The 104435-nt window shown below is 43.9% G+C and overlaps 5 protein-coding genes across 19 annotated transcripts; 3 read left to right on the top strand and 2 right to left on the bottom strand.

The window, feature by feature from the left end:
• Window positions 1–649: 649 nt before the first annotated feature.
• On the bottom strand, window positions 650–6810 carry LOC134162088 (zinc finger protein 79-like). 3 transcript variants are annotated; one of them, XM_062615558.1, is made up of 5 exons: window positions 6563–6810; window positions 5661–5733; window positions 3249–3908; window positions 1477–1578; window positions 650–1396 (listed from the first exon to the last, which is right to left on the bottom strand). In XM_062615558.1, the coding sequence occupies exons 2-5, from the start codon at window positions 5731–5733 to the stop codon at window positions 1089–1091; spliced, it is 1143 nt and encodes a 380-aa protein (XP_062471542.1). In that variant the 5' UTR covers window positions 6563–6810; the 3' UTR covers window positions 650–1088. The 3 variants fall into 3 exon arrangements, with proteins under 3 accessions (XP_062471542.1, XP_062471544.1, XP_062471543.1); XM_062615560.1 differs by lacking the exon at window positions 6563–6810 and adding an exon at window positions 6438–6525; XM_062615559.1 differs by lacking the exon at window positions 6563–6810 and adding an exon at window positions 6166–6256.
• Window positions 6811–14739: 7929 nt separating this feature from the next.
• LOC134162085 (zinc finger protein 239-like) lies at window positions 14740–35334 on the top strand. 4 transcript variants are annotated; one of them, XM_062615553.1, is made up of 3 exons: window positions 14740–14938; window positions 15646–17559; window positions 17597–20226. In XM_062615553.1, exon 2 carries the CDS (start codon window positions 15657–15659, stop codon window positions 16638–16640), a length of 984 nt encoding a protein of 327 aa, XP_062471537.1. In that variant the 5' UTR covers window positions 14740–14938; window positions 15646–15656; the 3' UTR covers window positions 16641–17559; window positions 17597–20226. The 4 variants fall into 4 exon arrangements, with proteins under 4 accessions (XP_062471537.1, XP_062471538.1, XP_062471539.1 ...); XM_062615554.1 differs by lacking the exons at window positions 14740–14938; window positions 17597–20226 and adding exons at window positions 14962–15155; window positions 35243–35334 and having other exon boundaries at window positions 15646–16968; XM_062615555.1 differs by lacking the exons at window positions 14740–14938; window positions 17597–20226 and adding exons at window positions 14962–15155; window positions 27824–28112 and having other exon boundaries at window positions 15646–16968.
• Window positions 29980–47123, bottom strand: LOC134162087 (uncharacterized). 8 transcript variants are annotated; one of them, XR_009964191.1, is made up of 5 exons: window positions 43882–45632; window positions 43576–43660; window positions 41634–42519; window positions 37847–37916; window positions 29980–30637 (listed from the first exon to the last, which is right to left on the bottom strand). XR_009964191.1 is itself a non-coding variant. In XM_062615556.1 (3 exons), the coding sequence occupies exons 1-3, from the start codon at window positions 46649–46651 to the stop codon at window positions 44407–44409; spliced, it is 738 nt and encodes a 245-aa protein (XP_062471540.1). In that variant the 5' UTR covers window positions 46652–47123; the 3' UTR covers window positions 42531–44406. The 8 variants fall into 8 exon arrangements, 1 of the variants encoding a protein (XP_062471540.1); XR_009964189.1 differs by having other exon boundaries at window positions 41634–42516; XR_009964188.1 differs by having other exon boundaries at window positions 41634–42516; window positions 43576–44692; window positions 44817–45632.
• ARHGEF5 (Rho guanine nucleotide exchange factor 5) lies at window positions 43580–82281 on the top strand. The gene is made up of 16 exons (XM_062615590.1): window positions 43580–43597; window positions 46058–46411; window positions 65424–68991; window positions 70793–70874; window positions 71240–71304; window positions 71611–71873; window positions 72733–72893; window positions 73802–73954; window positions 75292–75421; window positions 76299–76373; window positions 77110–77199; window positions 77517–77671; window positions 78342–78503; window positions 78915–78985; window positions 79306–79410; window positions 79687–82281. The coding sequence occupies exons 1-16, from the start codon at window positions 43580–43582 to the stop codon at window positions 79839–79841; spliced, it is 5607 nt and encodes a 1868-aa protein (XP_062471574.1). The 3' UTR covers window positions 79842–82281.
• Window positions 82282–84328: 2047 nt separating this feature from the next.
• On the top strand, window positions 84329–101209 carry NOBOX (NOBOX oogenesis homeobox). Of its 3 annotated transcripts, none has more exons than XM_062615551.1 (9): window positions 84329–84598; window positions 87469–88161; window positions 88573–88679; window positions 89198–89286; window positions 89646–89779; window positions 96918–97188; window positions 97723–98066; window positions 99932–100276; window positions 100958–101209. In XM_062615551.1, the coding sequence occupies exons 2-9, from the start codon at window positions 87561–87563 to the stop codon at window positions 100993–100995; spliced, it is 1929 nt and encodes a 642-aa protein (XP_062471535.1). In that variant the 5' UTR covers window positions 84329–84598; window positions 87469–87560; the 3' UTR covers window positions 100996–101209. The 3 variants fall into 3 exon arrangements, with proteins under 3 accessions (XP_062471535.1, XP_062471534.1, XP_062471533.1); XM_062615550.1 differs by lacking the exon at window positions 84329–84598 and adding an exon at window positions 84643–84807 and having other exon boundaries at window positions 99935–100276; XM_062615549.1 differs by lacking the exon at window positions 84329–84598 and adding an exon at window positions 84643–84807.
• Window positions 101210–104435: the final 3226 nt, after the last annotated feature.

The following is a 104435-nucleotide window of genomic DNA, read 5'->3' as shown; positions in this document are numbered from 1 at the left end:
AGAAAAAAAGGAGGTAGAAAGAACTAATACTTCTTAAAACCCTATACTTATTAGAAGCAAAAAATAAACATCACCATCTCCTCTGCAGACAAGATGGCACACCTGAGCTTTCCAGTACTCTTCCCCAACAAGTAATTATTTACCAAGTCCTAACACCAGTGAACCAACACCCTGTAGTTAACAATTTGTAATAATAATCCAAATGGGATGTAACAGAACACGTAAAAAAGAGACTCAAGCAAGTTCACCTCTGAACAAAAGAACAAGTGTTCTATAAACCAAGCTGGCTTTTCCTCAAACTCTTAACAAGCAAAGTAGACATGAATGATGGTATTTTGTTGAGGTTTTGGGTCTGGGGTTATTCTGGGGGGGTGGGGTGGTGGTTTGTTTGTTTGGGGTTGGTTTTATTTTTTTGGTGGGTTTTTGTTTGGTTTAGGGCTTTCTGGGGTAAGAGAGGGGTGGGTGTTTGTTCATTTTAAGCAAAAAATCCATAAAATACTTTTTGCAGTTTCAGTAGTGATGCTGGCCTAAAACACAGCTATAGTCACCTGATCTAAAGCCTTCCTGAATGAAGGACTTTCACAAATGGATGCTGGGAACAGAAGGGCAGTTAAATTGAACTTCTTGCATGTTACTTACTTCTACATAAATCAGACTTACTAGGAGCTGCTTAAAGCACCCATGACGACTTTATCATTAGCTTCAGCTTCTTAGGCGAGGTCCAATTGCCCAAGTACATACTGAAAGTGTATCAGGTAGAAAAATATTCTTAAGTTTTATGCATTATCTTACATAAGGATGGTGCACTACACCCCAGTGATAAAGATCTTGAGCTGCCCTGACAAAACACATTACTGGTCAAAATGTCTGCATGCCACTACAAATGAATGGGCAGTGGATTTGGCCAGCTGCTGTTTGCTGATGGATCCAAGGCATGCATCTTTCCAGGTTTGAGTGTACGGTCAGCATCTTCACAGCTACTACAATTTCAACATTACAACATACGAGATAATATGTTCGAATGATAAAACACCACAAAACAATAGTCACATTTGTCTACATTGGATACATTCACAGCACAAAACTGATTAAGCTGTAGAAGAGGCAGCATTTTGAGAGACTGAGGAGGGAGTGGGAGGCAGACTTCCAGGTGATGACTGGGATACTTGACTGGCATTTTCAGGGAGAAGACTGCTGGGATTAAGAAGGGGAAATAAAAGAGATGCTGCTGCTGCTGCCTGCCGTTCTAGCAGAAGTCCTAAAGTATAAACATTTGAATTAATGAGATCATTGCCCGAGAGAAGTATGGTCAATTGTTTCTGTATTTCTTGCAGGACCTGCAGCTGACTTTGCTGATTTAGAAGAAGCATATCCGTATTTTCCCTCATTTTCTGCACTGTACAAACAGAAAAGAATGTTAATGCTTGCTATGTAAGAATAATTCACATAACAATTTAGAAGCCTTTTTCTACTTACACTCTTCAAGAACTATATTCAAGTGATCCATGTCAGGTTTTCCTGCACCACAACTTTGCTCTTCTTTATGATGCAGAGATGTAAATCCAGAACAGTTTGCATCTAAAAGCAAAACAGTACAAGTCAAGAGCCCACTTTACCACCAATTACTAGGTCAGCATTTCAAATATGCGTGCACACAAGGAAAAGGCAGATCAGTAACAACCCTTCCTCTTACTCACATTTTAAACTTAAAACTTCAAGTCAGATGCTGAACCAAATTAAACCAAACCAGAACGAAGACAAAGCAGATATAGCCCCTGAAACATCTCAGGATTGTGTTTTATCACAATCAAGATACTTTCCTCTTGTTTCTCCCCTCCTTTATTTTTCTGGGGGGAAAGCAGGGGAAGGAAGCAAAGTCGGAGCAAGAGCTGCAAGGAATAGGACAGCTGAGATTCAGTAAAATACTCAATTTATAAATACATAAAACTCTTTGAAATAGTACCAGATACAGAAATCAAATTTCATTCCGAACCCACACATTACAAGGCTGATCACAAAAGAAATTTTATCAGGCTGATCACAAAAGAAATTTTATCATACAGCTTCAATTACAATGATGCAGTAGCAGATGCAGGATAAGTTTATACATTTTCTTTTGATGCAGGTATACTACTAGGCTGATCTGATATTAATTGTAAAAATGAGATTGTTTCGTCTTATGAATTATAAACTCTTCAATCTAACAAAAAGAAAAAAATTGAGACAGAAGAAAAATTTCCAGAAGAAAAAAATCATTAGAAGTGAAAGGTCCCATCTTTAAAGCTCATTAACAGAGTTACTAGGCCACCTTTTTACATCTATGGACTGAGTGTTCTCAAACTCTACCTTAGGAATTCAGTTTTACCATTTCAGTAGAAGTTCATTATTACTTCCATTGTTAACATGAAAAGTTCTCCTGCTCAGAATTTTTTTCAGTAGGAAAACTCAAATAAAACTAATGAAAACAAACCAAACCAAACCTGAAAAGCCTCACACACAGCCTCATGTCTCAACTGCCATACTGTTACATGATGTGGTTGAGACACCAACATCCAGAACAATTCTATGGGTAGCTAGGCAAGACTCAAGATTAAAAATTAAAACATTTTTGACCAAGTATTAAGGGACTACCCATGTAAAGGTACAACAAAAAACAACCCACAATATTAGTTTTTATCCTGGAGTTTCTGGTCACTACAAAAATGTGGAATAGTGCAAAATCTCAAAAATTCTCTACTTTAATCAATCACCTTGCCTGACAGCTTGTACTATGCCATCAGTATTACAAAGGGGGAGCCAGGAGAGGCTTCCCCCTGCAGACAACTAAAAGCTGCTCATTTAATATCCACACATAACAAAATAACTGATAGAGATTATCAAGTCTCTGATTCTTAGCCTAAATTCCTTCTGCTTCCCTAAACTTAGTATTTTGTTAGCCGAGCACTTCTGAAGATCTATTTCTAGACAACTATGAAGCAGGAATTTGTGGGATCCAATAGCTTTAGAGAGTCTAAAGCCTAAGTTTCAACTTTGGCATTTTCAAGGCACTTCTTCAATGACAGAGATAAACATATAGGAAGGGGAAAAAAAGAAGGGGAGAGGGAGGAACCCTAACCAAACAGAAAATACTCATAACCACAGCAAGGAGGGAAAAGTGTTTAGGAACAAATGGAGACCAGAATATCCAATATATCCCCTGTGAACTTGCGCAGTTTGAAATAAAACTCAACAGATCTTAATTCAGTTACCTGCTGTTTGCTCACTGGGTCTTTCTGTTAAATGAGTCCACTGATGTTTGATGAAGTTGGAGTATAGACGGAAGCTATTTCCACCCTCGGTACACCTAAAGGGCTTCTCATCCATATGGACTTTCTGATGGTGGAAGAGAGCTGCACTGCCACTGAAACTTTTCCTGCATGTGGTGCAGGAAAAGGCTTTCTTTTTTGTGTGGGTTTTATGGTGAGCAGTAAGGTTTGAGGCACGGCCAAAGGTTTTCTCACATTCTTTGCATTTGTAGGGCTTCTCCCCTGTATGGACTCTCTGGTGCAACACCAGGCTGGCCTTCCTGCTGAAGCTCTTCCCACATTCTACACACTCAAACATCCGCACTCTCGTGTGGGTTCGCATGTGGTTCAGGAGCCTGGGACACCCCTTAAAGCTCTTCCCGCATTCTGTACACTTGTAGGGTTTCTCTTCTGTGGGTGCTTTCTGGCTATCAGTAATGAGGGCAGGTTTCCTGAAGCCTCTTTTTTGGTGAGAGGGGTTGTTACAGGCTTCCTTCTGCTGCCTTTCCAGACTGGCTGGCCCCATGTCCGGGCTGTGGGCTTCTGGTAGCTGAGGCAGTACATCTTGCTTAAGCTCTTCAGGGATTCCTTCCTCTTCCTCATAGTTACTCAAAATGCAGTCCCCTGATGGAGGAAGAGAGCAATCTGACACTCCTCTTTCCCTAATGCAGGTAAAGTGCCCCTTGTAAAATAACTGATTTTTCCAGGCTAGCAACAACTTGCACCAGGGTCCCCTTCTCCAAAGATGAAGGGAAATTATGAAGATTGAGACAAAAAAACAAGGAAAAGTGGCACAAGGAAGAAGAGAGGTAAGAAACCTACCTTTTCTCTTCCCTCCCCTCCCCATTTCCTTGTTCTTCCTCTCAGTCTTCCTTTTGCCCTCAGGGAATGGCAAAGGAAGACTGCCAAAATGAAGGAAGGCAAAGGAACATGCTGAAACACCTTACCTGTCACGAACACCTACTTTTAGCTATTTGTCTGAGACTTCACTCAGATGCCTCATAGCCTGCTAAATTAGGATTGATGCTCTGTTTTAAAGCTGTGCATTTGGGTGGGGATAGCTCAACACAAAGTAAGTCCCCTTAACCTTTGTTAGGCAAAATTAACAGGGAAGTTAGGATCTTTCTCACTTCTGTTAGTTATTTGCTAACAGCATTTAAACTACTTCTTTTACAGGTTGGCACATCAGCATTTTTTCCCTAAACAAGATCAGCTGAAATTACTACAGGGAAACTGTCATGCATCAGAAGTCAAAGGAATTATTTCTTGATTAAAAAAAAAAACAAAACTAATGCTAATTAACTATTACTATGTCTTTAATATCTAAATCTAGCATGATGCCTATTTTTACTCTAGCCACAAGCTAAATAAAAGGCATTTCAAGGAAGTTCACAAGGAATATTCAAACATGGTCCTTTCTTTCCTAAAAAATGCAACCTAGGTATTTCACAAATGAATTTGTATGACCATGCACCCTACAGTAAGCTTCAGTTATCTTACTCTTCTGACTAAATTTTATATTTAGTACATTATTAATTGTAAGGTTCACCTGACACAGGCTTATCCAAGTTCGATTTCTGCAGGCATCCTAAAATATTTATTATTAACTCAAGTACAGGACTTAGCCATTAGTATCTCTGATTTAGCATTAAAACATTCAGTTACTCACAATACAAGTACATCCACTTAAAACATTAAGTTTCATTATTCCACTAACGAAAACCAGGCTTTCTACCTTCACAGTAAAACTCTGCAGTGCGATTTCAGTCCTACCTCTATGACACCAAGAAACAGAATTCTACAAGTAACATGCCCTTCAAAAGACAAAATGCTGCTTACTTGGCCACATGTGCCAAGACATAAATACCAGCGATAAAACAAACAGAAACACCCACTGAGAGAGTCTCATCTCTTACATTAAGGAGTAATATCCAAGAGACAGCTTTCTCCTGGAGGGACGAAGATGACTCCATCTTACAGGAGCAGTCATTCCCTCATTCTACAGCTGACTATTCACAGAAGCCCATGTAGGCCCCAAGTCTGTAACAGTGAAACGGAACTGAACAACCCTCCATTCCCATCTATAGCTAGTGCTGAGGAGTCACACTCCTCAGATGCAGTTGTGCACCTCCCTGAGACCTTCCTCACCAGTGAAAAAGCCTGAATAGAAATGTGCTGGCTTTCCTTCACCCCAAGTTAACTGTATTATCTTGCTTTAAAACAGTTGCTTGGCAGAAGAAACAGAAAGAAAGACAAAATACCACTGAGCACCTTGCCCCAACCTAGCATGCGACACCATCCTAGCAACCAAGGCCAGCCAGTTAAGGAACAAGAGCCTCAAACTTCTGAAATTTAACTAGCAGAGCTACACCTCACCTGTAAATCCTGCCATATCACTCTTCCCAGCCTCCTGGAGGATAGCGAATACAGACTCTATCACTGGCTCCATCTAGGCGAGCAAAAGAGAGAAGACATGTAGCGTGGAACCTTTTCCGCAGACAGAAGAAGGGGAGGAGCAGACACAGGTGCAGTGCATTCTGGCAGTGCCCACGGGGTACCTAAAAGGGCAAACCTGCACTTGCTATCGAATACAACCTAAACTGAGTGATGAGACTGTTCGAAAAATCCTGAATTTCAGTTACTTGCCAGATGGGAAGCTTAATCAAGAGATCAGTGTGATAAAAAGCGGTCTTATCTTATCTATCTCAACCTCCCTTGTAGCACCAACAAGGTCTGTTTGAGGTCCAGGGTCCTATTCTTTCCTTAGCCTCACCACCTCCCGCTTCTTCTCAATCCCTTCCAAGTAGCACCTCCGCCCGCCATCAATTCCCCGCTTCCCTCTAGAGCCGCTCTACCCCTCTCCAAAACCTCGGAGCAGCACCTTCTGGCCTGCTCTCGGTTGGCCCCGTCCCGTCCCGTCCCTTCCCTTCCGTGCCGCAGGCCCCCCGGCTGGCTGTTACGACAGAGGCCGTAGCTTTGCTCCTCCCCGAGTCCGCTGCTGCCTCTCCCTGGCCCGGGGCAGGCAGCAAGGGGCCCTGGGGCAGCAGTACGCCCACCCAACCCGCCCAGCCCCGCATGGAGCCGGCAGACACGGGGCCGACTGCCCTGCCTGGAGCTTCCCGCCCGGCCAGTGCTGCCGATCCCCTGCTCTACTGGCACCCCTCAAAATACGGAGGGGTTTTCGCCTTAATCGTCCCGTGGTGGGAGCTGGATGACTCTGCGGTTCCATTCCCTTGCATTCTGGCCGTGTTCACTCGTTGGGTTCACCCAGCCCTCACCGAGGCGTTGCTGTGAGTGGGGCGGTTTTGCTCATCGCCTGTGTGGCACAGAGTGTAAACAGGGCATCGTGCCGGCTCTGAGAATGGACGGCGTTCCCCTGTAGAAGTGCGAGCTTTTCTCCACAGGCTTAATGCTTACTGCGGTGCAGCTTGGCAAGGTAAGGAAGGAAGGCAGGTAAAGAGGAAGACCGGTCCTGTTGCAACGGAGAACGTGCAGCAGATACCGCGGCAAAGAGAGGGCGCTGCTCTCAAAGGCTCAGAAACGACAGAAAAATGGAGGTGGTGGTCACCCTTTCACATGGAGCTTCAGCAACTCACCGCCCAGTAGTGCCTCTGCCCGCAAGCTCCCTCCCCGGCAGGCAGGAGCTGTGGGAAGGAAACATGCTGGAAGGCAAACATGCTGTGGGTAAGGAAGCATGCTGGAAGGTTCTGCACCCCTTCCCTCGAGCTGCATGAATTACTCACACCTCCCTAGCAGCACGTTTCCTCAGAAACGTGCCTGGATGGGTGTTGTTTTATGGACTTGCATGTGTTGCATGCGTAATGCTTCAGGCTGGGAGCAGGGCAGGAGAAGCGACTCCTGGGTTCTGCGCCTTCCTTTCCTGGGTTCCCAGCGTAGTGAGGTTCATCCAGTTTTTCCACAAGCTGGACTTCTCCACACCTTAAAATCCCTATAGTTCTGCTTCCCCATCTTATCCTTGGGATATTGTCAGTTCTTTTTCACTGACCTTCATTTCCATACCATGTGTACACAGATCAAGAGCTCACCCTCCCATTCGAATATTCAAACAAAATATTCTCAACACACACATAGTAACAGAATATTCTGTTTCCTTTTGACAGCCACTCTTCTACAAAACATGGTTAAAGTCTGTCAAGAGGCTGAGAAAGTTGGGGCCATTCAGACTGGGGACGGGAAGGCTGCGTGGAGACCTCATAGCAGCCATACAGTATCTGAAGGGGGCTTATAAGGATGCTGAGGAGGGACTCTTCATTAGGGACTGTAGTGATAGGACAAGGGGTAACTGGTTCAAACTTACACAGGGGAAGTTTATACTGGATATAAGGAGGAAGTTCTTTAGGGGTGGTGAGGCACTGGAATGGGTTGCCCAAGGAAGTTGTGAATGCTCCATCCCTGGCGGTGTTGAAGGCCAGGTTGGACAAAGCCTTGAGTGACGTGGTTTAGTGTGAGGTGTCCCTGCCCATGGCAGGGGGTTTAGAAGTACATGATCTTAAGGTCCTTTCCAATCCTAACTATTCTATGATTTTCAAACAGATACAATAAAAAGTATTTTGGTTTTGTTGAAACAGATTTTAGAAAAATAAATACTTGTGGTAAGCCCCCCTCTTTGTAATTATACCTGATAGTCAAATATAATTGCCTAACTCAAAATAGGTTAAAACATAAAGTATCATTGTATTTGCTTGCAGAGGCCATGACAGTTAAATGCCAATGCATTTCTTAATCTCCTCATTTTCAGTGAAAAAAAAATAAGGAATTCTTCCAAGAGGTGGCAGTTTACCTTGCTCTCAAGGCAGAGGTTCAGAGGAAGACTAAATCCTTCTAAATCCTCACAATCCTTCTTTCCTCCAGAGAAGCCTTTTCTTCCCGTACAGTTCCTCCTCCTTTTTTTCTGAAAGGCAAACACCGGCTGTATAAGAAATAAAGCATCCACCATGTAAGTAGAGATCATAACTGACCTGTCAGAGAACCAATCCAAAAGTAACCTGCAAATAATTGTGGCCATAACAACTACCAAAGATTCTCCTGCTGTAACTTACAAACTTTTTTTCTACCCACATAAAGCTTAAAACAATCACAAGAGAAGGATCCATGTATTTGCTCTTTGCTTACACAGAACTTAGACAGAGAACAGAATCAAAACTGTGTTGCAGCTCAGTATCTTACCCGGTGAAAAGCTCATCTGGTTGCTTTTCCATCTCGGCAGTGCAGAGCTATTTGGAATATGCAGGTGCACAGGATCTCAATGGTACCTGTCAGGTAACCAGAGGATAACACATCTGGCAGTTTGAGTATTACGTACAATTCTTTCTTTCCTTAAATGAAAAAGCAGAAGTTACAGCCAAAATATCCTTTTTCTCTCGAAATTCAGTGGTTGTCCTATTTTAGCTGTAATGTATGAAAAAAAACAGCAGGTGGAGATCTACTATTGCACTCCATTTATACGCTAGCTGCTTGGTGACCTTGTACTGGACCAAGACATGGCTGTACTTTGGTATTTTACAAATGCAAATATTAGTAAAGAATATCAGAACCTTGAATAAAGGCTTGAATAAACTTTAGGAGCAGGAAGAGGGTGAAAATGCAGAAAGATACAAGTTCTGCCTACAAGAAACAAGGAATGAGGCTGAGAGATTGTGTGGCTACATGAGGTAGCTACATGAGGTTCTCATTTAAAAGTCTCAGGGAGCATTCCCAGCACCAGTGGGCAGATAATTCCTTCTAGGAACAAGTCCTGACCCACCAGAAACTTTAAGAGAAGTCTGTGGGTTTTCTGGGTGGTACAGCAGATGCAGGAGTTTATTACACATACACTCTGTAAATCAGTAGCACTTTATTAGTTTAAGTAAGTAGACTAATTAATGAAAAGCCCTTTCCCAACAAGTTTAGTCATTAAAACTTTGATTTAGTAGAAATTTAATAAGAACTATAACAGCACATAACACTTGTGTTAAGGATTAGTTATACTCAAAAGCAGAGATTTCCTGGTTTAAATGAAAGGCATTTAAATGGCTTCAGAATACGAAAGTAAAATTTCAGAAGAGGGCATCTTTAAACCACGTAGGAAACAATTCATTTCTGTCACAAAGCAGGTTGAAAGGCTGGTTTAATATCTTTCAAATCTGCCACCACCTAGGCAATCTAGGAAACATCACTCTCGGTCTTACTGGGTGTGGCAGGAAAAAAAACTAACACTGAAGCCATGGGAGAATCCTGAAATGTCCCACGTGAAAAGCCAGAGGCTGAAAACATTGGTGAATTCTGAAAAGCCAGGTAGGATTTCCCCTGTGTTGAAAGCATTAGGTCCACCACTTAAGGTTTCTAGAAATTGTCGCATGTCTCAGGTAAATCTCAGTGGGATCTGGGAATCTAAAGCCTTTAGAATCCATTGGCTTCTCAGAAGGGATGCACTAGCATCCTAAACTTACCCCATGTGTCCTGAGACCAGGAATATGAAGACCAGAAAGACTCCTTTGCCAGCCTCACAGTGAAGAAGGCAATAAATGGATTTAGAGTCCCAAGTAAAAGGGCCTCTTCTTTCATGCTTAAAGTAAGTGATTGAAAGGAAAATTATTTGAAACTACCACAGACTTTGATGGACACCAGCTGGCAAGTAAGCACCATGCAGCTGCTCACTCTTTCCCTACCCTGGTGGGATGTGGAGATGAATTGGGAAAAAAATGGTAAAACTTGTAGGTTGAGGTAAGAACAGTTAAACAACTGAAATAAAGTCATAATAATAATACCCCTTCTAGATAACTCCCCCATTTCATATACTGGGCATGACGTGCTGTGGTATGGAATACCCCTTTGGCTAGTTTGGATCAGATGTCCTGTCTCTGCTCCCTCCTGACTTCTTGTGCCTCTCCTCGGTGGCAGAGCATGAGAGAATGAAAAGTCCTTGATCAGAGTAAGCATTACTTAGCAACAACTAAAACATCGGTGTGCTATCAGCATTGTTGCCACTCTAAAGCCAAAACACAGCACTGTGCCAGCTGGGAGGAAAACTAACTCTATCCCAGCTGAAACCAGGTGACATTCATATCCACAAATTAAATAAATGTTTTGGGATGTTCCCTCCAGGTTCCGAAGTGCTAGCTTCATTTCCATGTCCTGCCAGTTGTACTTGCATAAGCTGTGCAGTGCCAGAGCTGCTGGTATTTAACTATCTGCCACTTGTTGACTGGTGCAACTAGACTTTAGCCTCTGTTCCCCAGTCCGGTATTAGTCAAAATCACATTTCCTTACCTCCCAGGGAAGAGGTAATATGTCTAAGATTGTGAATGTAACTCATCTAAGACTGTTGAGTGTTTCACCTTAGGCACAGTAAGGCTCCAGGTCCATATTCCAGGAAGGAAACAAGGACAAGGACTGACAAAACATGACCTCATGTATCTGGTGCAAAGTGTTCATTGCCTGTGAGATCAAAATGTAACTGTCATCCTGAGCTACGTAAGACATCTATGCAGCTGGTAAACATTTACTGGCTACATCTGTCTGTAATGGTATCAGCTAAACTCTGGATGTGAAAAGTGAACCCAGGCACAAGAAAGACTCTCAGTCATCAAGTCTGAAGATGACAAGATTATTATTGTGTGGGAGACCACATTTCAAACAGCATGAGATGATACTAAAATTACACATTTTTCATTTTACCTTATGGTAAGGAGCAAGTGTTCCTGCTCCTCTGTGTGAAGTAAAAACTGTATGTCCAACATGTGGTTTTGTTTAAAGAGGAGTAATCACTAATCCACACAGATTTAAAGGCTAATACCACAAGGTGGATAGAATTTTCTCAGCTAGGGTACCTTCTGTAGCAACAGATCCAAAACACTATGCACAGATGAGCAACATCTGTATATAACCATGAAATAGCTACGTTAGTAACCACCAAGCACCACAGTTTCAGCAAACCAACACAGGGCAAGTGGTACATATAAATCTGGGACAAAAATAAATAGCAAAGTACTAGCAGTAAACACCTGGGCAGATAGGACCATGCCAAAATAAAACCAAGTGCTGAAAAAGCCTCAACTGTCATCTGACCTCAAAGTCCCAAAGGTGATGAGACATCTAAGTCTACAGGGAACCAACAGGACACTTTCCAATGTAACCAGAAGCGCAGAGGGCAGAAGGAAATTCTCCATTAGCACAAACCAGAAAAGGGAAAGTGGTTTGCAGACCATTATTCTTCACAGTCTGTGAGACCTGGAGAGCCACATACCAATATCATTGATGGCCATGAACCTGTAATAGATCATACTCTGGGACTCATGGCAGACCACCTCAGACTGGTACATACGAGATGGTATGAACTGCTGAAAGGCAGGAGGAATCTGCACAGCATTTCAAAGGAGAAAGAAAGGAAGAACTTGGGGAGCTATCAAGAAGCCAGTGTCTGTGACCCAGTCCTTCTGTAAGAGTTTATCTTAAGAGAGTTTGGTTTGGGAACTAGAAGGCCGCATATTATTTGTCAACATATCAGAGGACACACAGCACTTGAAATGGGAGAGAGTCTGGGAAGGGAATGGTGTGAAAGCATAAGCAGCCAGCCAAGTTGATAATAAGTATTTTCTCTTGTGGTTCTGTTTAATTTTAAACTAGAGATATTTTAATGGTTTTGGCTGTTTTGAGTTTGGGTTGTTGTTTTGTTTTATCTTCACTATGAGTGTAATTTTTTCCCTGGTTAAACCTATTTAAATTACACATGAAAAGATGACCATCCATTTTAAAGCCCAGATTTACAGTAACCTGTAAAAATAATTTGGCTTATAATTAAAAAATAAACTGAAGCACAGTATACCTGTTGCAAAAGTCTTACAGAAGATCATCCACAAACATACAGTATTACAGCTTAGTTTCCCTTTCCAACCTGAATAATCATTAGGTGTGAGACCTATTACAATTACCACCTCAGTTTCTTAAGCATTGGTTAATAAATATCACAACTTTAAACATATAGCATTTCTTAGTTCTATTCATCATATTTCACTTACAAGACAAATTCAAAATTCTAGTTTTTTCTTCTCAACTATTCCAATTCCACAAGCATCTTGTCAGACCTGCGATAAACAAAGGATGTATTTAATAAATAGGAATTTAACAGTTTACAGTCATGGCACTGAAAATTTATGTGAGTTAAATAAACACATGTTAACTTATACAACTAATTGTATGTATATGTATCCTCCTCAATAAAAAAAAAGGCGGGGGGGGTATTTTGTGAAAAGATTACTCTTAGTTTAAGATTTCTAAGTGTTCATCAAACAATAAGTTTTTCCTTTAGGGAAGAAAACCCTTTAAAAGTTATGCCTACAAAATATGATTAATATCACTTACTTAATCCAAATTTGCTCACTTGGTGATTTAATGTATGATAAAAATCCGTACTATAAATTATTTTTGTATGAATTAAACTCCTATAAATTATTCACAACAAACCATCCTGCTGTCATCCTCCAACATTTTATTGCTGTTATTCTTATGATGCTCACCTCTGTGAGTATTGTGTTTCAAAGCTTTAGCAATGTGTCCCTGGCCATCTTCCGAGTTTTTCTTTACCCAGTGAGCAATTGGCTCCATTTCCATTTCCTTCACCCATGTCACTTCAAAGATATGGAAGCACTGTGCAACAGAAAACACACATTCCCAAACAGCTACACGTCCTCTTTCATATCCACTTCCTTTGTGCCTCCACCCTCTGTGATGTTGATGTTGTCCTGTCCTAGGATCAGCATCTTCTTTTGCACTGGCATGTAAATGTTAATGGAACCTTCCTCTGTGCTGTACTCCTAATTGCCTTACTCACAATATGATCCCAGGTTCCGTCTTCCCTACCTGTGGTTATTTTCCAGGTATTCATCCCACATAACACATCTCCAGCTTGCAGATAACAGGCTGAACACAATGGCTACCACATTCTCCCCATTTACCGTTTGCTCCTTAAAATTTTTTCTTCAAGATTTTAAGCTGGTGCTCCCTTGCAGCCCCTGTGAAAAAGACATTAGCCAATGCTTTCTCCTCCTCCCGCTGACTATACCAGGCACTCTGAGGGTATGTAGTTCACTGATCCTCCCTCTTTTTTTCCATCTCATGAAACACGTTATCTTATTTACACAACTTAGTTTCTCTCTTGCAATGGCTAATTCTCCTGGTCAACAACACTTACCTCAGTGGAGCAACATTTGGGTATAAGGTCTGTAAAACAATTACTAGACAGAGCTGTTTAAAAAGGACTGGGAATAAACCAGAAAAGAATTCAGGATATACAGTGGGGACAACAGAGCTGTCTTCCCACCATATTTGGTCAGAAGGAAAAGTTGGGGTAAATTTGTTCAAGGGCAGCAAAGCACAAAAAAAAGTTTTTGTTTCTTCTGCTTTGAGTAACTGTGTATAATACTAGCATTTACCTCTGATTATTTAACAATCATAGTCAATTTTTAAATGAATATTCCTGTCAGTATTTAAGCATATAGAGACAAGTGTCAGTTTAGGTTCTGCAAACCTTTGCATCCTGAGCGAAAAGTAGGTGTGTCCTGTTCTCTTGATTGGCTTGGTACTTTAAAAAGACTCAACTGCACGAAGGTCTCATGAAAATCTAGGCTTCTTTCTTACCTTTGGTAAAACCCTTTTTTTTGGCCTGTGTGCTCCAAGTTTCCTTTATTCAGAACAACCAACATCCTCATTTATAGAACAGTTTGGGAACACATCAGGTGCTGAAATTCGGAATCAGAGAATGGTTTGGTTTGGAAGGGACCATGGGCAGAAGCATCATGCACTGGACTGGGTTCCTCAAAACCCTGTCCAATCTGAACACTTCCCACAATGGGGCAGCCACAACTTCTCTGGGCAACCTGTTCCAATGCCTCACCACCCTCATGGTAAAAACAAACATTCTTATATCTGATCTATATCTGCCCTGTTTCAGGTTAAAGCCATTGTCCCTTGTCATGACAGGCCTTGGTAATAACTGTTTTTATGCACCCCTTTTATATACTCAAAGGCCCCAATAAGGTCTCCTCAAAGTCTTCTCTTTATTCTAGAGCCAGAATAAAGAAACATGAGGGAGAAAGCTGAGCCAGGCGTGATACAAGACATGCTGGGGAGTGTCAGGTGAAGAAAACAACTGAGACAATGGAAAACGTGGTAGTGTGAGGAAGCTTGTGGGCTGTGGGACAGGACTGAAGGAACTGGAAACCATGGAACAAGAGGGCAGGACGGACAGCCAACTGAGGATGCCCATGAAACCTCAGTCCTTCTTGCTTCCTAGTACCCGCTGCCCCCATCTAAGTGCAGATCCTACGCTTCGAGTGAGCACAGCTATATCCCTGTGCCATGCCCAGGCCCGCTCCAGCCTCTGCTGGTTACATCCAAGTCCCTGAACAGGGCCGGGCACAGGGCAGGTCACACCGCAGGGTGGGCACAGAGGAGCAGCGGCCAGAGCCGGGGCAGATCAGGCCTCGCAGGATGGTGGCCGCCCCGGGGCAGCTGCCAGGTGCTCCCCAGCTCGGGAGCGGCCGGTGGCAGACGCCCGGGCTGGGAGGGGCTCCACCGGCCCCTAGGCCGGGCCTCGCATGCCATCGCCTCCTGCAGCCCAGCGCCCGGCTGGGAATGGGGTATCTCCGACCGCCGCCGTGAGGAGCGGAGGGCAGGGCGGCCCGGGGCCGGAAGGGTTACAGCCATAGAGGCCGACCGGCCTCCTCCCGGGAGCCGCAGGAAGTGCCGGCGGGGCGGGCTCCGCGCGGGGAACTTCCCCTCCCGCGGCCGGTGGCCCCGCCGCGCCAGCCGGGGCTGTGCCCGGCGCCCCCTCCGCCCGCCCGGGTCGGGCTGGGGCCGTGCCGCCGGGCGGAGGTGAGGCGGGCACGGCGGGTCGCTGGCCTCGGGACCGGGCAGTTGGGGCACCGGGGTCTGGGCTGCGGGGTGCACCCGGGGCGGGGGGTGGTGTTTCCGCAGCGCTGCCGGCTGTGCTGCCCCCGCGGCGGGGCTCTGGAGGGCCGGTTGAGTGCTGCCGCCAGGCCTCGCCGCTAACTGCCGGCCTCCCCGCTCCTGGCGCCCCATCCCCTGGCCCAGCGCCTCGGCCTTCAGTGCCCCGACCCAGCCCCCTCGGGCTGGCGCGGCGTCACCCCCTCCCCAGCGCCCGCGTCGGTCGAGGGTGGCGGGTGGCAGCGAGGGAGGATGGAGCTGGTCCTGACACCTTCACCTCTCGCCTGGAAGCAGCAGGGCCGGCCCGGGCTAGGCGGGAAGGCACAGGTGTGGGGTGGCCAGGCTGGGTGGAGAGAAGGGAGGTGTGCAGATTGTGACTAAACGTGTTGGTTGTGTTTGGCTTCTTCTGCCTCTGTAGGTGATGGGAGCATGAGTGAAAATGAGGCGGAGCTCCAGCGAGATGGGCCTGAGGCAGCTGAGCGCTGTGGGACCCTTTCAGACTTTTTCATAGGGGAAGCTTCTCCAGGCCGTGAGCAGGAAGTGTCCCATCTGAGGCCAGGCCCTCCCTCCCCAGACACGGGGCTGGAGAAGACTTCTCGCTGTGGCTTCCGAAAGCGTAAGGAGACTGTGGTGCACCAGCGGGCATTCATGGGAGAGAAGCCCTACATCTGTGTCGAGTGTGGGCAGAGCTTCAACCGCAGCTCCGACCTGATCCGCCACCAGAGGATCCACACTGGGGAGAAGCCATACATGTGCGCCGACTGTGGCAAGAGCTTTGGCCGCCGCTCCCACCTCATCCAGCACCAGCGCGTCCACACGGGTGAGCGGCCATACCAATGCAAGGACTGTGGGAAGAGCTTCAGCCAGAGCACCCACCTGGTGCAGCACCAGCGCAACCACACTGGCGAGAGGCCTTATGTCTGTGCCAAGTGTGGGAGAAACTTCTACCAGAACTCAGGCCTGCTCCGACATGCCAACTTCCACACAGGTGAGAAACCCTACAAGTGCTCACAGTGCGGGAAGCGCTTCAGTGACAGCTCCAACCTCATTGCTCACCAGCGGCTCCACACAGGTGAGAAGCCCTACAAGTGTGCTGACTGCAACAAGTGCTTCAGCGAGAGCTCTAAGCTGGTCATCCACCGCCGTGTCCACACAGGTGAGAAGCCATACTTGTGTCCTGACTGTGGGAAGAGTTTCAGCCAGCGCTCACACCTTGTCCAGCACCGTCGCACCCACACTGGGGAGAAACCCTACAAGTGTGCTGAGTGTGGTACCTGCTTCAGTGACAACTCTACTCTCATCCGTCATCGTCGTACCCACACCGGGGAGAAACCTTTCCAGTGCTCCCACTGTGGGAAGAGCTTCAGTCGCAACTCCTACTTAGTCTCACACCAGCGAGTACATGTGTGGTAGGCAGCTAGGTGTTGTCTGGGAGTGATCTAGGATGTAGCTCCTGGTCTCGGCCTGTCTGAAATGTGCCTAAGGAACAAGGGGTGGACAAGGATGTGACTATACCAGGGCCCCTGGATTATATAGGCAGCTGGCCAAAGTAATGCCCTTGGCCCGTGTTGCTCATCTCAGTCACCTGCTCTTCCCCTCAGCACACCTTGGGCATGTAGACATACCCTGAACCAGAGAAGGAAGGCATGCCTGGAAAGGTTTTCTGCAAGATGCTGCTTGGATGGAAGGAATGAGGGGACTGTAGGATAGGTGCATGGCCTGTTCTGGAATCTCAGAACTGGTGGGTAACTGATGTAGAAAGCTATCATACCTGAAGACTTTAAAAAACATTAATTGGAATGATACTTGCTGCTGAGATTGCAGTACACAACTCGACAGGCATATGGAGGTCGCCTGTGAGTTTGTGCTTTTAGCATCCTCATTCTACAGAATTTGGGTTCACTTGTATGGTTCAAGTGGACTGGTGTAAGCTGTGTTGCAAAATGGAACAGAATAACAGTGTACTAGGACTGACATGATTCCATACCAGTATTTCTCAAGTCCTGTTTTGACCAGTATGTGTGTGCACGAGTGTGTAGATAACATCTATATGTATGTATTCGCATACATACAAACTAGCTTTCATACTAAGTGTATCTTCACATTCTCATGTGAGCAATCGTGCGTGCACAAACCATGGCAGTAGTAAAAATGACCAGCTATACAACAGTACACCATATCGGTACTTCTCAAAACACAAAACATACTGTATACGCTTGCATTCATCAATAAGAAGCTGGGAGATACAGATTTTGTACCAGAACATCTGAATTTTCATATCAGAACGTTCAGTTTTACACTGAATACTTTGTGTGTGTGTGTGTGTGTGTGTGTGTGTGTGTGTGTGTGTGTGTGTGTGTGTGTATAAGACCCGGAATTGAGTTGTTTTATTTATATATCTATAAAAAAAATTCTGGCTCCTATGGTTGCAAGTAATGACTTCTAAATGTCACTCAGTGTATAGTAATTTTCCTCCTCATTTTACACAGGTACATACTGGTGGCAGTTGTAGGATGCACCTCCCCTCATGGTTTTGACTACAAGGAATTGCAGTGCAACACTTTACATTGTTTATATGTTTGACTTTTGCTGCTGATCGTTTTAGTGGTGGTATGGACTGGTGTGCTTACCCAGGACTGCTGGAGCTTAGTAAAAAGTTTGTGGTTTTGTGATGTACATTACTAATCCTGCAACTGGTTTCATGGCTTCGGTAGGTCTCTGGAAAAAGGATTGCAGACTGAAGCCAGTGAAAAGACTGGAGCTGTGGTGGGGAAGAGATGAAGGAAATAAAGATGCTAAGAACATCCATGGATTTGAGCAGCTGTTGGCCACAGATGCTTGTGGATGGTTTGCCTTACAGAACTTGCTGCTCCCCAGGAGACTGCAGGGATCCTTTCTGTAAGCCCCAAGCCACTTTCTTGACACTCAACTGCTGATAAAATGTTATTTTCATATAGTTTAATAAAAAGGAGCTGTAAGGGGAGCATGAAATTACTTGCTGCTCCTAGAGGAACAAGGCACCTTTATGTGCAGCTGCTCAGGGAAGTAGAAGGAGCTTTCAGAAATAGGGTGGGCTTTGTTTACACAGGAACCAAAGCCTTTGTTTTCAAATGCACATTTTTGCTTTTAGTTTTGTTTGTTTGTTGTTTTTTCTTTTTCTGTGAACAGCTTCAAACCAATGACTTACTGATTTCTGCCCATTTCTGGAAAGTGGTTTGGGAATGTGACTAATGGTCATCTAGTTGGTTCCAGAAGCATCAAGATTTTCATTCACTAGCAGACTTTCAGAAGGGATACTACAGTTCTCTGTTGGTAGGCTCATTTTTAACTAAATTCAAAGGTTATGCTGCACTCCAGCAGTAGAACTGATCAATTTATGTGTGTCTGTCCCATTCCACTTTGTTTCCTAAAGGAAATCTACAGCACTGAAACTGTTTGGCTGAGAAGCCCTGTTTGCCAGGGAAAAGAATCTTGTGAATGCAGCTTTTCTTCTGGCATTCTGAACGGAATCGCTCTAGCAGATCAATGAAATCAAACCCAGGTCTGCACATAGTTGGCCTCAACTCAAAGGGAAACCCTCACATCAAGACTGATTTGAGAAGGCGAGGCCAGCTGCCTCTGAACATGCCTTCACAGCAGTCTTCAGAGCATTTATTTTCCTTCTACATGCTTTGTGAAGTGCTGTGTATACTTAACAGTGGTCTGTAAATGAAAGGATTGAGATGCATTTATTTCTAATCTTTATGAACTTATTTAAAACTGTATGCCAAATCAAAGTGGCCTTAGGGTTCACAGCACATTGCCAGTGCAGTAGTCTTAGTGGCTTAGGACTGGATTGCTCACCAGTGTAAGCACATTTCTGGAGTTCCTTTCCACAGCCACTGTTAGTTTTTCCTGTTCAGTGTCACTTGGCTGAAATAATTCACTTCCCCTAGCCTGTGTGCTCTTTACTGTTTGTGATCATCCAGCTGGAGAAGAGAATCTGGGCACCACCCATCCTTTGCTGTTGCAGAAATTACAGGGTATGTTCCTCCTCTTCCAGGAATTTAGTCACTTTATAGGCAGCACAAACTCGAGCCAAATTCAGAAGGCAGAGGTACGGGCATGTGCAAAAAGTGAAGAACCAGAAGGTTTACTTTCACAGCAGCCAGCTCACTGGCGCTCTACCAGCCATCTCCTCCCTTAGGATTATAGTGGGAGACCACGGGGGAAAAAAAAAAGATGGAATAAAAAGTTTATTGGCTATTAAAATTTCGGCAGACCATCCCTAGCATACTCCATCCCAGACCCATGGTCACCAGTGGGTGCCCAGGTCCTCCTGCCAGCTGAGGGAGCTCTGTAAATTCCTGCTGTGCTAATGGTGCTTAGATAGTGCAGTGAAACTATAGCACTTTAGAAATACCTGAGGCAAATGGATGAATGACATCTCTGAAATAAATTTTTTCACTCTCGTGTTGTCTGTTATCCCATCTTTTTTTTCTTCCTTTCTCCCCAGAGTGACCGCTCTGGCATCAGTTTCTTGGCCCCTGGCAGGACCAGATTTGAAATACATGTGTTGTCCCTCACAGACGGATGACTATATACTTAGCACAGCTGCTGTGCAATGCAAATAAGAATCTGGAGGTGCGGGGTATTCTTAGAATGGGATTTCATGTTCATGTAGCATTTCTGCATGAATCTGAAAAGCCAGAGGATGGCACACAGTGCTCACTATTCCTTTACGAGAGAAAGTGACAAAACCTTACTGTGCTGCTGGTAGATGAACCTGGTTCTAGCATTGCTGCAGCTGGTCTGAGATTATCTTACTAGTTCTGTCACCTGGGTTGTATGGCATCCAGTTTTCCAGTCCCCTGCTGAAAAAAAGATGTTGAATAGTGATGACTGAAATACAACTTCTTTTACATTGCTCTTTACTGTGTATGACTGGGAAACCAAACCGCTTTTGATCTTGGACAAGAGGTGTGTTTTGTGTGCTTAATAAAATTTTAGGAGTATTTTATGTGTAATCTCTAAAGCACTTTTGAGATCTATCAAACAAAGTGCTCCTGCTTGCACAGCAAACTTCTTTCTGTCCACGTTTCCCCTTTCCCACAACAACAGTGATCTGAATAGCCAGAGACACAACAGCACCAGTACCCATCTCTGAAAAAAGGGAAATACAGGATATTTCAGGAGGTGGAGCAAACAGAGGCCCAAAGAGGCATTGCTGGAATAGTCTGCTTTGCTGCTTATGCCTTCATATCCTAAACTCTGAAAGACTTTTATCCTTTCCATGCCAAACCTGATATATCTCATAAGTAGGCTGATACACCTCTCAACTGTCCCCTCCCTTTTCTCATTTAAGTCCTTGCTAGCTTGCTTAGTAGAAAATGCATGAATCCACCTGATAACACTGCTTTTGCAGCCCTAATGGACTTTGATATATGTCTGGTTTTCTTCTCAGAGGCCTGGCCTGTCTGGAATGCTCATTCACATGACAGGGACGCTCTCACATGTGAGAGCCTAAGAACTAGAGAGCATCAGAGCCTGACTTTGTAAGGGAAGCTATGAAGAGACTTGCTATGGAGGTATCTGTATGTGAAGGGAGCTAACTACCTGTGAGACATGCTGGGTTGGGTGGGACAGCACACAGTAACCCTTCAAGGGTAAATGAAAGCACCCATTGATTAAAGCAGGCCATACCAGGTCCAAACATCTTCATGGATGCAGAGAGTGCAAAGATATGCAAACTCCTTTGTTTCCTTCCCTTTGGCAATTTCTGTACAAAGCACAGCCCGACTGGATGTAAGTCAGCATTGCTTGCAACAGACTTGTTGAACAGCCGTAACGGACATGCAGCTCAAAATTACTCTACCACATCACAGCACACCTTGGGTGCACAGCCTCTAAGAATTGACTGAAGTAACCTTGCTCTAAAAAAGCAAAGCTACTCACAGAACTTGCAGCAAGTCTCAGGAGGCCAGACCAAGTAAGCTGCCTGGGAATGCAGCTGGTCTGATACCTGACAAAGCTTCCCTGGAGAGGTTTCTCTGGTAATAGTGCAAGCACAACACAAAGTAAAGGTGTTACAAGGCATTTTGCCATCACAAAGGTAAGTGGTTGAACCAGGCCACTGTGTGAGGGAAAGGATAGGCAGACGAGATTGAAATAGGATGGACAGCTAGGAAGAAAGACTAAGGAATTGGATTTCCTGAAGCTGCTGGGAAGACAAGGTGATTTGAAAATGGTAAAAGCTGCATAGGAGAAGGGTAACCATTCTCCAGGCCCCCTCCCCAAATAATTGATCCCTCATATCTGGACTTGGGGCTTTTTGCTTTCCAGAACTCTTGCAACTGTGCTGCTGATTACTGGTCATAGGTTGCTTTTGGCCATTGCCTGCCATGTCTCTACCTCAAGCTGACCTTCACCACAATACTGCTGAACCCTACTTAGCTATAGTTCAGATGTCATCTTTAGGCACAGAACCACAGAAGAGGCTTCTCTGTGTCCCTATTCTGTCAGTGTTTCCCCTCACAAAACAGCAGTCTCTCCTTGCTTACCCCACACCAGCCCAAAGCATGTATAACATGCATCTGCCTTTACAGAAGGCAGAGCTTTTGGCAGGCCTGTGTAATTTGATTTGCCTTTTCCCAGCCTTAGCAGAAGATCTTAGGATAGGGACTGAGAAGTTGCTTCCCACAACTCTGCACCTCACTGCTCTGCTTAAGATGCCTCTGCTGGTCAACTCCTTCCTTTTCCTGCCTGATTTCTTTAACAGCTGACCTTTGAATTCTCTCTGTGCCTTCAGGCCCACAGAAATACCAAGCAAAACACAAAAAGTAGAGTTTGCATATAGTATGCATTAGAGAGATTGCAATTATCTTCCCAATTCATTCGACATATGATCAAACCTTTATGTGAACCTGGGGTCAAGCAGGAGCCCCAAGCTCTTCTATTTAAAAAAATAATAAAATAAAAAATATTTTAATAGTTATGACAAGAAGGAAGCAGCAACGGGAATGCAGGGGGCAAAGGGGTCAAATGTAACATTTTTTCATTGTGTGTACAGAGAAAAGAATTAAAATCACTGAACATGAGTCCTCATGTTCTTAGAAAGGTGAAAGAAGGTGGCAAAATACAATGGTAACTGTTCTGGGCCCTTGAAATCTAAGGAGGAACCTGGCATGGTTGACAGTGATGTTATGTCTCAGGCCTATTCCAAGCTCAGAGGTTGGTGTGAAAGCATTCAGTTTGCCTTAGGGCAGCCACATCCTGCCCTAAGCCTGAGGCACTTGCTTTCATATGGCTAATGTAGCTGCTAATGTTAATGTAATTGTGGGTTTCAACTGCATCTTCCACCTCAGTGTGTACAGCACCACTAATGTATGTGAACGAAGGGTGAATTCCTTTCTCAAGAAAAGTAACTTGAGAAGATCCTGAAATTCCTCAGGTTCGGAGGCTCTTGATGCTTCACCTTCTTTGCCATAGTGCTCAAGCCAGCCAGCAACCAGCGAGGGGCATTCCTGGAGACGGAAGCAGTGAAGTGCCAAGTCAGAAGTAGAAGGGACAGGAAAAGGAAATGACTGGTATTCAGAAACACTCAACCCAGGAGTCATGATCCAAAAAGAGTAGCCAGAAAAAAACCCACCATGTATTGGCTTGTAATATGAGAGAATAAATAATTACAGATACTCCCCTCCAAGCCTATGAATAGGTGAAAATCATGTCACTGCTGCTGGGCTCATGTAGGTTAGTGCTGGTGCATCACAGCAGTGGTATTATTTTGCTAGAGTTGAGAAGAGGTGTTCTTCTGGAACACATGTACAGATTGGTACTTCACTTTGTACCATGATGCTGTTAAATTCATGTCTGTGAAGAATACTCTTCTGTTCTCTTCCTTGGTGCTAGCACAGCCCCATAGCTGCAGTACCCTTACAGCACTTAAAAAACCATGGTAACTTCCTTCTTAACCCACAGAATAAACAATATACATCAGCTGAATAGCATACACTGCCATTAGCTCATCATATGAAGAACTGCTGAAGTGAGGCTTGTGTGAAGAGGTTTTCTGATGGCAGCTGTGCACAGTGAGGTTTGCTCTCTTGTCCCTTACGAGCACGAGTAAAGGATTCATTCCTGCCTCGCCGTTCATAAGGGTCCTTCAGCTGGCTGAAAAGTTTGTATTTCTTGTAGCAAATAGGTGTCTCCGAGGCTGGGCTTTCATGTCTTCCTGCAGTTGCAAGCAGCTCTTGCTGACTTGTGACAGCAGATTACATCGGCTGGCTGAAGCACTTGCCATCCCCAGGCACCCTGGGCTATTTTTAACTCGGATTGCTTCCCTGATCCAGCACTCAGCACAGCTCCACAAACAGCAGGGTTGGCACAAGGGAGGGAAAACTGCAGTCTGGGGCGCGTGGTAACAAACATGTAAAGAACTCAGCAGTTCCTCAAATTGGTATTGCCACCATGCAGTCCACTTCATGAAACGACAGCTCCAGGGGAGCAGCAAGGAGTTAAGAGAAAGCGGGACAAATGCATTAAACAGAAATCCACCTTTTTTTTTTTGCACACAAGGAGTACTTCCAGAGGAGGACCAGGGAATTAATCTTTTCAAATGTACATTATGCAGCTGGAATCAGTGCTCATCTCTTGCTAAGTATCTTTGGGGAGTGAAGCTGCCGGGTTTGTACTACACAGCTCATCCCACTGAAGCTATGGCTCCCCCTGCTTTTCTTTCCAAGTCAGCATGACTGTCCCCTCCTCACCTCTTCTGTGAGTCCTCTTGGTCATTTACTCATAGAATCGTAGAATGGTTGGATTAGAAGGGACCTTAAAGATCATCCCGTTCCAAGCCCCTGCCATGGGCAGGGATACCTTCCACAGATAAGGTCACTCCAAGCCTCATCCAACCTGGTCTTGAACACTGCCAGGAACAGGGCAGCCACAGCTTCTCTGGGCAACCTGTGCCAGTGTCTCACCACCCTCATAGTGAAGAATTTCTTCCGAATGTCTTATCTACATCTCCCCTCTTTCACTTTAAAGCCATTCCCCCTTCTGCTGTTGCTACATGCCCTTCTAAAAAGTACTAGTACTCCCTTGCTGTTCTGTGACAGTGCAGCTGTGTGTGCAACTGCATCATGAGGCGGACTGGAAAGCTTCAGTGGATAAAGAGTAATAGTTCTCCACTCTATCCTTGGTTATTTTTAGCCAGATCAGTTTGTGATCCAATCCACTGTACAGACACACAAACAGCTGTGTCAGTATGACAGGCAAAAAATGTTTGAGGAAAAGGGAGGAGAGGCTTAGATTAGTTGCGTTTAATCATCACTGGTACCGAATGGGAAACTGCAATCATGAATGATTGCTTTAAATGCCCAGCAGCAATCATTTCAGCTTCTCTACAGCCACCTGCCTTACTCCTTATGCAACAAATAAGGCCTAGGGAACTTCACAAGTCTGTGCCACAGAAATAAGATGGCATTGTGCCTGGTTTAGCTGCACCTTTCTCAGTGAATCCAGGCAAGCTGAATGCAGGGAGTCTAAACAAGTCTGCTGGTCTGCAAGGCAGAGAGGAGTTCTCATACCTTGCTTACCTGCTTGTTTTGCCAGCCTGTGTGCTGAAATGTCAAGTCCTGCAGAGATCAAAGTTTGCCATCTGAGTAGTTTGTTTGGACACCAGCCATGAGCAGTTATCAGGACGTGTGCAAAATGTGTTTAGAAAATGCTCTAGAGATGATCTACTGGTATTTTAAAGCAACATGTGGCTTGCTTTGAAATGCTAAGTATTGCAGCACAAAACTGTAAGTGGCACCTTCTCTGCTCTGCAAAACATTGGTATTTTCAGGTTCATACCCTGGGGCTCAAGGTAACCCTGGCTGCTTCAAGCTCTCTTCCTGCTCCCTTCCTCCATCTAGTACACACTTTAGACACTTGCAGGTTGGATAAACAAAGAAAAGCCCTTCAAGCCAAATGGCAGCTTGGCTTTCTCTCATGTGCTGTTGCCCTAACCTGAAAGTTTATTTTTCTTGGTGCAAGTGGTTTGATGTAACATAAGATTCTGGGTTTTGTTGCCTCCTTTGAGCTTTTTGCCGCTGGGATGCTCTCTCCTACTTCGTCTTTCCCCGGTGGCATGCTCTGACAGACAGCATAAGGGATGGGGAGACAGGGCCGATGTCCTCCTGTGTTTATGGGGATTGTTGCCCTGGCGTTATCTTGTCTGCTTTGGGAAAAGCATCCTCTCTTTGTATTTGGAGTAGCAGGTTAAAAACAGAAACCTGGCACATCCTCCAGCACCTAGAAGTGGGGAGTTAATTAGGTCCTCTGCCTGGAGTACAGTATTGCGGCACGCTCACCTTGGTTGGAGGAGTGACTCGGTGAAAACATGTCAGAGGGAGCGTATGTGATGGACCATGTGTTTTGATTCGTGGCTTTCATAGAAAGTTCATGAAAGTGACAAAAGCCTCTGTGGTCTTGGAGGCAGAGACTGAAAGAAAAAGGGAGGGAAGTTGTTCCACTGCAAAATGCTGAGGGAAAAATAAAAGAGCTGCCAGAACCTAAGCATGGGTCCAGAGTTGGACTCAGTGGACCAAAATGCTAATTTTATACTATGTAGTGATACTATACCAAAATGCATACACACACACAAAGCTTAAATTCCAGTTAGCCAGCCCCTGCTGGCACATTATATAGTGGTCAACTAACATGCCTGAGACATATGGTATTTACTGACCACTATAAAAAGATAGTAATTCTGAAGCATAATTTAAAGATGAAAAGTATAATTAACAATCTAGAGATTTATTCAGAAACAACAAAAAAAAAAGACATCTTAGTCAATTAAAATAACTTGCTGGGGTATATGACATGCTTCTCCAATAGAGTGCATGAGCAATTGCTGATGTGGGAAAAGAATGATGGAAATACTGTTAGATGAAGACTTTGTTCCACAAAAAGGCACAAGTACAGAAATGATTTATAGAATCACAGAATAGCTAAGGTTGGAAAGACTCTTGAAAGGTCACCTAGTCCAACACCCCTGCAATGAGCAGGGACATTTTCAACCAGACCAGGTTGCTCAGAGCCTCATCCAACCTAACCTTCAAGGCTTTCAGGGACGGGGCATCCACCACCTCTCTGGGCAACGTGAGAACTGGGAAACCGGTGTTTCACCACCACTTCATGCAACAGGAGTGACTTCTGCCTAGATTCCACTCAGTATGTCAAGTTGTCAGCCAAAGAAGAAATGCCACAGCAATGGTGGCTCAGCAAAACACCTGACCTCCTACAGCATTTGCTTTTGAAACTGCAGAAAAAAAAGCATATGCAAAACCCCATGATTTCATCTCCTGTTAAGAAAAAGATTTCCCAAGAAGATAATGAAAAAATTATGAGGAATACTGGCATGCTATCTTTTTAGAAATGCAGCCTCTCTCTTGGGAGAGAGGTCTTGCAGCAAGCACAGGAGTAGCAGGAATGCCACTGTTTGCCTGGCTGCTGGAGTCTTGGTTGGGCAGAGCCAGAAGGGAAATATCATGCTAAGAGCTCAGTCACAGATAGGTGGGAAAAGCCGGAGCACAGACAAAGCAGAAAACTGGCATGGCAGTTATTTGGGGGCTGGACTGATTGCAGGCATTAGTGCAGAAGGCATCCAAGGTGATCCCCTGTTCTTTAGGTGATTTATTATGGATTTAGCAGGCACAAAATGGGATTAAAAGGGAAAACATGAGGCATCTTTTTATTTAATATGTTGGTGTTTCTGAAGGTGAACTCTATGGTGCAATAGCTACAGCAGCAAGCTTTCTATCCTTACCTAACCCCAACTAATCCTTCCTTCCTCCCTCCGAGCAACAGCACATCAGCATCCATTCTTTCTCTACATGGTTCAACAGGGAACTATTTACAACAGGGCAGTTACACTGACCACTGAGTGACTGTAACTAAGATAGCATTCAGCTGTGGAACACGGGAGGGGAATGTGGAGAGGGTTGAAACTGAAAAGGGAAGCTCTTAAACTGCAGAAGAATTTGTAACATGGAGCCACAGCCCCTGTCACAGATACTGAATGGAAAGGGGGTGAAAAATGGTCCTCAGGAAACCAGGTTGACAGACAAAGGTAAACCAGCTCAGAATTACTTTTAGGCCAGAGGAATAAATTGGCTGTGTCCATTTTATGGAGTGCCAGCAGCACATTTAGTGCTGCTAAAACCATACAGGAGGATCTATTGGTCCTTTTACCTGCAGGATAAAGCAGGCTGGCCTAATCCTGAATGTTTTCCCAGGTAATGCGCTGAGTCTACTAAAATCCCATTTTGTTTTAACTCTTGATTTATCCTATCAATTGAAAATAAAAGTTGAAAAGTTTTACAATTAAGTCAATTCAAACAATCGTGAGTAGGAGTCACACCTAATTCGTACCTCACTAGCCTAAGGCTCTATCTGTTCTTCCAGCAACAAAAAAGCATTAAACCCCAAATGGCTGGTGCCAGAAATATGTGGCAGCTATTTCCTTACTGAGCAGTGTGTGCTTAGCATTCTGCTCACCATCTTTTCCAATGGCCCATTATCTTCCAGTAGAGACCCTCCCATCAGCTGCAGCACCTATTTTCTTAGTCTAAGAGAAACTGCAGACACCCATGACTTTTCTTAGAAATTGCCAAGGAAAAATGAGTTATTTTCCCACATTCATGCGAAGTCGTTTAGAAATTACTTGTGGATGAAGAGTTTTCCCTTCCTTGGGTAAGGTTCTTTGACTCACACAGGTATTTTGTGGCTTCTAATGACTACATGGGGTCATTCTCTAGCTTTATGTGAGCGCTCTAGAGTTATTACAAGAGACCTAATTAAGCCCTCATATAACAAAATTAAAGTCTAATGGGCTAGCTAGAGTTGATACGGACTTTTGCCAGGACTCTTCCAGACCCAGCGTCAGCCATCAGTACCACACAGCTTTCCGATGAAGCACCTCGAAGACCTTGCTGCAACACCCCTCCTGTGGTCTTTTCCAGTATTGCACAGGTCAAACGCTGGGACGTCACCTGGCACCTAGCAGAGAAATAACATTCTGCAGGTTTAGATTAACAATCCAGTCTCGTCAGCAATGGGAAAAACAGAAGTGGAATGGGGAAAATTTGATATTTTAAAACCAAGGGGAAAAAACACCCACCCACCCCCCCCCCAAAAAAAAACCAACCAACCACAAAAAAACCAAGAGAAAACAACAAACAATACCCAACCCATCATAGAATCATTTAGGCTGGAAAGATCTTTAAGATCATACAATCAAACTGTAAACCATCTTAGGCTGCATGGTGCATTTTGGTCTGTTTCCCATTCTTTATTATGATCCATTTCATTCATAAATTTCACATTTTCCTTTGCAAACAAACAGCAGGTAGATTTTTTTCTGAAAGCAAGAAACCCTTAAGAACATTGTAATTATAAAGTTGATAGAAGGAGTGAAAGCTCAGCTTTGTATGTTATATATTATTACCATTGTGGGTAACACCTGATCTAAGATTTTTATCAAACCTAGAGGTCAGATTTAAAATACTTATGACCCTATTTCATGCTGCAAAGGTCTCATCCCACCATAATACACCTATTTCATGACATGAATGCATTAGGCACAATCAACTGAGAAAAGTACAAAAAGAAAGCATTGTGAATTATCCATAGCATTAAAACACAACATTAAAAATAGAAGTGTTCCTGCCCCTGCCCTGCAGTATAAACCAAAATGTTGCACATAATATTACTGTAAACTCAGCCACCACAAAACTCAGTTCAGAATACTCCTTCCTCTTACAGAGATAAAACAATTGAGAATGGACCATTGCATTGCTTTCTAATTACACATTTGTACATTTGTATTTATAATCAATCAAATACTTATATTTTCATTGAGAAATTTTATGAAGCAAGCATTTTATTTATGAAATTTTAAAAGTCTTTCAATTTTTCAAATTATTACACATACAAGTTTTCTACATAAGCAAGAAGAAATACAAGAAAAGTTGTAACCACAAAGACATGTTTTGCCTAGAAGAGCTGCTTAGCCCTGGATGAAACACGTCATCACAGCAACCTAAAACTCCTGCACAGTCATCTGAAGTTTCACAACTCTACCTCAGATTAAATACCAACGACCTTATTCATTCTTGCAATTAATTTCATAGTAAATAATTCTAAAAAGCACATTTTATACCATGTCTCAGTATGTAAAACATCTTCTGCTCATCCTGGCCAGAGCTTGCTATGCCCCACACCTACCTCCAGCAAAAGCTAAGCATCAGCACAGCTGATAAATGGCCCCACAGCTTCTTAACCAGGCTTCCAGCACTCGCTCTTCCCAAAGATTAGCGTTTGAACTCGTGAAGGGTCCAGGGTGATTTGCCATCTGTAACTGCAACAAGGAAAGCACCCCCAATTGTATTATGTTTTAAAATAGCATCCTATACCACCCAAAATAGAAGCCACTTTGACTTTTAGGGGGTGTGCATTAAAACAAGTACTAAGGACTCTATGAAAGGTCACAAGGAAAAGCGAAGATCTATTAATAGGCTTGCATGTGCTATACAGCAGTTGACCAATACACTGGAAATGTTCAGGGGGTCTGGAACTGAAAACTACCCATTACAACCACTTTTATAGCACTGAGATCAAAATCAAGGAAGACGACAGACCACGCTGTTACAGACTCTTAATTCCTTGGAGTCCCAAGCGGTCAGCATTACATAAAATATTTATTAAAAATGAATGCCATTCCATGAATAACTTGCATGTATTATGTAAAATATTTATTAAAGATGAATGCCATTCCATGAATAGCTTGAATGCTGCTTAGTTTGAGTAACAACAATGCATTTATCTATCGTAAATGAAGTTCTGTCAACTACCCAAGACTGCCAACCAGTCTTTTATACTTCAGTCTATAACCCTTTTCATAAGTAAAGTTTATAAACAAGTTTATAAACACATTTTATACAAACACATTTTAGGTGACATACTTTAAAACACAGCTTTCATACAAACACACATAAGAAAGAACAATTAATGCAGCTCATTGGTAGCTCCTGACAACAGCTCAATGGGAGGCAAAGCAAATACAATAGAGAGAATAAAATGTCTGTGATGTAGCACCTCTAATCCTGGCCTGTGGCTGCGAGACAACCATGTTTACATAGGAACATGAATTAGAGCTCAGGTGTATGTTCCACCTGAGTTAAACCACTTCCCACGTTACTACTTGATTGACCCTATGCTGACTGAATAAACCAGAAACAAGAAAAAGCAAGAAGATAAGAGAAAGCAACACCAGACTCTTGACCCCTTCAGAGGGGCTGGAGCAATAGCACAGCATCCCTCCATAGTGATTTCAAAATACAGCAGCTGCTGATGTGCTGTTGCACATGCTGCCCTGGTGCAGAAGGGATCTAGAGGGAAAATTCAGACAATTGAAAAGAGTCACTGTTAACCTCTGCAGACAGACATCTTTACATCTGGGGACCGTTTCTGAAGCTAGGTCCCATCTCCAAGTGTTTCTTAGCTACACTGGAAGGTTGGAAATGCAACTTTAAAACCTGAATACCTAGCTGGATCATTGGAGTTAATGAAAAAATCATTTATTCCATCGCTTTCCACTTTCCACACACAGACCCTTCTCTGTCAAGCTCCTCTGCCACCTTATGCAGAGAGATTTGGAGTCTACAACAATATATACACACAGAGACACATAAGATCTGTCATAGTATATCTCTACATTGTATAGTGTCCAATATAATAATATGATATTGGGTAGTCTATAAAAAAAAAAAATCTGCCCTTTTGCATATACACAGCGATTCCTACAGTTAATTAAACTGCAGGTATGCATACACAAATTCCCTTCCCCTCTAACTGAACAAACAGGCTTTTTACAGAAACCACATCATCTGTGTTTCCTGACTGTGTTTTTTCAGATTCTGACTTGCTCATCCTTTTCCCCTCTGGGCTTCTATCTTCTTTGGTCTTAATACTTCATCATTTCTATTTCACGCACCCTTTACAGAGACAAGCCACAAAACCACAGGAGTGAAACTGCTGATTTTTTGAAACCCCAGCTCTCAGAGAAAGATGTCTTATCAGCACATCCTCATCTTGAGTAAAAAATCTTGAGTAAAAATTAACTCTCTACTAAAACTGAAGAGAATTAAAAAATATTACTTAAAAGGAAGACATTGTGCATATAACAAACTGAGAATAAGTCACTGAACAAAACAAGAAAAGCTCCTTATTCAAATATTCAAGAAGCATTTCTAGGGCATGATTCACCTACTCGTAAGGTGAACATCTAAAATAGGCCAGATGAATCACTGCCTAACAGTGTCCATTTCTCTCCAATGACTGTAAAGGGAGCCCGAACTGTAGAATCATGGAGTCATAGAATCATCTAGGTTGGGAAAGACCTTCAAGATCATCAAGACCAACTATTACCCCAGGACTGCCAAGTCCACCACTAAACCATGTCACTAAGGGCCTTGTGACATGGTTTTTGAACACCTCTAGGTGAAGACACCCATACTGCAGCTACTAAGACGTGAGCAAACAAACACCAGCCCCAGTCTTCCCCCGATTGCCTGCCTCAAATGCACCCCCCAGTTTCTGCAGGAACTACCCCAAGGAAGCAGGCCCTTGATGGAAGGAGCCTGATGTCTTTGGTTGCTTACCTGCCCTTTTCCAGCTTTCTCAAGAGAAGCATTTAACGAGAGCTGCTGCAGCAAGCAGGCAAAGCTCTTCTATCCCACCCCTCCCCTCAAGAGATTTTGGATGAAATGAGAAAAAAGAATGAAAAAGTGTTTTCCTACCCCCTCTTCCCTGTGAACACAGGGTCAGTCTGCTCATCCTAAACTTGCTTTCCACTTAGATATATTCAGAGTGAGACAGAAGTCTCAAAATCAGAAGGCAGTTCAAACGCTCTATCCAATCTTTATTAAAATACGTATTTTCAGACTTGGGGATCAATTTAATGATATACTTTTGACAGGCTCATGGAAGTTTTTTTCTGTAGTTTCTTGAGGAAGTAAGGCTTTTTTAACACACTGTCAGTCCCCCATCAGTCACTTAGGGATGAACTGGCTCGTTTCAAATTTAACATGCACATAGAAGAATCAAAAATGAGCATGTTCCTATAGCCAGAGATCAGCAGATGGGTACAGCAGAGAGCTCTCACCGGTACCCCCATGTGAGGATCAGCAGGGAGAGACTGGCCCTTATCCATGTTGTTTGGCAGTTTATGTCATACCTTGTCCAGGCAGCAGATCAAAATATTTGGTTTAGGGACACTGAATCTGTTGGGAATGTGGGAAGGACATAAGGATTACTGGGAGGGACAGAGCTGCTGGGAAGACGAGTGCTAATAAACAACAGCAGAATGTGCCACTTCTCTAATAAAGTATTAATGGGAACATTGGTAATAAAAAGCTAACTATATGCTGCTTGAGGTCTTCAGACAGTAAAGATTTAGTTCTGTAATGCTGCACATGACCAGGATTTCCACTAGTGTCTACTGAAGTAGCTGATACAAGGTTTGTCAAAGAGCTAAATGTAGGGCTATGCCAACTCCAAATGAACCTGGAAGCTGGTGCTCTTAAGATAGAGAGGACTGGGTTTTGTAGCCTGCTCCCTCTAGGAGTTCCTCAAATGCTTACATACCACAGAACATGGGGAACTCTGCCTCCTAAGAGAATTACCAGAAATTAATCAGAAATGTAATTAACTTGTCTTGAAGACAGTGTGAGAGAGTTGGGGTTCAGCCTGGAGAAGAAAAGGTTCCAGGAAGACCTTATTGTGGCCTTTCAATATGTGAAGGTGACATATAAGATGCAGAGACTCTTTGTACAAGGGCCTGTAGTGAAAGCTCAAGGGACAATGCCTTTAAACTGACAGAGGGTACATTTAGATTAGACATTAGGAAGAAATTGTTTACTGAGAGGGTGGTGAGGCGCTGGCACAGGCTGCCCAGAGAAGCTGTGGCTGCCCCATCCCCGGCAGTGTTCAAGGCCAGGTTGGATGGGGCTTTGAGCAACCTGGTCTAGTGGAAGGTGTCCCTGCCTGTGGCACAGGGGTTGGAATGAGATGATCTTTAAGGTCCCTTCCAACCCAAACTGTTCTGTGCTCCTATGATCTGAGAGCAGCTGAGGAGAGAGATGGTGACTTTTCTGAACCTGGGAATCCAGGATGAGCCCGTAAGCCAAGGAGGCCACTTCCTGGCAGGGAAGAGGAGTGAACTGCACATGCCGGTTCCTGCGCTCGGTAGGGCCCAGGGGCCTGGCACCCATGCTCCCAGCACTTGGCACAGAAGAGCCCCAGCACCCACGCAGCATCCTCACCCGGCCCCAGCAGGCATCCCATCCCATCCCACCCCATCCCATCCCAGCAGGCCAGCCCCGCTCTGTGAAACAGGGTGCCCGGATGGCAGGCTACAGGGTGGAGTGAAGCAGGAAGCCACCACTGAAACCACACAGGGCAACATCAAGTAGCTCAGCTGGCCCAGGCAGTGAGCACCTCTGCAGAGATAAGAGGTTTGGAAAACAGTCCCTGGGAAGAAGCGGGAGAACTGGGTTTGTTGAGTCTACAGGAAATGGCTGGAAGGAGGGCAGGACATGATAATGCAGTTGCAGTGCATGAGAGGTTGTTGTGAAGAGAGGCAGTGATTGCGTTGCTAGAAGGACAAAGATAAGATCTAACTGGTTTAATTTTCAGGAAAGAAAAGAAGAAAGGAAAAAAGAAAATGGCTGGATGTTGCAAAAGCTGTCTCTGAGTAAGGCAGAGCTGCAATAGATTACTAGCTGGGGAGGTTGTGAAACCCACTTCACCAGAACCTCTAAGAAGTTAATCAGACATCACTGTGCTCTCAGTAAAGAATGGACTACCGTGCTATTTCTCAGACTTTGGAAAGTGGACGTCTATCCATACATATCACGTGGATCATTAAATATATGGGTGATAAATAAAAAGTTCAGCATTTGGACTTACAAATCCTGAGTTTACTGCTACAAATGCAAGCATTTAAGTTGAAAATAACATTTGGATAGCAAACTTTGATCTTTCCTCTCAAAGAAATTGCCTTGCAGTTCTGGGGCAGGTAAATACCAGCAAGGTCTTTTAGCACTATTTCTGTCATATGAGTTACCTTATCACACCTCCTTCGTGCTACCAACCCTTTTCCTCTGTTATCTCCTGCTCACACGTAGCAGCCTGCAGGGTTGTGTCCTGCAGAGAAGCACTGGCCACTTTTGTGTTCTTTCAGGCACTGTTATTTCTACTGAAATGCCTGCAGTTATTTCTCCACCATCTGAGGTTATGGGGCCATAGGATACCTCAGGCACTGGGACAAACCAGATTGCGTGGTTCTTTTGATACCCATCATGGTGCAGAATAATCCCAACATACAGAGTATACTGAGGCATGCAGACATTCCCAGTCCATTTGGACATCTTAGCTGCATTACCTAAAGGACACAGAATTATAGAGGAGAGTTTCTTGAGATGCTGCATGGGTGTCTGATGCTAATTGTGTAATCAGATACTGAGTTCAGTCTGGCCTTTCACCACCAAATGATCCCACTCCCAGTAAGTAACTGAAAAGCTTGGCTAGCCAGCCAGCTAATGCTTGTGGCACACCTGGCTAGGGCTACAAGCTGACTCGGCAGCTTGCTGGCAGTCCCTGGACAATACGAGGAGGTGATCCTCAGTCCATCCCATGCAGATAATGTAAACTACCTTGACACTGCCAAGTCATTCCCTCTGCTGGAAAGTAAGCTGCAATGACAATGGAATGACTAAATAGGCTTGGTAGAGCTAGGTGGCTCTGGCTTATAGAGATTTGGGTGATCTGGTGAGACACTTGTCTCATCAGTGTTTTGATATACACATATCTTGTGAGATCAGGCACAGTGCTACGTGTATTGGTTCATGGCTTTCATCCTCATAAATGCTGTTCTTCATGCAGTGTTTGAGGGAATAATCATATCTGATGAGTTTTTACCCCCTCTATTCCAGCTGATAGTGTTGCCCCAGCTGAAAGTAAGGAGACATATCATCTAAAAATTCGTATGAAAATGAACACACTTTGACCTTTACATTGACCAACAGAGGGTCCAGATGGGAGAGAAACCCCTTAGGTTCTGTGAATGTGGAAGGGTTTTGATAGGAATTCTGACCTGACAGCATCAGCTGGTTCACACTGGAGGGAAGCCTGATCTGGGTACTCCGTGTGGGAAGAGCTGGAGCCGGAATTCATCCCTTACTCAGCATCAATGAACACACCGCAGCAAGAAATCAACACCTGAATGGTGTGCTGTGAGTCCTGCAAGACAGGCACTCCTGCCCCACAGATGGGATAAAAGTGAAGATATCTAAGCCACTGTTGGGAGTCTTGGAGGGAATATGTGGCACAACCCCAGACACTTCAGAGAACAATCTGACAGTGCTTCAGTGCAGTGGAGTAACAGTGGCTGGGTGTGAGTATGCTATTAAGAAGATAGGCCTTGGGAGGTAGTGTTGGTTCTGTGAGAATCACTAATGAGGGAGGAGGAGGTCCAGGGAAGGGGGAACCCTGAAGTGGTGATAGAGAAAGAGATAAAAAAAAGCAGCAGATTGAGTGAAGTCAGCAGGACAGCAAATGGCATCTTTGGGGTGTTAAGAAAGCTATCTGGGTGCTGGGTAAGCAAAGAAAGCACCTGCCCAAAACAGGAAAGAAGGTAACTTTATGCTCGCTCTGTTCTGAAAAAGCATGGTACAACATATTCTGGAGTTATTATGAATCATTATTTGCACTTCATTAGTCACTGTTAGCTGTACCCTGTAAGTACTTTAGATCCTAGGCTACATTAAGACCTTACAAGGATTTGTTTCCCTCAACTTCTGTCCTCTGACAGAAGTCGAATATCTAGATCTCATGTCTACCACCTTATAGCTCTGACAAGGTAAACCTTAAGCAACTCATTGTCTTTGGTCTTTGATTTTTTATTCTCTTAGATGCTTTGGAATTCACCAGCAGATGTGAAAATTTCAGAAGAGACAGAAGAGACTGACTGTGACAAATGTATGGCCAACACAGGACAAGCGCATGGTCTCTACCTCAGCCAGTTTACCATCTAAGCCTCTAAGGTAATGTAGCAAGTGTTTTTTCTAAGGTAAAAACCCCACTCTTTTTATAGGGTCACTCTGCTTTTATGTTTTACTTTCAGTATTATTCTTGTGCCATTCTTAATTAAATGCAAAGAAAACTAAAAATACCACACAGTGTGAATCACAAAAAAGGGCTCTTTTGTGTGTTAAGGACAAAAGCTTACTTCATGAAAAATGTGCTCATAGAAAACAATCCTTCTTCAGTCTGCCCTTCCAACAACAGAATCATAACTCCAGACAAACAACTCTTCCTTACCCCAATGTGGACTGTTGTATTTTTCTCTGCAAGCTCACATCCATATTTACAGCCCATCATATGGGAAAGGTTTCGTTTTCCATGACTGAGGTGAGTGAGGGGCATGGGGAAACCCTCTTCTGGCATAAAATGGGTTTTATACCACCTCACCATCGAGAAGGTGATTTCAGTAACCTCATTCTCTGTTATTAAATTTGTGGGCCATTATAGGATTCATATTAAGTTTAGGGCTTTCACGAAAGCCACCATGAGTGGCCTAGCTGGGTTTTGGTCTTGTGTTACCATGGGCCAAAAAGAATATGCATTTCAAGACCTAGCAAGGTCACTGATATTAAGGATCAGAAACTCGGTGAGAGTTCAGTTACAGTAAGGGTTCAGTCACGCAGAAAATGAATGTGACCAGGGCAGTGCTCTCCAGGTAGACCCTGACAAGGGATGTTATCCTGGGCCAACACCACGCAAGTGGAGAACCATAGCATTAATCTCACTGCAATTTTTGTAGTAGGGTGAGGGTATGGTTAGGACTGCGTGATGAGGGTGGCAGGATGGGTGGGAGGTAAAAGGGCCAACCTTGGCCCTGCTTCTGCAATGTAGGGGAAGAAGAGGGATCAGGTAAAATCCATAGAAAAGAGGTTTCTCCTGTTGCTGTCAGGAATGGGAGAAATAATTGTTGCACTATAGGAGAGGGTATCCCAGGTGGTAGGATTTGCTTCCTGTGCCTGACAACCCCTCTCTGTCTAGGGAAAGACTGAGGACTGTTTCTTTGGGCTACAGAAACCACCACAGATCCAGAGTAAACAACCAGTCTGCAGCCCCATGCATCTCCCTGCTGATGTGAGCCAGTTTGACTTCTATGCGTTGAGCTGAATGAGGGGCTCTCATCTCCTGTGGCTGAAATCACAGAGATTTTGCTTTGAAAAAGCTGAAACTATAATAAACCAGTAGATCTTTCTTGAACACTCTCACAGAAAGCTTTAATAGGCACCCAGTGCAACTGCTTGTCTGAGCCCAACAAAAAATATCTGAGGGAGGAAAAGGTGTGTTTTTAAACCTGTTGGTTTGATGCTATACAGACTTCATCAGTGTACAGGATCACGTGAAACAGTCTAGCATTTGTGTTAATATCATCTCACCTGAACACGGCCGGGAGACAGTCAGCAACAGCTTCCCAACAGGGGGCACTACGTTATTACATATAGAGGCTTGGAGATCTCCACCTCAAGGACTCCTCGCATGCGAAGACACAGAATGTGGAGCAAGGCACATTTCAGCTTTGTTTGTCCTCCCCTACAAAAAAAAAAAATAAAATAAGCTGATGAAAAATTACTTCGTTTATTTCATTAAAAGTTACACTATTATATGTAATTATATCCACCAAAATAGTCAAAACAAAACCCACAAACCCTATGTCAAGGTTGCAGGGAGAATGCAGAGTTCCTGAACTTTTAAGTGCTTGATTTCACAGGCATTCAAGAGTCTGTTAATACAAGCCGGGGACTTTTGTGTGCAATTTGTTAATTAACAGGGAATCATCTTTATTGGTGCATGGGACAGATTAATTTGTCTGTGGGCTGGATTTTGTGTCTAGCCAACAAGAGGAAGGAAAGTGAAGGGCTGGTCTGAGTCATTACTACTGACCTATACCACAAGCAACAACACACGGACGTTATCGTAAGAGGATCTCAGCTAGGAAGAAGTAGCTTCCCAGCACAGTGGTTTCCGAGTGAGCACGGATGGGCAGGAACGAGGTTGTGGCAGAGGCAGCGCTGCTGTTTGAAGCACAGGGGAAGGCTTTAGAATGTCATTCTCCCACCTGCACTGCACACACCGAGGTGCTGCAGCTGCCTGCAAGGGTGAAAAGCTGCACATGGGCATGTGCAGTGCTTTCTGCATCCAGCTCCTACGCAGCAAGATCCTCCCTTTCAGGTTGAACCAGAAGATTATTTGGCAAGCCCCTTGGAGGCAGCATACTTCTGCTTTCATTTCTGCTCTCCATGCTGAGGTCCTAACTATAGTTCAGTGTTTGAGCAGCTCTGTACTACAGTAAGATTGCTTGCAGTGGTGTGACTTTGTATTCCACCTGTCCCTTATAGTGATTTATTTCTGTAGCTCACAGTTGCACAGAAAGCCTGAAGAAACAACCACAGGATAGCTGTCCTACCTGAATCTGAAGAGAGCAGAAAGAAGGAATTAAATTTCCTAGTTGTTCTGATAGCAAATTGATTTATTTGTGGTCAGCAGGGCTGACCACAGAGGGCTTTGAATGTCACATACCCCCCAACTTATGTTATTGCCATGAAAGCCATATATGAGAATAGTACAAAGGCTTGCCTTGGCAAGTTCTTGCCTTGGCAAAAGGAGTGGGAGTATCTTAAGAGTCCCACCAGTCTTTTCCTAGGCTTCTCAAAGGGTGCTGGAGTAAGAGAAAATGGAAAAATAGCCACTGTCACAGATCTTCTCTGTATAGGCCTTTTCTTACTTCTAAGGAAGGAGGAGAAACATCAGTGTGTGAAGTCCAGGTAAAGGGCAAGGCTGGTAAGAGACTCCAATCCAGCATTTACTGCATGTGTATGTGAGAGACACGTGTATGAAGTGGGCTGGGAAACAATTTACTGCACCAAGACATCAGGACTTTGATTCAGGTCTGCGTAACGAATTAGCTGTGCCTAATTCAAGCAGTTAACTTCTGCACAGTTGCTCTCTCTGCCCCTCTGCTGCCACCATGCAGGAAGGACAGCTGGACATGACACTGACAAATTCCCTTTTGCCGGTTTGCTGATGCTGATCTCCACTGGTTTCTTCCATCCCAAGAGGCCAAGTTCACAGGCCATCCATCCTGCCAGTCTGCAGGGAGAACGTGATTCTTAGACATAGATCAAGAGTACTGCAGGAGTAAAAAGAGGAAATTACACCTTTGAAGTGTCCAGGCTATGAATTACAGCCATGTAGCCAGAGCCGTGGAAAAAAAAAGCACATAAGAGCAAAGCTGTTAGCAAATTAGTCTCCTATTCAGGGAAGGCAATAACCAAGATGGGGCTTTTAAGAACTGGATCGCAGTCAGGCAGCTGCAGCCTCACTGTCTGGACCAGACTTTGCAGTATCCTCAGGAAGCTGCTACTCCCCTGCACTGCAGCCTGCAATGTTCTCAGCTGTTCTTGCAGATCTTTGAAGGCCAAGCGTACTGGAGATCAACACAGGATTTGGGGAAAAAATAGCTTTTTCCTCTTGCAGAATCACACACACAGAAATTGAGAGCGCTGCAGGAAACCAAGAGCTGCCTCCTAAAGCCTCCCTGGGAGATACAACAGAGGATTTCAGCCTGTGAGAGGCACCTGCCAGGAACAAGCAATAACCACAATATCCTTTGCATAGAGCATCTCAGTGAGGAGGAAGCGTAAGCCAAAAGATTTCCTTAAAACTGTAACTGAGCTAGAAATTTCCTGTGTCAATTGGTGTAAAAGAACAGCTGTTTGGAAATGTTTGCATAACTGACTTTCGTTAAGATTTTTCAGAAGTTGTTTGTGGTATTTCTGGATAGCGAGACCAATGTTGTGTGTTCTGGATTAACAGGAATTAACACTTTTGATGACAGAGTAGAGGCAAAGCCCATTAAAAGCTTTCCTATCTTTCTCCTTGTCTGACTGCTCATTCCCCAGTACAAATTGTTTTTCTCCATAATGTGTTTTAGTCCTTTTGGAGGCACCTTAATAATATATAGCGCCATTTTTTCATCTGTTGGGGTTTTTTTAGGATCCTTGTTCATAGATATTGCCTTTGTCTTTCTTAGTTCCCTTTTGTAGATCCTCTTCAGGTAACCCATGGACCTCCTGATGTGTGTGGACAACACACCAGAAATTACTGCAATAGTCTTACTCAGTAAAAGACATGTACACCAACATTCAGTGTAAAGTACCAAGGAATGCTGTCATGGCTGTTCTTGGTCATTAACCATCTTTTCCCTGCACTACTTCAAGCTCTACATTTTGGAAAAAATTGTTTCTCAAGCTCATGTTATTTAGCTGCAGGGACACTCCCATATAGATGTCCACATATTAATCAGGTCGGAATAGGGCTTGAAAAGCCATATATTCAACAGGAAGGAATGTGATGTCCTATTGCATTAGGTATATCAAATGTTAACTTTTGCAATTTTGGCTGAGGAAAATCTTTCTAGCAATGTAGAAACTTAGACTGCAGTATGTAATCTTTAAAGGCTGGGCAGCGGCTTCAGAGAATATACCCCATTTAGTTATAGGTCCTTTTTTCCCCCAAAGAATAAAAAGAAGCTATAATTTCAAAAAAATGTGCTATATATTTAATTTATTCTAAGAAGCTTCCTGCTTTTACAAGAAGTCCATTATTTTATTAATCTTGGGGAAAAAAAAGGATGTAATATTGAACGGGACTTTAGCTTTAAGCTGTTTCCTTCTGTCTTTTCAAATAGCATGTAAGGCAATAAATCTGAAATTTTAGGTTGTGTTTTGCTGTAGCTGATCATATGAAATCCTGTGCAGAAGCTATGTTGTGTGGATTTTTTCTTCTTTCTTTGGTTTGTACCTAATGCTGTGAGCCATTCACATTAGTTTGTCCTGCCTCCTGCTCAGCTAACAATATTTGTAACATGTGAGGCTATTTTGCCTGCTTTTGCTATTGGAGACTTGCCATTCCTGGCTCCAATTCAACCAAAATCAGGAAAGGTCAAGGAAACCAGCATCTGCACTGTGAAGCCCATACCTTTCTGAAGCCCTGGCATGAGCAGTCATTTCCCTTGACAACAGTCCAGATTTCAGTGAAAGAGCTGTGGTTGTAACTGGGAAAACTCAAAAGCCTCGACCAAGCACTCATCTTCAAAGAAAGAACTAGTTTCTTGCCTTTTAAAACAGGAAATAGCTTATAATCAAGGGAACTGTTGGGCAGCATCAGGCTAAATGACTGTATGCAAACAAAATACACTTTTGCATCTTATGTGGCTGACAGGCAGGGACTCTCCAGACAAGCCCTTACCCTTGTGCCTCTGACAGCAGCCTTTGTCTCTAGCTGTCAGTCTGAAGTCTCATCCATTTGTTGTTTATATTTTCCTGGCAGCACCTGTAAGGAAGTGGGGTTTAGCAAGCAACCCATTTAGGACAATGGCCCTATTTGCACATCAGGCAAGACCACTGATATTATTTTGGGAGAAATTTGTACAACACACTAAATGGGCCATTTATTTTTAATCCATCCTACCAGTGTAGATCTTTATAGTAACTGGCACATAGTTCATCATGAGGTAAAACTATCACTCCATGGCAAACAGGTATCCATTTGGACAGAGTCCCTGCTGCTTTTTGTATGGAAAAAAAATAAAAAAAAGGATGAGGTTGAATAAGGATTATAAAGATATATAATTTAAGTGAATTATTTTTCTCCTGGTTTTATTCTGTAAGAGCAAACAGAAAGTGTCTAGGTCACTGCAGACTAGTTGGAATTCCCAGGAGAGAAAGCCCATTTCAGTCTATAACTGCTCTTCTCAGCATGTATGTGCTCTTTGACAACATGTATTTTTGTCTTAGAGCTACTATTATTAACTCAGATTATGTTGTATGAATGTGGGCTTATAACTAGTTTCACATAGGAAAGCAGCTCTAGCCATATTACCTGAAGGACTTTCCCAGTTCTGCATTTTCCTAATCCTTTCTGTCATAGCCACCTATCCCTGGATATATGCTGTAACAAGTTTCAGGAAAGTTTCCAGAAAACAGTACTTGCCTATGTGAAGTCCATGGTCTCCTGAATGCCCTGGGATAAATGCCAGACAGCAACAGGAGTTCACAGCTGCATCCACAACTGTCACTGAAGCAGATTCCCAGACTATGACAGGCCCAAGCTCACTTCCACAAATGAAGAACTACTGTTAAGTAAAGAAAGAAGCAAAAGCTAAAAATACTGCTCTTTCTTAGCTGCTGTCAAGGGGGAAAATCAGAGCATGCACCTTATGGTAAGGATACACCTTAGCCTGAATCAGCAGGTTCAAACTCATATCTCTGAGAAACGGTTTACACACTGACACACCTTAATATTCCACTGTATCCTCTGCCCTAAGAGACTGAACCCAAAGGGACAGTTAGAGGAACATAAAACCACTTTCAATATAGCTGTATTCAAGATAAAACCAAAAAACACTGGTGAACTGTGCAATCTGCCATTTTGTCCCCTCCTTTATTCCAGCATCTGCTGTCACTCAACAGGCGCTAGCACTTACAAATCCAACAGGAAATGGGACCTGTGCTACCAAAGCTGAGCTGAGGTCTGGGAGAGCCTGCACTTCTCTCAGTGTGCTGAAGAGCCTGTGAAAATGCAGTGCTGCATACTGGGACTCTGCTAACTGCTGAGAGCAAGCTATAAATAAGGGGCAGGAAAGGAGATGACTGAATTTCAGAAGGACTGTTACTGCTGGGTGTTCACAGCAAGCCTTGGAGGAAATGAAGGAAACAGCCAGGACCTGACTCACTGGGGATGGGTGTTTCACTTGCTGCTTGTATAAACTTAACTTGGGTTCAGCTTCCAAACTCAGCATTGTGTTTCTTGCCATTCTTACGATGTTTTTTCTTGCCATATACACAGGTTTGCATCTGTTTGGAGTAAGGTATAGCTACTAAATATGCCCAGGGAAGTTATTTGGTTTTCCAAGGAGTGCAGGCTCAAGCAAATGATTTTAGCTAATTTTAGGAAGAACTTCAGATTCCTTTCCCCTTACACCCCCGCTCCCCCCCCCCAATACTTCTGATATGTCAGCATCTTACCTAAGTGTTACTAAAACCTGCCAGATTTTGTCTTGTTGTCTGTCTGGCTTTTTCCATTTACAACCACATTCTTTGCATACAGTATAAGTTAAACCCAGAATAATGTGTGCTATGGAGTGGTGAGGATGGGAAAAGGCAGGACTTGAGCTGGACATGATGCTTACCAGGATGATGTCTGAGTGGGAGGTTAGTGTCTGAACTGCCTCTCAGCCCACTGAGGTTGCAGTGTGCTCAGTCAGTACAGGGGCACTGCAAGAAGGAGAACATCAGGGTACAGCACCCTGCTCCTGGTACTGCCAGGTCTCACTGGAATATGTTTCCTTGGATACAAAGCGACATGCCAGGTACTCAGTTGGTGCAACTCGCCATTTGGTGGGCTGAGAGAGCAGACAATGCAGCCCAACCCATGTGGGACACCTCTGCAGTAATTTTGCATGGGTCCACACAGAAGATAGGAGTCCAGCTCCCACCCAGTTAGGGAAAAAGATCTTGGCCCACAGAAGGATTTAGCTATTGTGATACTGAGAGCTGCACATTATGACTTCAGGCACTTCTTCACCCTATGTAATATAAAAAGAAAAGTTAAGCATTCAAACTTCCTATGCAACAGACAGGGAAAGCAAGGTACCTCAGGATATGATTCATAAAAGCAAATAGAAAATTGCCTCTGCAGCTGCTGGAGGTGCCAAAGGGAGGGTAAAGGTTAAGCCCTTCTTAGACAATGAGTTGTCCTTTTCTGAATGACAGAGGTGCCATTTTCTAGTCAGGATGCCCAACTCCAGCCTGCTGCTAGGAACTTAGAAAATGCAATAGGAAGAGGCATCGCCTATTTATGTAATGTCCCAGAGGTTTTGAGCACCAACTCAAAAGAGACATGATCCAGAGCTGATTTCCCCAGTCTCTTGACTTGCGGGAATTTGAAGCATCCCTTTCCTCTCTGCTGACAGTAAACACAATGATGTGGAACAGGAATCTCAACTGCATTAGCTGATACGCTATGATGAAATAATCCATGCACATAAATGAATGAAAGCATTAATTGAATCAGAAAGCAGCAGCAAGCATGAGTACAACTGTGCTGGTGGCTGGGTAGGGCTTTCACTGTGCTGCTTCTTGGGGAAGTTTTCCTGCCTGGGAGACCCCCCAGAGATTATGCAGGGAAGGACAGGTTGAGGGCTGCATGGGTGTGGACTACAGGGCTTCTCCAGTGGCTGGTTCCAGCTCCTCTCCTCTTCTGCTGAACTCTTCAGAGCATGTCCTGGAGGATACACACCTGCAAGCCTCATTACATGATTAGGAGAAAAAGGCTCCGCAGAGGTGACACCAGATATCAATCTGAGGAGAAAGAGAATGTAATATAGATAATGCCTTCCTCAGTCACCTGTCTGCATAATTCTTTGCCCACCTTGCAATCTTTGCAAATATATATACTGTGGTAAAGTGCATTCTCACATAAATGCTGTATTCCTTTAAGCAAATCCAGGAATCTATGCTGCAAAAAACAAAATTGAGGCAGCGGACAATGAAGCAACCTACTCTGTTTATTTGGCATGGAATGAAAACCCCAAAACTTCTGAGCTTTCCCCCCTTTTTTTTTTTTTTAAATGAGCACAATAATCAACTGTGTCAAGGTTTCCCTTTTCCTGCTACTCCCAAACACACGTTGTCTTTCATCTACTTGTCCTCCCACTTTTTTTCCCTTTATGTCTGCCTTTCTCTGCCATGCTCTGTTTCACACGTGACGGAAGTCTCCCTATGGACCCTGTGCCCCTATTGCTACAGTCAAACTGGCAGACAGGGACAGAATTTCCCTTATAGGGAACTGATATGCTGGGCCCTTTTCAGTCCACATCTAAGCACAGCAACCAGAGAAAGCTTTGATACAGACAGGGCTCCTCAGGATATTGACCTGTGTACCTAGGAGAGATAGGATGCCTGAGAATGGTAGCTGTGTGTTCAGGTTTTAGTACAGAGTTTTTCTACCCACATCCTACTTAGATCCTTCCGAATCCAGGTGTTAAATCCATTTACATTTATTTGACAGATCTCAGGTGTGATCTTGAGATCTCCAAGCCCTGCCACGTGTGGCAAAGGGACAACTCTCCCAATGCCAGGCACTTTTCTTTAAAACCCCTACTGCCCGTTGGGAGGGAATACAAACCAGGAGGGTACAGGCATGCAAAGTTAAGGAGTGACCTTAAGGAGCAGTAACACAAGAGACTCAGGTCTCAGGAGAAAGAACAACAACCAAACAAACAAAACCATCCAAACCCTCCCCCTTCCTCTCCCCCCCCCCCCCCAAAAAAAAAAAACCAAAACCAAACCCCCACCAAAAAAAGAAAAAAAAAAACCAAAACCACCACCAACAAAACCAAACCAAACCCAACAGCAACAAAAACAAACAAGAAAAAGAAAGAAAAACTCTTCTTTTTCTGGAGCCAGTCCGGGGACCTGGGATCAGTAGGTCAGGTGTACCCGCTCTGCTTTCACCCTGGAGGCAAAGCAACCAAGGGGTAAGTGCTCTATTCCCCATGCCCAGGGGAGGCACAGTTATTGTCCCCGTTGCAATTAAACGTAAATATATAAATTAATTAGTTAATTTTGAAAAAGGAAAGTTACCTAAACACCTTGCAGTGAGGCTTGCAGAGGGCGCGAAGGGCTGCGCCCAGCCGTGGACAGAGGCCGCGTACAAGGGGTCGGAGCCACCGTCGCGTCCCGCTCTGGCCCTCCGTCGTCGGCGGCTTCGCCCTGCCCCGCGCCGTCGGAGCGCGGCTCGCTGCCGGCCGGGCTCGCCCCGCACGCCAATCAGGGCGGCCCGCCTGCCTTCCTGTAGGTGTGCCCGGCTCACCTGGGAGCCTCGGCACTCATGACATACCTGCGGCCCCGCGGGCGGCGGGGAGACTGCGGCCGGCTGCTGAGGACGAGGGGGGGCGGCGGAGGAGGCAGCGGCGCCAGGGCGAGCAGCGCTACCCCCGGCACGGCGATGTGAGCCCGGCGCAGGTAAGCGCGGCCGGCGGGGGCGGCGCGGCGCGGCCCGGCGGGAGCGGCGCTGCCGTGTTCCCGGGAGAGGCGGGGTGAGGCGCGGGCCTGGCGCCGGATCCCCGCGGAGCTCGGGCCGGGCCGGAGGAGCGGCTGCTCCCCCCCCAGCCGGAGCGGTGGGCAGGCTCGGGGAGCGGATGGGAGGGCTGCCCACCATTTTAGGACCCGAGGGGGACTGGGCGGAGGGATCTCCGGGGACATGAGCTCTCGCCCCACCCGCGGCGGGCCTGCTGCTCTCCTCTGCGGGGCCGGGCCCGCGGCGCACAGGTGTGGGTGACCCTGGAGGGCCGTCGTCGGGTCCCGGGGAGCCGGTCCCGCCGGCGGGGCGCTGCGTGAGCTCCGGTGGGCCAGTGCCTCCGGAGGGGGAAGGGGGGGCGGGGGGGTAGGGGCGTCTCCTGCCGGCCCCGGGCAGGCGCCGGGGGGGGGGGCGCAGCTTTCGAGGAGGCCTGTGCGGGACGGCAGCGCCCGTTCCCCGCCCCGCTCCTCCTGTTGCCGGCAGCAGGTAGGGCCCGACGCACAGGCCCGGTCCCAGGCGCAGCTGCCAGCAGCCTGGCAGAGATGGTGCCTCCCACGCCGGAGCGAGGTCCTACGGTGCTTGCTGGGGGTTCAGCTCCGGGAGTCCCGGGGCAGAGCTTGAACTCTGGACACCGTGTTGTTTTCTTCCTTGCTCTGCTGGCTGGCGCCTTGTGACTTTTATGGCCTGTCGCGGAGGGAAGGGAGGAGAACGAAAAGGAGAGGTACTAGCTTCCCATCTCCGTTCTGCAGCCTCTTCGGAGCCTTGCCACTGCAGCAGCTCTGGTGGCAACCTCAGGACTCCAAACAACATGCTGCAGGGACTTCTGAGCTCCCACGGTTCTGGCCTGACCCATCTACCCCCAGCACCCGTGTCATCCTAGCGCTTGGTGCTTCCTCTATTCCTAGAGGTTGGATAAGACCTGGATCAAACCTGGTAGGGAATACAGAGCCAGGGAAGGCGATCTGAGCTCGACTAAACTGTATTGACTTATTGCAGACTTGGCCAAGTCTGGAGCTGCTGGATGGGGATGCTGTTGGCTTCTCCTTGAGCTGTGTGCCTGGTCCTCTGACCAAACCACATCTGTAGCATGTTAAAAGTTTTGTGACCTGATTCCATGGTGCTTTGGAGTTTCTCGTACCTTAAATGGCTTCTTGGAGATGGCTTGGATAAGGGCAGAGATCCTTTTAAAGGGCTGCATAGGAGGGAGGTGGCTTGGTTTGGAGGAATAATGTATGGGTGACCCAGATTTCAGACTGAATTGGGTGAGGAGGAGGCATCTGCGAATCGGACATGAAGTTGTACCAAATCTGAGTTCTTCTTAATTCTTGGTTATTGTTAATACTGGGAACAGCTCAGTTGGCTTCTGTATTTTGCCAGCTCTCAGTTGAGGGTAGCACTGAGCTGTCTGTACAGTAACAGAGCCATCTTATCAAATCTGTGAGTGAGGTTATACAATGTAATTGCAAGTGACAACAGTCAGCCAGGCTTGAGGCTGGTGCTCTTGCTGAAGCCCCTTGTTCCTGCTGTGTGAAATAGTGGAACCCAAATACTTCCTCTGGGAACCTCTTGTGCATCCTGAGAGATTTTTCTGGGAAGACTCTCTTCCCTGGGACCTTTTTTCTTTATTATTTCATCCTGTTAACTTTAGATAGGCATTCTTAATCTTGTTCTATTGACTCTTAATCTTACAGTTCACTTGTTTCAAGTGCTTTCTAGAGCTAGAGCCAAACTTTTTTTTTTTTTTTTTTTTTTTGTTTAACATATTCTACTCTGGAGTCTGGTTTAAAGTGGGCTGTTATATTTAATTAGTTTGTATTCATGCAAATTACATTCACTCTCCATGGTTATCCCAGACAAAGTTTAATAGCCCACAAGGGGTTTCAAATTCATAATCAGAATCAGACTTTTTTCCAAGAATATTTGATTCTAAGGCTTACCATGCGTTCTGTCATCTGGTATCTTTCCAGTTTGATGTTGGCTGCTTGGTTACTGTGTAGCTAAGTTATACATAGCTAGTTTATTTCTGTAGTCATGCCTGGTAAATTCTGTGATTCCTTTCAGCTTTGCAGCTCCTCGCTGAACTCCTGTTGTATCTTTTAATGAAGTACTTAGAAGTGACAGTGCAAGTATAGTTGCACTCTATCGTTTAGGCACTTGGGCTGTACAGAGGAAAATTGTTTCCCTTTTCTGAGAGATGAGCAGTTGATGTTCATAGTATCAGCCATTTGGGGACAGATGCCTTATTCTGACCCCTGTCAGGTATTTACATTCCCAGCTGGTTATCACTGCATTGAATCCAAAATTCTATTAGAAAAGTACCCAGTCTTGATTTCAAGATACCAAGTGATAGGCTGCACTGGTTCCCCAGGTAAATTATTCCAATGGCTGATTACCCTCGCTAATTTCTTATCTCAATCTTTCCAGCCTGGTTCCTAACCACAAAGTCTTGCTACAAATTTTTGTGCTAGATCAGAGAGCCTGTTGCTGCCAGGATGACACATTCCAGCAAAAAGGTGGCCCCTTGTACCACCAGCTTACAGTTGTTGCCGGTGCTAACCTCTTGCTTCTGGGAAGAGCTGTAGTCATAGGGGCACTGATATGATTTAGAGCAGCAGCTAACTGTGCCTGTGCTCAGACAGGGCTTTCTGAGAAATGTAACTGAATAACTTGTGTTGCTTGGAGTACAGCTTCAGGTGATGGCTAATCCAGTGTAACTATAGGCTGCTGCTGAAGGAACAATCAGTTCTCATCCAGTCCTGACTGCAGGCTCCTGCTGCTTCCCTTGGATCGGATCTAGTGACCAAGTGGCCTCAGATCAATTCAATCACTGCTCCAACTGAAAATTAACCCACTTCCTTAAACAAAAACTATGATCTGGAAGTTGGATCAGCCTGCTTGGTGGCCAGATAGTGCTAGGTCTGATGCAGAAGGGTAGCATGCCACTGGACATGAGTAACACGGAGAGGGACTACCTCTTTCAGGAGCAGCTCCATGCCTGTGCAGGATTGGATGCAAGAGGGAGTCATACATTGAGTTCCTATGTTTCTATGCTTGGATAAACAGGCTGTGGTTGCACAAATCCTCTCGAGCTGGCACTGCTGTTGAAAGAAGCCGTCATGCCTACCTGTTCTCATCCACATCTGTTACCTGCTCTGGTGCATTGTGAGACCACACACGTGCCTATACAGCCAAAAAAGAAAGGGCACTGTTGGACTGGGAATAAGGGCAGAGGATGGAACTCTATTGGCAAGCTGAAGAGGCTGGGGACACAGGAATTGTCACAAGCATACCTTAGCTTAAATCTTGATGGAAGCTAATGTATTTTTTTCACCTTCCCACTGCAGCAGATGTGTGAGAATAGCTGCCTTGATGTGCTCAGTAGCCCAGCTTAACTCTTGAGTGACTTGGGAGAACTCAGTTTAGCCAAGACTGGGTTTAGGTCAGCTGCATTTGTGTCTTTGTCAAGAAGCATGTGTTGGAGTTAGGCTTTGTGTGGGAAAGAGTATTTGACATACAAAGAAGGTTTGTCCTTTGGCTGTGGTGTACTGATACTTATGAAAGGTTCACCATTGCAGAAAAGTTGCAAACTACTGTATTTGTTTTAGATGTGAGGTTCTTGGTGGTTTTCAGTGCCTGAGCAAGGTAGGGGGTACCCTTTTGGGAACGCTTTGTTAATCTTGTTGCTCCCATTAGCAAGGCATTCCAGATTTCTTGCTTTTCTAGTGGAATTAGTTTGCTGAGACAAAATCCATTCCCCGTCTGTTGTTTTAAACACTATTCCTTCAGGTGCCATGCTGAACACTTGTGGGGACCTGTGGTGGAGACTCATTTTGAACTCATGGATTGGTGATTGGATTACAGCTAGATGAAGTCGAAGAAATTCCCATGACTTCAGTACAAGCTCAGTGCAAGGTCAGGGAATGGGCTATTGGGTTTTGATAGTGGGAAAAATTTAGAAGGGGGGAAGGTGATTACAATTACATGTGTACAAATGTACATATGTAAATAGATGCATATGTAAATGTATACAAAATAAAGGGTATTCTGATGCTAGGAGAGGTTGAGGAGTGGCTATAGAAACTGTAACTGGATGGTATACAAGAAGTGAACTGAAGTGGGAGGAAACATGTGAACCTGCTGCTCAGCGAATACTGCATTAAAGCAGAACTGGCCATAAATTAGCGTCTTGAGAACATATCCTATTTGCAGTGAGTCACATAGAGGTGTGTGACATTCAGATGTCAAAGTACCTTTGTAGTCTCAAAGTGAACATCTATCTGTACGCAGGTGCTCGGTGTGTGAGGTCTGTTGCCTGTGGCCTTGGTGGTGCTCAGAGTGCATTCAGCACTGGAGTTGCTGCTGCTGATCATACACAAAACTTCCCAAATCCTCACCAGGTTCATGCTGAGGTGGTGCCCAGTGGGATCCACAAGCTTGGCAGGCCCCTGCACGTGGCACCCGTGGGAAGAGCAGAGTCACATGCAGATGAGCAGAGGGTGTGACTGTAGAAGGAGAGGTGAGGAATGGCCGCTGCTTCATCGATGGAGCCAACAGTAGAGTTGATGGATCCAAAATACACCCTTGAGAGGGGAGGGGATTAGTATCCTGGTCATGTTGGGGCACAATTCTTTTGAGTCACAGAAGCCCTGAGATAATCGGGGGACATGCGGCACGAGGCATGAATCTTGGTTACTAGCAGACCTGTGACATGGACGTTGGCGCTCTTCACAGCTGCCACAAGGTGGCTGCAATGGCTGCACTTGCGTATTCATTTGATAATAGAAATAGATGCCCAGATCAGTGTTAAGCCAACACACGCATCACTTGTGGGAGGAGAGGTGGCAAGGAGATGCTTTGCCCACAGCGTTGCTGGGCAGCTACAGAAAAATAAGCATGTGTAAGCTTTATTTTATGTGTTCTTTATGCTCATAAGAGCTTACAGGTGTAATGATCAAAAGTGCCTACGTATATTATTTGAATAGCATAAATAGTAACTGAGCCCTTATGACTTTACTACAGGTTCCTGTCCTGTGAGGAGATGCTAGTGGAAACTGTAAAAGTACACCACTAGGAGTATAGCTTTGCCAGTATACTTCATCTCGTAGGAAAAGAAAGGATGCCATAGCCATACCAGTGCCTGGGGATGCTCTGATGCTGTAGCTGTGTCTTTAGTGCATACAGTCTCTAGGCAAAATCCTTTTGGCATGGATTAATCCTGAGCTTCTGTTCAGATGCAGAAACTTTGTTGTAGGTATTCCATAGTACAGGCATCTGAGGTAACTCTGTGCCTTTGAACTGTAATCTAGCTGCAGCATTTGAGTTGGTCTCCTTTCTGAAGTACTCTGAGATCACTGTTTGTTTTTGGAGGTGAGGACCATCTGGTTGATAGCAATGAAGTTGAGTAGGTGCAGTGTGTATCTATTTCCCTTCTGTTGCTGGATTTATAGGAGAAGAGATGTTCTGAGTATACTGCCAGCTCTGCAGGGCAGGAGCAGTGTCTCACCACACAGTACTTAGAAGAGTGAGGATTTGGTTGTGGTTGTTGGTATTGAATATAGCTCACATAACCTTTCCCATTGTTTGTTGCCTCTCTGTATCTCTCTTTCTGTAACTCGCTTCACAGTGTTCGCATGGAGCTTGATCAGGCTTGAGACTGAGTACAGTATAGCTGATGGATCTTATGGGTGTTTTGAGAATGGTGCACTTCTCTCTCCCTTTTCTACCTCTCCTCAGGAAAGGTGTTTTTCTCTTGCCTTTCGTAGGCAAGAAGAGGCTCAGGGTGGGCAGTGGGGGTAGTACTGTGTAGGATGCAGTACAGCACACAGCCCTGCGAAGGCTCTATGCTGTGATAAACCACAGGGCAGAGAGAGGATGGGGAGACAAGTGAAGTGGGATTATCCCTGTTTCTGTAGCAGATTATGGGTCATGGCATATTTTCCTAAGCGTACAAGTGATAGAGATGAGTTTACCCCTCAAGTCTCCCAGTAATTTCTTAACAATATCTGGTGCTATGTTGAATTATGGGAAATGCATCACTGTCACTTCCCTCCTCATCCCTGAGTACCACTGGGAAGAGGGGATGCTTTCTTAGTGCTTGTGAGAGGACTGAAGGGAAACCTATAAGGTGTTCCTGTAGGCACAGGGTCAACACTGCTCATTTGGGTGCAAGTCTCATGCCATCTGGGAAGGCAGTCTTCTGACATTGCTTGGGCAGTCCATCTTATCTTCCTGTTTCTGCACAATGAGTAAAACTGAGCTATTTCACTTCAGAGAGGTGCATAGAAGGGAAGATGAGCAATTTGGACGTATGCTGGAGCAATGAGATGTGCCTTATCCTGGAAGAGCAAGGCCAGGCATGTCAGTTATGTCACAGTAGTGTGTGCTCTGACCAGTCACAAGGGACAGTCAGGGCCATATAAAACAGCCTAAAATTGTAGCTGTGTGTATAGAAAAATCATAGCAGCTGAGTTGCCCAGGGGGTGTTATCAAACATAACAGAGCCATTTTTTCTTATTCTGTATGCAGCATAATTTTTACCTATCTAGCTGCAGAGCGTGTAATAACAGTAATATCAAAAGCATGAAAATAGGCATCTGTGTGTGAAAGGGGAAAAATGGATTGACTGTCTCTGACAGTTGTAGCAAAATGACTTCAAAAAAGAACAGAACAAGAAAAGATGAGATGTGCTGCATTGCATGTGCAAAGAATCTGGCATAATCAGACATCTCAAGGCAATATGGAAGAAAATCTGCCCTGAAATGTGTTATGTTTTACCTGAATGCCACCTTTGAAAAGTTAATTTAAAAGATGGCATTGGGCACAGTTTGGTTGTGACAGTGGAAAAAGACTGGAAGTGTATTTAAATAATGATAAAGTACTAACAGATGTGGGAGCCAAATACACAAGTGTTGAGGTAAGAATGTGCAAAACCACCAACTTGGTTTTAAAGAATGGTTTGGTAAAGAGACACAGTTTTGTGCTTAGGGGTAGCAAAAGCTATCTGATGCTGTATGTCCTAAGCTCATAAAATAGATGGAATTTCAGAAGTCTCATGTGAAGGTGGACACAGTGTGAAACAGACAACTGTAAATATCTGACATATGTGAGGTTATGGGGTGGGGGATTTCTTTGACTGGGCAGTGGGATCCCGATAGTATAAGTATGATCCCAGAGTAACACTGGTCCAGGTGAGCTGAAACATCTAGTTATAGACATTATTTTGGGTGAAAAATGTGTCTGTTGTTTGTACTGAAAAACTGCAGCACAAAAGGAAAATATTTTGGGATCATCTTTTGTATCTGAGAGAGCCTGGAGGCAAAAAACACAGAAGGAAAGAACAGACTGAGCAGTCAGTATATTTTTGTTAGTGAAAGGATTGCTTAAATAAGTCTTTGCTTAGGGTTGCAATCAGATACAAAGTTTGTAACAGGGCTTTGCATATTCAGTGGGCTGAGCAGCCACTCCCTGACTAATCCTGAGAGTATGTCTATGAGGTAGGAGGAGTTAGTATTACCTCAGTTGCACAGATGACCCTCAGACAGGCACAAACTGCTGGAAACTGCCAGAATTTGGATCTGACAGTTCTGCTGGATGAGGTCTGGGGATGAAGGCGCAGTTTTCGGTTGCCTTGAAAAACATTAGTTACAACCTAAGCCTTCTGTAGATCCTTCTTTTAATGAATGACTACAGTGGGGAATTGAAGGAAGGAGAGCACCTATTATCATAACATGTATGCTCCTGTTCCATGCTATATTAATTACTGATGATGACTGTTCTTTGTGGACCCAATAGCTTGAAATTTGTAGGTGATAGCAACCATGTTTAATTGTCCATAAGCTACAGATGTTAGTGGAGGCAAGACTTAAAGCAGCAGTCCTATGGATGTATCTTTGTTGCCTTCTGTTAGAGTAAATGCTAGTAGAGCAGGAATAGCCAAGAGTTTGGAGTGCAGGGTGTTTCCCCATGACTATGACAAAAGCAGTAATGCTGTGGGTATAGCTGTAATTACACCTTCTTTAATGCGATTGCTTCTTGGGAGCCATCTAGTGTCATCTGTGTCATATGTCCTGTGTAAGGCATGGCCAAGGGTGACAGAGTAGATTTGTCACATCAAGATGTGTGTCACTTCTTCCCTTCAACAGCCTTGTGCAATGAGTTGAAGCCAGATACAACTGTGAGCGCTGCAGGATCTGCCACCAAGCAAAGGCAGAGCCATTGCTCATAAAGCAGTAACTGCATTTGTGGTGTTAAACCCTCCTGCTTTGCTGCCCCTCCTAGGCAAGGACCACTGCATCAGCCTGCTGCAAGGGTGGGACCTCACTTGTCCTCAGCTCTCTGCTTCACTTGCAGTTCTTCTGACCTGTTGAGCCAGGGACTTGGAAAAGCTGCTCAGTTTGTGCCTGTGCCTGTCCACTAATATGCTGACCAGCTGGCTGTCATACATGGAAGAGGCAAGGTGCTGGGTTCAGTAATAGTCAGCATTTGTGACAAAAGCCGGGTTCCTCAAGTGCAGCAGTCTGGAAGGGGTAACCCTAAGGACCCATTTCCCATATGGTGGGGGCATTTGGGAAGCAGACTTAAAGAAGGAGAGCTCTCACTGTTTCCCTCCATCTTGGGCATGGTCCACTGACATCTCCACCCTCTTTCTTGGTACCCTCCCAACTGTTCCCACTTCAAGCACCTCTATTGCTCTTAGTTTTCCCAAATTACGGTGATTGTACTCTTTGTTGTCTGTAATGATATTTATTTTTACAGCAGAGCATTTTGCTGTGTGCCAGGTCTGATAAACTTGTTTAGGTGAGTTTGATGGGCAGTGTCAGAAGTTATGACTGTGAGCTGCCTGTGAGGCTGAACTGGGGAAACTCTGCTGTATCTCATGTTTATGTGTTTCTTTATGCCCCACTGATCAAAGTGTGCTGCAGGTAATGGGAAAGACAGTGAGCCGAATCCTAGATTTCATTAAATGGGTTCCTATAGCTTCCCAGGGGAAATTTCTCATTCACGCTGAAGTATGCACAACTTCAATTAGAATATAGCATGCACACTTGCATAGGGTGGTGGATGCGAGTGTACCGAGGACTTCACATTCCTTGGCCAGAGCTGGCATTATTTTGTGATCGTGTCATAAAGAGGTAAAGGAAATTGTCTTGGGTCTGTATTACATTATTAGTCATGGTGACTGTTAGGAGTTAAGTTGCCTCATGTTCTAAGTTCTCACTAGCACACTGAAATCATGAGCTTGGGGTGAATTTAAGGTACACATACCTTATTTTGATCCTCTGCATCACCATCTGATAGGGTGGAACCTGGGAGGGTAAAGAGAGAGGTAGTTTTATGTGCCACAGGTTTGAGGAAAAGAAAGCCATAGGCCAGTCAGGAGTCAGAGTTGGTGTCTTCGATGGCTGCCAAAGGGCAATCTCAGGATTTAAATTGCTCAGCTAATACCTGAAGAGCCATGGAGCCATCAAGGGGTACTACTGTAGGACATCTTGAAGGGTGATGATGGGAAGCAGATTCTGTCCCCTCATTCATATGCAGAAAAATGAAATGGATTAAAATATCTGTAATTTTTCCATCTGCATTTGCACTCAGTTATTAACATGGAAAAGATATTGAAATTAGTACATCGTGGAATGCTAGTAATATTTCTAAGTTGGCATAAAATCTATAAACTAATGCAGACTTGGAGCTGGTACTGTGTGTAAAAATAGGTGGTAATAATTTTTGCCCATTAGAAATAAGAAGAAATACTGCTGAAATAGGGAATATAGGTATTGTTGATCTGGCTGTGCTAGTCTTTTTTTTTTTTTTTTCTTTTTTTTTAACCTGTAAGGTTCTATTTTTTTTTTTTTCCCTTTATTAATAATTTTTATAATATGCTGTGTTAATTACAGTATTAGGAACCAAAGCTAAGTCTTAACTACAACATCTGTGAGCTGTAATTACTACTATAAACTGTGAAGTAAGGTAGTGGTAATTGGTGAAGCTAGTTATAAAAAGCATTTCATAAGATTGATGTATATCAGTTACACCATTTAAAACACTGATTTACACAACTTTTCGCTGCTCATTCTGAAAGACAGGGTCACAAAAATGCCTTCCCCTCCCCTTCCATTTGCAGTATTTCCGTGCTAGACTTCGCAGATGGTTTCAGGAGGTTTCCAGGGCTTTCCCTAGCAGCTTCTTCATGTTGTTACTTGTTTTCAGAGTTGCTCACAGGGGCTGGCTCCTTTGAGTTCACCTGGCTGCTATGCACTGTCCTCTTAGAAACCCATTCCTTTGCTGAGAAGAGAAGGCTGAGTTTGGGTTCACGGGAATGGCAGAGTGAGTGGCAATAATGAGAAAAGGAATCATTAAACTGTAAAATAATGGCTCCCTTGTTTGTCAGTCCAATTAGAACATCTTGCTTCCCGTAGTACCTGCTTCTAACCTGGAAGGGCAGCAAGAGGGCTGGTACCATGAAGGTGAATCCCGTGTGGGCTGCTGAGGGTATACCTGTACCAGCACTTGGAGTCACATGCAGCAAGACACCTACGCTGGAGCATCAGGGGCTTGCGTGTAGAGCCTGGGTGTGGTTTCACCAGAGCTTAGGTCCAAGTTCAGGTTTCTGCTTCCCCGCTCGCCTCTTGTTCCCATCCACTCCTTGCCCTTGCTGCTATGGCTCGTAGCTGTGCACGTACAGCTACTTCAGGGAGCACTCCTACTTACCTTTATTTATTCCTTGTTTTTTTCCTCCTGTGTCACGCCTTTCTGGGTGTTCACATCACTGCTGCTGGGTTCTTTCTTTGTCTTGATCACTTCCTGAGCTGGCTCATGTGTGGTCACATGGGATAAGATGGCAGCAACCTGGATGCGCATTGCCTTAATCTGTTCTGGATTTCAGGGCACCATGTCAAGTCTTGATCACAATTTATTAGGACCTCGTTCCAGGTGGGTTGAATGTTTTGTACAGTCAGCAGTGGTGGAAGGAATTGAAGGAGCGCCACATCGTTTTTTAGGACTGGGCCGTGAGCCGATCAAGTTTGCAGAATATCTGCAAATACTTAAATTGGGCCTGATAAAACTGATTATTCATCATTGTTAACCCACTAGTACCACAGCATATTTCTTTGCCAGTCTTTAGTTTCTTGTATCTCCTGTAGTTCACTGGATCATGTCTGAATACCCTGCAGACAAGTTCAATATCATCACTCCCTACTGCTGAAAAACAGTGATCAGGGAGAGGGGGAAAGGGAAACTGGCCTTGATCTTGTTGGTCACAAGTTAAGTCTTAACATTTAACATATGCTTAAAAAAATAAGATAAACTCAGGCAACAAGATCTAATTTTTGAGTCATACTTTGTTTTTCAGGGCTTTTCCACACCCATTAAAAGCCAGACATACATTTTTCTTAACTGTAAGCCAAAATTCTCACATAACCACATGATTCTAGGAAGTGGGACTGTATGAAAAACAGAAAATATTGTGATGTGCACAATAAACCTGTGCCAGTTGGCCATGCAGGCATTATACTGTAAGTAATAAGTTTTCCATGTGTTTGCATTAGTACCTTCCTATTCAGCACCCACACAATTCCTGTGGCTTTGGGTGTGTGAAGCTATTTTTCCACGGGGAGAGGGAAGGGGTCCTTGCTGGTGCTTTCCCACATTTACATTTCTTATAACATTTTATTTATATCTAATACTTTTTGCTCCCAATAGCAAACACAACTCATTGTGCTTGTTAACTTCTTCAGTCTAAGCACATCAATTAAATTTCCAAGAAAGAATGGTTTGTTCCCTGAAGAGCTGGGTTAGGGGAGGGTTGTACCAAAATCCTTTTCCCACACACATCCCTGCATCTCTTTTGGATGGATTTTCTTTTTTCTTTAGCTGCAGTTTTCAGTATAAAGCTTCATCACTGTTACAATATTACCCAGTGTTTGTGATTATGATGCAAGTCTTATTTTTTTTTTTTTAACTTTTTTAATAAATCTCATTACCAGAGTCATAAGGGAATTAAAAATGCTATGGGAGCTAAGGCTGAAAACATGCATTCTAAAAGCACAAAGTGTGTTCAAGATTTTTTTGTTGTTGCTGTCTCATGGTATCTTGATATCTCAGCAATTTTTTATTGTTAGTTGATTACCAGTTGATGGTACTAACAATATTGAAGCCAGATACGTGGTACATGCTGTAGGTATAGCTGTTATGGCTGATGAAGTTGTGCTGGTAGGAGTCATTAGCACAGTATGATATACAAGTGCAGTTTTGTTATTTTAGGAATTGCTTTGGTTGCACAGGATAATCTTTACATGTTGATACAAAAGCAGCATTCTGCCAGTATATTTATGGCTGGGTATATTTTGATGTTTAGCTTATCAGTCTTCCCATACTGCTGAAAAGTTCCAACTTTGTATCTTCTGTCCTGTAAAAGGTATTGGTAATAGCAGCAAGGAATCATACAGATCTCAATGTAGAACTTGATCCGGCTGTGAAAGAGGTTATATTGCATGTTTGCCAGGAACATCAGACAGGATAGCTTTGGAGGCCCTTTCTGCAGGGGAGGACAGCTTGTCCCAGTTCAGTTTGCTGAATATTGCTCATCCTTATCTGTCTGTAGCTTAACTGTGCTCAGGACTGCTACAGGTAACGTGACAACAACTGTGCTCAGCAATGGTTCCACTGTGCAGTCTGGGCAAGGCCAAGCTTTCAAGTGTGTTTCCAAGCCCTTTGATGTTTTAATGGCATTTGCATCTGTCAAAATGGCTTGGTGCAAACATTAGCATTCTTTAGTCTGAGACTCAAAAACAGCAGCGTGGGATTCTGGCTCATGCTTCAGTAGCATAGTAAGAGACTACAAAATTTCTCCTGCTAACTAGAGAATGTCTCCAATCTAGGCCCTGAATCACTCTGAAGAGAAACTGGGAACTCTAGTTCATAGCAAGCCTGCTCTCTAGGAATGTGTATAGCTGGTTGCTAGCAGCCAGCACAACCATAACATACATCTTGGAAGTACTTACCCCGTTTTGTGCCACAGATGTTTTCTGTTGGTCATCTCTCTATCCCCAGGGTTTGTACAGAGACCTACACACACCTAATGCAGTGACTGTGTGTTATTTTCACTGTGGGAATTCTTAGCCTGTCTGCCCAGTAGTGTCAGTAGTCTTTCTACTGAGCTACAACAGTGAGAACCATACACCATTCTTGTTTGGTCCTGTGCTAGAAGACTGCAGAATATCAAGGCTTATCATTGCTTTATAAGTATAAAACTTAAGCTCTGCTTGGAGTGTAATACTTAAGGTCTACTTAAAGTGAACTGGGTTTTCTGATACATGGATGACCCCATTTTATCTTGAGACTGAGTCATTTTTACTGCATCTCTTGGAAGTGCAATGTGCAATCCAGACCATAGTCTTCACTTACTGTTTGGCAGATGTTCAGTAGCAATTTCCAAGGTGGAATTTTGTTCAACCCAAATTGATGTTTCTTTGGCACCTTTTTTTTTTTTTTTGTTAGCATTAAGTATTAGAATCTACTTAAATGGAAACAAATGCAGGAAAGGTATCCTTATTTTCTTTTTCCTCAGTTAGTGAATCATTAGATAATTAATAGGCTCAGTATAGCTTGAGTGTGCCTACTGTGAGTGAAAGCTAGTGAGATGCTGCTGGGAGTATTTAAGCAGTCAGGCAAACAGTCTGCACTGGTGTGACCAGCAGGTCTCGTTCACTTTTCCCAAGCTTCAGTAGCAGCTCAGATGCATTTTCCAGGAGATCAGGTACTCTTGACAGATTTGTTTTTTTTTTTCCTCCTTCCTGAAACACTTGCAGCAGCTCCTAGTTCCCAGAATGCTAACAGCATGTAGACAGTTTAGCACAGCAGTACATCCTACATTAATTTAACACATACCTTTTTAGATTGCTTTTTCTTATTCTTTATGCTCTTTCCTTCAGCAAGCTCCATCTGCTCTCCATACCCTCAGAGCTGTGGCCACATAACATTATTTCCCTCCTTCATTCTTATCTGTAGCACCCTGTGTAATCTCTTCCTGAGCTCGAGAGTTTTGATTCCACTCCTTCACCTCTCTTAATGGGCTGTACAGTGATAGAGCAGCTCGGGGTGGTGTGTGAGGATTGGTAACCATTTGTTTGCAGAGGAATACATGCAGTGGGCATTTCTCATGTGGAGGGAGCATCCAGCTGAGAAAGCAGGCCTAGGTATGGCATGAGTAGCTCTATCAAAGTAAAGTTTAGACTTGTGGTAGGGCAGGCTTTATGTTAGAGCAGTTGCACCAACCCCTTTCCTGAGTCTCTCACAAATTGGAGAGCAATTGTGTCCTCCCAAGAGAGATGGTAACTGGTGGCAATTCCCAGAGACCTCTGGATTTTGTATTTAGAAAGGCAGGTTCTGAGCTAGCCCCACAGACCCAGCTCCTTTTAAAGTGTATCTGAACCGTGTGACTGAGATGCTTAAGCCGAGCTGAAATAGCAGGAAGGGGCTTGGGGGAAGCCTTGTTGCTCTCTGGGTGGCTGTTACAGCCTATGTGGAGCACTTTCCTGCCAGAGCTGCAGCACTTAAACCTGGCTTTAGCATTTCTGTACTAATATGTGGCCACACTAGAAAGGGTATAGAATCATAGAATGGTCAGGATTAGAAAGGACCTTACGGTCATCTAGTTCCAACCCCCTGCCATGGGCAGGGGCACCTCACACTAAGCCATGTCACCCAAGGCTTTGTCCAGTGGGGCCTTGAACACCACCAGGGATGGAGCATTCACAGCTTCCTTGGGCAACCCATTCCAGTGCCTCACCACCCTCACAGTAAAGAGCTTCCTCCTTATATCTAACCTGAACTTCCCCTGTTTAAGTTCAAACCCATTACTCCTTCTCCTGTTGCTACAGTCCCTGATGAAAAGTCCCTCTCCAGCATCCTTGTAGGCCCCCTTCAGGTATTGGAAGACTGCTATGAGGTCTCCATGCAGCCTTCTCTTCTCCAGGACCAAGTGATGGGTTGTTTGGGAAAGTATTTTTTTCATAAGAAAATCAGTGCCCTTGTCCATGCTGCCCAAAGGTTTTGAATGGATTTCTCCTCTCGCAGCCAGAAGCCCCTGCTGCTGTGTTGGTGAAATGGCGTGCTTGGTGCACTGATGGGCAGCCCAGTGGGCTATGGAGCATCTCTGCTGTTGCAGCTCCTGTGACATGTAGGGCAGGGTTTTCTCTGCTGGGAATGTGCTCACAGCAGCCAGTGTGTGTGGGCCTCCCCAGTGCCTGGGGCAGGGGCAGGGGGAGCGGGATGGGGAGCACAGCCCAGGCTACCCAGTACTGCATGGGGAGGGTGAAGATGTCACACCAAAAGTTAGGTCTGTCCCCTGTTTTGGAGGAGGAAGATCTTGAGGCTCCACTTAATTCTGTGCTGCCTTGTTTCCTGGCTAGCTGAAGGGCTTGTCTGTGCTTGATAGTACTTGTTATTTCTCCTTTCTTGCTTGTTGGAGGAGGTGGGGGAGGGAAGCTGAGGTACTTTCTATTTAAAACCAGAAGTGTTTGTCATATCCATTCAGGTGAATTAACCCACACTGGAAGGAAGTATGACATTGCTTTTTGTAATCTGGGAAAGCCATGGATGGATGTGTGCATCATTGCAGGAATTTGTCCAGTAGTGCTTTGCTGCCCTGTTTTGCTCACCTGGCCACATTCTGCATCCTGCCCTTCTCAGTTCTTGTGCTTCCTGCTGCAGTATGACCAAGCATTGCCCCTTTGTTTTCATTTCGATATGTGGCCAGCTGTACTATCTCACGTCTCCAGCTTGCAGTGTGTTTGTGTGCCCAGAATCACCTACAGATTAGGTGCATGTGAACTGAAGTCCTGGATTTCCAGGCCCTCTTGGGAGAAGAGCGTGGCTAACTTCACGTTAACAAGGGGACAACAGATCATCTCATTTGACAAATAGTGTCAGCATACAAGGGAGTGATAGCAAGCTCAGCATCTGATCCAGAGAGATGTGAAAGATTGATAAACCCCAACCGTGGTCATGGTGAAGTTTCTGGGAGAGTTTGTGTAGCTTGCTAGAGGCTGGCAGTTGCAAGATGGGTTCCTGTAGGCCGTCTGTCATGTTACTGGCCATACTGCAAATGTTGTTGAAAGCTTACTTTGTCTGACCCAGCTCCTGGGGTCTTCTGGGCCCCTCTGTAGTGGAGCACCAAGTTGACCTGCAGTGGGAGCTTATCATGGCAGTGCTCCACAGACAGTCTCTTCTAGTAGCTACTGGGCTCTTGTACGTAGCTCCTCTATATGTGAAGTCATACACAGTCAGTCTTGTTTTACTATTTCCTCTCCCATCTCCACAAAATCCTTATTGCAGAGACATCTGCATCTTTCACGACAGTGCACCAGCCTGCAAGCAGGAGCTGAACTGCTTCCCTGAGTAGGTGTGTAAGTCCTCCCCCAGTGTCTCTGCAGAAAGTTTGCCTGTCCCTGCAAACTTCCCAAAGCTTCTCTCTTGCTCTCCCTGAGGTGTGCAAAACACCTGGCAATAATATGATGAGACAAATCTCACTTGGCAGCTTCCAATGTTGATCTGCTGTGCAACTCCCTCTGTCTCCTAGTATCATCATGGAATCAATCCAAATGCAGCTTTAAGCTTCTCCTTTCACCTGTCCAAATCCCTTGCAACAGAGCCAGGGAAGTGGAAACTGGGTCTTTGAGCTTAATTAGAGGAAATTTAGTGTTGTATACATCCGTAACAGCACAGTGAGCAAGAGTTGTTCTTCTTCTCACAGTGTGGGCTTGAGTTTGAGGATCTTGCTGTTCAAGCCTTTATAGGCCATCCTGTCTTTAGTACTAGTAAATCTTTCTGAGCCATCAGCTCATGTCCAAGATCACCAGCATCCCTAAACAGTCTTTCTGCTCTTGGGGAGCCCATTTTTGAAAGCTGTCTGTATTAGGTGTGAGAAGTAGTATTTTTCTAGTTGGGTGGTATGGGAGGCTCAGGTAACCAGAAGAGCAAAGAGCAGTGTAGCACAAGAGTGATCTGATATGATCATGGAACATTTGGTAAAGGAGGGCTCAACGTAAGTAAAGTTGGTCCTGTCTTGGACAAGGTGTCTACAAGTTTATGACCCTGGTGCTTTCTGTGCTTTGTCAAGCTCTCCTGTTTCTGTGCTGGAGCTTCTTCCTGACAGTCCTGTGCCTTCCCATGTGCAAAAGTTTCAGAACAGTTTGGCAGCACCAAAGTAGTTTACTGTTAGCTGACAGTGTAAGATGTGGCAGAAGCCCTGTGGGAGCTTTCTGAATGGACATATCTCTTTGAAACGTACTGTTTGTTGAAGTTACAACTATTTACAACTGCTCACTACTTTTTGTGTGGGATCACAAAAAGCTGTGACTATAGAGCCACTTCAGCACAAGGAAATCAGTATTGATCTCAAAGATTTATGTTTCTATCCACTTTTCTTTCAATGTTTATGAGTCTCCCAAGTTGAAATTGTCACGCATGCTCCATAACAGCAAAAACCGGGGGAAAAAGCCATCTTTAAAATCATAGGGAAATTAGGAATGCCAGAGGAAGAAAGATCAGGTTGTCTGTTTTGAGCAAGAAAAAGAATATTTTCTTGCACGAGCTTTGTGAAGGGTTCTGAGCCAGGCCTTGAAATGTGGAATGGTTTCTCTGACCATAAGATGCAGGACTATGTGTCTGGAGTCTTTGACATCTGTAAGAGAGGATGAAGGAGGAGAATGCTGAAGCTTTATCCAAGGGGAAGTCTGACTGTGGCTGCACATTGCAGCAGGTTCTTCTGGGCTAAATTACAAGCTCTGGTAGGACTGCCACTGTATGTGAAGCAGCCTGAAGCAGCAATTTATAAGCCACTTCTGATAAGCAGGGGACAAGGAATAGAGAAGACAGGCTGGGATATTAGAGAAGGTGTTCCGAAGGCAAAAGAAAAGGGAGGGGAAGCAACTAAGGTTTGTCTCTTTCTCATGTCTTTTAAGGTACGGTTTGTTGGTCATGGTAGAAGGCAGAAAGATTAAAGTGGTGAATCAGATTCCACCATCCTTTCACAGACGTTTCCCAAATGTACATTCCCCAGTGCTTTGTCATGTCTGACTTCAAATGCAATAATGGATGGGAAATTCCACTATATCCTTTGGGAAACTGTCCAACAATCCTAAGATGACTTTTTTCTTTTTTTTTCTTTTTTTCTTTTTTTTTTTTTTCCCCTCCTTAAAAGAGTGGACTAAAATGATGATGTAGTTTTTCTTTGTAGTCCGTGGGTATGTCCACACACACCAGAGGTACCATGTCTTTAACAGCCTTCAAATATCTCATGTTTTGTGATATGTCCCAGTTACCTGTTAATCAAATTCTTACATTCCTATATCTTGTTAATCAATTCTTGTGATCAGTTGCAGTAAAGCCTTGTGTTGCACATACACAGAGGTCTGTAGAGAGAGCCATCAGCTCCAGTTATAAGCTTTTCCCTGTAGAAATCGGAGATCTTTTAAGATTTAGCTAGCCACTAGAAGAGTTCATGAGTATTCATCCACCATGCCCCACCAAAATTAATGGAGACTTTGATTTTCTCATTCTCTGAATGCCTTCTAGTATCCCCTTTTGAGTTTGAGATAGCTAGTCATTGCCAACGCTTGAATAATTAATAATAATTTAATAATTAAAGTTGCACTGCAGCTACTCCAGAGAGGTCACCATCTCTGCTCTTTGACCAAAATCACTTTCTGGATTAGCATGTAAAACTAAAAAGACGGTAGTAGTTTTATTTTGTTGTTACTCTGCAAGCTTACATTGGGTGTTTACCTACTCTTGGTCTTGGTATTTGTTTCCCAACTCTTATGACCCACTAAGTATGTTTTTGGTTAGCTGTTTTTTTCTCAGCTGCATCAGTACCTGTTTTTAAAAGTCTCTTTAAGCCAATGTGGTGCACTATATCATTCTGTAGTAGTAACAGAAAAATGCATTTTTCTTCAGGAGGATGTGCCACTGATGGAGTCTGAAGAAACCAGTGAGGGAGGTACCACTCCCCCAGAAGCCAGCAGCGCCACTGGGGAAGCTTGGGATTCTACAGTAGTCGAAAGAGAGCATCATGCCCCTTGTGCCTCAGCCAAAATGAACACCAGCATGTCTGACTCTGCAAAAGGAGCAGAGCTCAGCACTCCCAAAGACTGCCTTGCTGCTCCAGGGAAAGCAGCAGAGATGCTGCGCAGACCCTCTAACCCTGTGCAAACAATGCCAGCAGGACTGGAACAAGAGCAAGGTGATGCAGAGCCTCAAAAGGGAGTCTCAGAATTGGAAGAACAAATGCTTTTAGAGGAGGGTGAACTGCATTGTTCTCTGAAACTTCAGCAAGTAACGCTGGTTGACCTGGAAAGCAACCAGGACTCTTCCTTTCTCAGGACAGTCCAGGATGGGCTGGCCCCTGGCAATGCTATCCTGCAGGCTGTGGACCTCAGCACTGAGTTTTCTCAATGCCAGGCAGAACTGGCTTTTCATGTCTCAGACCCTCAGGCCCATCATCTGAAATCTCCTTTGGCTGATGCCACTTCCTCTCAGAGAGAGACATCTAAGTGCTTGTTGGTGTGTAAAACTGTTTCAGAGGGGCATTATAAGGCTGAACCATTTCTGGATAAGATCTCCACGGATTCTTTGCAGGAGATTGATGCTGGTGCAGAGCAAAAGCAAAGCAGCGAAAAAGTGGCACCAGCAACTGATGAGCAGCCTACCTCAGAGGAAGCAGTAGAGGGCATGGCTAAACCTTACACTTCTGAAGATGCTCAGGAAAGTGTAAGAGCACTCAAGAGTTTAGAAGAGAACATAGAGTCTTCCTCTTCCCATCAGTTGTCTTCCACCTTAAGAGATGACAACCAAGAAAATTCACTACAAGCAGAAGGAAACTTCTCAGCTGGTGAAACAAGAAATAGCACTATCATCACAAACCAGGGAACAGTAATGGTTCCTGAAGAAAACTCATCCACTTCTAAATGCCTTCATCTTGAAAATGATCACAGAAAAACAGAGGGCAGACCAGCCTCTCCAGCAGAGAGTGCCTTCCAAGTAAAGGACATTGCTAAAAAACATGAGGAAGTGAATACTTCACAGCATAAGGAACCAGCACAGGAGGAGGCAGTGTCAGAACTTCATCAGGAAGAGAAGGAGTGCAAAGAGCAGAATTTGCCAGAAGGAGGAAAATCTTCAGAGTCCAAAGATCAGAAAAACAAGGAACAAATTAAGCAGGAGCAGCAGCAGAGGGAAGAGCGCAAGCTGGAGGCTTTATCATCGGCTTTTGGGTCAGAGATATCTTCTGTTCACAGGCATAACATGGACTTGTGTGGTTTGGAGAATGTTTTCTTGGCTGAGCAAACAGGATCAGCATTTCCTCCTGGGGAATGTGTCTCTGGGGATCAGCATTCTGGTGATGTACTGCTGAAAGCTCATGTTGCAGAAGCAGGCTGTGGGTCTCGGCCACCTGCGGTTAGCCCTCTGTCCTCAAATAACCTGAACCCAGGGGGTGAGACTCCAGTGGTGCCTCCACACACATGCTACATCTCTGACCAGGCAGAAGACCTGGAAGACTCTGGCCGGTTTTCCATTGGTGGTCAGGATGTTGGAGAAGCTGACTGGGATGACAGGACAAGACTGGGTAGGGAGGATGAGTACAGTGATGGACATGGAAAGGGTGTCCATAGGTTTGAGAAAAGAGATGCACCACCCCATGGACGAGTTGCAGCATCTTCTAGCACAGAGGACCCAGAGACTTCTGTTACAGCACACCCTTCCTCTGGTACCAAGAATTTAGAGCTACCTGATCCCATGGATCTTCATCCTATTACAGAAAATTTGGGAAAAGCTGAGCTTCAGGACTTCATTACAGCTTTACCCTCAGAGCTCACCTCTGTGGTTTCAACATCTGGCGCACAGCAAGAGGGTGGTAGTGGAACAGCCTCTGTGGCTCCTGAGGACCATCCTGGCTCTAACCTGAACAAACTGCTAGACTCATTAGAGAAGCCAGATGCTGCTTCTGTACAAGTGTGGGACCCAACATCAGGGGAAGAAACTGCTATTGGGAGTACTGATCCAGGAGGGGCTGATGCTTCACATCAACTCCTTACTTCTGAGGAAAGCTTTCACGAAGACCTTAGTGGCCCATCTTCTCTCTCTGTAATGTGCACGAGCTGCCTTCCTCTAGAGGGAATCCCTCCTGAGGATAGGAGGACTCTGGATATCATTGCAGGGCCTTTGGAACCACTACAAACACTAGGCAGGACTTCCACTCCCCTGAACCACCCAGGGACAGTTCAGCAAACCCCCCCAGAAAAAAGTGCCATTATCCAAGGAAAAGAAATGGAAGCAAATGTGGATCATGAAGCACAACAAATGCCTTTACTTGATCAGTCTGACTGCAGTGTAAACCAAGAAGAGCCTGGATCCAGAATCTCCAGAGTCCTGAGCAACCTCACTTGGCCTTCTGAAGAAGATATGGTCCATGCCATGAACCAGCCAAAACAATCTCTGTCCCATGTGTCCCACTCAAGCCTACCTCTGGTGTCTGAGATTGATGCCAAACAGCTTGTTCATCCTCCTTCCATTGTCCAAAGACCCCGTCAAGCTCAGGCCCCTGCATTTTATGCAAACCACCTTACTCAACCTCCAGCCCTTGAAAGTTACCAGCCACTGGCTCCTGTAATTTACTCCATGCCACATCTCAGCTGCGGTATGGAGGATAATAAGTTACTGTCCATTCACCCTGCTATAAGCCATTCTGTACGGACTGCCACCTCTGTGTCTGATTCTAACACTGTGGCCTCTGCTTCTGATGGAGACCATGTAGCAGAAGATGACCTTGTTCCATTAACTAGAGAGTGGGAGCTTGGTGATTCAGGTACCCATGATACAGAGACTTCTGATGACTCAGGGGTCAGTTTGTTAGCCAAAAGCTTTTCTGCTGTTGGAAATGAAGCATTGGCTGGATGCTCTGAAACAGTGGACCAGCACATGGATATGCAGTGTGGAAAATCCCCACCTGACCACCATTCGTGGCCCTCGCTGGAAGGCCTGATAACATCCACAGGCTCCAAGAACAGAAACTCTGCACAGCCACTTCCAATGCTGGCATTCACCAATCCAATCCACTTCCTCCAGCTCAGCCCGCCATCACCACCAACCACCAGAAGGACCTGCCAAGAGGAGGACGTCTCTGGGGATCTGCAGTGGGAACAACAGGCAGGCATCTTTGGTATGGACACAAAGAACATCAAAGCTCCATTAGCAATCACAGAGAAAATGGAAGGTGAGAGGAGGGTCAAGCAAAGGCTAGAAGGAGAAGGGGGAGAACGCCACTTGGTTGCTCAGGCAAAGGAGGAAGTGCGCAGACATTCACCCTTGGAAAAATCATCAAGTTGGCCTGACAAAAAAACAACCGGGGTCGTTGCACAGGAGCCAGCAGCCCATCAAGAACACCCGATTAAACGCCGAGTAAAAAGCAAGGACTGGCACCGTCAGGGCCTGAAGAGGATGTCAGTACCCCCAGACATCTTGCAGGGTGAGTCCTCTCCTCCATTTCCCTCCCCATACTCCCCAGACTTACTGCAGATACCAGAATTTTAGGTTTAAATTAAATAGGCAATATGATAGGCATGACAGCTTGAGAGCTCAGCATTGCTCTTGTGCCTTGCTGGTAATACTCCTGTAGCCCCCATGCTGTACTGTCTCAAGCTCCCCCATCCCAGTTCTCCCCTAGCTCCTCTCTGCTATCCTGGAACCAGTGTATCCTGCTTGTTCTCGAATAGTCCTGAACTCTGGGGCTCAGTCCCTTCGTTTAGGTCTGACATATGCAACAGAGAGCTTATCACGCTTCACCAGTCCCTCACCCCTCAATGGCGCATCCAGTTTCTCCTCTTGTCCCATCTCCGTGTGTTGTGATCTGTCACCCTTACCCAGTAACACGGGTTATTTTGGCCTATCTGCAGGAATGAGTTTCTTGGTGGGGCTCGCTTCAGGGCCTTTGCTCATCATCTTTGCTGCCATCACGTGGCCGTTGCGTTTTGCTGCACTTGCAGCAGCCTGTTTCCAAGCAGTAGGCAAAACGCATGCACACACCCTCAGTAGCCCGTGTCTGTTACCACGTTTTAGTTCCTTGTTTAGGTGCTACCTCCCTTTATTTTGCAAAGGGCACCTTGAGATTCTGATTTGACCTTCTGAAAGAGATGATCTTCCTGAGAATGTAGGTTTTGAGATTACAGATAAGAACAAATCTGTCATATCCAAGGTCCCAACTTGCATAGAAGCCAAATCACCAACGTCACAAACAACAGCATGCATCTTCTGTAATGTAGCTTATTCAGACAGTATTGCTGTTGTGATGTGTGTCTGTTCTTTATTATACCTTACAAAAGCTTTAAATATATTTGCTTCTTCTGAGCTCTTACTTAGCTTATTTTCCAAGCTGTACAACATGCTAGATTTTTGGCACAGAAGAAAAGGAGGGGAGCGTGGAGGGGTGTAAAAGATTTGGCAGCACTTGAATCAAGATTTGTTCATGTGTTTGACCTGTAAATTTTTAGTTCCAAATTTTAAAATGTTCAAGGCAGCAGTACTGTCTCTCCCTTGACCCATACTTGCTGCTCAGTCTTTGGGTTTTTTAACTCCTTCTGCCTCCAACAAATTTTATATAGAATTTCTTCACATCTTATTGAATTAAATCCCTCACAAAGCAAAAGAAAAATCCACGCTATCCCCATTTTACATAAACAGAAGATCACTCGAGCAGCTGTTTGTGAATGTTCACATAGTACATAAACCTGAGAACTGGATTGCAGCATTCATTCTTGGGCTGCATCCCTTGTGAGACTCTTCACAGGAGTGACTTTGTTAGATGTCCAGTATTTCTGCCCCAGAAGTCACTAAGACTTTTTTGGGGCTCAACATCCACAAAAGAAAGTCCAAGACTCAGATATGACTAATGACTTTGGGTCCATTGATCCTCTGATGTGTGGCCAGAAGTGTTGAAAGGGGAAAGACAGCACCTGATGATAAGGCCTGGAGCAGCATCTTCACTTAGACAACTGGAAAAGGAAGTTCATTGAGTTACTGTCATTGCTGAAAGTGTCAGCCTTTGTATTTATATGCAGATGTGGCTAAGTAACAGATGTAAAGTGTAAATAATGTTAAGGATTATTAAAACTGGAATGTTTCTGACCCAGAAATACAGTTTAGGAGGATATCAGTACTCCAACCCAAGACCACCACTTAGGTAGCGTATAGATGAGTGGTATCTCTATTGGGTTGTAGCTTGACTCTAAAAACAGACTTATGTGTTCTCTTTCTGCTTGCCTTATATGCAGAAATTCCTACTGTTCCTTCAGAGGAAGAAGCTCACAAGTCACACAGGGAGCTACCGGTCAGTTCAGAGACAGTTATATTGCGGTAAGTCTCTCAAGGACACCTTAGAGTTTGCCCCACCCCTGTGTAGCACAGACACCTGATGCTCTCCATTGTTCCTGAGGGACTGAAGATGATGATAAGGCATAGAAGACTATAATAAAATGACATAAGCCTATGTTTCAGTCTGTGCCCTCTGGGTGAGGAACCCATTGCAACAGAAGTGTTTCTGTCCCTTTAGGACAGTGTTTCCATTAAGCCAAACTTTGTTAGGCAGAGTATGTGGGGCTTGAGCTCGTTGGAAAGAGAGGTTCTTGCTGTGACAGGTCTGTTACTAAGATTTGGATAAGCCATCTCTGGTGCTGTGCTCTTCATTCGCTCTTTGCTTCCAAATCTTTATTCTCTCATAGAGAGAAGAAACCTGCAGATGCAATGGAGAACTTCAAGCGCCGGCACTCCAAACTGATCAACTCCTGTAAGTACCTTCTGCCTGAAGTGCTGTGGCAGACCCCTTTCCTCCATCAACTCTCACCCTTGGAGTGAGCATAAAGGAGATGGGCTCCTGCCACATGGTAGGAAGGAGAGAGTGTTAGAGCGTGGTGGTCAGTGGAGTGAGTGAGACCAGAGTCGTGCAGTACACTCAGGCAGGCTATAGCAGGTGCACGTGGTCTCATGTATTCAGTTATCCTAATATGAGACAGTAATAGAGTTTTCTCCAGATTGAAGCAGAGGGTTGAGTATCTTCTATAAAAATTATGAATGTATATGCCTCTATTCACAGCAAGATTGCTGTATCAGGAGTACAGTGATGTGGTGCTGAACAAGGCCATTCAAAGCCAGAAGAGAGTGGATTCTTTCTCAGAGGATATAGAGTCAAGTTTTCCAAGTTCCCCACGGCTACGGAGGAAAGTGCTGTCTCCCCAGGACTCATATTTGCAGCGTCTGTCAGTCTCATCTAACGCGTCCCTCTGGCAGGACATCCCCATGATACGGGGCAGCAGAATGCTTCTCAATATGTCCCGTGATGAGCAAAAGCTGCAAGAGGTAATGGACACATCTCGCAAGATAGATGGGTGGTCTGTAGTGAAGAAAAGAGTCCCCAGAAGGGGGGTGGTTAAAGTGCAGAGCAAGTATTCTGATGTGGGAATGAAGGTGGTTGAATGCAGAGGTCACTTCTACCCAGTGCTGAAGTTCAGAATGGTAGAGAAAAGGAGCATTGAAGGACTCTGGACTATATCAGTAATTTCATGAAAACAGACATGGGGAATTGGAATGATATAAAACAAGGAATGTTGAGCATGTTGAATGCAAAAGAGAATATTAAAGTGGAAGACCTCCATCATTCTCCACACACAAGCTTATGAGAGATGCTAATAAAACCACAGTGAATTGTAGTTTTTGTGGTAGAGTGGGAGTTTACTGAATTGACCTGTGTGAGCTGCAGGGCTGAGAGAAAACAGGAAGATGATGGGTTCAGCAAAATGATACATATTGAAACTGAGTAAGGAAAATTGAAGGAACTTAGAAGTGGATGGAAGGACCCAGAGAAAGGCAAAAAACCAGCATGTGAAACATGAGGAAGGAAAAAAAATGTGGGTGATGCAGATGGTGGAAAATTTGTGGGAACCTAGTAAAGTGGAGTTGGGGGGAGGGGAAATAAAAAGTAAAATGAGAGCAGGTAGCTGTATTTGTTTTAAGTCACACCACAAGTCTGTCTTCTAAAGAAAGACAAACAGACTATATATAATGGCATGCTTATCATTCCTAAAGCCTCTCTTCTGTAAATACTACTTACATCATGCACTGGGAGGTTTTCTTGTTTTGCCCCTGTCTCCTGTCTGTAAGATTCCTCACAGACTCATGTAGTCTGCTGATGCTGTGCTCCCTGATTTTCTCTCTCAAGGCCAAGTTTGAGTTGATAATGTCTGAGGCTTCGTACCTGCGCAGTTTAAACGTGGCAGTGGACCACTTCCAGCGGTCAGCAGAGCTCCAGGCAATGCTCACCAACCAAGAGCGTCAGTGGCTCTTCTCCCGCCTTCAGGATGTACGTGATGTCAGTGCAAGGTGAGATGTGGCCCTCTGCTTCCAGGACTAACACCCTCCATGAACCACAGACACAGCCCATCATGTCCATCAGTAACATCTCTCACTCCTGTTCTGCATGTTCACTGGCCTTCAAGGTAGATGCACACATGTAACACTTTGTGACTGCATATCAATGATGCCCTTCAAGGAATGTTCACCTCTTTAGGTGACAGGGCAATGTAAATCTTGGTGTTAAGTTCTGGATATTATGGTGCAATTGTGCACAGAGCTCATTGCAGGAGATCAAAATGTTCAAAATGCTACTGTAGCCATGTGCTATTGGCTTCAACTACAACTAAACTTAACTAACTAGACCTCAGTCCAAACCAAGTGCAGCTCCTGACAAATATATAACAAAAGAAGCAGCTGCACAAGCCCTGACCAAAGAAGAAAAAACAGCGGAGGAAAAAAAAAAGACGTAAGTTACAGCCATCACTTGACAGAACCTAATGTGAATCAGTTGAGCGTAAGTCATAAAAATGTAGACATGACACCACATGCAAGGAATCCTGTATGTTGTAGGATTCTGTTCTGCTTTTCTCCTGCAAGGCTTGGCTACACATATTGCTAAGGTAGTAAGGTTTGCTGTTATCTTTTCCATTTCTACTAGTGGGATTGTTCTGGTGATATCTTAATTTTCAGTTGTTTCCTGACAACTTCTTTAGAAGTGTGACCTCTTAAGAGCAGAGGTCTTTTGCTCTGCTGCTTCCTTGCTATCTAGCCTTAAATTGTCATGGTACAGGCATTGTGTTCTCTCTAGAAGTAAAGAGCTGTCTTGTGCTTATATGTGGGCTGTCAGGATTTTGGAGGACTGAAGCCATTCCTGCTTTACTGAATGACACTGGTATTTCCCTCTCCTTTTATGTTACCGCAACCATGTGCTGCAGTTTCCTCTTTGACTTGGAGGAGAAATTTGAAGAGGACATGTTCACCTTCCATGTGTGCGATGTGGCTCTGAAGCATGCCCCCGAGTTCCGCAGGGTGTATCTACCATATGTAACAAACCAGACATATCAGGAGCAGACCTTCCAGCGGTTACTGTGAGTTTACTCATTCGTTGCACCTTTCTCCCCTCTTACTTCCTTGCTGCACCTCAAATATCCACTCTTTCAAATGATGGGGAATGCAAGTGATCACAGGCTGTTGGCCATTGCTTTTACTACACCCCCAGAATAGGCAGGAACCTTCTTCAATTCAGTAGCATTTGGGACAGTAGGACAGAGCTGCTGCAGGCTGCTCTCCCATAGCATTGGAAAGGGAAAGATTAATACCTGATTCTATTGCAGCTCATTCTCTTTGTCTGCCTTCTACTGAAGACTGTCTTGGATAATGGTTTTCAGACTGTGGTTTTCAGGTTAGTAAGAACCAGAAAGCGATAAAGTGAAACTTCCAGATGTAACTATCATTAAGAAAAATATGGCTGCTGCCAAAAAAGTTTAAAGTGGCTATCCAGGAGTCTTTAAAATGGGGGCAGAGAACACCATCAGTCTCTCTTGCTCTGGATCATGAAGTGGAAGATCTCTTGCCCTCCTCTTCTGTACCCAGTGGCACAACCAAGCATTCATCAGGCACAGGCCCAACCCTGAGAAAGGTTTCCTTGCAGTGCTTCCCTTCATAACAACCCAATCCCAATGAAACTATGCTAATTCTAGGAGGAGACACTGTTCCAAACAGGCTATTCAGGCACCATCTCTGGGTGCTGCTGACAGGGAAAGATGTAGCCTCACAATTTGTTCCCATCACGGAAGGCTTAGTTCCACACAGAAGGGATCTCCAGGATATTGTCTAGGACAACTTCTATTGGGCCTACAAACTTCTTCCCCATCTTTTCAAGGATATGTAGTTGGCTATTCTGGTGGCTGGTGCTACTCTCATATCATGAGCAGATAAAAATGTGCTCCTGCCCAACATGAAAAACTGGATGGCAATGGCTGTGTCTAAAGGGGTAAGAGAGGCATTGGGGGAAAGGCAGCTCCTCTCAGGAGTAGCAAGGGAGGGAAAGCAGCTGGTTCCAGGCCCGAACACAGCCCCTGGAGCTGGAGCATTCAGTGTAAGGAAAGAATGCAAACCACCGCTGTCTCTCTGAAAGGTGCCATACTGATACAGGGGAAAAGAAATACAGCTGTTACTTCCGAGTCTTGTTCCAGAGGGCTATGGCAGAAAGAGGAAAGAGGAAAGTTGTACTGCTGTCCTGTAGCTGTTAGAAACCCATACTTGCTCTTCACTAGCAGTGGTGCAGCTTCTTAACATCTGTCTCTTGCCCCAGGGACAAAATCTGACTTGTTGGGAGTACTCCAACACTCACTGAAATATAGTAGGAAGACTTTACTTATTTGCTCTGATGCCTGGATGTCTTCTTTCTTTACCACTCCCACAGAAATGGAAACGCAGGGTTCCAGCAAGTCCTGGAGAGACTGGAAAGTGATCCAGTATGCCAGCGCCTCTCACTGAAATCCTTCCTCATCCTCCCTTTCCAGCGCATCACTCGACTCAAACTCCTCCTACAGGTAACTGTGGTGGTTCTCTGCTTTCCTAGTTCTCAAGATGACCCTTCTTCAAGTTTGAAAGTCCAAGCACGGGGTGTAAGGACTGCATACAGCCCTTTATGTTGCATCTGTGACAAGTTTGGCAAGATGCTCTAAAGCCACTCTATTGTGTATATTGTGAATATGCTTTTGCAAAAACAAACCCATTTATCATCATATTTATGCCTGTTGTGCATTAGACCAGCACCATGAGTTGAACATGATAGCCTGTGTGAGACAATGCAGTTTGTATACTGGTTATGACTTTTGTTGCAACACTACCTCAGTTGTACTCCAGTAAATATTTTATGGAATCTACTCAGAACATTTGATTTACATAGTATTGATTTTTATTTTTTTTTTCCCTTCCTGCTACAAAAACAAAGCAAGGGTTCCTTGGCTGCTCTCTGGAAGGCAGCCTGTCTCTACTCTTTGCCTGCAACATTGACTGATAGGAGCCTTCCAGACAGGGAACCTGCAAATGCCTAATGAATTAATTTTGATCTCTTTCTCTGAAATTCTTTTTTGATTATTTGAGCCCTATTTTAACAGGAGAAAAGGAGTATCAGGCAAAGAACGATTCTGTTTGTAAGGCTGTTAGTGCTTGGATTAGTGGTTGCTTCCTGTGCTATGTAACTTGTACATGATAGTAAATATGATTTAGATTTTTAGGGGTGCTGTGTTCAATGCCGCTCATCAGTTACATTCTATAGCACAAATATCTGGCCTTCCTATCTTCGTATCTCATCACCTACCACTGCTTTAATTTTCTTTGAAGCTGACATGTCTCTCCTACCCCTCCCAGATACACGTCCAGCTTTCCCTGTTTGCATTATGAAAAAACTCTTTTCTCACACAGAATATCCTGAAGAGAACTCGGCCTGGATCTGAGGAGGAAGTACAAGCCACACAGGCATATGATGCACTTGAAAAGGTAAGGCAGTCAACCCATTTTGCTGCCCAGCAGAAAGGGATCTGGGGGTATTGACTGATGATACCTTCAACATGAGTCACAGCATGCCCTGGCAGCCAAAAGGGCCAGTGGTATCCTGGGATGCATTAAGCACAGTATACCTAACCAGGTGAAAGAAGTGATTGTCCCACTATACTCAGCATACAGTGGAGTCTGAGATTGGGGGGCAAGATGTCCTATGCTGAAATCCTTGGACTCTGGCTGTGTTCAAGGCAGTGTTATGTCTGTGATGCTGTTATGTAGCTGCCCTGTAACACCTCAGGATGGCTATGTAGGCAGCTTCTAGGCTGAAGTACCTCTGTTCCATTGTGTCCTGTCCTCACAGGTACTGGCAACAAGCTCTGGGTTATGGAAAATCAGGGCTGATGTGTATCTAACTGGCCTCCTGTTTTTACAGTGGAGCATCTAGTAAGAGCTGCTTCCAAATTACCAGCAATTCAGTCTTTTTCAGCTGAGAGATGTCTCATATTCCTCCCAGTATCCCAGTTAAAACTTACCACAGAGACTTCATCTAAAGAATGCCTTCCTTAAGAAAGAAGGTATGAAGGAGTTCAGTATGCTTACCTGGAAAAATACTTTTTTGCAGGAGGATGCCTAAGGAATTGTCACTTATATTGACCCTTGAAGGGCTCCTGGGGGTAGTACTGATCCCACCAGGCAGTTCTGTTATCACCTCACTGATTGTTTTCCTCTGCAGCTCATCAAGGATTGCAATGAAAATGTGCAGCGCATGAAGAGCACTGAAGAGCTGATCTACCTCAGCCAGAAGATTGAATTTGAGTGCAAGGTGAGCTCATCCATTCCCTGGGCCTTGCTCTATCCTGGTTTATTTTCTCTTTTCTCACAAAGTCACTTGCAATGACTTTTTGTTCTCTTCTCCAATACACACAGAACTGTTGAACCACAATATCATACACAGGTCAGCTCTTTACCCAATTGTTCACGTCAGCCTTCAGCGGAAGGTGCCTACCATGACTTATACCTGTCTAGCTGGAGGGGTGAAAGAACACTTCCTCTAGAGAAAGGCGAAAATGCAAATCCAAAACTCATGGATACGGACTTCCTTGTACATGCTTGACATAAATGTTTATTGCTGCCTTGCAGATATTTCCACTCATCTCACAGTCCAGGCGGCTTGTGAAGTGTGGTGAGTTGACAGCACTGGACTTCAACACCCTGAGTCCAAAATGGAAAGTCACCACCCGTCCCATCTACCTACATCTTTTCAATGACTGTCTGCTCCTGTCTCGGCCCAAGGAGTGAGTGCTTCAACACAATTCTTCCTGCCCCTTCTAAAATACCTGTCTCTTTCTGGCTCTGTGCTTTGGTGAGAGTCCTTTCCCTCTGCCTGCCAGCAAGTGGCAGCGTTTGTCAACTCACTCTCCTAACCCTACATTATGTGAGTATCACAGGAGTATGTGGAAACTGATAGTACCAACTGTTAATTACAACATACTAATAAGATATCTTCTGGTCCCTAGAGCAAGTGCAACACTTATAGGGATGGAAAGGCAGAATATAATATGGAACACTTTAATAATAAACATTATTCTAGTTTTACTTGGTAAAAAATTGCTTCCTAAAGGACAGTATGAAGACTAGTGAATGTGCAAATCACTGGTTTGTCAAGACACTAAAAGAATGGTTGGCAATGTTGGGTTTTATGGGGGTGGTTTTTATTTTTAAGCTGTAAGTTATAAAAGAAAAAAAATTGACAGGACAGAGCTTGGTATTTCTACCCTTTTCATTAAATTGTCTCTCTCTTCTCTGTCCTTTTGAGACTTCTAGCAAGAACAAAGCTTAAGGCCTGAATAGATGAAGATTCATTAAAAGCTTTTTGCTTTCCTAACATCAGAAGACAACGTGAACTCACTTTGTCATTCTCATCACTTTAAAACCTCTTGCTTTGTTCCTCTTCTTTACCTGCAGGGGTGGACGTTTTGTTGTGTTTGATCATGCTGCTTTCTCAGATGTGCGTGGGGAGAAGTGCGAGATGAAACTGCATGGAACAAACAAAAATGTTTTCCGCCTCTTTCTACTTCAGAATTACCAGGGAAAGAGAGTGGAGTTTTTGTTTCGTACAGAGACACAGTAAGAGCTCAAGGTTACCCTCAGTGTATCCCATTACCATAGCCAGACACCTCCTAGGAGCCTGATGGTTGTCCCTCAGCTACCCCAATGCTGAAATATCAAATGCAGCTGCTGACCAGAGGACTTGAAAAAAACAACCTCTTCCCATAAGGAGACCCTAATGAACCACCTTGCTTCTCTCTTATCATAGCTGCTCATGTAGTACTACCATCTTATGTCATAACATCAGCCTCCAAAAATAGTTTTGCCTTTTCCCATCTCCCTTCTCCAATTCCACTTTCTTGGCTTCCCCTAAGTACCCCCTCCCTGACCCCTCCTGTAAGCAAACCTGTATACACACACACCCATTCCAGTCATCAGACTGATATCTCTTACACTGGATCCTGACACCTCTCTGGTGATGTTTTCTAGCAGTGAGAAGCTGAGGTGGATCTCTGCTTTAGCTCCTCCACGAGGAGAACTGGACCTCCTGGAATGCCCTGGTAAGACTTCTCTGCTGCTACAGCAGTGGGGGTGGGCTGGAGTCACTGCAAGGTGGAACATCCCAGAATGATTCCAAGGCAGAATACTTGTCTTTTTATAAATAAAGAAGATACTCATGGGCTTTCTCTCAGTGCCAGGTTCTGCCAGTTATTTTACCTGGTTTTACTCTTCCTACTAGGTAGAAGACCTGTAACCTCCCTTCCAGTTCTCTGCTTTTTAGTGTTTGGGCAGTCCCTTATACCCTACCTGCTCTGGGGCTAATGCACACACATTTACTGTTGTTTTCTAGTATACAGTTATGATCTTTCTTCCCCTTTAGATGCACCACAGGTTCAATGCATAAAGACTTACAAGGCTCGGGAAAATGATGAGCTGGCTTTGGAGAAAGCAGATATCATCATGGTTATGCAGTACAGCAATGATGGTGAGCAGAATAAACAATGGGTATCTTAAATTATGGGTTGGAAGTTACTGTAGTAGTGTACTTTAACAACACAATCAGGTTTCAGAAGAAGCCTCTCCTTCCTGACTGTTAGGTTCAGAAGAAGAAGAGAGTCTTCATTTTCATTAAGGCACTTTATTTGGAAGGTGGAAGGGGTCTCTTTCTTTGATGTTAGGGTCTTGTTGGAGGGGGCTTTTTGGGAAGAATGAAAAAAATGTTTAACTCTTGCCTCATGTTCTGCTTTTCCCCTCACTGTAGGATGGATGGAAGGAGTAAAGCTGTCAGACCGGGAGAGAGGCTGGTTCCCCTCGGAACATGTGGAACTCATCTCCAGCAAACATGCACGACAGAAGAACCTGAAGGAGGAACAACGTGTGAAGAATGCCAAGCAGCAGGTCTTCTGCAAGAAATAAGACTCTTTGGACATGTACAGTCTCCCTGCCACGGGGAAACCATCTTTTTTCTATTGTGCCTCAGAAGAAACGCCTCTGCAAAGAGCATAATACAGCACTTTGACAGAATCAGGTGTTTTTTGCCAAAGAAAGTGGGAATTCAATCAGGAGAAATCATTCACTTCCTCTGTGTCACCAGGACTACGGCAGCAGTAGGAGGAAAAAAAGTTGCATGTGTTGCTTGCTTTGTGGTAGCAGGGAGGGACTTCAATTGGACAGAGATCTGGGATCTGGACCTCTGAAAATATGTTCCTGGTTTTGACACTGACAAGTTGCAGGACCTTGGGCAAGTCACTTCAGAATTCTGCGTCATTCTTCCCATCTGTGAAATGGGGGTAAACTTACCTACCTCACTGGATGTTGTGAGGCTAAATTCGCTAGTATTAGCATACTAAGAGCTTTGAGTTCCTGAGAAGGAAGGTGCTAAGTGCAAAGCACAACAGAGTTGAGAGTTTTTCATTTGAAAATCCTCCTGATATCTTGATGGTATTGATCTCCATAGTGTAATTGCCACTTAGAACAATTTATCTATTTGATCGTGCAAGTCTACTGTTTTTTAGATAGGCAAACATTTCATCTTACCTAAAATTAACTCTGTCTCGGCATACTGGTGAAGAGTCCTTGACAGCACTAGGAAATCCACTGGACTTAAGCAAAGTTATTGGAAGCCACTGTGATGACTTCCCCCACCGTAAGAGGTATCGAGCTGAAGAATCTGTTTCACAAAGGTCACCTCTCTTCTGAACAAGTGTCCCAATAAGCCATCTGAAGTGATTCTGTTTTACTCCGCGTCCCACTAAAGTGTAACAGTGACTTTTGACGAAGATTTTTCTATGTGTTGGTACATGCCCTGTACAAAATAACCATGACTAGGTATATGCAATGAAGTGGCACTTTCCTGCTGCTCTTAATCTGATAGCTGACGTGGTATTGCATGCACCATTTTGCACACTTATAGAAAACACTGAGATATTTAGCCACTGTAGATAAAGTCAAAATATGTACCAGGGACTTTGTTCTTTTTTAGAACTCTCTGGTTTTAAGTCCAGTTTACATGCAGTCCTGCTTTTGTGCAGAACCTGTCTATTTGAGGATATGCCTTCAACTGTAAAATACTGTTTCTTTGTTAAAGTGTTTGCATTCAGTCAATGCAAGATCAAGTAGAAGAATCAATACACCAAAGAAAGCAATGTGTAGCCTTCTTGCATTTAATATATTTGAAGAATTCGTTGTCTTCACATCTGCAGCTTTCTTTCTCTGTAACATTCTGCCTTTAATTTCCATTTATGGTGTATCTAGTATAGCTTATTACAGCCTATTTATATCAATTATTTTAGCTGGATTAAAAAACCTGTTGCTTTCAGTCCTAATAAACTCATGCACTTCTCCAGTTAAAATAAACTTGTTACTTAGGTTTTCTTCTCAAATGTAAGTAATTCAATATTTACTGAATATATGTTCAGTATGTTCATTATTTTTTCTATATAAATTTCCTCTATAAGTGAATATTAAGTACAAATAGCTATACTTAGTAGAGGCAGTGAAGAAAGCTTGCTTTAACCATCCATAGCTTAAGCTTTAGGGCATTAACACCAGCCCTGAAGTGGCTGCTGCTACAGGTTCCCTAGTGGTGTTAGTTATCATTAATATATCAAGGATGACCTACAGAAGATGGAAGTTCAGTCCACTATACCAGTAAGACAGGATGCAATAATGAGATTGTCTTTTAAATCTATGGTCCAGGCTACAATCTGCCTACACTGTTTTCCCCCTAGACCAACTGAAGCTGGTTCCTACCTAAGAACAAAAGTTAGGCCTACCTCAAATGAAAAAAGTGATAACTATGAACTGGCAGTGTGCCCTTGTGGTCAGGAGGGCCAAGAGTATCCTGGGGTGCATTGGGAGGAGTGTGGCCAGCAGGTCGAGGTGATCCTCCCCCTCTATTCAACCCTAATGAGGCCACATATGAAGTACTGTGTCCAGCCCTGGGCTCCTCAGTACAAGGAGCTACTGGAGAGGGTCCAGTAGCCCCAAGGATGGTCAGGGGTCTGGAGCATCTCTCTAATGAGGGATTGTGGCAGTTAGGCTTGTTTAATCTAGAGAAAACTGAGAGGATATCTCATTAATGCATATCAGTATCTCAAAGGTGAGTGTCAGGAGGATGGTGCCAGACTCTTTTCGGTGGTGCCCAGTGCCAGTCTGAGACATCCCATATCCATATCAGCTTCATCTTTGCTATGTGTATCATGAGGAGGCAGGCCATACATACTGCTATTTTCACTCAGAAGTCATCTTGTTAAGATACTTGAAAGTCAGGAATTCTTTACTCTTTCAGCTTCTGCTCTCAAAAGCTAGCTGGCATATTGTTCATTAAAGATTCGCAAGGTGGTTTCTATGTTAAGTTCCATATGTTTCTTGTTAATTGTCTTGTTAATTGTTAATAATGAGACAGATGAAAAACTTCAAGGCCACTGTTACGATTGACAGCACTTCTATACTGTATAACTAGTCAGCTCAAAGGTTGACTTCTTCCTGTCACAGTTACAGCCTTTATTTCCCATTGTCAGGTTTTTGTATGCTTAGGAACATTTAAAGAAGCTTATGCTTCTGAGTGCTTATGCCCTGTTTACTTTAACTTCTTACATTTCAGATAGGCCTCAATTTTTCACTAGTTTTTATACCAGCACCATTCCACCACCAAAATCCATAAACAAATCTCCTGAATTGCTTCATGCTTTTTGGAACTGATTAACATCTCCTTGGTTTGTACAGACTTAATAGTACAGTATCGCTTACAACTGCACAGTCAGGAGACAAAAATCAAGTTGACAGAATACCCACCGCATCCTATTAAGGTTTTAATTATGAGTCAGGATCTTGCTGTGCATTATCTAATGTGGATAACCTGACTTCCCAGAAAATCACTATTAAAGCAGAAATACAAGCATAGAGTTTGTCAGCCAAATCCCCTACATTTTTAGAAAAATCCCCAATGAAGGTCCACAGAATAGGACCACTGTCTGAGAGACACCAGTGTATCTTGATCAGCTGGTATCAAGATACCAGTGTATCTTGAACAGCTGGCTGTAAATTAAAGCATGAAGAAACCATCAGCTTCCACAGGAACCTGTGGAGACTGCTACATAGTGTATCTGAACAGAAGGAATTCAGTATTTCTATAGAAAAAAATGAAAGTGTTCAGAGGGCAATTACACTCATTTCTTTTTTGTGGTAAGAACAAAGATGAAATACAGCATGAACTACATTTAAGAAGTTTTGTTGAGAGTCTGAAAAATTAATGGTCTATGTCTGAAAATCAAATGACATTCATAAATATATACATGGCTCTAAAAAAACCAACCACAAACTCACAGCCCTGGAGACCTCTGTTGGTCCCTCCTAAAGGAAAATAAAGTATTCTCCAGAGTTCTTATTCTCTTTCACAAAGCTAGAAAAAAACTAACATTAAGACTAGAGTTCAGTAAATAAACACAACATTACTCAGAAACGGGAACCTCTAAAGCAGTTAGTGATTTTTATCTTTGCGCTTTTATCTAATATTGAAGAGGTCCCATCCCCTCTAAGATCCGAGTTGTATTTTGTCAGATGAATGCTGCTAACAAGTTAAATGCCAGTTTAGCCACAATAACATCCCATTGCATTTGGCAGCTGTGCCAGGTGCACTGATAATCTTCATTATACTGCCTCCAAAATGCTGGCACATGTGTTTCAGGTTACACTCATTTAACATAGTGAAACTACTCTCCGGTGAAAGCATTTGTAGAAGCAGTACCTTTGATGCTGGAGTGAACCTTGAAACAAAGACAGGACACATGTAGAATGGTGCCATGCCAGCAATGAGATACTGAGCCACCAACAACACAGGGATGAAGGATGTTTTGTCCTAGTGCAGCAGAAGACAATTAAGCAAATCACATTCTTCCAGCAAGCACTGTCTTTGCTGTTTGCAGACACACAACTTGTATTCACAGCCAGCTGCACTTCACTTGGTAGTTAGGAAAGCTGTACACAGAGAATGCAAGAGCAGAGAGTCTGGCTTCTGAAATCATTGTTACCCAAGCTACAGCACGGGTCTCTCCACCCACTGAGTGTGAGAAGGAAGTCACCAGGCTTGGTTCACACCTGCCCTTCATCTCGTGTAGACAGCTGAGCGCACAGAGCTGGTTACCTGGGCAGATGACAACACTTGCAGTAGTGTGAGATCACCAACTGGCTGGTGCCCCTGTTAGGAACCTTGTTTTCTCTAAGAAGTGTTAAGCACTGAAAGGACGCAGAATACAGGACCTAAAAGTCAAGAAGCACCACTCACTTCTTGCAGCCACTGCTTCATGGAGAGTGTGAAGCACCGCTAAACAACTGTGGCCAGAGCACATAAAAGAAATAATGAATCTGCCTTCCTGACAGCCCACAAGAAAAGATAACAAGGTTCATCTCATTCATATTAAACGATCCAATTCTGTAGCATCTGGGTTTCTAAGGTGTGTTATTAGAGACATTTAAGCCCTCTCATTACGGGACCTCATGGTGTTTCAGGTGCCCTCAGACGTGCCAGAGGCCCTTCTGTACTCTATATGCGAGGACCAGGTTCCTCCCTCCTCGCTGACCGGCTCCGGCCCCCCTCAGCCGCGCTGCGAATGAGGGCGAGCAGGCGCCATCCCGCACGGCGGCCCGCAGGGGATGGCTCCTCCCGGCCGCAGGTAGGCTCCCAGGTAGCCCTGGTCCCGCTCTCGCCTCTTGGGTAGCTGGCGGCCCAGGTGGCCTTGATGAGCCTGCCAGGGCCGGCAGCCGCAGCCCGCGCATTGGTCGCTGCTGGGCGAGACATTAACTGGGGTAGGTCGGCGGTGCTTCCGCCGAGCCGGCATGGACGGGGCGGGTGCGGACGAGGAATGGGCGCTCGAAGGGTCGGGTAAGAGCTGAGCCATGGGGCCGGGGGCCGAGTCTCATTAACGCCCTGGGGGAGGCACCAGGCAATGAGCATAATGAGCAGCCCCGGTGAAGGATAATGACTGTCGCCTCGTCCAGGCTGTTATCTATGCGGCGGTTGGCAGCCATGAGCCGCTGCTTCGCCTCATCGCCTCAGGCAGGCTGCCCGTGGTGTCTTGGCGGGAAGGCGCAGTTTAGCCCGCGGTGCCTTGAGGTGTGGATTGAGGCAATAGCTGCGTGGTCCTGGTGTCTCAGGGCTTGTAAAAGCGCCTGGGGAGCCGGTGTGAGGGTTGGGTGATCATCCCTTCATATCCCTTTGCACCACGCAGGGGTTCATACTGCCTCTGGGCTTCTAGGCTCCCGGCACTAACCACCTTTACCACTGTCCAGTTTTCCTCCCTCTTGTCCGAGCTTGTGTGAGTGGACCTGTGAAGCTGATGTTTCTGCTTGTGTGTGTGTGTTCAGGTTGCTTTTATGCTCCAGAAAAAACTTTAAAATCTTGCTGTTGCTGTGCCACGTGGTTTTCTTGCTCCAAGAAACATCTAAAGAGGTGGCAGTGAGAAGAGGATTTTGCTTCCTGTCCGTGCACCTTCAGCAGCTCAGGCATTCCAGACACTATGATGTTCCCAGTCAGTTAAAATCCCTTCTATGTAAGGCTGTATTTATCAAAAAATAGAACAAAGTAGGATGTTTGGTCTGGTCTCTCATCATTTGAGTGATGAGGAAAGGAATGGTTTGGTTAACGCCCTATTTGTTACCATGCAGGCCTATCTTCAGACTTTATTTTCATCTCAGTATTTTTCTTTGGCAATCCCAAGACGTTGTCAAGCCTTTGCTGTATGCGTTAGAGACAGCAATTTACTTTCACTGGGAGGAATATTCCTGTAGCTGACACAAAACTCCCAGGTGTTAATCTCTTTCTCTGCTGCAGATACAAAGTATATACACAAGACTTTGAAATGTATTTTGTGATGTAAGCGCACACCGGTGTTTGCATAAAAAGAAGTAAAAAGCCTTCTCAAATCAAAGCACTAATCTGAAAATGCTGTTCCTGATTTGAGACCGGCTGAGCTGAATGGATGACGGGTGAAAATTTTCCCCTTTTCACATAACAAGTGAGATGAGCTCAGAAGGAGTGAGGAGGATGGTAGAAAAATGAATTATATAGAGCATAGCCAGCTTCTGCCTCTCTCAGTTCTTGACCTTCCCCATCAGGATATTTAATCTCATTTAATAGCAGTGGAAACTGTTGCTACTTAGCATGATCAAATTATTACAGTTGCATAGTTTCCTGCTTCTGTCTCTTTCCCCTGCAACTAATTCAGTTCTCTTAATCCTATAAAAAGCAAATTAGAAGGTCTTGGAAGCAGCCTGACGTCCCCTTGTACTTCCATAAAGATTGTCCCATCTGACTGGTGGTGTGGGGTTCCGTCTTGATAAACAATTATTTAAGAAAGAAACACTGAAGCAGAAAGCAAGTTCTTTATTTTGGCATATATATATATCAAAAGCAGGACAGAGTGAAATGAAATTATTTAAGATACTTCCCAAATAACCACATTTCTCTGTAGGCACATACAACTCAAGTGCTGCCACCAGCCTGTTCAAACTTTCCTCTTTCCAGAGATAGATATATGGTTTTGGTTTTATTAGTCTACTTTCTATTCTTAAACAATAGTAACTTGTCTTTTTTTTAATTTATTTTTAAGTGCAGAAATCACAGACTCACACATTCTAATCTAATCAGCAGGTTTTCTTTTGGAAACGTACATCCCAGCTGGGAAAGTACAATGCTTCTTCATTATTCTCTTACCTATTTTAATTATTTCTCTTGCAATGCTCTTTCTGACCTGTCTTATACTGTCCAGGCTCTCTTATTTTAATGGAGTTTGTGCTTTTCGTTAACCTCGGTCAGACTTTTTCACCTACTTTTGTCCTCAGCCAACCTTATAGATTTGTCTGTCATAAGTTATGCCTGAAGCTGCAGAAAACTAATTTAAGGTAGTTATTTGAAGTTTCTACAGTTTTGGGGTGTTTTGCTTGGTCAACTTGAGCATGATAGAAACAAAAACCTCTATAAATCAAAGAGTGATGTAATTTGTCAAATAATCACTGCTCATACAGTAGACCATAATTTTGCTTGTATTTTTTTTTTTGCTCATTTTAATAAGATGACACTTAGTGTCCTGGTAAGTCATTGAATCATTTTCTGTTCCTTATTCCAAAGACCTTTGTTACCCCCAGTGTTGTTTTCCCACTTCTGTCGTTATAATACACAACCTTTCCTTTATTCTCTGAGCCTGGAATTAATTCTTCCTCTAGTTTAGAGTTGGTTGATTTTGCAGGCATATTCATTCTCAAAATGAGGCTTTTCTTGTCCCAGATGTTTGATAGCTCCATGTTGACCAGATCCCGTTCTTTGCTGTTGCTTTCCTAGCAGCACTTGTATGGTGACAGTCTTTATCCTGAACTCTAGTTCTTTTCACTGTTGGGTTTAATTGTGTAGTGTTTTCCTTTTCCTATAACTGGCACCTCCTAACCCAACACACTCTTTTTTTTCATGCCATCCAGGCACAGCACATCTGGCTTAGACAATATGCATGGGGGGGGTTGTGGGGTGTTGTTTTTAATTTTTCCCCTGTAGAGTGCAAGGACAAGAAGGAGGATGCATCATTGAACACTGAGCACTTTGTGGTACATGCTGATGCTGCTGGTGGGCATGGTACAGGGAGCAGTATGCTATCTATGTCCCAAAGCACGGCTATAAAGGAAGTTGAGGATAACTTGGGAACAGAAGATAGAATCAGCCTTATAAAGGAGGTGGAGAAAGATGGAAGATACTGCACCCTGCAGGCAACTGGGTCAGCTTCCCAAGACTCAGCAGCCTTTGATGGCCAGCTTGACCTTGCCTCTGTATGTGGGAGGTTGTCAAATTTCCTCAGTGACACAAAGGCTGTGCCTCCACTTTCTGTGGTTGAATCTGCACAGGAGCCCACATCACAGTCAGGGTCCCGTGAGCAGTGTCAGAGCTATTGCTCTGATGGGATTGAAAAGGAGGCAAAGAAGAAGAAAAGTAAAAACAGAAGTGGGATGTACTCCAATAAAGTACCTGGTGGAATACCTGGAGACCTCTGCAGACAGGATGTGTGTGGCCCAGCTACTCACCGATCATCCAAATGTACTTCAGGCAGCGTTGCAGCTCAGCAATCCTACAACATGTCTTCAGTCCTGGAATGTGGAAGTAGCCATGATGGGACCAAGGGAAAGAAGAAATTATTTGAGAATCCAATAATTCTGCCACCAGTCAGGAAGAAGTTACGCACCTTCTATAACGCAGGTAGATACTGGGGAACCCACTGGCAGTGACACTTGTAGTGTCAATGGCACTGATGTTTCCTTCACCATACTTAAGGCACAGTATGGGGGTGCTGAACTGCTCTAAATGGCATTGCAATGCATTCTACATTTAGATGTGTGAAGGCTTCTTCAAATAAAGGTTTCTGAGTACCTGATGCTTGAAGCATCACTAGCAATGCTCTTTGTTTTAGTGTAGAAGATTTTTACTTTTGTGGTTTACTTGAAAAAAAAGCCCAAACCAAACAAACTAAAAAATCTCTTATGTTGTTGAAGTATTTTTAGGTATAGTAAAAAATGTTCTGTTTTGGCTTTTCCTGTCTTGTTTCTTTGTTTGTTTTCTTATCACGTACTCCCGGTTTCTCTCTCTCTCTGAACAATGTACCATATCTAGAGCAGTTAGAAGAGTTGGAGAAGATGTTCCACGAAGACCACTACCCCGACAATGAGAAGAGGAAGGAGATTGCAGCTGTGGTTGGTGTAACGCCACAGCGTATCATGGTAACGCCTGCATGGGTAACAGTGCTGACAGTGTGTGCGTTCTGTGCAGAAAATTGATGGGAGAGGGACTGGGGTACAGAGGAAGAACTTGAATAGGAAGGAAAGAGGAGCTCATGAGTAGCAGGCTAGAGACTGCACTTGCCACTGGTGACGAGAGAAGGAAAAGACCTCACAAGGATGGACACTGCACAACCAACCGCCCCATTCAGAATGGCAGTGGAGCCTGCGGTTGTGTACTCCATCTCTTCCCATTTCCTAAGACTAGACACATGGTAGGTAAAAGAGGCTGGAGTTAATCTCTTACCTTGAAGATCATGGGCAACAAAGGAAACTGGTGTTCAGGAGGTATTGTTCTACTGTTCTTCTTCTCTTTTATTTGCAATAAATCTTGCAGGTTCTTGCAGGAAGAAAGGTTTCTTATCTGGTTATGTGTGGAGGTAGTCATTGTTGCCTCCTTGCCTGTGTCCCCATGTGTAGATGGTTTCCTCTTTGAATGCATCCTTTCTTGCATTTATCAGGTCTGGTTTCAGAATCGCAGGGCAAAGTGGCGGAAATCAGAGAAGTTGAGTGTGAAAAGCGACAAAAAGCATCCAACATCCTCAGCACCGTAAGTCCCCCTTGGGTCAGATGGTTATGGGTGAGGGACTTAACTCTGTTTTCTCATTTCTCCACAAAAGATACCTAATGAGCTAAGTATTTTCCCTTGCCATTTCCCCTTCACTTTTAACCTATGGAGAACTGACCATTCAGTTAGACCTCCGTAGCATGTTGGATTTATGGGCAAGTCATAGTGGACCCTCTTAAAAGCACTTTTGATTAACCTGGAGCACTGTTTTTGAATAAAACTGTTTAAATGGCTCTGGCTCTAGGATTTGCCCATTGTAGAACAGTTAGAAGAGATTACATTATTGTAATATCTTGTCTTGTCCTTTGGTCCATGCTCATACACTTTATGTATACCTCCAGGCCACCTCTTCTGCCCATGCCTCCATTGCCTGACATTGCTCATGACCAGTCTGCTGTGCTAGACGTTGACACTACAGGTGGGAACTACTCCAGCTTGCTCAGTGGATATCCTGCACCACTTGCCTCCTCCTCAGGTGAGACCCTGTATCATCACAGGTGTTTTGTGGAGCTGCAGCATTAGCTGGTGGTGCTGGTAGGTTCTCAAACACTTTAGGGACAGTCATCTAAGATCCCTATGTCATCAGTCCAAAAAGTGACATCAGGTTTAACAGCTCTCTGCTAACTGAGTATCAGTTATGTACCAAGTTTGCAGTCTTGTTCATGTCCTAGCACAAGCCATTAAGGAATTCTGAATATGACTTCATAAGCATACATGGCTGGGGCGTTCTTCCATAAAAGTTGTTTGACACTAGTACTGCTTCTCTGAATTATGATGAAAGTATTATTCTGGTTATTATGTCCCTCATGGCAGATACACACATCCCATGTTCTGGTTTAGGCTATAACATCCTGCCTTGAATCTGTAGTCAAGTGAGCTGTTTGAGGAACATGCACTGTATAAAATCTTAACTGTTGGGGTTGTAGAGCCTCCCTCAGGTACTCCATACGTTTAAATCTCCAAAGGAAGTTCCTTGACTTCTCCAGCCAGTGCAGTTTTTGTGCAAGATCTTGAGGGAGTGAGACTAGTTGAGTGCTTAAGCATACAGCTTAATTGCTGGTGCAGTGTTGTTGAAAGTCAGTGGGGTGTGCTATTTGACCGTTTTTCTATGTAAGCTGTATTTAGACTTTAAAGATACATGGCATCCAAAGGGAGAGGATTAGTTCAATTGTGTATTCATGCATGAAGTACCAGACCATTCCCTAGAGTCAGGAATGCTCCCTAGAGCATTTCCTATATATGTTTATGTTTCCAAGTTGGCACAACTTGAAAATATTTCCAAAGTGATGAGGACTTCGCCACTTCCTTAGGGATGGATATCCCAAGCAGTAAATGAGCTGACATCTGGTACTGCTGTACATATTTTCCTGCTTCCCAGTGTAATTAATTCTTCTGAATTTTATGTCATCATTTCTGCCTGCTCATTATATTCTAAATATACAGTGTTACCAGTATTAAGGGCAATTCTATCCACGTCATTTTCTAATAATGACTCAAAGACTTCAATGTATTTTTAATAATGCTGATACCTTAAAAGTATTTCGGCACAGTAGAAATCAACTATAAGATTGTACCAATAAGCTTAGGATACCAATAAATAGATATGTATGCTAAAAGTACTTAACTGAGATATTTCCTTGATACCATCATTTAGGACTTGTTTAAATTTGCCTGTCATAGTTGCAAGGCAAGGACTACTTCAATCTATCTTATGAGCTGTTTAACCAATATGACTGTAATTCAGTTAGTTCCAGTTTCTCCATTTCTTTGTATAGCAGAATAAATATGGGCAAAGTGTTTGAATAATTCACTGCTTTCCAGAATGATGAAGTGGTGCAGTCTGTGGAGTCCTGTATTTAATTAGACAAAGACAAAGATTTTGCAAAGTAATTAATTTAAAGGAAACAAACCAAACATCCTCATCTTTCTGCTCTTGTATTCAGAACTTTCCTGCTTCCTAAAGTACATCTGCAAACATGCTATTTAGTCAAGAGAGAATATGCTGAAGAGATTCAGGGATGTGATGTTGTCATCTGTCTGTATGGAGCAATTTCTTTCTGGGGAATCTGCACAGTGGGATGCAATTCTCTGTGTGGAAAACACCAACAATCTTTCTGATACAAAAGAAATGTCCTGTGAATTCTTTGTGCAATGTGTAAGGAAGAAAAAGGGCAAGTGAGCGTCTCTGAGAGTGGACTGGGTATGTGAGAAAATAAGCAACAAAGATAGCTGGGTTTTTTTACTCCTTGAGTCCTTTGAACTTCCAGCTGGCTGACATCTATTGCATTTGTGTATGCATCTAGCGTTTATGAAACACATGCTTCCTTTGCTCATCTGAAACCCCTATATCTTCAGTGTAATGGATCTGTGAAGATGAGAATGGGCTTCATTCTGCTACATTTATAAGAGGGAACAAGCTTCCCCATGTTCTCTTTAAATCATGCTGGGCAAGGAGTAATGAAATCTATTTGTGCCATCTAAACCTGGTAAATACTTTCCAGATACAGATGTGGGTGCAAAAAAAAGAGTACCTTTTCTAAATCACTTTTCAGAGAAGAGGCATGCTTTGCTGCATGGTGAGGTTTGGTGATTGGTTTTTAACCTCCTTCCTTGAGGGAAGGGAGGAATGTGGTGTGTGTATAAGACACCCACCCTGCCCTCCAAATGTGTACATAAAAGGTGGAAGTCTTAAAAATTACATTCTTACAAGTCATGGAAGAACTGGTGCCCAGGCAGTGTAGAGACCTAAGTTAGTGCTCCCTCTGAGGAAAAAAGACTCTTAACTAGGTGTAGAGACTCCTCATGGAAGAGAAATCTGCATGGTACAGTTGCTTGAAAAGCTTCAGATGCAATTTTGCCTTACTAGAAACATAATAACACAGCCATGGGGAGTGAAACTTGCTTTTTTTGTTATCTAGCATTGCACAGGCAGACTTTTCTCTTTAAGAATGAAAGCTGAAACTGAAATGGAAAGAAAGACAATCCGACTTCTTAATTCATTCAGCCTCCTTGTTCAAAAAAGGCTTGACAATAAATACAGCCATCTAGGGTCCACCTTCTTTCTGTATTAGAAGATCTCGGAAAAAGAAGGAAATAAAACTTGATAGGATAAAATCTAAAGTAACAGAGGCAAAACAAAAGAGGGAACAAATGAATTAAGTCATCAACTTAGAAGGCAAAAACCAATTGCTTGGTAGAAGTGAACCTTGTGGAAACAGCTAATGGTGGGTTTCAGCAAAATAATTTGTGACCTGTGCATAATGGTGCAGTTATATCTGGAGACTGTGGCCTAATGGAATGGCTATTCAGGTTCTTTCCTTGGTAGCCATGTGTTTAACCACTTTCAGCAGGACAAGGAAATGACTTACATGCATGAGAACAGTATGATTTGTTACCTGACACTTTTGGAGAGTGTTCAGTCCTGCCTTTTCCATTGTTTTCCCTTGCTCTAGACAGTAATTCTGACTGTCTGATGTGGGGTCTCTTTTATGTCCCACTGTTTCGTACAGCTCTCCAAACAAGCTGATTAAAAATGTATTTGATATGTATTTTACCTTGCTGGCAGTTATGGCTTCTGGTTTTGGTATTAGACCCACTACTTGCCCTAAGAGCCTTTTCTGCTTCAAAAATTCCATCTTGACCTTATTCTGATCTTTGGATTTTATTTTTTTTTTTTTTTGCTGCTTTTGCTAGACAGATAGGTTGCTTTAAATTAATGTAGGGTTTTTGACATTGGCAGTTATTTGAAATTTTTCTTATTTTTCTGAGATTTCTTATGGATATATAAATGTGTGTGTGTGTGTGTGTGTGTGTGAGAGAGAGAGTCATTGACTTAAAACATTGGCTTATGTTTCTTTAGAGTTAACTTTAGAAATTAAAAATACTTTCTATGCCCATGGTCTGTGGGAGGAGACTTTTCTGCCCCGCAGATGCTTTTGTAGGAACTACTTTGTTTCATATGGCTATCTCAAGGGCCCAGGAATAATATCAGGAGCCCAGCCTGTGCTGGTAGCTCTGATGCAAATAGCAAGATGATTTTCAGTGGCAGAGATGGGATTGTAATCTACATCTTGGGAGCAGTTGGATAAAGTTGGATATCGTCTGTCAAAGAATGGTAAATAAATGACATGCTGTAATGGTTTCACTTAGAGGATTCTGGCTTTTGAACAAGTTACTTTAAAGCTGATGATGTGTAGCAGCCATGGCAAGAAAGAGTCATACCTTTCAAACAAGTGGTAGGTTCCAGAAGAGGATCAGAGTAACATGCTTCTCAAAGCAATGCAGTTAGAGCCTGAAGCTGATTTACTGATCTTCAGTCCATTAAATTAAGAACACTCTTGCTTCTGTTTGATTAATATTTTGTTTACTTTCAAAATGTCATTTACAGAGAAATGTATTTTCTTGTGTTTTCAAGAAGAGGATGTATTGATGAAAAGCTTTGTGATGGCCCTTAATGTTCCTGTAAATGGTTTCACTAAAAGAAACTGGATTTGATTGTGTGTGATGTAGAGACTCTTAGTAATAGAGCCTTTTGCTGTACTCTTGATTTGGTGCTTGACAGAGCAGCCATAGCAAGTAGACTATCTGAGGTTAGTTATGTTGTTCAGCCTTTAATCAATGTCAGCTGCATAGTGCCCAGTACTGGGCTTCTTAAACAGTTACAGTCATGGTCTCTGGCCTCTCAATTTGCATAGTTAACTGCCAGAATCATTGCAGGTTTCTCATGCCAAAGCCTTTTGGAGTCAGCATAAGTGCTTCACTAAGAAAGTCATGTATGGCTGATGTCAAGAGGAAGGCCTCAAGGGCAGGGAGGTGTCACTCAGGCAACAACTGTTGTGCACATAATCTGGTCTGTTAATAACAGTGAAAGGAGCCTTCTCACAGCTGAAACCATTCCCTGTTGGAAGTTCATGGGCACCTTTCTAGAATAGGCCTTAAGTCTCCTTCAAGACTGGTGAAAGACTTAAATCACATTCATCCTGACAGAAATATATACACATCCAGTTTTGTTAATTTAAGGCTCTGTCCAATTCATTAGAAGCTATGTGCATTTCTTTAATGGGTCTTCTAACTGCCAGGATATTGAGGAAGCAGCTATATAGGGGGAAGATGTCTGTGTAGCCAAAGACTTCAAGTACCAATTCTTATGTTAAGACAAGTGTAGCACCAGGACTGGTTCAGAGATTTGAAGCTGCAAATTACTATGTTGCTCTCAGGAAATTCCCAAGGTTATCTTATGGGCTGAAAATCCAGAAATAATGGAAGAGATAAACAAAGATCCTGCTGTTACATTCTCATGTTCACTGGAAAGCCTCTGTGGTTATTGTATCAATGTCAGGAAGAGTAACAGATTTGTAAAATGTAAGTATTATCTCACGCCAGTGATCAGAATTCATCACTAAACAAGATCTGTAAATATAGTGTCAGATTTAGCAGATATTACTTCTCTGGCAATTATTTATTCCTACTGCATTTGTGACTTTATTCAGAAGACTTTATTCAGACACAGAAATTCTGTGTCTGTCTTTGAAAGGGCAGAGAAGTAGGAGCAGCTTTAGAAAAGGCTGAACCAGCTCTTTGGAGGCCAAGTGTGCCATCTTCACCATCTTTTTGCCTGTGTCCTAGTGCCGTGATCCACAAAGATTATCTGTGTTGTTGAAAATGTTTCAAACCCAGAACTTAATTCTTACTAGGTGTGAAAGTGGGTTTAGAAGCAACTTCCTTATCTCTGGTGTTAATACTGCTTGTATTCATCCTGAGCAAGACCAAGGCCTTGTGCAGAATAGCTAATAACACTGTCATTATTGAAGTTTTGTCTGGATATAGTCTTTTTCTGGTAAGTTGTCCCTCACATGGCTTCTATTTCATAATGTTTGTGTGAACTCCTACATTCTGTGACAAAATAGTTAGGAGAACCAATGCAAATGGAGGTTTAAAAAAAAAAAAAAATCAGAAGAGATCTTCAGCTTCATTTCTGGCTAAGCCATTTTGACTTTTGAGGAAATAAAATGTTGACAAGTGCTTTGTTTGTGTGGGGAGTAGATTTATGCTGTGTCAAAACCCAGGAATGTGACAGGTACATTGTAAATGCTGCCTGACATAAAGAAGTCATATGTTCAAATAAAAAAATGTAAACCATGTCTGGGCATGTGAATGCTTTAGGGATGCCACCCCAGATCGTGCTCTAGTTTTCTAAGTGAACCTATTCATGTTTTCATTGAAATGAAAACTCCCTCTCTCCACAGTTGCAGAGAGCTGAAAAAAAATTGATATGTGAAGGTGCAACAAGATAGACACAGTTGCACAGCACACTGGCAAATCTGAGAACTGATGCTGTAAGATGTTAACGTGGCATCTCCTTGTCAGTTCTCTGGGCATGCATTCCAAAATTCTCTAAAAGTTGCTCTGCTTGCTGTGGCAGCTTTATGTTTAGGTTTTGTCTTTAGGCTTTATGTTTAAGGCCTTTGATTCACATCTGGTGGATTGTATTTGATGTTACTCTCTATGTTTGCAAGGGTGAAGTACAGCTATAAGCTACCCATGCTACTAGCTTTCCCTGAATACTTTAGTGTGTGGGAGTAGACCAACTTTACCTGAACAGTCAGTGATACTTTCTCATACATACCTACCTCATCTTTGTGCTGGTTCAGCCTAGCTAGACTTCACAGAATCACAGAACGGTTTAGATTGAAGGGACCTTAAAGATCATCTAGTTCCAACACCCCTGCCACGGACTTGAAAAATCATTTCAAGTTGTGTCATGCACACTTGATCATTAACACTTCTCAAGAAGGAAATCACTTGCCATTTGGCACAATAAAACAGAATCTTGTTCACCATGTGCACGCTTCTTGAACTTCCGTGTATATATGTTACTCTGGATCACCAGTATACATGATTTTGACCTTTTCATTTCCTATATTGTCCTCTTTCCGCAGAGGCTGTTCTGTTCCTCCCTCCTTTTCCAGCAGTGACCGAGGAGACGGGTTACCAAACAACGTTCTAGCAACCAAATGGTGTTGGTTTCCTTTTCCACCTCCCAGCTTCTTTTTCCCAAGGCCCTTCAGCTGATGTATCTGCTTTTTTATTTTTTTCCTAACTATTTTTTTTGGCATGACTCATCAGAGGCCAAACCAGGAATGAAAATTTGGTTAAAAGATGGCTCAGACAGTGGATCTCTACAGGCACATTTTTGTTTCTTTCAAACCACAGTTACATTTTTCAAAAGAGTAATCTGTGCAGCACACTCTTCCCAGAGGACAGCAGAGATGGAAGATGGCTGGGGGATTGTTCCTGGCTTTTTTCCAGGAAGTACTCTGCTTCATTTGGCTGCCTTGAGAGCAGAATAAATCTAGTATGGAGAGACTGAAATCATGAAGGTAATTTTATTTAACCAATAAACATCATCCTCTGTTCCAGAGAGCTTGCTACTACTCCCTTTTGCTTCCCAGCAGCAATGCTGGTGCTTGTTTACTTTTATTCCCATCAGTTAACCTCCACTCTTTCACTGGCATCTTGTTTTTCTGTTCTGCCACTTTTGTCATTCCCTCTGCTTGCTCCTTTTAATTTTCAGAATGACAGCATAGCATGACAGTCCCTCTTTTTATTTACAGTATCATCAGTGGTAGGAATGGTGACATCCTGTGAAGCAGTTCAGACAAAGGCATTGCCACAGCTCAACTTCAGTTTCAGCAGAATGGAGTGCTTCCCTAGTCTTCCCAGCCCTCCACCCATCCGCAGGGCCAGCCTGCCCCTCAGTTTGGCTGTCAGCTTGCACAACCACGTTGTTCCTTTGATGCTGGACACTCCCAACAGTGAATGCTACTTTTCCTGTCAGCAAAATGGCTTGAGAGAGGCCTTCACGTACAGCATCCAGAATCAAGGGTAGGAACAAACGAGATTAAAAAAGTGAACCCTGGGAGAAACTTTGGGAGGGTGAAGGTGGGACTTGGGACAAGGAAATAGCGCAAGTTTAAAGTCAGACATGGGAATAAAAATGTCCTTTAAATGGAATATGAAAAATATGTATAATCTGTGTGGTAGGACAGGTCACCAGCTGTTGATAAAGTGATGCCTTTAGTAACAGTGTTTTCAGAACTGCATGCCTGTCAAGTGAAAGTATGGTTCAGAAGCACAGTGAAAAGGAATTCTTGAGTGCAGATGTTTTAAGCATTAGGGTGTGCTTTGGAAAGTGGGAAGAACTGCAGGAAAGGTAATCCCCACTAACGCAACTGTTAAAGAATCTTGCTGTGAAAGCCTTGGCTCAAGTGGTTTCTGTTGCCCTTCTCCCGCCTGGCATTTGAGAGGAAGGGCTGGAGTCATATCAGCTGTCAGGGGGAAGATGCAGTTGTTTACAGGTTGCTGTAACTGTTGACCCTACTTGAATCTCTGAATTGCTTCTCTCCTTGCTCTTTGCAGCTTGAATTCACCAGTTCCCTTCAATTACCCTGAGGAGCTGGAGTCAGCAGGCAACCTAGAGGACACATACTGTTCGTACGGCAGCCAGGATGGAATTTACCAGCTGCCCCAATATCCCCAGCAGCACCAGCTCTCCCAGTTCCACCAACTGCCAGCTCACCTGACCAGCAATGTGCTCACCAGTGTCCACCTCAGTCCTACACCCACTGAGTCCCATACAGCTTTCCTCCCCTTACCTGGTAACAGTGGAGTTGTAACCCATGGGGCACCGGGAACCGCACAAACATACGTACAAAGCCACGTGGGGGAACAACTCTTGTTACAGCAACCAAGTGAAAACTCAGGTAAATTCTGAAATCTTTTGGCATCCTGCTCCTCTGGAGTAACTAAACAGTGCACTGAAACAGTCAGGATGACCAGAGGTTTTACTGATGACTGTGACAGAAAGGAGGAATGTGCATATACATGCACAAATATATCTATATAGATATATATGCTGCCTTTTACGTATTTTCTACTATGTTATTTTTTAAAAGCGCTGAGTGACCCATTAATTTGATTCAAAAGTTACTACACAGGCTGCATGTCAGAGAGAGCGTTACTATGTGAGTATCTCGGGTATTGCAATAGTTCTGTCTGTAATGGAAATCTAACTTTTATTTTTCAGGAGTGTACTGTTGTGCAGACTGACATGTCTTCAGTGTATGTGGGTGGGGGTCAAGGGTGCAAAGTGAGAAATGTGCCACAGCAAATGGAATAGGTGTAGACAGAAAAAAAAAAAGCATGCTTCCAACTGCTGGGCTTCTGCAGACACCATTTTGAAAGAATGTTGTGTATGTAAAGGTAGTGCAAAAGGAGAGAGTTAGATGGGATAATAGTATAGATAGAGCTTCTTTCTTTTTCTTCTTCTGATATGAATTTGCAGTACCACTTAGATGAAAGCATTTCAGGAAATTTAGTAAAAAAGCAACTAGGTAAAAATGGCATTGTCAGTCTCCTTGTTTTATGTCAGGGATTTGTATTTTTGAAGTTGTTCGAGATACAACCAAAAGGTGAACTATTGCAGTTTATTGTCTGGACTGTCAGCTTTGTTAAATTAAGCTTACGGTCCAAAAAAATATCTCTCTTATCTTATAAAAGAGCAAAGAGTTTTCAGACCACAGAGCTGCTCCTGTTTTTCCACTGTTTTGTGGACCTTGTTGGGGAGAGAAGTCTGACGCACAGGCTGGTGGTACAAGCTGGCTCATGTTCACACTGTTCATGTCTACCACTCTGCAGAACAGGTTGGCAGCACCCATGCTATCTAGCACAGAAAGGATTCTCCTTTCTGCTTGTAAGGGATAATTATTATTTTCTGTGGTGTTTCAGTTTGAAGTGCCAGAAGTAATGGGGTGGGCTGTGTTCCATTGCATGGTGTTATGTTTGTATAGAGTGATGCCAGAAGTGCCTTGCATGCCTTAAGGCATGTCTTGTGAGCATAAAGGGATATGTAAAGGTGCAAACCTTGTTAGGACTGCTAAAGTTGGGGGATTGTTGAACAGAGGCAGAGATGATGTTCCCTTATGCTATACTTAGGTCCAGAGCACAATTAGCAGTGCCTGGCTCTTCTGTTCAAGGAAGGAATCCTCTGATTGTTATGCAGTGTTGACAACCAGGGCCTGGGGTTCCAGAAGTTAAATGGGGAGGGAACCAATCTGTAAATATAGGCACACTCCTAATTTTTCCTCAGCATGTAAGCAAGTGAGCAGTTCAGATGGATTATACATATTCATTAAAAAACATTCCTGCTTCCTGGATGGCAGCTTTTATATATGAAAGTGAAGATTAAGCATCCAGCTTATGCTTTGCAGAGCTTACTTGGAAGATAGGAGTGGAGGAAAGACAGTTGGGGTGTGTGTCTCTAATATTATTACATGCACTCAGGATATATGCTGAAGTGACATGGTTGTGGGTTTTTTTTGCCTTTTTTTTTTTTTTTTTAGATTATAACAACACTATGAACTTCCAAAGTTTTTCCTTCTAATAACCATGTTTTGGATAAATACACTGTATACAACAAAGTTTACCTTCATGTGTGTGATGTCTGCAAAACCGTATTTGCATTGAATGTGCTCTCTTAAGCCCAACATACATATATATTTTTATATATGTGATTTTAGTCCTCCTTTCCTTATTTTCATTACTCTGTACTTTGTTGCTTTTTCCTCAGCAGGCATTCCTGCCTATCCAGCTGTCCCCTGGAATGATTTCTACATGCAGGGAGCTCCCTTCTCAAATCAGCTGTGCTCACGAGTGCCATTTTCTAGCACAGTAGGAGGAAAGTACTTCACTGAGCAGACTTCCTATGCTCAGGCACCTTGCCTACCCTCCTCCCCCCGTTTTCAAGTGCCCAATGGAACAACACTGGGATCCATGCCACATGCTGAAAAACAAAAGGGAGGGACACCACCAGACCAGAGTTCCTATCAGAATCACCAACAAGAGCCAGAGATGACATCTCTTCCTGAAAGAGAGGAAGTAGAGAGTAGCAGCAAGAAAGAAGAGGCTATTGTTGGTAATTAAAAGGCCAGCTGATTTTTTTTGAGAAGGAGGGGATAAAGAAAGAGTTCTAAGACAGCAGTAGCTCCTCTGAATATAGGATTGAAACTATGGCATGAATGAGAATGGAACTTTTTCTTGGGTTGCTGTCCAAGACAGATCCTATTATCCTATACCTAGTTCTTAGATTTATCTGCTTTTAGAATCGGACTTATAGGTCAGTAATATAGACTGATAGACTCACAGAATGGTTTGGGTTGGAAAAGACCTTAAGATCATCTAGTTCCAACCCCCCTGCCATGGGCAGGGATGTTTCACACTAGACCATGTCACCCAAGGCTCTGTCCAACCTATATAGATAGCAAAGTTTTGTCCTCTGTCAGATATTATCTGTTGTGAGCTGAATGATTATACAGGACCAGTTATTTCTAAGATTTCCATAGGCATAGACAAGGTAGAACTTCTAAGTAAGAAGAGGAAAGGGAAAGGAAAATGAAAACTTTGTGTTTGGATTGCCATTTGCAGACTTTTATTTTGGAAACAGAATTACCTTACTCTGGACTAATTGAAAGGTGTCATATGCCTTAAATAGTCTTTGTTTGTCTAACTTTGAAATATAAAAATTTGTTCAAATTTAAGATATTCTGTGTCATGTGAAATCACATTTTCTTATGCATCTGCCTCTTTTTTTCTTCAGAAATTAAGAAGAAACTAATGACTGATGCTGCACTCTGAGGGGGGGGAAAAGTAAAGGAAGAGGAAATGTTGCCATTTTTTAAACTCTGCAAAATAAGAGCCCGAAAACAAGAGACAAGAATAATATTTGCAACAGAAACAATATTTTGTTTCTTTTTGGGGGTTGTTTTTTTTTTTTTCTTGTTGTCGTGATTATTTTCTTGCTGAGGAAAGAAGCAGGGAAATTTCAGCCAATAAAGGCTTCTGGCCTGTGTTTTTTTTTTGCAAACCTCCTGACTTTATTCTTAATGAATGAATTCTAATCTTGAGGAGCATGCAGACAAGAAAAAAAGCTGATACAAGCACCACAGCCTCATGAGTAGGTGGAAATTCCAGATCATGCAAGAGTCAGAAGGTATGACTGGTATCCTGGAATACGTGGGAAGACAGCCCCAGAAGAATAACTCATTTGCAAAACAGGGAGAGGAGCTCCAGCAACTACACCTAATCTTAGGGACTCCAAACAGTGAAAGAAGTATCATTGGAAGTCCAGCACTGGTTTGGTGTTTACTAGCCTTGAACTACTTTTCTTTAAAAATATTTAATATAAAACTATAACAATAAATGGCAGCAAAACTGGGATTATAAATGCTGACAGTGTAACTGGATCCCTCTCAGTTATGAATTGGTTTAGCATCCCATTTGAATTGTACATGGATTTGAATGTCTGAGGATTGTGTTAAATTTTTGTTATGAATTAGTTGATAGCTGAAGTATTTGGTGGGTACCGCTTTCTTAAGTTACTTGGTCATCCTCTGTGGAACTAACCCAACTGGTATTGCTGAGATGGCTTAGTTATCTCAAAAGTGGTTAAGCTCTCTACTGTCTTTGAGTTAAGTGGGTATGCCTTGCATTTATGTCTGCATCCTGTTGGATGTTTTACAGTTTAATCTGATGGGATATTTTATAACTGTGGCTTTTTTTCATGCATTCCTCAAATCTTACTGTGGGAATATCACACTGCAGTGTCAGCAGGAGTAGGGCAGTAGAGCAAGTAATCTTGGCTTGATAGTCTCAGCTTTTGCTTTACCTGGGGCTGTCATCCTGGGAAACGGATACAACATGTCTCTGAAATCAGTCATCATCAGCAGTAGCCAAGGACTCAAGTGAAGAGATTGTTTACTCTGGTACATAAACATATGGCTGCAGTCTGCAGGAACTGTGATTTCCAAATGAACTTTAACCACCCAAATGCGTGGGATATATAAGTACCTAAAACAGTATGTCAGGCTCTCACTGTGTCCTTGTGAGGAAAGACCATTGTGTTGAGGAAGCTGGGGGTGTGTTTCCTTTGATAATTTGTGCTTAACCCAGCGTCTTTCTGCTGTCTTTTGGAGGCAGGCAAGGCCTGAATAGTTTTCCTGCACTGAGCTTCCCTTCCTCCTGCACTGAGCTTCACTACCTTCTGCACCTTCCAGCAGGGCTGAGAAGGCCAGGTGCTGGGGGATGGCCCCAAGTACTCAGCACCACCAGTGCCCTACACTGCTGCTTAGCTTTGGGGTTCTCTCCTTATATTTGAGAGACCAGAGGTTAAGATATAGTAATTTACAGTGATTTAATTACCAAATAATAAGTGGGATAATTTGGGAGTGTGAAGTTTTCCAAGCTCTTACATAAAGAAAGAAAAATGTTTTGTTTTCCTCATACTATGTGCTGAAGAAAATTTTCATAATTTGAAGTGAATTTTATACAGTCCTTTCTTTACTGAAATGAATAACATTTGATTGGTGACTTCTCAACACCTTGCTTGGACTGAAAAGACAGTCCTTGTTTATTGTCAATAAAAAATAGTGATCTTTTGCCACAGAAGCTTTGTTTCCATAAGTGATAATTTTATTTTAAGAAAGCAAGCACCATCTTCTCTACTACCATAAATTAGAATCAGACTTACACAATTTCTTAAATAAAGTAGTATATAAAAAAAGTTTATGGTCATTTGCTAGTGGCAGCATTAGGAAACTGGCAGATATTTGCATCTTCAGCTGTGTGCTGTGAGGTGTGGACAGAGCTGGGTCCTGCCATCATTGCAGCCGTGGCAGGGTAACACTGAAGGGACTAGAAGCAGTTGGGATGCCTTCGTGGCTCTTCTTTTTCCCAGTGTAATGCCTTAAACCACCCGGTATGCCGCCATGGCTTTCTAATACCTTTCCACATAAACAGTTGTGTGAGTCACCATAATGACTAGGTTAGGTGGTCTATAAGGCTAGATCACCTAGATGGTTAGATGGTCTTGTTTTGCGTTTGGCTTGGGAGTTGTGACCCACACTGTGAAGATGTTTAAGGCTTCCCAAACCCTATGGACTGCAACTGGCAGGCTTTGTCAGCAAGAGTAGCTCCATGTGGAGCATGCTTCTGCTGGTTCCTTTTTGGGAGCAGTTCCCACTGAGGGCTTTTGGGCTGTTGTTAATTAAGTGAAAACTGTATGGCAGGGGGGGTAGAAATGGATGATATTTGAGGTTGCTTCCAACCCAGACCATTGTGTGATTCTATGATTTTTATATCTACAGTGATCTGGGTGCTCCTTTTGTACCTTGTGAAATTAAGCTTTACCAGGTCTTTCAGTTTCTCCATAGTGTATTCATAGTGTCTGGCAGGAGCTGAATTCTGCTGCTCCTCTCCTTTTTCTTTCTCCCATGTCTTGTAAAACCCTGTTTGAGAGTGGCTGAAGACTAAGCAACATACTGAGGGACAGATTTATTTCACGAATATACAGATTTGTGTAGAGATTCTGGAATTTCCATTTCCTAGAGCAGAAGTTTATTCGTGTCTGTAACAAGCTGAGGATCAGTGGGGAATGTGCGTTAATTCATACTTGTTTCACTCACCCACAGCTGAACAGCCTAAACCAATATTTCCAAAAGGTGTGAATAGGAGTTTTCATTGCAATTACAAGTGCACTCTGAAAACTGTTAGTGGTGCTGACGGCAGAATTCCTCATAGCTCAGGCTGGCTATGAATCTTGCCTGGATCCAAACCCAATCCTTCCAAGAGATGAAGAGGGCAAAACGAATAACAGAATGCCAGCTTGTCCACCCCTTCCTGACCCTCCTCTTAAAGAAAAAAAAAACAATTTAGGGTGTTTTTTGAGAAACTTTAAGAAATACGCCTTTTTGCTGTAGTCTGGTGGCAGAGCCATGCAGCCAGCTTGCTTATTCTGCCCATGACATTGCCATGTCATTTGGACATTCAGGATCACTAAGGGCTATGTGATACAATCTTAGGAAGTTTGGAGATTGAGCACAGACAGATTTTTGAAATGGAAAATCTTTCGTGTTCAAGCTTTTGGATAAAATGTAGGCTTCTCTGGGAACAGTTTGAGTGGAACAGTCTGATTGGTTTCCACGCTTGTACCTTAAACTTGCCAAGTTCAGTCAGGCTTGAAGTTTTGAACTGAGTTTTCTTTCCTACCACTGTTAACAGCTGAAGGGTGGGTACCTGAG

The sequence above is a fragment of the Pezoporus occidentalis genome, unplaced genomic scaffold (assembly GCF_034315485.1).
Source record: "Pezoporus occidentalis ecotype Australia unplaced genomic scaffold, CSIRO_AGI_Poc_V1 ctg182, whole genome shotgun sequence".
Taxonomy (NCBI): domain Eukaryota; kingdom Metazoa; phylum Chordata; class Aves; order Psittaciformes; family Psittacidae; genus Pezoporus; species Pezoporus occidentalis.
Note: the sequence above shows the minus strand (reverse complement) of the source record. Positions and strands in the feature narration are given on the sequence as shown.

Bases quoted from the DNA above. Each gene is read 5' to 3' on its own strand.
- LOC134162088 (XM_062615558.1), bottom strand. From the start codon at position 5,733: ATGGAGCCAGTGATAGAGTCTGTATTCGCTATCCTCCAGGAGGCTGGG. The intron at 3,909-5,660 runs GTGAGGTGTAGC...TTCCTCCATCAG, and splicing joins TGATATGGCAGGATTTACAG to GGGACTGCATTTTGAGTAAC. The intron at 1,579-3,248 runs GTAACTGAATTA...TTTTGCTTTTAG, and splicing joins ACCCAGTGAGCAAACAGCAG to ATGCAAACTGTTCTGGATTT.
- LOC134162085 (XM_062615554.1), top strand. From the start codon at position 15,657: ATGAGTGAAAATGAGGCGGAGCTCCAGCGAGATGGGCCTGAGGCAGCT.
- ARHGEF5 (XM_062615590.1), top strand. The intron at 75,422-76,298 runs GTAACTGTGGTG...TTTCTCACACAG, and splicing joins GACTCAAACTCCTCCTACAG to AATATCCTGAAGAGAACTCG. The intron at 76,374-77,109 runs GTAAGGCAGTCA...TTTCCTCTGCAG, and splicing joins CATATGATGCACTTGAAAAG to CTCATCAAGGATTGCAATGA.
- LOC134162087 (XM_062615556.1), bottom strand. From the start codon at position 46,651: ATGTCCCCGGAGATCCCTCCGCCCAGTCCCCCTCGGGTCCTAAAATGG. The intron at 44,904-46,286 runs GTATGTCATGAG...TGTTTTTTGCAG, and splicing joins CGCCGCCCGCGGGGCCGCAG to CATAGATTCCTGGATTTGCT. The intron at 44,693-44,816 runs GTGGGCAAAGAA...TCATGTAATGAG, and splicing joins ATATTTGCAAAGATTGCAAG to GCTTGCAGGTGTGTATCCTC.
- NOBOX (XM_062615549.1), top strand. From the start codon at position 84,762: ATGGACGGGGCGGGTGCGGACGAGGAATGGGCGCTCGAAGGGTCGG. The intron at 84,808-87,468 runs GTAAGAGCTGAG...TTTCCCCTGTAG, and splicing joins ATGGGCGCTCGAAGGGTCGG to AGTGCAAGGACAAGAAGGAG. The intron at 97,189-97,722 runs GTAGGAACAAAC...TGCTCTTTGCAG, and splicing joins TACAGCATCCAGAATCAAGG to CTTGAATTCACCAGTTCCCT.